The sequence below is a fragment of the Podarcis erhardii genome, assembly GCF_964252035.2.
Source record: "Podarcis erhardii genome assembly, chromosome: 9".
Taxonomy (NCBI): Eukaryota; Metazoa; Chordata; class Lepidosauria; order Squamata; family Lacertidae; genus Podarcis; species Podarcis erhardii.
This window is the reverse complement of record NC_138512.1, coordinates 40155383-40294408: the sequence shown is the minus strand read 5'-3', so window position 1 is coordinate 40294408 and position 139026 is coordinate 40155383. Positions and strand designations below refer to the sequence as shown.

At 42.5% G+C, this 139026-nt stretch overlaps 3 protein-coding genes and 1 long non-coding RNA gene across 8 annotated transcripts in view; 3 read left to right on the top strand and 1 right to left on the bottom strand.

The window, feature by feature from the left end:
- The first annotated feature begins 20479 nt into the window (after positions 1–20479).
- TMEM131L (transmembrane 131 like) lies at positions 20480–89436 on the top strand. 5 transcript variants are annotated; one of them, XM_081875212.1, is made up of 35 exons: positions 20480–20741; positions 21617–21687; positions 30810–30853; positions 50784–50852; positions 51978–52101; positions 53401–53517; positions 57081–57191; positions 60414–60491; positions 62348–62501; positions 62610–62668; positions 63212–63320; positions 64425–64530; positions 66431–66584; positions 67205–67375; positions 67976–68045; positions 68569–68686; positions 70430–70568; positions 72009–72118; positions 72831–72903; positions 74398–74540; positions 74866–75008; positions 75392–75578; positions 77579–77764; positions 78557–78700; positions 79216–79832; positions 80464–80618; positions 82548–82672; positions 83499–83653; positions 84350–84535; positions 85389–85467; positions 85928–86013; positions 86574–86694; positions 86822–86913; positions 87740–87882; positions 89017–89436. In XM_081875212.1, the coding sequence occupies exons 1-35, from the start codon at positions 20618–20620 to the stop codon at positions 89293–89295; spliced, it is 4842 nt and encodes a 1613-aa protein (XP_081731338.1). In that variant the 5' UTR covers positions 20480–20617; the 3' UTR covers positions 89296–89436. The 5 variants fall into 5 exon arrangements, with proteins under 5 accessions (XP_081731338.1, XP_081731337.1, XP_081731336.1 ...); XM_081875211.1 differs by having other exon boundaries at positions 78557–78706; positions 84353–84535; XM_081875210.1 differs by having other exon boundaries at positions 78557–78706; positions 85931–86013.
- Positions 89437–102728: 13292 nt separating this feature from the next.
- On the top strand, positions 102729–110420 carry TLR2 (toll like receptor 2). Its single transcript, XM_081875312.1, has 2 exons — positions 102729–102895; positions 107877–110420. Exon 2 carries the CDS (start codon positions 107883–107885, stop codon positions 110214–110216), a length of 2334 nt encoding a protein of 777 aa, XP_081731438.1. The 5' UTR covers positions 102729–102895; positions 107877–107882; the 3' UTR covers positions 110217–110420.
- Positions 110421–122568: 12148 nt separating this feature from the next.
- LOC309349499 overlaps positions 122569–139026 on the top strand; it is an 85564-nt gene continuing 69106 nt past the window's right edge. The window contains exons 1-2 of the long non-coding RNA XR_014159976.1: positions 122569–123010; positions 125138–125585. This is a non-coding gene — a long non-coding RNA (uncharacterized lncRNA). The remainder of the gene's footprint in view (positions 123011–125137; positions 125586–139026) is intronic.
- On the bottom strand, positions 129710–136705 carry SFRP2 (secreted frizzled related protein 2). The gene is made up of 3 exons (XM_081875483.1): positions 135945–136705; positions 133515–133595; positions 129710–131172 (listed from the first exon to the last, which is right to left on the bottom strand). The coding sequence occupies exons 1-3, from the start codon at positions 136441–136443 to the stop codon at positions 130868–130870; spliced, it is 885 nt and encodes a 294-aa protein (XP_081731609.1). The 5' UTR covers positions 136444–136705; the 3' UTR covers positions 129710–130867.

The window sequence follows — 139026 nt, the reverse complement described above, 5'->3', positions numbered from 1 at the left end:
CAATATGTTCTGTGCTTTTCAAAAAATCTAACTAGTCACCTGATTTTGATGCAGATGCTAACCCTACCCTGGCAGTTACAAGGAAACTTGTTATCAATTTCATATCTTGCTTGAAAACATAAAATTACAAAACCCAGCAAAATGGTCAAAGGGTCAAAGCTAGATGCGTCTTTAATTACATTAATCATATCTATTCAAAACACCATAACTATACTGCAGCCTCACCACTTATGAAAATAATCTGTAGAACAATACAGTTTTTAAGCTTGATACAAACACAGACCATAATCCTCCAGTTGGAGCCAGGCTAAAGGTACTATAAAATTCTGTGCAACAGAACTGTAGAAAGGCTGGTAAAGAATATATATGTTTCCTCTGTTGTGGCTTGGTTGCAGTATCTTCAGTTTTTATCTTACTCATAGGCTTTTTCCTGTTTGACTCTTGCAACTACAAGAGTATCTCCATAATAAGCCCTCCTGCTAAAATTTCATTGTACAATCCTGCTTAACTATATTTTAAAAATGAGAGAGAAAAAATAGAAAAGTGAAAGCAACCCTAAACATGAAAGTCTACATGTCATACTCTAGTCCTTTGGACAACTTCTAAAGCTATAACTTGATTTCTTGTGTTTTCAAGGTCTTGTTAATTGTTCAGGTGTGGAGTTTTTTTACAAGCAGTTTATTTAACTCTTTTCATAGTTATTTTTCTTTGAGTTATGCACTGTCTTGTTCTTTTGTCAATTTCATATGAATAAGTTGAACAGCTGCAGCAAAATTATTCTCAAGTCCGTTCGTTAAATAACAAAAGTGTAACTTAAGGTGTAACCGCATAAGTGTCAAATTGATATTTACCTGAAGTTTGAATTTGAAAAGTAAACTAAGAGGGAATAGAACATGATGTATCCAAAATGATGTGATCTGTTCTTGTGCAAGGATGTGTGTGTGAAGTTTGCAGTGCTAATTGGGAGATATTTCATTGGTGCTCTGATATTTTTTTAATCCAAATATTAGTGCTTTTGCATCCCTAAATCAAGTCCTTGCATCGTTGTGGAATATTTAGGGAAGTTTTAAATGTTTGATGTTTTATTGTATTTTTAGTATTTTGTTAGAAGCTTCCCAAAGTGGCTGGGGAAACCCAGCCAGATGGGCGGGGTATAGATATTATTATTATTATTATTATTATTATTATTATTATTATTATTATATCACTGGGGAATCATTTCGCTTGTCAAAAAGTTCATACACAAAAATATATATTCACCTGTCCTATGTTGCGATATTGTTGATTCCACATGCAGGTTTTTCAGTAAATTTAAAATATTTTTTAAAACTGGTGACTGTCATTCATGATGATCCACTAACAATATTTAAAACTGAATCCCATGTCCTGTGAACAGTATGTAGAAGCATACAGTAGTTATACTTCCAAATGGCTGCTATAAGTACCTATCTAGGGTAAGCGCATATAGTTCACTACTAGTTGGTCATGCTAGGAAAGGAAGTATGGGTATTAAGATGAACTTGTAAAATCCACTTTTTCAGCTTCTTCGTGACAAAAACCAACAGGAAATATAAATGAGTGCCAGATGTGAGAAAAATGCAGCTTTTAGCTGCCCTCTGTTTGGAGCTCTCAGATGTTTTGCCTTTTTGCTGCTTGTTTAACATCTGGTGGTGATGGTTGGCTACAGATGGCCATGTACCAAATTATAACTTGACATGCGGTAAGCTGTTTGTCAGCCATATCTTGCCAAAGGGATGGTGAGAAATCTACTGCATTTCCAGATATCTGCAGAAAATGAGAAATAGTGAATTTCTGCTGGATTACCCAATGATTATAAAATTGCCAATTGGTAAATTATTGCCTGAATTCACACCATTTCTTATGTACCTTCTTGGATAGATACTCTGTTTAATTATAATTTGAAGGATTAACTCCATGACCAGATTTAGGAACAGTTACCTGTTCACTTAACTGCTGAAACAAAGAACTCAGCCAGTTTATCTTCTCATGCAAAGCTGGCAGACTAACTCATGAGACCAGTGTTCCCTTAATGTTCTGTTTGTTACTCTTGGGGCAGGGGGAGATTCTTATATTGGTGTCCATTCAACAAACTCTGTACATGCGTTAGTGGTTGTGATCAAATCCAGGCTTGTCAATTTGTCATCTTACAGGACAGAGATAAATCATGCATGCAGATTGTGCTTCAGTGTGATGAAATGAGCTAGAGATTTGAGGGGGGGGGGGTTAAGATAGTCAAAAGATAGTCAAATAAAGTACAGATACCAAATTTGCTCCTTGTCTGGGATGCCATCATTGGTCAAGGGCCATATCTGGGTACCTGTCCCTGGCACTGCAAAGCGTTAAGGATCATAAAGGTAAAAGGTAAAAAGGTAAAGGACACCTTCCATTTTCACAGCAGCAGGCTTTTCAGCTGATATGGTCACAGAAACGGTTTGTGGGAAGCTGCAGGTGCATATGGATTCCAGGTAGCACATCATATTATCCTTAAAAAAAATACATTCCTGATGCAAGAATGCTTCACACGGAGATGAGCGTGGATGTGGAAAATCCTCAGATACTTTCATACCTGGTTCGAAGTTGGTCAAATCAATAGAATCAGATTTTTATCGACTTATAATAGGTTCTTCAGTTGATGGAGTTACAGTGCAGTTGAGGCAATAAGTTCAGAAACAGCTAATATGTTGCAAATACTGGTCTTTTAAAAATACATTTGTCAAGTACTGTAAGCAGTAATTAATTATAAATTACTTCATTTATAAATATCAGTAGTAAATAAAAGTTATGTAAACTTCAAAACACGAGTGTTCTCACAAATTCTCTACATGCTGTTCTTAATGTCCCAACGTTAAGTTTGTATAAGTACAAACCAGATATAAATTTACTAGGATGACATTTACAATGTTTTAACAATTTTTTTTTTACACGGTGTAATATGTCATGTGTTGTTGTTCATCTGAGCTTGTATTTACCTAATTTTAAGACCTTTTAAGGAACGGATGATTGTTATGGTCCTGATAGGTAAAACCACAGAATTCAGAGAGGGTGTACTTTCTTTTTCCCCTGACTGCATATCTACACACATGAAGAAATAACAGTCAAAAAACAAAAACAAAACCCTCATATACCCGTATATATACACAAACATACAAGAATTTAATCTCACAGATTTCAGTGTCTTTAGGATGCATTAGAATTCCTGTCTGCTTCATCTGTCTCATGTTTCACCCAAATCCCTTTCTTTTCTCTTAACTAGTGATATGAAACACTAATTAACACTCTTTCATTTGACCAGTTCTTGGTTGGAAAAAAAAATCTGACTAATGATGGATAGAGGACTGTTTATGGGGATCAAATGGATGTTGCCCCTCCAGTCAGCATCTTGCAAATAGAGAGATCCCGCCAGTAAGTCATGAGTGAGAGTTTATTGGAGCCTTAAAAGTTCCTTACTACTTAGCTCCATATGTGTTCCCCACATCAAGGTTACAGTCCTTAACTGTATCCAAATGTCCCAAGTATCAAATGTTTGATTAGAGATTGCCCTCTTGCTCCCTAAATTACATATGTTTAACTTAAATATTTCCATAAAACATTAAGCTCTTTTTGATTATTCTCTGTATGTTAAGAAAGCACAGACCTCACTTAACAGCATTAAGCCTAAACATAGTAAATTGCTAAAAAGATTATTCCCAGTTGTGGTTTACAGGTTTAGCACTCTTTCTTTGTGTGAGCCATGAATCTTGCATCGGTGTGGGCAAGAACCCTAATCCTTATTTTTAAGCATGAAAGATGGTCCATTCTCTTGTTATAAATAATGCTTACTAGGAAATTGTCCCCTCATCTTAAAATACATGGCTGTGTACTTGACTGTTGTATTTGTCAGTTGAATAACTATTACTCACTATTACTCGCTAAAGCATTTCATTATTTCCTGATTTTCAATAATTGCAAGGATGGTGAATATATGTGTATACAGGTGATTACATTTTTTTCAGCAGTATTTTTTTAAAACAAAAAATAGATTATTTGGCTCCACGGTAGAAGGCTGATGCTAATAGGCAAAAATGCCATTTTAATGGCACATTTTGAATAGGTAAAGCATAGATTTTGTTATGTAATATGGCAAAGAATTGGTAGATACAGGCTCATACAGGTTTTGGCTGTAAACTCCAACACCCCCCCCCCCAATCACTAGGCAGAAAGAAAAATGGGAAAAATAAGACATTATTACAGTTTCTGTTTGGGCCTCTCCCCTTTTTGCTATTTTACTTTAAAAGGCTGTCTTTTCCATTAGAAGATATTCCCATACATCTCAAGGAATCCTTCAGAGTAAGTTGTTGCCTGGAGCTCCATTGCTGTCTGGTGCACATTTATTCCATCTTGACCTTATTTGCACTACAGTGGTACCTTGGGTTACAGACTCTTCAGGTTACAGACTCTGCTAACCCAGAAATAGTGCTTCAGGTTAAGAACTTTGCTTCAGGATGAGGACAGAAATCGCACAGCAGCGGCGCAGCAGCAGCAGGAGGCCCCATTAGCTCAAGTGGTGCTTCAGGTTAAGAACAGTTTCAGGTTAAGAATGGACCTCCGGAACGAATTAAGTTATTAACCCAAGGTACCACTGTATAGATTTAAAGTGGTATCATGCCACTTTAAACAGCCAACAGATCCAGGTCGCAGTTGTTTCTTGCAGTTGCTGAGAGTTGTTTGGAGACCCCTTTTTGACCTCACAGAGCGACGTCACAAAATTGGGGAAAGTGTGAATTTCTAAAGTTGGCTGCACTGCATGTCCTGTTTTGGTACATGCAGATTAGGTAGGCACACATGAAATTGCAAACTGAACCAAGTTTCTTCCCCATCACTAGGGCCTCTGCTGCTGCAGACAACATTCACCCTCATAATTTCCACCACTGTTGTGGGTTTCCATTACAGACAACCCAAATTCTTTTTTCTGTATGAAGCCTTAATAATCTCTGAGTGATGGACTAGCCTGTCCATGATATGCCTGCTTCCTGTCCTGTCTAAAGCAGTCTGGGTCAGGCACAGTGAGGTGACCATCTGAAGTAGTGGATGCTGGGTGGCAAGCAGCAGTGAGTTGTTGGAGCTGTGTTTGCCGTGCAGTTTGCCCTGTGCCTGCTAAGGTAGTTTGCTGCTCTCAAAGGTGATGGAAAATGCTGTCTCCTCACCGGTGTTTCAAAGTCTAACAGTGTGGGGTGCTGTCTTGTCCTTCACTTTGGGCAGTAAAATTTAATTATTTGGCTGGCCCTAAGTTAGGAAAGTAGTCAAAACAAAATAAAAAAAATCCTTCCAGTAGCACCTTAAAGACCAACTGAGTTAGTTCTAGGTATGAGCTTTCGTGTGCATGCACACTTCTTCAGATACACTGAAACAGAAGTCACTGGACCTTTCTATATAGTGAGAAGGTGGGGAGGGGTATTACTCAGAAGGGTGGTGGGAATGGGTGATTGGCAGATAGCTGCGATGAGCCTGTTGACGACTCTTAACGACTGCAATATGTCTAACAGGAAAAAGCAAGGGGTGAGAAGGTGAAAAATGGCTTTGTCATGTATAATGAGATAAGAATCCAATGTCTTTGTTCAAACCAGGTCTCTCCATAGTTTTAAGTTTGGTGATAAGTTGCAATTCAGCAGCTTCTCTTTCCAGTCTATTTCTGAAATTCCTTTGTAATAGAACAGCTACTTTGAGATCTTGTATAGAATGTCCTGGGAGATTGAAGTGTTCTCCTACTGGTTTCTCTGTCTTGTGGTTCCTGATGTCGGATTTATGTCCGTTTATTCTTTGGCGTAAGGAAAGTAGGAAAGTATTAGGAAAGTAGGACATCCAAGGAGTGCAGTACACTATCAGTGTCCCTCTAACTCTGAGAGGCCTTTCAAAAGCAGTTTTATCAGATAATGTTTGGGATCTACTGTTCAAAGGAGAAGAAAAGCCTCTTGCTGGGCATGCTTTCAAGTAGCTCTTTGGATCCCGGCCTCTGTATGTTTTTGTTTCAGTTTCACTAATTATTTCCCTCTGTGCTGTTAGGCTGAGGTCTTCTCGTTTACTGTTCCCCATGGTCCACAGGGATGATAAGTTTTTTAAGTACCTTTCGAAGGCTTGTTTTCTTGCTAGCAGAGAGTCTTTGAAATATATTACAGGCTGAAGAATTCTGAGGCCATGTAATTTCAGCTCTATATTTCTACACAAGTACACTGGCCTTATAGCACCATGTCTCTGAAACTGCTCCTTACAGTTTCTCTCAATGTTATAGATGGGCTTCGGATTCCTCCCGGGACAGGGTGGGGCAGGGGGAGGATTAAAAACAAAGGCCTCACCAACCCTGTCAATCTTTCCTCTCAGACTGCAATGTCAGTGCTCTTAACTCCCAACAAGTCCAGGCACGTTACAGCTGGTATTTTGGTCATGATCTTGACTTGACTTATTTAGTGTGTCGAACATAGCACTAGGCCTGTGGGGCTTTGATGACGACTGGATGTAATGTGCTTAGTCTTGTGTCAAGCCTCGAAGTCAGACTGCTGTCTGACCTTACCCAAGAGGTTACCAATATCATGGCAACCCCAGCAACTCAGTCATAACATTTCTACAGCTGTCTAGAGAATATAGTAGTTCCCTTGCCATACCTTTGGTGTTTGTGCATATGTTTGCATATATGTATATGTGTGTGTTTATATAGATGTGTGTGTGTGTGTGTACTTCTATTTATTATAAAGACGTGACGTCTCCACCAGCTCTGGAAGTGTGCATGCTGGATTCTTTCTCCAGTCTTAAGCATAAAGTTGATGAGCATCTTTCTCTTTCAAAATAGCGCTTTCTAGTTTGTTGTCAGGGACCAAGCATCCCTTCCATACTGAAGTTGCAAAGCCAGGAACTATGGTCTGAAGAAGAAACAGTTCAAGGATGGCGAGAGAGAGAGAGAAGTTTGGGAACATAAAGCAGGGCTGGGAAACCTTTTTATTCCGTGTGAGGAACCTTCCAGTGGGGGGGGGGGGCAGAGGCAAACACGGGTGGAGCTATGGATCTGAATTTTGCATAGTAGGCTACATTTGGTCAGAGATTTCTGCCCACATCCAGGCAAGCAAAAGATTTTTGGGAATTCCCCCCCCCCCGTTCATATAATACTGTTTACTGTATCTTTGCTTTTATTGTACTGTTTATTGTTCAATATTTTCATCTGTTAAGTAGACTGGTGATGAATTTAAAGCAAACAAATAGACAGATCACAATTCAGTCAGGCATGGCATGGAGGGAGTCTTGGAGGGCCTCATTAGGCTCTTAGACCTCAGGTTCCCCACTCCTAATATAGAGCATGTCAACTAGGCCGCTGCAGTGCCTTCTTTGTGGGGCTACCTTTGAGGTTGGTCTGGAGGTTGCTGTTGGTGCAGAACATGGTTGCTAGGTTGCCTGAGAGGATAAACTACTCCTAGCACATAACACTTTGTTTGTGGGACTTCCACTGCTTATCACTCTTCTACAAAATCAAATTCAAGGTTTTGGTACTGATTTTATTCTGTAAACCGCCCTGAGACCTGCAGGTATAGGGCGGTATTCAATTTAATAATAATAATAATAATAGGCCCTATACACCTCAGGACTAGGTTACTTGAGAGACTGTCTTATCCTTTATATACAGTGGTACCTCTGGTTACGTACTTAATTCGTTCCGGAGGTCTGTTCTTAACCTGAAACTGTTCTTAACCTGAAGCACCACTTTAGCTAAAGGGGCCTCTCGCTGCCGCCACGCAATTTCTGTTCTCATCTTGAAGCAAAGTTCTTAACCCGAGGTACTATTTCTGGGTTAGCGGAGTCTGTAACCTGAAGTGTATGTAACCTGAAGCGTATGTAACCTGAGGTACCACTGTACTCAGTACGTCACTATGTTCTGCAGGAGAGTTTCTCCTTAAAGTCCCCAAAATATCAGGTCTACTCCACAATATTTTGGAGCAGAGCTTTCTCTGGCTGCCCCTGTTCTGTCCATTTGACCCTTCCCTGTCCTTTTCTTCCGAATTAAAATGTACTTTTTGTCAGTACTTATGCTTCTCTCTGCATGTGTGAGCCCTGGGCATGTGACCCTACTGTTTCCCTACTCCCCCCCCCAAAAAAAAGCCTGAATTTAGTTATTCATAAAATTTAAAGACCATTGATCGGCTTGAGAAATATTTATTTCAGAGGAAAACATGCACATTTCAAACAAAATAGTGAGGAACTCTACAATGTCTGTGTTGGTATAGTTACAGGTAGGTAGCCGTGTTGGTCTGCCGTCGTCAAAACAAAATAAAAAAATTCCTTCCAGTAGCACCTTAGAGACCAGCTAAGTTTGTTATTGGTATGAGCTTTTGTGTGCATGGACACTTCTTTACATGGAAGCTCATATGAATAACAAACTTAGCTGGTCTCTAAGGTGCTACTGGAAGGATTTTTTTTACTGTGTTGGTATACTTACAAGTTCTGAATTTAGGTCTGGGGCTAAATTGTGATAAAAGGCTCACAAAGGTTTAATCTGTAGTTCACTCACAACTTGATTATTTTCATACAATGCCTGGAGAAGTAGCTGTGCCCCATTAGCAGGAATTGGAGTCTGCTGTATGAGAAGAGAACATATGTCTTGAATCAGCAGCAAGGGAATGCTTGCAGCTGTATTATGTTTTCCACTGAAGCTTACCTACCTCCTCTAACAATCAGTTTATAAGAAATTCTGGCATCAGGGTAAAGATATAAATATATCTAATTAAAAATGAATTGCTGTGTATGTAACCAGTAAGAGAGAGGTGGCTACAATTAGTCAGAAAAGCTTAAGCATATTAAACATGCAGTGCATTTTTATATTTGGGGATAGACAAACATCTTATCTGTCAATTGTACCTAACAAAGCAGAGGAAGGAAAGTAGCGTTCGCAATTATTTGCTGAGGTGAATATCAATTTGAAAATATGCATTTTGATGAGACACTGGGCAAATATTGACGCATACTACAACATAACTCACAGACAAAATGAGGCAAGAGCAAAATTACTTGCTCTAGCAAGCAAAAAAGAAGCAGCAAATGTTTAGGTCCAAGGATGTACTGTAGTCAGAATCACCTATAATGCTGATTTTAATTCCAAAAGTTAATATAAAAAGGTGGGTTTGTGTATGGAAAGAGTAAGTGTTAGATTTTTATAAATATGCTTAAATGTGTATCTGAAGGTTAACAGATAGAGAACAGATGTTACATTTCCCTTTGATCAATTATTTATGGATATATAAGGAGGATATGCAAAATGCATACATGCATAATAAAGCTTACAAGTTTATTGGCAGTATTCATTTAAAACTAAAAAACAATTCTTTTTTAAAAATGGTGTGTGGTTAATTAGTTTGCATGTAGTAAGGACTATAGCTCAGTGGTAAAGCACATTGTTTGCATGCACAAGATTAAATCCCGCAGCATCTCCAGAAACGAATTAAATGTTTAAATACCTAGAGTGGTGGTGCCAGTTCAGTTGACTACACTGAGCAAGAAGGATTGATTGTAAGGCATTTTCCTAAGTTCCTGGTCAGCACCAGGTTTTATATACTGTATGCTGCTAATGGCCCGGTGTGTCTAAGATACTATGAAACTGGTCCTGTATAGAAATAATATGAGCCTTCCATATACTGAATCAGACCCTTGGTCCTTTTAGCCAAGTACAGTGCTGATTGCCAGAGGTATTTCCCAGTTTTGTTATCCTAGATCCATTTTTAATTGAAAATTCTGCGGATTGAAACAGGGATCCTTTCAAAATACGTGCAATTCCCTTGAGATATAGTACCCCCTACCACAACTCATATTCTGTATGAAGAGTTTGTTGGCAACTGTCTGCACCTTGAACCAACAAGGAATATATAGCTGCACATTCCATTGATAATAATAATAATAGGGTATGAATTTGCTGAACAATTTGTAAATGGAATACAAAAAAGGGAGGTGTGAGGAAGTCATGAAAATAAGTTAATGAGTGGTACGATATTTGAAAGAGTGATTTTTTAATTTTTTCTTTTTAAATTTTGGTTTTTGTCTATTTGTGTGTTTTTGTTTTTTAAACTTCTTCTTGTAAAAACTTAATAAATATTATTTTTTTAAAAAGATAATAATAATAATAATAATAATTTTTATTTATATCCCGCCCTCCCCAGCCGAAGCCGGGCTCAGGGCGGCTAACCACAATAAAACAGTACAACAGTACAACACAACACTCTAAAATCATTCATTATAAAATTAATTCAAATCAAACCAATGGCAACCATTGGGCCGGAGCTCCGCGAAGATTGCCAAAGGAGGGAGTCAGGCTGTGCCCTAGCCAAAGGCCTGGTGGAACAGCTCTGTCTTGCAGGCCCTGCGGAAAGATGTCAAGTCCCGCAGGACTTGTTTTTATAGTATCTACTATTGCATATGGGTTCTGATTCTGGGAGTAAATTAATATCTGGGTTTGGAACATGCTCCTGAATGGGAGTAATGAACGAATTCACTCATTTTCCTGTAACACTGAGTTCCTCAGGCACCTGATTGGTCACTGCGAGAACAGGATATTGGATTAGATGGGCCACTGGCCTGATCCAGCAGACTCTTTATCTTCTTACGTTAGTCCAACATTCGAACCGCTTCATCATTCTGTTTCTTCCAATATAATTTTGCAATGAGGTTAGACAACCCTTTTTATTTGTTTTTGTTTTTGTTTTGTTTTTTGCCTCTGCAGAGAATAGCTCCAAAGTTGTAATATCATGCTGCTTAATTGAACTGTTATGCAACTTACTCAAAGGAGTTGCTTACATACATAAAATGCAAAATGTAATAAAACGATAAGCTGGTACATCAGGCAGCAAGGATAAACAAATTGAACCAAATTCAGTATGCAGGTGGGCAAAATTAAGCAGACTCACCAAAGGCTCATTAAGACCAAAGGGGGGGGGGAGACTCTTACAACCTTTTCAAAATATGCAAATAGCCTCCCATCACAGTGAGGAATACTAGTTATATAACCTTTGGGAAAATTATTTTAAAATCTATGGTCCTGGTGGTAGATATTCTAATCAAATGTACTGGGAGTATACACACAGTAGAGCCTGATTCGAATTTAAATACTGCAGGGATAACTGTGATAACTGTTTCTCATGATCCCACAAGGCAATGTGGGCCCTCAGATTGAAAATGACTCCCTACCCCTGATCTAGGAGAGAAACCCTTGGCTTCAAACTTGCTTCAATAGAGATATTTTAACCCATTCTATGACAGACATATTTATGTCTTAAGTTTTTATACCAGCATCAACTCTGTGTTGTCTGGATCCAGTTCCACCTTTATGTGTTTAGCCGTGGCACCCAATATTTGTCCAGGGCAAAAGGAGCAGTAGCCTTCCTGCATACTGTTAGAGAAATATACAGTTTGGTTGCAAAAAAAAAGGAAAGAAGAATAGGTATTTTCAATATTACCTGCTTAATGTTTGCTGAGACATTATGCCAGAGTACCTGCACAGAGGTGTTAGTGGGGTTTTTGTTTGTCTGTTTAATTAAAAAAAAAAACACAGTCAAGAATTAAACTAATGATTTGTAACAACAACAAATAGATTTTCAGGGCAGACATGGCAATCAGTAAGGTTTCCAAACCTTACTGTCTTTTTAATGGAACTCTTTAAACACTGCAGCATTTATAGCAATATCACAACTGTTGCTCTTGCTCTTCTGGTTTTATAGAAGAACATTAAAAAAAACCCAATTGTTTTGACTTCCAGACTCCCTGTTGAATAAAATGTCCGTGTGGCATGCTAAGCATTATGAACATGGCTCTTTTTAGGAACAGAAGCTGCATGTCTAATCCTCCAGTGCTGTGTTAAAGATTGACTGTTTCTTTCCCAGCTGCTGGTTTTCAACTGTCAACAAGAAATGCAAGTGAATAGGCTCAGGAGTTCTGGGCCTGTGCTAAAAACTGCAAGATGGTTGAAAGGAAAGGAAATGGAAAAAAAGAATGCAATGTATTAGAAAAGTCATACATATTTGAAGACCTCCCGCTTAGATTATTTTAAATTACAAGCTTGTTTGTTTTGAGATCCTTGTGAAAGAATATGTTTTCCCCTACGCGTAAATCCATGGGAGTGAGGAAAAGTTAGAATTCTTAACTAAATGACAAGCAAAATCTTCTTATTTATTTTTTACTGTCCTTGTTCGTCAGTGAAATAGGCAAGCTGGCCTGTTCAGCCTCAGTAAAAACTTTGAAACAGTCCTTCTCCCTTATCTTTGTTATGGCTGCAGTTATGCCAAAGCCAATGTGGTTAGTGAGCTCCACTGTGAGAATTCCTTGTACCTGGAAGGTCTGATGCAAGATCATAACACCACTCAGCAGGTGACCTTGACTGGTCCTTATCCCTCGGCCAACCAGAATTATTTCCAGAATTACTGTAAAGGTAAAAGGAGGAATTTGGAGGAATGGTGGAATAGAAATAAGACAGGAACAAAGTTAGGCTACAATCCTATGCATACTTACCTGGGAGTAAGCCTCACTTAGCATTGTGGTACATACTTCTGACTAAACCTGTATAGGATTACTGAGTTACGGTACCATGAACCTTCATACGTTACTTCAGCTTCATCCAATATGAATCTTGGTAAGTTTTTAGATACAGTGAAAGAAATGTTTTGATATGCAGTGCTGGAAAGGTTTCTCCACTAATGTACACGTGGGCCAAACTTGACATGATGTTGAAGACGCATGAATGCATCTTCCGACATCTCTGTGTGTGGCTAAAAGCAGCTCTGTTATTTGAATAGGGACTATGGCATTGGGAGTGGGTCTAATCGTTTTCTTCTACACTAATTCCCCAATGCATATTGTCCCCCTATGTTGTCCACCCCTTCTTAAGTTATTGAGGATGCATTCATATATCCTCCATGTCAGATCTAGTTTAACCCTAAGACTACCAGGTTTTTGTGTGTGGTGTTGTTGTTGTTGTTGTTATGATGAAGTAGTAGACTGAGATTCCTGCATTGCAGGGGGTTGGACTAGATGACCCTTGGGGTCCCTTCCAACGCTACGATTCTGTGGCTACATTTCATAAAAGCTCATTTCACAATACATTATTCAATATTTAAACTGCCACGGGGCACTTTGCAACAATCTAGCACCTCATCTAGAATTCTGGAATGAAAAAGGAGAATTCTTTTTTTAAAAAGACAATTCAAGCTTGGATTTGTTTAATTTCTTAGCAGAAACAGAACTCTTAATTAAATCCAGCAAGAAACTTTATCCATTCTTACCTGTCAGTTCTTGAGAGTCTTTTTGGACCTATGTCTTACAGGGTTCAGTTCAGTTCCATGCTTATTGTTGCTGTATTTAAAAGTGCTGTGAGATCATTTATGACTTCAGGGAATCCATCCAGCTTCATTGTCTTGGAAGATTTCAAAGCTTTGCATTCAGTTTTAAATGCCTTCTTAAGCACGGACAATGCTCAAACAGGCTTCCCAAAACTCAACGAAGCTTACAAAGCTTGGAACGCTATTATAACGCAGTAGGCCTGACAGGAGTGGACTCCAAAATTATGCTTTGGATAAGTATCTGTGGTACTTAAGTAGAGGACTACTTATGCTGAACAATGTAGATTGAGCAGAAAGAAAAACGCATGGTGTGTTCGTATCAGCATTTTCTTGTAATAATCAAATTATGCCACATTAGTAATTGGTCAGACTGCTGCTATTTTCTCAAATGTGTCAGCAGCAACTATAGAGAAAGGGAACACCTAGCCTGAGAATGTCAAATGGACTGGTACGCACAAGGACATCTCCACTGCAAACAGGACAGTTTGTCTTCCTTGGCCCTGAACAGTGGCCTTGCATGAGTTGGTAGGATGGTAGGAGCATCAGCGATACCACCATACTGGATATTGACACATATTAAAGGGGTTTCAGTATGTGTGTTGTTTGATGAAGAGTGGTATTCACAGGAGTATTATAGGCTTTAAGTTTCACCTGTTATGCTCAACAATATATACTCCCTTGCTTTTTCATACCTGACACATCGTGCGATTATTAGCGAAACGGCTACAAACGTTCACCTCAGGATAAAAAGAGCAAGCTTTAATTGTCAATTTCAGGAATGACCAGGCTCTTTAAGAGTATGGCTGACTCAAATATTTCCAGTTGGACTGGTCAGCTTTCCAGGCATTGACAGATGCCATGTAAGTATTGTGTGTAAAACATGACTCAGTGGTTAGTGAACTGGGGGTTACTTAAGGGGTGGAAAGTTCATCTTGTAATTCAATAGGAAGTCACACCTGAGTTCTTAAAGGCTCGCCCAATGCTGTATGCTTTGCAGGAGGCAAAAGGCAAGCAGATAACTTTTTGCAAGCAGAAGGCGTCGTTTTCCCCAGTGCCTACAGTGAGTAGGCAGCCCTCGATGCGTGTGCAAGTAGGTGTGTGTACCAAAGCAAGATAATATGGTCTCAATCTAGGAAGATTATAAAATTGCAGTGAATTCATTCTTAGCTGTCAAACAGTACAGTGGTACCTCAGGCTAAGTATTTAATTCGTTCCGGAGGTCTGTTCTTAACCTGAAACTGTTCTTAACCTGAAGCACCACTTTAGCTAATGGGGCCTCCTGCTGCTGCCGTACCGCCGGAGCATGACTTCTGTTCTTATCCTGAAGCAAAGTTCTTAACCTGAAGCACTATTTCTGGGTTAGCGGAGTCTGTAACCTGAAGCATATGTAACCTGAGGTACCACTATATTCTACTTTCAAAAAGTTGTATGGTTTTTATGTACAGTTGCCTTGAACAGCTTCAATATTTTATTTATTAATTAGTGCTTTTATAAAGAAAATAACAATACAGTGGTACCTCAGGTTACATACGCTTCAGGTTACATACACTTCAGGTTACAGACTCCGCTAACCCAGAAATAGTGCTTCAGGTTAAGAACTTTGCTTCAGGATGAGAACGGAAATCGTGCTCTGGCTGCGCGGCAGCAGTAGGAGGCCCCATTAGCTAAAGTGGTCTTCAGGTTAAGAACAGTTTCAGGTTAAGAACAGACCTCCGGAACGAATTAAGTACTTAACCTGAGGTACCACTGTAATATAAATAAAATAGAGCAAAAAGGTCACAGCTGTACATACCTAATTACTGCCACACATTATATATGGACTGTCCTATGAAAAGCTACTGTTTTTCAGGATACAGCACCCTGGTGCTAACTAGGTTGTGCTGCACCAATCATGTCTCCACAGTGTTGACCACAGGCTTTTTGTTTCTTCCTTGGCACCAATGATGGCTGGGTGTCTTCTGGGACCAGTAGGGTGGAAAGCACTGATGGGAGCAACCCTTGGTGCCAGAGTCAAGGACATCCTCTTCCCTTTGAGTTTAACAAGGGCAAAACTGAGAAGCGGACAGCAAGCAGAGTCGCCTCCTAAATTGTAAGTAAGTAAGAAGGCAGGCAGGTGGTGACAGGCTGATGACAGGCAGAGATTAGTGGGACTGTGCCCCATTTACTCTAATGGACCACCTCCACTGGCACAATTCCAGTTCTGGATTTAGCCTTTAAAATCCAAAATGGGTTGAGGACTGTGGCACCAGGAACAGAGCCTTCTCAGTTAAGGCAACCCTCTTGTATAGATCCCTCTCCACACGTTTGCTTAGTGCTGCTGTTGCATTAATGTGAACAGTGGTTCCTATCCCCACTGAAAGCATCTCCACTCCATGGGCTCCCCATCCAAATTCTTAATGTCTTCTGAAAATCAGAACTTTCTTACTCCTAAATCTTCAAGTGAAAACTATTATTTCTCCCAAATACTTCGGGCGGTTGCCAATTGTTTTACAGTACAGCGGTACCTCAGGTTACATACGCTTCAGGTTACAGACTCCGCTAACCCAGAAATAGTACTTCGGGTTAAGAACTTTGCTTCAGGATGAGAACAGAAATCATGCTCCGGCGGTACGGCAGCAGCAGGAGGCCCCATTAGCTAAAGTGGTGCTTCAGGTTAAGTACAGTTGCAGGTTAAGAATGGACCTCCGGAATGAATTAAGTACTTAAGCCGAGGTACCACTGTAGTTGCTTTCCTGTGATGTTACTGACTGCATGTCTCTTTGGCCCTGGGTTTGTGTTGCACGTCAGCCAATTTTATTGTTGTTGTTTTGGAATGTGATGTAACTTGAATGCAAACATGGAGTTTATGCTTTTCAGTAAACATAAATGCACTAATGGCCAGCAGACAGTCATGTGAGTATACCACATAATTAGAGGTCTGGCCCCACCCCAACCTATGTGAGTGCTTCAATCACACACTGAAATCATGTCCCGGGTGTTTTGAAATTTAATACTAGGTGTAAGTGGCTGCCATTGGTACTGCAGTGCTTAGAGAGGTGTAGTTTAAGCCTCCGCTCTTCTGCTGTGATCTCAGTAAAAAATCCCCCATAGCAATTGGCATCAGTAAAAATTATGTCATTGGGAACCCCCTCCCATTCTAATTGCCACTCTGGGGGTGTTGGTGGTAACAGTATAGCAGATGATGATCCCTTGGGGGTCCCCATGCTTAAATATTTCATTTCAAAACACCCAGGCCATGATTGCTAATCAGATTGTTAAAGTAGCATGTAGTTAGGCTCTGAGAGAGATGTGGAGTTATGTAATGGGGAAGTGACTCTTGCATTGCTGCAGGTGCATACAAATTGAGACACTGTTTTAGGCTAGGGGAAAGTGATTAGCCTGCAGGCTGTGCCTTGCTTGATTAAGTTAAGTCTCCACAATCAGTCAGGGGAATCCCCAATACTGGATGGAAACAGCCATATGTTTGATGCATATATGCAGAAAGCAAGGTGCTCCATGACTAAACTCTGAAGCAAAACTATATTTTTAAATATACAGAATGTTCACAATACACAGCACAAACCATTTCTTTTGTCAAATAATGGGTGCATTTAAAGAAGGGAAATAGAGATTTTATATATGTTTTTCTAAGGAAAAGCAATATTATTACAGTCGTACCTCGGGTTACATACGCTTCAGGTTACATACGCTTCAGGTTACAGACTCTGCTAACCCAGAAATAGTACCTTGGGTTAAGAACTTTGCTTCAGGATGAGAACAGAAATCGTGCTCCGGTGGCAGCAGGAGGCCCCATTAGCTAAAGTGGTGCTTCAGGTTAAGAACGGACCTCCGGAACGAATTAAGTACTTATCCCGAGGTACCACTGTATTTTTTTTAAAAAAATAAAAATTCTAAACACCTAATTGTATGACTGCCCCTCTATTTCTTTCTATCCTTTGCATTTTAAAAATGGCAAATGCACACAAAAATAGAATCATATGAATACTTTCTGCAAAGCTTTGATACACATATATGTAACAAAAAGAGTCTAAGAAATACGTAAAAATACTACGTAATTGTGCAGTGTATAGAAAGGAAACCACAATTCTAATATATCTTGGCAGAAGAAACAATAATTGCTTTAAAAAAAAGAAGAAAAAAATAATTGCTCTTGCTCTCCCCCTTCTCTCTGCATCTTTTGGGGCTGCTTTCTGACGAAGTATTCTTCTGCTTTAAAAAAACAGAAAGGAAAGCTAAGCACCCCTTTATCTCTTTGCACGTACTCAGGGCGTGCCTTTTTAAGTGAACAGAAATTAGTTTAAAGTTTTTGAATGCTGGATTTAAAGCAACTGTGAACCAGCAATTATCCGTGATCTAAGAAAGGGTGGGGCTCACTGTTTGCTGAAGAGGGCAAGTGGAACTTCGTGTTGGGAGCTTGCTCACCTACCTCTCCATTTCAGAGCCTGTTTCTGGCTTTAACATTGTGGAGTTCACGGATCAGGGGTTGAGAACATCAAGGGCGGGGTTCCCTAGGCCTCCCTGTCTGACCTTGGAGACTCTTCCCTAGGCCATATCCATCACTGGTCCTGCCCCCACGCCCTCCTCAAGTGCTTCTGCCTGGCTAGAATGTGGCCTTGAACTGGGACAATGTCTCTTGCTTGTCTGGATAGAGGCTGTGTGTGTGTGTGTGTGTGTGTGTGTGTGTGTGTGTAAACACTGCCTTTGGTGAAGCTGGAATGTAGCCGTTTTTGCCTCTGGCCTCACCTACCCCTGACATGCAGGTAGGGTGGGGTCAGCCCAGAAATTCCCCCTTGAGGGAATGCAGCCCTGAGGCTGGAAAAAAATAAATCCCTACCCTAGTCTTGGAGGAATAAGAGATTATGTGAGGCGATGGAAAGAGATAAAGCAGGGATCAGCAAACTTTTTCAGCCATGGGCCAGTCCACCGTCCCTCAGACCTTGTGAGGGGTGGGACTATTTTTTTTGGGGGGGGGAATGAACAAATTCCTTTGCCCCACAAATAACCCAGAGATTCATTTTAAATAAAAGAACACATTCTACTCATGTAAAAACACCCTGATTACCAGACCATCTGTGGGCCAGATTTAGAAGGCAACTGGGCTAGATCCAGCCCCCGGGCCTTAGTTTGCCTACCCATGGAATAAAGGGACAGTTCCATCCATCTGCAAGACTGCTAAGGAGGAAAGCAAGCCTCAAACTGGGAGTAAATCGGCTTATTCTTTTTGGGGGGGGGCTGGGTGAATCACAACATTCAATTAAAATATCCCATTAATATTTCCCCCCTCTAGTTTTAATTCTGCTTTGACCACAAAGTTGGTGTGAAGATGGAACAACCACAAGAGCCCCCCCCTTTTAAATAATATTTCATTTGTACTTGACACCAGAGTGCTTTCAAAGCCTAAGCTACTGAAATGCCACCTCTTTGCTGCTGTTGTTTTCGAATGAGTGCAGTATCTTTGCTGACATAGACTAGGTGTTTTTGTTTTTCAGGTTTTGAAAGTTCTAAAATTTGTGAGCTGAATTTGTAGGAGGCGTTATAATATTACTATTATTTTATTGGTGTGAGTTTTGATCACCTGTGAAACAGAATAATGCACAGCCAGGCAAATGTTTGCTACAGAACTGCTGTCACTGAGCAATGCCTCTAATGTGTTGTTTTGCACTTGGTATTTGCATCCTAGGCTGTTATGTTAAACAGCCAATAACTCACTCTGAACTCAGCATTACTTTGTTTTAAATTTGTATAATATTGGCCTGCGTGTGGGTAGATGATTTATCAACTAGGGAAAATGTTTCTTAACGCTCATAATGTTCTCAAAAAACTCCTCCTGTGCCCTTTGTAGGTAGAGATAAAGAGGTAGCAACATATTATCTGGAGCCAGTTAAGATTCAGATACATTGTTTTGTGTTTGGGTGTTGCAGCAAAAATATAAGCGTGTGTTGTGTGGTACCTCAAGAAGGCAGACACTTTGGTGGACGGGATGCACAGCGTAGTCTTTTAAGCTGCAACAAGACCCTCTATAGTGGTACCTCAGGTTAAGTACTTAATTCATTCCGGAGGTCTGTTCTTAACCTGAAACTGTTCTTAACCTGAAGCACCACTTTAGCTAATGGGGCCTCCTGCTGCTGCCGCGCCGCCGGAGCACGATTTCTGTTCTCATCCTGAAGCAAAGTTCTTAACCCGAGGTACTATTTCTGGGTTAGGGGAGTCTGTAACCTGAAGCGTCTGTAACCTGAAGCTTATGTAACCCGAGGTACCACTGTACTGTGTTGTGTTCCAACATCAGAATGTGAAGGGGGACCCTCATGAAATCAAACTGGAAAGTCCTTCTCATCTAGAATCAGAGTTTCCAGCTATGTGTCTCATGAGATTCACACTGCATCTGTAATTGGAGAGCCAGTGTAGCCCAGGGGTTAACGTGCTGGACTAAGTAAGACTTGGCAGATGACTGCATGCACACCATACACTTAAAGCACATTTACCGCCCCGTCCCCCGCATGGGAACTCTAGTTTCAGGGCACTGGGAATTGTAGCTCTTTGGGGATAAACTACAATCCCCCCCCCAAAAAAAATTGAGTGTGTGATATGTATGGCGTGCATGCAGCCTAACCCTCAGCCATGGGAACTCGCTCTGGTCTCAGACCAGTTTCTCAGACGCATATTTCATCGAATGACTGTGCTTATAAAATGGTTGGCAGGGTTGGAGGACAAGGCTTACCACGTCAAGCCACGCAGAGGTCCTGAGAGGACAACAAATAAACATGCTTCGGGGGTCAAATAACTTGGGTATGGTTCTGCAGTCATCATGACTGGCGGGAATCCCCCCCCCCCCAGCCCTGTTGTGCGGGTGTGTGGTGACTGCTCTGGAGGGGCTTCCGTTCTTCTGGCGCAGAGCCGGGGCTTCAAGCTGTGGCCCGCTCCGTCTGCCGAGGGCCTTCCCCGCTCTCTCCTGTCTTCCCCTCGTGCGCATCGGCCTGGCTCGCTTTCCCATGTGCTCTGGGGAAAGAGCAGCGCCTCCGCCTCCGCCTCCTCCCGCGGGGCGGAGCCCAGCGCGAGGAGGGGAAAGCTGCCTTCTCATTGACCAGGTCCCACCCCGCGCCTCGCCTGGCCGCGCACTCTTCCTCCCTATCTGTGTCGCACACGCGCGCGCAGCAGAGGGAGGCGGCGGCCGCCACCGCAGCAGCAACAGCTGTAGCTCGGCCAGCCAGCTCCGAGCCTGAGCGCAGAGCCGAGGCGAGGCGAGCGAGCCGAGACCAGGCAGCATGGCGGGGCTGCGCTACCCGCCGCAAAGCAGCTACTGCCGCGCGGCCACGGCCATGAACCTTCTGCTCGGCGTCTTTCAGGTCCTCTTGCCCTGCTTTCGCCCGGGAGAAGCGCAGGGCCAAGGTAAGAATGAATGGCTGGAAGAGGCGGCCAGCTTGGAAAGGAGTGGGGGGCTTTTTGCAAAGCGGCGCTGAGGTAAAACGGGGCTGGGAGGTCGCTTCGGGAAAGGAGACCCCCGCACGGGCCCCCCCGAGCCGCCCTCCCCATCCTGCCTTTGTGCAGCGGCTCTGCGCTGCCGCCTTCATGGTTCCCAGCCCCGCTGAGGCGACGGAGTTCCTCTTCCTGCCTCGTCCGCCCTGCCATTTCGCTTCTTATTTGTTTATTCGCTTTGTTTGGACTGCGAAGGGCGGCCGCGACCTTGTGACAGGCGGGCAGGCGGCGGGGAAAAAAGCGGGCGGCGGCGGCGGCGGCGGCCCACAATGCGGGACTCCTTCCTTCCTTCCCTGGCGCGCTGCCGCTGCACGGGCTCGCGCTGCTGCTGCTGCTGCTGCTGCTGCTGCTTAGGCGGCGTCGGCGGCGATGCCGCCCTGTCTGCAGCCTTCGCGGGTCACCGCTTGGAGGAAGAGGAGGCCCTTCTTTGGACTCGGCCCCAGGCTGATCTTTCCGTCAAACCCCCCCCCCCAAACCCCTGGCTTCCGACGCCCCTTTTGTGCGCCCGGTCTGCCTGCGTTTTGCACGTTGCTGCTGCAGCAGCAGCAGCAGCAGGAGCGTTTTAATATGGAAGCGTCTCAGGGACGAAACAAAACAAAGCCCAGCCTCCTGCTGCTGCTTCTGCCTGCAGCGCTCTGGCTGTGAGAGGCCCGCGAGCCCAGAGGAGACTCTCTCGCAGCTCGCGCCGTGTGCGTGTGGGTCGAGGCCACAGGCCCCTCTCTGCACGTCCCCCTCTCTTGTTGCTGGTGGAAATTGCAAAGAGCTTTCTGTTTTGTTCTCGCCCCTAGCCATGGACCCCATCCCCAACGTGGTGGAGTTGTGGCAAGCGGAGGAAGGGGAGCTCCTGCTGCCTGCTCAGGTAAGGAAATGAGGGGCGGGGCGCGCGGGGGAGGGGCGCGCGGGGGGTATTGCGCAGGCGCAGGAAGGTGGCGGTGGTGGTGGGACGTTCTCCTGCCTTTAACTCTGCGCAACGGGAGTTTGCCCTCCTCGACGATGCTGCCTGCAGCTCAGTCTGTTTGCCCTTTTTTTCAACCTTACCTCCCTGCGCATGATTTTGCAAGTTACGGTAGCTTCGGAGATGGTGAGCCCCGGTCAGTACCGGAAGTGGCGCTTCCGCCTCACCTTGCCAGGATTTTGGCAGCAGACGCAGTTATGATTTCATTATGCTTCTGAAAGGGGAATTGGGTAGGCATCAAATAACATGTGATGCTGTTGGGAGGCGCGCTGAAGTCTGGCTGCAACTGATATTTGTAAGACAAACCCAATTGATGCAGCATTGCAGCATTACTTCTACAGGGAGCAAGTCTTATTCAATTCAGTGCATAGGATCAGTTCTGCTTTTCTCTTCTGCTGGTTTAGTGCTTTTCCAGACTGCATCAGTTTATAAACTGTAACACTTATTTTCCCCTCCACTTTTCAATACAGCATCTTTCGTTTCCCCCTTAAATGCCAACCATAGTAAAGTGAGAAAATACAGCAACTTAAAAGAGTGTTTTAGAATTTTTATGCATAGTGAACAGGCTATTCTCAATTTAAGTTAATATTTTATTGGAAGGAATTTATTTTTATTTATACAAGTATGTATATACTGCTGTATCTTAAATATCAGGGCATTGTACATTAACACAATTCAAACCATGCAAAATAATTATTGAAGTGTCTGGCTAATAAAAATGTCTTAAGCAGCTGATAATAGCTTGTTGGCATACAAATGCCTGCAGCCTGAAATTTAAAAACCAAATGACTTATTTACTTAGTTAACATGTTGAATGTTCCCAAATGAAATAATTATTTGTTTATTTATACTACATTTAAAGCAAATGAATTGGTAGGCTGGGTGTGGGTGGGGAGAAATTGCCATTTCTTGTTACAGATACGATGAAAAAACCAAAAACAAGTAGCTGCAACTTTTTAAAAAATGGTTTGTCTGTAGTTGTGCACAGGGAAGCATTAATAAATGCAGTTTTTGGAGAAATGCATGATTGTACATTGCAGAAATCTCAATTCACCAGTGCAGTGTCTGGATAATAGTAGATTGATCTAATAAAGCCTGGTCTAGTGAAGCAGGTGTGGGGAACCTTTAAACCTGCAGATGTTTCTGAACAATAAGTTATAATACCTGGCCATTGGTCATGGTGCTGGAACTACTAGGAGTTGCAGTTCAGCGCAGGGACTACAACCCCCATCACCCCTAGCTAGCATGACCAGTGGTCAGGGAAGATGGGAATTGTAGTCCAAAAACAACTGGAGACCCAAGCTTGGGAAACCCTGCTCTAAGCCGCCGCCACTGCCTGCAAGCCTGGGAACCACCTCTGCTAACACTGCAGAAAACTCTCTTATTTGAACTAGCATTACATCTGCTGAAGAGCATTCATCCTGCTGTAGCTTCTGCGGAAGAGGCTATATATTACATGAGCGGGTGGTGGGTTGACTGATGGGTTTCCCCTTTTGCACATTGCCTCTTCATGTAGCATGTAGAGGTGAGAGTGCTCTTCTCCTTTCTGATGCAAGTCCCCTGGATCTTTCTTGTGAGAGAAGGCTTTCTTAGGGCCATGGTAGTCAACATGGTGCCCTGTAGGTGTTGTTGGCTACTAGCTCCCATCAGCTCCAGCTAGCGTAGTCAATATTTAGGGATGATGAGGTTGTAGTCCCTTGCAGGAGACAGAAGGTGATGGCCCAGGATGAGGGCGAGGGCTGCTGCATATCCAGAGTCCCAATGTTTTTAGTTTATTGTTGAACTTTGACTTGTGATATGTGGGTAGGGAGGGATGGGTTAATTGTATGAAGCATGAGCTTTTTATTACTCCAGTACTTATTTACTTATGGGATGCGTGTGGTGCTGTCGGTTAAACCACAGAGCCTAGGACTTGCCCATCAGAAGGTCGGCAGTTCGAATCCCTGCAACGGGGTGAGCGCCCATTGCTCGGTCCCTGCTCCTGCCAACCTAGCAGTTCGAAAGCACGCCAAAACTTGCAAGTAGATAAATAGGTACCGCTCTGGCGGGAAGGTAAATGGCATTTCCGTGTGCTGCTCTGGTTTGCCAGAAGCGGCTTAGTCATGCTGGCCACATGACCTGGAAGCTGTACTCTGGCTCCCTCGGCCAATAAAGCAAGATGAGCACCGCAACCCCAGAGTCAGCCATGACTGGGCCTAATGGTCAGGGGTCCCTTTCCTTTACCAATTTTGTCTTACTGCAGTTCTATTTAACTGTGCACTTTTTTATAACTTAATTTACAGCTGTTAGGAATCTTTTCTATGTTTCTGGGATAATATTGGATTTGGGATGCATGTGTAGGGATGTTTATTAGTATTCCGATGTTAATACTCTTATATTTTATATGAAATAGATACCAATTACTTTTTTTTTATAAGATTAATTATGGATGTCCCTGGAGTGTTATTTCTTGCTTTATTTTTCTTAGTGATATTGTGGTAGCAGTTTACATAGCTGATTTGAATATTCATTGGAAAGGAAAAGCAGAGTGTAAATAAGGAGTGAAATGAAGGTGGCTTGATTTTCTGATTCGTTAACTGATTTCAGTTAGAACAAACCACAGTTCCACAAGACATGACTGTTGCTTGTTCTAGTGTGAAGCAGAAGGATTCACACCTGCTCACATGAGGTGGAGGAAAGGGGAACATTCATACTTAAGGCCCACTGTGGTTTGTTCACAGTAATTTATAAGAGTCCTCACCAACTTAGTATCTGCCAGATGTTTGTAGTACAATTCTCATCAGCTGCGTTCTGGAGGGGAAAAGGTTAGGCAAGGTAGATCTGAACTATGGTTGTCATGGAAGTTAGGGATGCACCTGTTTATTGTGCATAATTTGTATTACTTATAACTCAGTACCTTGCGGGCAGGGATGACCTCTAGCTCACCCCTTCTCAGTATCCGGTAGCTAGTCAGACCACTGCATCAGTTCTGCAAGCAAATACTTACAAATGCATGATCAAGTGTATTCAGTTGACATTGATAGGATAGCTGTTTTCTATCTTTTGATTTCCTGGTAACTGTTGCCTTTTAATTTGTATCATCTGCTGCATGAAAGTTATGACCTGCTGTCACATATGTTAGGGGAAGTTTAGAACCAACATTTTCTTTGCTTATTTAGTTAGCTGTAATTCCCTGTTACGTGTGTTTTGTAAATAAAATCTGGTCATTTGGTTAACTACATTGGTGTGTTCTGATCCAAAGGGATTCTGACCAGCCTAGTTTATTGTACCCTATCTTATTGTTTTGGGTACCAGACACCTGGGATGTCTCAGTTGGTAGAGCACAAGACTCTTAATCTCAGGGTTGTGGGTTCAAGCCCCATGTTGGGCAAAATATTCCTGCATTGCAGAAGGTTGGACTTGCTGGCCGTCATAACCCCTTCCAACTCAATAATTCTATGTTTATAGCTGCTGTTAAAGTTGGTATCTAATATTGAGGGGAGTTAGGTGAACAGAGATTGAGAACTGGCAGAGTGGTGGCTTGGTGTGCCACTGAGATTGTTCTTTCCTAAATAATTCAGAGTCATAATGATCTAATAGATGAGGTCAGCTAGTGATTCCTTGACCTATTCTAGGATTGTTTTAGTCCTGGTGGGAACACTTGGGCAATTAGATATACGCAAGTAGGACCCTGTGATAAAATGTTGCAGTGTTGAGTGCTTCTACTCATGGCCCTCATCGCTCCATTCAGTCCCCCCCCCCCAAGAGTCTCTGTATCAGCAGAGCATGCTCAGGTCATCATTTGCCTTTTGGGGGTTTATTTGAGATTTTTGTGGTGGATGCAATGTGGCATTTCATTATTACGCAGTTGATATATATATATAGAGAGAGAGCGCGCGCGCGCATATCTGTAAATATTGTTTCTTGTATGCCAGTATAGGGAAAATAATTCTTTCAACTTCAACATAAAATAGTCTTTCTTCTTTTCTACCAAGAACATTTTCCAAGCTATTAGAAAAGGAAAGTTCTTATTTCCTTAGTGTATTGTATTACAGTGGTACCTCGGGTTACATACGCTTCAGGTTACATACGCTTCAGGTTACAGACTCCGCTAACCCAGAAATAGTGCCTCAGGTTAAGAACTTTGCTTCAGGATGAGAACAGAAATCGTGCTCTGGCAGCGCGGCGGCAGCATTATGGGAGGCCCCATTAGCTAAAGTGGTGCTTCAGGTTAAGAACAGTTTCAGGTTAAGTACGGACCTCCAGAACGAATTAAGTTCTTAACCCGAGGTACCACTGTACATCACTTTGAAAACTTTTTAGGTGATGAATTCCTGCTCATTTTTTATTTTTTTATTGGCAGACATGCTAGTATCAAAATAGAGTCAAACTCATTTAGACATCTCACTGCTGACAGTTCTAAGAAGCAGCAGTGAATTGCTGACAGATCTTCATCATTCTTTGCTGTAGCTGCTAGGAGAAGTGCATGCCAAACAGAAGGGCCATGTTGATCTTTGTTTGACTACTTCTTAAAATGCCTTACAAGGAAGGGATTTAGTTTTTAGATTCATTTTGTTTTATTTCTCCCTATGGCTTGCCAATTTTTGTTCAGCCTGTATGAAATTCCAATGCCAAGATCATAGAATTGTAGAATTGGTACCCCAAGGATCTCTTAGTCCAGCCTCCTGCAATGCAGGAAATATATTAACAAAATGTTTTAAAGGCCCGAGAGTGAATTGAGGGTTAAGTTTTTGTTTGTGAAAATACCCAGCCACCAGAGTTAGCATTTTAAGTTCTGTCAAAACTTTAGTCATTGTTGTCTGGCTTTGGAATGCCACCGGAGGGTAGAAAAGACCTTTTCTATATGTAAAAGGTAGTATGCAACTAAGTTTTACTCAAGAGTAGACCCATTGAAATGAATGGACCAGACATAAATGGTCGGAGTAAAACTTACCTGAACACTGGTTGAAGGAAATATCAGTGCATTTGGGTGCATGTGATACAGTGCAAATGTGGTCAAGTGATAAGGGATGAGACAGTGCTCTAACTGGTCTACTGTGAGAAAGTATACCTATTTTTAGTCATTTGCAAGTTGAAAAAAATAAAATAGCCAACTTAAGCTTACCAGCTTGCATGGAGATGACCCTCACTTTCTGCCAAGCAGTTGTGCAGTGACCATTCTCCCAATGATGTCTCTCTGAACAAGCCCTCCTATCCACTATGAATTTGTACAGAAATGTTGCATATACATATATGTGTCTGTGGTTACCTAAATTTCCTTGTGTCCCCTCAGCTGTATGACGAGGGCATATTCAAGAAATGATTCCCAGTTAACTTTCAGGGAAGTAGGAATGACCTTGTGGCAGTGGCTATATCTGATGCCCTCCCTGCCCTCAGCCTCTAACTGCACTTTATGGTGCCCAAGGAGAGCTGAACCTGAGTTGTATTTGGTATGCTTTAAACAAGCATGTTTTTGTATTTATACATCACTGCAACAGTGATTGCTGTATGTGAATATATGCCATCAAAATGCATATAAAAGCAACCACAAATAACAGGTTTCCTTTGAACTTTCCTTTGTGGGAGCATTGGTTAATTTGGTTTTTTTTTAAGGACTGGTATTTCCTTTTTTATTTTGGTGGTACTTGTGGGCAAAGATTAAATAAAATGGAGCAGCTGTGAAGGTGTTAAAAATACAGTTTTGTCTCAATTATCAGCAAGCTTCCACGTTTATTTTACTTAAGCTATTGTGGGCATTTCCTAAAGTTCTTGGACTCAGACGAAATATATGATACAGTTATAATTTGAAACTAATGAGAAACAAAAGAAACATTGAAAGCAACAAAATTAAGCTGGACAAAGCCAAGTCTGGAAACATAAAGCAGCAGCTGCTGCTTCTCCAAATATGAACACTGCCCCAGATACATGAAGAAATTGGTGCAGAGGGTGCCAGCTGATTAGAGCCCTATCTTTGTTTTTGCTTGTTGCATGAAGAGTTATAGCCAGATAAAGTTAATCACTAGCTTGTGTAGGACTGCTGGTAATACTTTCCTTCATCTGTATTTTGACAAATACACTGTTGCAAACTTTCAAAGAGAGAGAGTGATTGGTTAAAAAAACTGAAGAACTACTATTGATGGTTTAAAATAACTCTAAATATGGAATCTGCATAGCAGAATCTGGTTACAGAATTACAGGCCTACAAGGAGTCTGAAGGTCGTTTTAGTCTTTGTGTTAAATCACATTTATACCACAATTAAACTCCATTACAGATTAACTTTATCCTGATAACATGCCACAAGCCATGACCCAGAGCTAAAAAGTGCTTTGTTCTAAATTTCCCCATAGCCAACGGATTCACAAAATGTTTTATTAGGGCTGTCTATATAGTTCAATTGAGCAAACCTAGAAACATTTTGAAGGGGGAAGCAAAATCCTTAAGGGCATTGGCCGTCAAACCTGCATGCAGGAATATAGCCAACTGTAAGGAGAATGCACCAGTTTGTCTATTTTAAGGGTATTATTTGCACACATCGGCACATACACACCTGTGTTACAAAGCTATGGTTGAAGCTGTTGCAACTTTCAGATGTTGCATGTGGTTTCATGGGGGAAATGGATTCTTCTTTTGCCTCTTGACAGAGATTCTTCAAGAGAGAATTGGGAGGTATACATATAATTTGAGCATATCCACCTAGATTCCGAAATGTATGACACTGGATTCACTACTTGCCATGAGTCACTGGGTTGCCAGCAATGGGCTTTGGGGAAATTGGTTTCCCAGAGTTTGAGTTTATGAATGGAATGTTACTTCCCATCTTTTATGAATCTGTGATTTCCGGGACTCTCCCAAGAGTTTTCAAGCAGCTGTAATTTTCTGCTGATATGTAGGCTGTTACCCAACTTAAAAGAAAGAAAAAAAATCTGGATGGTGCTTTTATTATTGACATTTGGTGGACACGGGTGGTGCTGTCGGTTAAACCACAGAGCCTAGGATTTGCAGATCAGAAGGTTGGCGGTTCGAAACCCTGCGACGGGGTGAGCTCCCGTTGCTCGGTCCCAGCTCCTGCCAACCTAGCAGTTCGAAAGCACGTCAAAGTGCAAGTAGATAAATAGGTACCGCTCTGGCGGGAAGGTAAACGGTGTTTCTGCGCGCTGCTCTGGTTCGCCAGAAGCTGCTTAGTCATGCTGGCCATGTGACCCGGAAGCTGTACGCTGACTCCCTCGGTCAATAAAGTGAGACGAGCGCCGCAACCCCAGAGTTGGTCACAACTGGACCTAATGGTCAGGGGCCTTTACCTAACTGCAGAACAGGTGGACAGCATCAATTTGTAAGTGATTCTTCTAGCCTTATCTTGACAGTGACTGTGCACTGGTATCCTATCCACATATTATATTATATCAACTAAATTTTATACAGTGAATAATAGATAGCTAGATTTTTGACATAGTGAAATCAAATGCTATCTGAAATGATATCATGGTATAGTTAGCTTGTGGAGTTAATAAGATGCTGAACATTAAATAAAAGATGCCTGAATAATCTTGCTGGACACATATTTACAAACGCATGTATTCATATGTGTTCAGAGGAGTTGGTCAAACTTCCCTGAGAATAGAGTTGGCAGTGCAGATTGGCCTGCTGCCATGTAAACCTTTGGATGCCCCCCCATTACTTGTTAAACATGAGTTATTCTTGCTGCTCATTCCTATATCTGAGGACACATAGGGGTGTGGTAGTGGTAGAAAAACAATAGGCTTGCCAAATGTCAGGAAAATTCCTGACATGTCCTGGTTTTCGGGTGTAAAAATGGCATCAGGGGAATTTAGTCAGGGAAAACCTGGATCTATGGTAGTGCTATGGAAAAAGCAGTGGAAACAGCTCCAAAAAGCTTTAAAACACCGTTGGGGGCGGGGGAGGTTTCCCCAAAAAAGCTCAACAAAGTTTGCGGGTATTAGGAATTGTACCTTTTGAAATATGGCAACCCTAAAATACAACAATTAAAATGCATATGTTTGACCTATGAAGTGTTGCATCATTTTATCCATGGGCCTTTCTTCTAAGATAGGCTTGGATGTTGGTCACTTGAGGTGGTTTGTTTTTATATGAACTCAGAAGGAGCAAAGCTTATATGGGTACATTTTATGGCTTGTACATCTGTTTTCTCTGGATAGCTGATACAGATTCATTTTGTCTAAATGCACACACTTTAGGTTTTTGGGTGGGCAACAAGCAACAGATGTGTTTCATGCTGGCACTTAAGGTACCTCAAGTATAACAAAATATTTTTCATTAGAAGAAAGTACCTGGATGTTCACAGGTACTTAAGTGGTTCCACAAAGCGATGCTGTTGGACTCAAGTTCCCATCAGTCCCAAACAGCACAGCAGTGGTGAGGACTGATAGACACTGTTGTTTGAAAAGATGAAAATGACTCAGTATTTCAAAATTCCAGTTATGAGGGAAGGTTGTACTGAAAAAACATCAACCAACAATTTGGCACCCTCCAGCCTGCAAATAGTCCCAACAATTTATGGTGGTTGCAAGGTTAGGAAATGCTGCTTCAGTGCTTGTGGGGTTTTCTGAAGACCGTTTGGAGTGATATACTTGGCTGTTTATGCTACCTTCTGAAATTATACTGACTGCTTTTACTAATCTCAGTAGTGATGCTTGCTATTTTTTCACATCTTAACTTTTTTTAAAATTAAAAAAATGTAGTCTGGACAGATGAATGAATTTAATTTAGAATAAGGTATTATTTGTTTGCTTAAAATTATTGACCACTGTTAAACTGATAAATGTGATAAACCAGACTCTGCAATTTCCTCAGCTATATTGAACTCACTTGTACTGGTTCTTAAATTTGTGGTTTTCGCTGATAAATCAGTGCTTAGCAAAATGAAGTGGGCTGATTCAAACATCATTCAGTATAGGGGGTTCCACTGAACAGAATATCCTTAAACAGCTCTGGGATTGCTAAAATACAAATGTATGTTGGAAACTTATATTTGCTGCTTATATTTCATGGTATTTTCTCTGTCCACTAGGCTGAATCAGAGGAGGATGTGGAAGAACATCCACAAGAGCAGAGGTAAGCAGTGTTAAGATAAAAATAAACATCTTCCATCATACAACAATAAACTATGTTTGCATTATCCCCTATAGAAATAGTGAAGTCGGTTACTTTGAATAATTTAATTTATGCTTGCTCTCTTAGTTGAGTGATAAAGATTAACAGCTTAACCTGTTGTTTTTGTCAGTGTTGTGGTTTTATGTTGTATATTGCCCTGCAATATTTCTATGGAAATATTTCTATGGAAATCTGGTTTATTTATCAATAGATCAATGAATGAGGCTTTAATTAAAAAAAATTAAAAAATGCTTCTCAAGCAGTATTCATTACCCATGCATTATAAGTTTAATTTTTAAAAATGTTGACGTGCCAGGGTCTCTTCAGATAAAAGAGTCTTTTTCCAGAGAATCCATACTAACAGAAATAAAATACAGAATAGAGACGGGGGTGCCTTGTTGATGCTTCATTTAATTAAAACTGAATTCAGGTTTTTTTTATTAATGCATATTCAGTCTTACTGTCTAAGAGTATGATCAAGTTTCTTTTACCTTCTTATTGCCAGCAAATGATTAAAGCCTAGAGCAGATGGTAATTGCACTGCTCCTTGTTTTCCTGCCAAGGAAAAAACAGGATTTTTTTTTTTCCAGTCAAGGCTGTTTTGAGAAGCGTATTGCTTCATTTAGTTTTCTGAATGTAAAAAGCGAAATCTACTTGGCATTGAACAACTTGGCATTTTCAGGCCTTTTGGTAAGGTAAATGTGTCACCTGTTGCAACTGCATTCTCTCTCAACAGCTGTCCTGTTCAAGGGCATTCATTAGCTAGTACATACGGTATATTTTTAATCCATTTGGATTACTACAATGCATCGTATGTGGTGCTGCCCATGATGGTTCAGGAACCTTAGATAATACAAAGCACAGCAGCTAGATGGTCAACTTAGGCTCCAGAAACCTAGCCCATCTAACCAGTTTTAAACCCACACCAAGTTCCTTTATGGTCCATTTTGGGGCTTTACCCTGCTCCAAGTCATCTAGAGAGTTTTAAAAGTGATATCAAAGACTGTCTTTCCTCATATAACCTGCATGAGTATTCAGATCTTCATTCGAGGTCCTCTCTGGGTGTGTCTCCTTTCAGATGTAAGGTGATAAGGAATAGTGCAGACCTTTTAGTGCAGACCCCCCGGGTCTAAAATGCTCTCTTCAGGGAGGCTCACCTGGTCCTGGGCTTTTCCTGGTATTGTAGTATAGAATTAGATCTTGGTATGGCTTCACCTTGCAAGCAAACCTATGGTTATTACCCACCTTGTGGAGTTAAAAAAACAACAACACAAAAAACTGGTTATATGAACTATCTCTCACACTTTATTTTTCCTTAACAAAGTTGACAGTGTTGGTTTTTCTGCCTGGAATTTTTTAGTACCGCTATTAATGATTATTAATGATTGGAGCAAAGACTGGCTTACCTTTGCAGTGAAAACAGAATGGCTTGGTGCACCCAGTTAAGAGCAAAGTCCAACATTCAACTACTACTCTATAGAGTACATCTTCCATAATTTTGATGACACTTTTTCTTTCAGCCTATTTTTTTTTTAAGTCAGGCCCATTCTCAAACTATTAGACTTCAAGGATACTTCATAGAGCAGGTGTGGGGACCCTTAGACTCTCCAAATGTTGTTGAACTACAGCTCCCATAATCCCTGGCCACTGGCCATGTTTTCTGGGGCTGATAGGAGTTAGGAGATGCTTTGACCTCCCTCAGTAGCTTTCTCTCAACAGGTGTTGTGTGCATGCGAGACATTTAAAAATGAGTGGTTTTAAAACTGGTTTGAAGTGAGCTGCTGCCTAATGCCTACACCAGACTTCACAGGTTAAAATTGGTCTCCGTTATTCTTTATTATCCCAGAAGATACGCTTTCACAATTTTAATAAGCTGGTATGTATGTACGCGTACACTCCCCATTCCTCCTATTCAGTGATCTGTCTTCTGTTCATATATTCAATGAACTTGGATCATGGGATTGCTTTAGCAGGTGAAAAAAAGACCTGTTTTGTTTTGAGAAATCTAGCTCCTTTCACTTATTCGTGGGAACATTCCTTTACTATTCCAATAGCATGGAGAGACAATCTAAAAGTTGGAATATATCTTCAAGGTTTTAAGTAAGCACAGGCCAGCCAACTCCCAAAACTCCCCCCCCCCCCGATTTCTATAAAGAACAGGTACAAATTAATGGCCAAAAGCTAAATGCATAACAATTTCTGAAAGTTGATAAAGTATCTGTTGTTGTTTTTTAAAAAAAGCTCTACCAAGCCCTACTAAGCTCTCAAAACATGATAGCGATCTGCAGTGTTGTATTCTTTAATTAACTCATTTAACTTGTTAGTCTAATTTTAGAAATAACCGGTGATGCACAGACAACTGACTTCCTGTGTGTATGTGTGTAGGCAAACCTCAGAATATCTCTATAAGGTCATTTAATATGATGTGCAGATAAGATGATACTATTACCTGTTTTCTTTATATCCAAAATCCAAATGTCTGCTTTGGGTTAGAACTGAATATATAAATGTCGTTGTCCAAGATGCCATCATGCTAGACATTTCTGAAGAAGTCTTTCTCTTTGCAGCTTTGTAGGCTGGTCACCATAAATGTATCCTAATGGACTATTAGCTTCCCATAACCAAAGGGAAGATTTAGCTCATGTGTCTCTCATTGGTCTTAGTCTTTATGGGATAGTTGGTATTTTGTTTAGTGTAGGAAATGTAGCCATTTACTAGGTGAATGCTTTAATTGAATCTACTTTCTTTATCTAGCTGATAAAGAAACCAACTCAAACTAGATGACATTGAATGTTCTATCTGCTCCTTCCTAAATTATGGGCAGGTCCTTTGGGGATAATGGAAGCTATGAGTTGAAGAGCATCATTAGAAATGGGGTGGTAATAAGTTCCAGCAGTACTGTAGATTGAAATACATATTCTGACTTCTTAGGTGGACCCTTGAGGCCAAGCTCCCACTGCTATGTTTTGGTGCCAGTATCCAGTGGGAAGGTTGAAACTGAATACATTGTTTACATTATTCACATGTTAGTGGAGAAAGCAATTCCCTGCACCAGGTGAACCAGTTGAAATAATGCAATAATGGCCATAGTTGAAATAGGTGAGGCAGACTGCCTATATCTGATTATGCTAAACTTTTTCAGAGATGCTACTCTTCTACTTATTAAAACCCAGACAATCAGCCTTTCTGCTTGTCCTCCAAGTGCGTTTTACCATGTTAAAATGGTGTGCAACATGAAATTCATTAATAAATCAATTGCCTTACATAAAATTTCTGTCATTGGACTATGTTAAGGAAACAAACTTATTTTATTGTTAGAGATAAAATTGGAGGGGTTGTCCTTTCTGGGATGGTCCTTCACTTTACCAGTCTGCTCATTGAGAAGCTGACATGAGATTTGGTTTTTGTGCCAAAACAGGTTGTCCTTGTGCTCCACATGGGAATCTCAGCAAATTATGTTTTTGCAACCACAAAAGGGTAGCAGCTGGGAGTTCAAGGCAACTATCAGGGGATGTGCCTTAATGAATCTAGTATTTATGTGTCACTATTGGTAGTTCCATGTGGGCAAATTCCATTCTAGTTCTTAGTACTCCTGGGAAAACGTACAGTAAGTCACAAAGTTGATTGCTTTGGATATAAGCAATTATATGAATCTATAGAGATATGTGATGTCTCTGTTGTTAATGGATAATTACTATTTTTTTGGTGGGGGGGAGAGCTAGTATGGAAGCCAAGCAGAATAAGCATGATGTGGTTACTACTTTTTATTATTCTTATAAAACCATCTATTAACATTGTATATCATATATCAAGGTTCTCCAGCTGCATGAGAGCCAGGATTGTGGTGCTGTTTGTGCTGCTGGTATTTTTCACAGCACATTGCACAGTCTACAGTTTTATCTTTTGAGGGTGGAGGGCATGTCAAAAGATCTTTTACTTAAAAGGAAAACAAAAATATTGCATAGAAGAACATGAATGTGGAAAATAGCTTTGTGTTTGTTATTCCTGTATTGATTAAAAACAGCTTTCTTGGATGTCAGAGTTGTGAAATTTGAAACATTTTGGTGAAATGCCTTCAGCTTGTTTACAATCCTAACATTTGAAGAGGGTTTTGTTTTCCAGGAGCCTTTAAACCAACATAATCATTCTTAATCCGACTATTCTTCAAATCATTTTAAAGTATGAAATATTTTATGGTCCTTGAGTTTATAAAAAATTTCCATTATGGGTTCAAGTTAACCATCCTTGAGTTTCTAAAAGTTATTCGGAAAGTATAAGGTATTATGTACTTAGTATAAGGATCAGGAAACTGCTAGTGTATTTATGTTCTTCTGAGAGTTAATGTTTGTTAATACAAATGAAAGGCAGTAACACGTATTTCTTGTACGGTACTGTACATGTCTATACTTTTATGTACTGCATGTCAAAGCTGCAATTCCAGTATTAAGCCTACTAAGCAGTAAACCTTATTGGACTCAGTGGGATTTACTACTGAGTAAACATGTACCCTGTTGCAGAGTTAATATATATTTCAGTTAAGACTGCTCTGTGTCAGGATTGGGAGAGGGGGAGTGTTACAAAATAAATACAGAAGCGGCAGTAAAATCACAAGACATGCTATCTACATTATAAATCTAATCTAAAGTTCAGTTGTTTGTCTAGCATCAGTCTCCCTGACACTGAACCATCAGACATTTTGGGACTTGGAAAATGAGGTTATATATGTTATGTGCTACTAAAAAAAATGTTTCTTATATAGGTTAGAGATCAGAATATGCAGAAAGAGAGATCTGGTTCTTTTAGGAGCTGGGATTGAGTCTGTTCAGGAGCAACTACGTTGCTGGACATCCATGCTGTTGGTAACTTTGATCACTATTCTTCATCCTCCCCCTGCTGTATCCGTAGGCCAACTTTGATGGGTGGGCAAGATTGCCTGCCTGCCAGTCACCTGATGGTCTAATGTCATGCGGACTGTGCATGTCAGAGTTAAAAGATCATTGTAACTGCAGATCAGCTGGCCAGTGGTTACAGCAATCTCCTTTACAGGTGCACTCCTTTGTAGATGCACTTCCAGCGACAATCAGCTGATTGGCAGTGAGAGTGCACTTTCAAGGGGGTTTCCTGTAACTGCTGATCAGCTCATTTGCAGTTACTGGGCACTTCTTCAGAGTCTTTTTGGAGCAATCACTTGAAACCTAAACTCCTTCCTCTGTAGAAGGAGGAATGACCTTTTTAAAGATGTACCATTTTTTCCTACATATGTTGGGGAAGTAGTTTGTATTCAAAGTGCTGCCTGCAAACGGAACAGTCTTTTTCTCTGCAGAGAGAAAAATGCTCCATTTGGAGGAAGTACTTCAAATCCAAACTGCTTTCTCCAGCCCACTAAGCTGCTACAGGTAATTAGATCCCAGTGGGATCTCATTATGATATTGTACACAATACAGCAGAGCACAATACAGTGGTACCTTGGGTTAAGAACTTAATTCGTTCTGGTGGTCCATTCTTAACCTGAAACTGTTCTTAACCTGAAGCACCACTTTAGCTAACGGGGCCTCCTCCTGCCGCTGCACCGCCGGTGCACGACTTCTGTTCTCACCCTGAAGCAAAGTTCTTAACCTGAGGTACTATTTCTGTGTTAGCGGAGTCTGTAACCTGAAGCGTCTGTAACCCGAGGTACCACTGTATAATAAAAACAAAACATTAAAATAGTGTGTGAGCGCACAGACAAAAAGCAAAATGGATCTGTTTCAGGGGCTCATACTGTATGGTCATCAGTTGGAATGACCAGAGTGATGTATACTGGGTCAGGCAGATGGTCAACCTCCAAAAGGTGGCTATCCTAGTTATGCTACAGGCATTTCTAGAGCAGCAACTCTGTATGATGAGAGCAATATTACCATGTTGTAGATAGTGATAATGGACAATTGTAGCTACTTAACTTTTGCCTTTTAGCATAAAAAACTTCCCAAACCAAGCCACTCCTCATTGTAGGCTTGGGGAAACTGTGGTCCTCTAGATGTTGTAACACTCCAGCTCACATCAGTCAGCAAGCCCAATGGCCAGGAGTCTAGGAACATCTGCAAGATCACAGGTTCTCATCTCTGCCCTGTTGACTACCTAGATCTCCTGTTCTGGCTAGACTGATGAGGTGTAGTAGCCTCTTCTTGCCATTAGCTCCTTGTGCGTGTTCTCTGGTTCTGTAAGCTCTGCTCTGTTTAAACTATGACCCCAAAAGGGTAATCAAGCGCCTAAAATACAGATCCCCATAAACAGTAATTTCACCATCTCATAATTTCCAATAAGGGAATTCTCTTTCTCTGTACTGATGTGTTTAACCTATTCTAATGTACCGTTTCTTTATATATTTATCAATATGCTATCCTGATTGTGGTAATTTTTTTGTTCTTGTTTTGCTAAAGTAAATATGGCAATTCTATTACCTTTATATTTTAGTTCTTGAACCTTGTAAATAACAGTAAGCATCAGTTTTGTAGGTTGCATTAAAAATTTATCAAGGAGAGAAGGAAGCTGAAATTACTTCAAATTAATTATCTGGTGTGCGTTTTCCTCAAGATTATCCCAAAAGCAGCTGGTGAAAATAGCATTTGAGGACAAAAGAAAGAACATGGTCTCTTAAGTTTTATAGCTAGTGACAGTTGCTTTGTCTGGGTATTCGTCAAAGGGCAGCCAAGTGTCAGAATAATCCTCGATTCCTATCTTGAACTGAAGTAATTTAATACATACCATTTTCCCATTGCTAATGCTTCTCTCAATTATTTTTCTGACTGTTGTTTCTCTTTTGTGTGTATTTAATGGAGTTCCAATTTCAAATTAATCTTAAAAGACAAATATCTTGTTAATATTTTATGAAAGAAATGCAGGCAGACATAATTGCCACTTTTGCTGCAAGAGGCTGGAACAAGAAAGTAGAGCTTAATATAATTGTGAGAAGTGTAAGAGGTTTAAAATCAGAATGTTTTGCTGGCTATGTTTGAAAGTAATGGCTAAACGATCATTTAGTGTAAAGTGATCAAGCCACAGGCCGTACCTGCAAGGAAGAGATTAGATGTTTTATCTTTCTCTTTTCAACTAAGCACAGTTTGTTCCTATGCCTGAATCTGGACAAGCTGTGTTAATGATAGGAATAGCCATTGAGATGCCATGTGGGTATTGGACTACAACTTCCATGTTGCTTGACCATTGGATATGCTTGATGGGAGTTGATGTCAAACATCTGGAGAACACACATCAGCTACCCCGGGTTGGGAAACAGGCCAATATTAGAAACCACTTGGCTTGTTTCCCTTGAGTTGAGACTAAACACAATTTGTATGGGTTTGGACATAACAAACACAGCTGATATTGCAGCTCTTGTAAGGAGAGGGAGACTAAAGCATAGCTTGTTATTATGCCTAAATCCAAGAATTGTGGTGGACAAGTTCTCAGTTTTGAAAAAAAAGGAGTATGGAAAACCAGAAATTAAATGTTTTAACTAGAAGCAGGGATATATCTGAGAAAAATGCTGGATATAATCTTAACTGGGAAATGATGCTTCAGAGATGAAATAACTAAAGCGAAATGAAAGAAAACAGACTCGGAGATCTGTCAGATAAATACAGTTGGCAACGCAAATGTTCTGAACCATCTGTTGTGCTTGAGAGGACAAATCGTAAATTTACTGAATGAGGTTTCATTTTCCCTGTGGTTTCTCAGTTGAGTAGACCTAGCCAAAACTTATATTTTAGAGGTGAAGTGTTATCTAAACTTGGGTGTAGCAATGCTTTTTTTTTTTTTTTAAAAAAAAAGCTTTTGCAACGACATGGAAAATGTGCTGCCTTCTGAGGGGTTAGTTTGTGTTGAAAGACTCTTCCACAATATCTTGCTGCTTGTCGTTTTCAAAGCCTTGTTCACGGCAAGTAGCAACAGAGTGCCAGGAGCTGAAGGGGCTCTTCTACTTGACCAGCTCCTTGACCCATGACTTACATGCTTTGTTGTGGCTGTTAACTGCTTTTCTTCAGTGCCAATTTGATTTCTGTTGCAATGTTTCCACTTTGAGTCTCTTGTCCCATCCCCCATCCTGTCACTCCCCTCCTCCTCCCATTGTAAATAAGTCCTGCTAGCCAGTACGATTACTGGTAGTAATCTTCCACTTTTTACAGCACTGGTGAATTTCTAAGATTGCGGTCTTTCTAAGTGCAGCTCAGATTGTCTGGTTTTTATACCCTGTTTTAAAGATAACATGTTTGGGAGTGTGTGTGTGTATTTGTCTTTTAAAGAGGTATACTCTTGTGCAGCTGATTTATACTGCTCTTCTCCCTCCTTTTTAAAAATATACCTTAGCAGTGTCAATTAGAATTCTAGTTAAAAAGGTTGAGATTACTACTTGGCTTCATCCCAAAGTCCTAAAAGAAGGTACAGTACATTTTAAAGATAACTTAGGGTGTTATGTTCTATACTGCCTTTAAACACAGGCTGTTTACAAGGAGAGTCATAGTGTCAACATCTGGATGTCATGGCAGAACGTTCAGTGTGACATGAATAAGCCAAGGTGAACTTCAAGCCCTCTCCTTTTCAGCATGACCACAAAGATGAGTTTGGAACCTTTTTATTACTGCTCAGTTAATGACCGATAATGTCTTTGGCTGCAGACGTTGGGTTGCTAAAGGGTTCACTGGATAGCATTGAACAAATTACTTATTACATAACCTTTCCTATTTTATGTGGGATAATATCCACATACCCTGAATTCCTTGACAAGTGAGCAAAATACAAGTGTGACAAAAACAAATTAAGAAGTGGACACAACTGCAAAGCAAAAACATGAAAATTTGAAGGAATATCTGATTTCCAATGCATCCTTAAGAAAGTTGCAAGTTTTAAGAATGCTATTATCATGTGTTCCCATCTGGTAGTGCAGATTACAAATATGAGAGCTGCTACTGGTTTTGAGTTCCCTCTGACAATATAGCTTCCAAAGAATATACTAGAGCTCTGACATGCAAAATCACCTGTGGTCATATCCACCTCTTAAACTGTAGCTCTGACCATGAGTAAGATGTGTGTCACAGTAGTTCTTCAGACAGTTACACACGAACAGCAAATGAAGAGGTAAAACTGTTCCACCTTCAGACTGCAGATGGAGCAACTGCATTTGTTTGGTGTTGTGTGGATAGAGCAATGGACTTGGCCCAGTGAGATCTATGTTAAGATCTTTATTTAAGTCATGAAGCTCACTTGAGTGACTTTGGCCCAATCGCTCTCAGTCTACCCAAATTCATAATGGCCTGCTTGGAACATAATGTGAAGACATGGTTGGTTTAGCCAAGTTGTGGTTTGTTTAAATGTCTGAACCCACCATGGTTTGTTTTCTGGAAGCAAACTATGCATTTTTTTTGCTGGCTTGCTAATCATCGCCTATTTTAACTGTGAACCCAACATCTATTTTCATGGGCGTAGCCAGGATTTTTGTTAGTGGGGGGAAAACCTCAGTTTGCTATGTATTTTTATTGATTGGGGGGGGCAGCTGCCCCTTCCTGTCTCCCCTGGCTATGCCCATGGCTATTTTACTCTAATTGATTTGGGGAGAGGGGGCTAGCCTGCCTCAGATTCTCACCAGGCTACAGAGGCAAGAACAGCTGGAAAAAGTTAAAAATAAAGGAGAAGATTGGAAGCGAGGTAACAGAATTCCAGCCTTTCTTTCCACCCTAATGTGGTAGTTAGCATTCCCTGTGTAGGGTTTTTTTCATGGTAGATTGGTCAAGAATATGCCCCCACCACACTAAAATCCGCATCTGTACTCCTATACCTGAGAAGCAGTTTACAGTTGCTGTTTCTGTATAGATTAGGCCATAATGAAGTTGTCTGTGATGATATTAGGTTCTCTATTCCTGTGGATAATAGATGATATTCAGTGTTAGTCATTGACTATTACCATTGAAATCAATTAGTCTACTAATTTCAATGCGTCTACTCTTGAGCATAAATTACTTGGATATCACCCAGTAACATTAGAAGCAACTGCATAGCATTCAGCTCTCCCTGTAGCTAGTTTTCTTAGGGCATGCCCTTTGTGTTTAGATCTATCAGATGCTACCTATAAGTTGTTGTGCATTGTTATAGGTGACCCCAATCTCTGCCGAGTGGCAGCAAATTCCAGGGGTCTTGGCACTTAACCAGGGTTTGTGTTCTTTTGGAATGAGGCACAGCAGACACTGTTGTGTCTTTAAGAAATATGGTTTATTTACACATATTTACAGCTGAGATTTCAGTGGAGGGGGTGCAGAACATTACACCCCATCTCTTGTTGCTCCCCTCATAGCTTCAGCAAGCTTGTGCCCAGAGCAAAGCCAGTCATGCTCCCAGCCTGTATGCATGGAGTTCTGGCCCCTTCCTCATTCTTCCCCCAAATCCTCCATATGCAACTCAGGCTGTCTGTAAAAAGGGCATTCTTTTTTCCTGTGGTGACATCATACCTCCCGTAACCCTAGAAATTTCCCCCTCCTAACTCTGCTATTGTCTCTTGCTTACACACAGCTGGGGGAGGAACTCCCCCCCCCCTTGATTGACATTGAATGCCAATATCTTTTGTCAAGGCAATGGCCCTTCCCTCACCTTTGTTCTTTGATGGCACCTCTGTCAGCTGATCTCCTTAAACAGAAGAACTGGCTCAGCCTGTATTTTTGTGCCAGCATCTTCCCTTAGTACTCCAAATATTAGCTAAAGTCTACAATTTACTAAATTAAAAATTTAGGGGGAGCCCCATAAAAAACCTCCCATAATGGTATCTATCAGAAATTGAATATCTGGTCCAGCAGTGGGGGGAAAGATGCTCTGTCGTGACATTTTGATAATCAGTCCCTCTATATCCAACATTCATGTTGTAAGTGCCATTGATTATGTAGCCAAAACAGTACCACCAGTGCAAGTGGAAAGCCCCAAGGCTTGCACAGGTAGAGAAAAAAACCTATGGGGGATTTGTTGTTGTTGAGATGTTTCACACAAGATGAAAAAGACACTTTCATATTTAGCATAAGGGTTCATAGTTGTTTTTAGGTTTTTCAAGCTTGGTTTAATACTACTGAATTTTATATTGTTTACTGTCTTGGATGAATTTGCTGTGTGGGGTGATTGCCTAAAATGTTGAAATGTGGGCACATAAAGTAATAGTGCACAGGTCCCAGAAGTTGAGTAAGAGTGTGCTGATTTCTACATAGACACTGGCATCTGTCCTAACTGCAATTCTGTCACTTGTTTAGCCAATAGGTGTTCTTTTTAGTTTAGTGCATTTTTATAACTTTAGCAGTAGGAATTTGAATACCAGACAATTTCACCTGTTCTTTGAGTAGATTATAAGAATGCTAGAGGAATGTTTTTGGCTTGCTTTTAGCAGTAAGTTGTGCTACTCATGTTGTCTTTATCTTACCACTAAGCTGAATACTGATAAAGAAACATGCATTGCAAACAACTTCAGTAGGAGCACAAAAAAATTGCTGTCTTTCATCTCCATTTCGTAGCATAAAAATGGTTGGCCTTTTCTACCCTATGCTTAAGGGGGTAAAACAACTATACCATGGAAACCATTAGAATTTCATTTGGTAGGATATGCAAAGTGGCAATATAGATTTATAAAGTTGCAGGTAAAATATGGGTTTGTAGTGGCAAAAACAAAGGCTGCAGCTCAAAACAATGTTAAAAAAGCAAGAGCAGTGTGGCACCTTCCAAAATAACAAATTTAACAAATTTATAACAAATTTATTGTGGCATGTGGACCAGAGCCTACTTTAAAATATGGCTGAAATGCCATTTTCTTTTGGTAGGTATAATACACATGGAAATTATATGTAAAAAAAAGAAATGTGATAGTTATGTTAAAGCTGAAATAGATGCAAAATTAGCACAGTGACTACTGCATAGCTGCATGAAATGCTACCTCAAACAACTCAGCATTGCTTGGGTTAATTAACACCTGTAACAGTGTTTGTATTAGGATGTTTGTGTTACTATGGGAGCTCCTGTAGAAGAGTTTTGCTTCAGGGTAACCAAAACCAGAATATGCCCAGAACCGTCTCTCCATTGAAATTAATTGTGAAGCTCTGTGTGTACACTCAAGCCCCCCACCCCCACCCCAGATAGTGATTAATATATGACATGCATACACGGAGTTGCAAAATGCCACTGGATCAGGTGAATAATGATTTGACAAGCAACTCTCTTGGAGGTAGTGTTGCATGCCATTTGCTCTGCTAAATCGCTGTGTAAATACACTTAATCTGTTCCACGGTCACCTGACTTAATGAACAGCTAAGATATGCCCAATAAGATAAATAGTCACTTTTGTAGTGTGGCAGTTTGGTTACTAATAAGAAAAACAGGTCCTTTGTATTTGTATAGCTCTTCACACCTGCTGTCTTGATAGTCCTTAAAACAACCAGACAGGGTTGGCCCAAGCAGTTTTGCTTCTTTTGAGGCAGGCCATGTCACCACCACTTGCTACAGCCACTGACAAGTTTTGCGAGACTTCATCCAGCCCAGTGACACAGTATCATGAGGCTTGGTCAGTTGAGTCTTCTGGGAGACCTGTATAAGGCTTCTTTCCTCTGTTGTCTGACCTTAGTCATGACTGTACTCTTTAAGTGTGGCAGGAGGTCCACTTCAATCTGAAGAGTAATTAAGCCACCTGAGGTGTTTCATGGCCCAGTCAGTAGAGTTCTGGCCTGGTCATGGAGCACCCACCAGGTACCGGGTGGCAAAGGCTTGAGTGGTGTGAGAGCCACCCAGCCAGTCCATAGTCATGTACTCTTTCTGCTGAGACTAAGTTGATGATGATGATTCATTTCGTTTCTATACCGCTTTATATTTTTAAGGGGAAAAAACACCTCAAAGTGATTTACAAACCTGCATTAAAACATCAAATAAAACAACCCAGAATAAAACATTAGTGAAGAAAGTCAAATATAATGTATACATTCAAAGCAACAGAATGAACAGGAAACTAAAATATTATCTTAAAAGATTCCAAAATAAAACATTGCAAAGGAGATCAACTACAGATTGTGCATGTAATGTTAACACATTTTTTAAATCTTAAACATTTCAAGAGAAAACAATGCTAAAGGAAGTCAAATGTAAAATGCACATTTAAAACAGCATAATTAGCAAGACAGTACAATATTATCTTAAGCATAGGACATTGCTGCTGCTGCTGCTACCAATCCTGCCTAGGGTGGTTCACGGCAGGTGGCAGCTGCGGAAGCTCAGACTCAGTGACCTGGATCTGTACTAAGAGGCAGCCAAGATGATCTCTGGCTTCTTCAGCAGCTTCAGCTTTTGTAGTTGGGAGTCAGGGCCCCACCCTGTCAGGCCTGATGGAAAAATGCAAGGCAAGGGAGCAGGTCTTCCAGGTCTCAAAGCCAATATGAATGGCTCCGTCTGGTTTCTAATAGGGCCAGGCTGCATTCCGGATGGGATCCTGAGAATGAGAGTCTAAGGCCACCCAGTGTTCTGTTCATGGCTGACTTGATATCTATAACATTTATTATCAGAATGTGGATACTGTATTAAGAATTAAACTGATCTAGCTGACTTTGCATTTCCAGATATCTTAGGCTATGTAATGTTTCATGGCCTAGTTTAAACTGGTTCTGAAAAGACTGAAATAGGGATAGCATCAGTAGATACATGCACACAAAAACAGGTAGCTGGATGTAATGACATTTTAAACAAGTGTGTTAACTTCCTATTACTTTGAAACTACCTTGCATTTCCTTTCAGTCTCCCAATTTCTGTTGAGAAATGAGGTAACTACTTCTGGTTGGATGTAATAGCCTTTTTATCAAGTGTGTTAACTTCCTATTACCTTGCCACTACATTGCACTTCTTTCTGTATCCCGGTTTCTGTTGGGAGATGAGATTCTAAGTTCACACCACACTGCTGTAATAAACACATATACAAGAAGGTGAAATATTAGAGTTCTGGATTGAAAATATTTAAGCACAATGAGCCTTAAGGTCAATACAAACCCTAATTAATCTAAACCCAACAACATGCAGTTATGCTAATGCAATGTATTTTTAACTCTTCTGTTACTTTCCTATGGCTTTGTATTCATTTCACTACTAGTATGATAGTAACTAGGGAAATATTTTCATGGGCACCTATTGACATTACTTTTTGGCTCTTTTTCACTATGCCTATAGTGCTTAAAACAAGGAGTGCTTCCACATTAGCCCTTTATTCATTATTAGGTCACGGGTTTTTTTTTGCGAACAATCCAGGTGACATTCTCCTGAAACAGTTCATTTCCTATCCTGACCCATTCATGTTCTGCTTATTCCATCCTTCGTTTTTTTGGGTTTGTCTGTTACATTTAAAATGCAATTCCGTGCTAGCGTCTTCATCACCATCTCTCTCTACTCTTCGATGAGTAAAACTGATAAAGTGTCTGTAGGTTTGGGGACTCTTGTCAGTTATCTCACATGCCCTGTCCATCTTGTTTTTTAAAACACATTTCTATATGCACCACTGCTGACGGGCGTAAGTGCATAATATGGTTTTATTCATAAGCATCTTCTGCAGAGCAGCAGCAGTGTTGCAGATAGTGAGAAAGTGGTGGCCAGATCTTGTGAGAGAAGGCAAAAGAGCTGCTTGATCCCTTCCCCCTCAGCCCTGCAGCACTCTCAGCTGCCTGCTGCCAGAGCAGTGCGTCTGCAAGTTCCTATTGTCTGCCTGCTTGTCACCTTATGCTGCCAAGGGGAGAGAGTCTGAGAAGGAGGGATGGGCATGGCAATAAAGCATACCTAGAGCCAGGAGGGTGGAGGAAACTTGGGCAGCTGCTGTTCTGTTGTGGGTGTGGCAACTCAGCAGGCAAGTGTGTCCAGAACAGGAATGGTACTTCCTTCTATAGACGCTGGCCATTTTGCTCAGTTGCATTACAGTGGAGCTCTTTCCCTCCTGCTGCATCTCAGAAAATCAACCCACCCCCCTCTGACATCCTTCTAGTGCCCCCACCCATTTAGATGGTCCCCCTCACTTGACTCCGGCCCTCATGCGGCTTATTTCCAACTTCCAGATGATGAGAAAGTTCTAGCACTGGGCTAGCACTTAATACTGGTGCTGGAGGAGACTCTTGAGAGTCCCATGGACTGCAAGAAGATCAAACCTATTCATTCTTAAGGAAATCAGCCCTGAGCGCTCACTGGAAGGACAGATCCTGAAGCTGAGGCTCCAATACTTTGGCCACCTCACGAGAAGAGAATTCTCCCTGGAAAGACCCTGATGTTGGGAAAGATTGAGGGCACAAGGAGAAGGGGACAACAGAGGACGAGATGGTTGGATAGTATTCTCGAAGCTATCAGCATGAGTTTGACCAAACTGCGGGAGGCAGTGGAAGACAGAAGTGCCTGGCGTGCTCTGGTCCATGGGGTCACGAAGAGTCGGACACGACTAAACAACACCACCAACAAGCACTTAATACACAGCATTAGCAAAAGCTTTGGCATCCCCGCCCCCCAGAAGCACCCTGTTTGATATTAGACTACATTGTGCCTATGCACAATGGCTAATCAGAGTTATGCAAGACTAGTCTTCCAACTGACATGTACATATTGGAACAGAGGTCTGCATGCACAAATTGGAGGCTAACACATATTTGGTTATAAAATCTAACATCAGGGCAAGGCAGTATAAATTGCATGGATTGAGACCACAGGAACTTGGGTCTACACATGTAAGTCTCTGTTAAAACATGACATCTACCACACAAATTGTTCTGGAGGTTGCAGAATGCGGGTAAGCTCGTTAGATCCTGATCTCTTACTATATGTTGGCACTACGAGAGGCTATGCTAAACACTATGTTGTTTAGATTTCATTATCACCTAATGTTCATAAAGGTATGTCAAGTATATTAGGTGCTATATGCAGATAAAAGTAAATGAGCATGTGCCCTCAGACTCACAAAACCTGCCCATTATTCAATACTCAAGATGCTTCCCTCCCTCAGTACAGTTGAAATTGCCAGATCTTATGCATGCAAATCTCCTGTATTTGCTCTCCTGTTCACTCATGAAGAGGAACAAGTAAGCCTTATCCCTAATGAACTATATGACACCTGGAAAAACAGTGGAGGTTACTTTGAAGATTGGAGCTAAAGTGCCTTTCTGTCTGCTTATGGGTGTTTTTTTCTTCAGAGGCAATATGTTCTCTTTCATGTTTTGCAGTAAACTAAATGGTTCTTGTTTGTGGCCATATCTGAATATAATGGTCTACTACCAGAGGAGGTACATGGGAAACAGCTGTGCCTGTCACTTTAAATGTCATGAAATATAAGCACAGGAAGAACTAGTTCTCTAGTCCATTTTTCTTGATCTGGACAAATGGTTCCTAAAACCATATTTTCAGTGTTTTGTTTTTTAACAAACAAACAATGACTTGACAAGATGACAGAAGTTTTGTTGAGCTCAATTTTGATGTTAACACAGTTCCGCCTTTCTCTGATGAGCACCTATATTGGGGTGGGATGAGGGAGTAGTAGCTAGAGCATGAGATGCTGGCCAGCCAGTTGTCACTGGTGTTTGTGACTTTTTCCAGTGCTGATTTGGTACCTATCAAGAGTTGAGGTTGTGCAGTGCAATGTATGTTATGGTCATGTAGTTGAGAGTGAGTGAGTGGATGGGTGGGTGGGTGGAAGTGGTTTCATATTTTCCAGGGTGAAAGCCTGCTCTGGTATAGAATTCGGCCCCTCTCAAGTGAGAGAAGGGAAAGGGAGTATTTGATGGTACCGGGGATGTGGGACACGAGCCCAGTGTTACTTTAGAGTTTGAGAGAGTAACGTATATGCTTGGCAGCAATCCTTTGACTGTGGGTTGTCATATGGTTTAGAGCAGGCATGTCCAAATACCATTTCAGGAGCCTAATCCAGCCTGCCGTTTGCTTTAATCTGGCCCCTGTGACAGTTTATTTCCTGGGCTAAAATCCCCCCAAAAAAACCCAACAACAAAAAGGTCAGCAACTTCAATCCTAAAAAAAGGTCAATAACTTAGGTTGGACCTTTGGTCGGCCCTCACAGCCCTTTACTTCATCAAATCTGGCCCTCTTTTGAAAAAAGTTTGGACACCACTGGTTTAGAGTGGTGTAGATCCATGTGGTTGGTTGATGGAATGTTTGAGGTCTTGAATGATTATACTAGTTGTGTGGAATGGAGCATGAATGAGATGGGTTGAGTTGGTTGTATGAATGAATGATGCGTGTTGTTTTGATGGTAGTTTCACATTATACTGCCTTGTAGTGCTCTTAGACTTTTATCAATATTGTTTTTAGGTATATTGATATTGTTTACGTATTCATGTTTTGATGGTACTTATGTGGTTTTGATGGTACTTACTGTGTTTAGATGTATATTTATGTATTTTAATCTAGTGTAAACCATTTCAAGATATTCAGATAGTAAGTGGTCTGTAAATGGAACCAGTACATAAATAAATAAAACAAAGTCAGGGTCGTGTAGTGGTTAAAGTGATGGCCTAAGACTTGAGAGACTCTCCACTCTGCCATGAAGCTCACTAGGTGACCTTGGGCCAGCCACTGTTAATCAGTCTAACCCACCTCACAGGGCTGTTGTGAGGAAAAGCTAGGGAGAGGGAGAACCATGTGCATCACCTTGAGCTCCTTGGATAAAAAGTGAAGAAGAAATGCATTAACAAACACACTAACGAACGAACGAACGAACGAACGATGAAGTCATGTTTCCATGCAGTGTTGCTGTTTGGCATCTATTGAAATAAATGTAGCTGCAGGCTTGTGTGTATGGAATAGGCCTTGTGTTCATGGGAGTGAACTGGGGAAATCACAAACCTAGGCATGCAATAACATGTGCTTTTCTTTGGCATTGCGCCTATGATGATTAAAACTAGGTTCAAGCTCCTGTGTAAGTTTTGGGGTAAACTCTGTGCTTTTTTTAAAGTGCATTTTTTTCAAAAACCTGAAATGTAAAACCTCTGAGAACTTGGCAAGAAAGATTTCCCCACTGCAGATAAAAATAAGCCAACAAATATGTGTATTGCTGCTTGGTTTTTTTAAAAAAAGATTTTATTTATCAACATTTTAGAAAGCAAAGAACCTGTTAGACCATAAAATTGTTTGGGGGAGGGGGAGCATATATAATTGCTTCATGTATATATTTGTGAGAATCTTATTTTAGAAACTAGTGCAACCCTATGCATATTTACTCTGAAGTAAGTGCTATATATAGTAGGACTTATCCCAGGGAAGTGTCCATAGGATCACAGATTTCGGCTCTTTTACAATCATTCATATTAGGAATAAAAGCTTTGAGCAACAAAAGAGGGAGGAACACAAACTTGCAGGCGGTCTGGAAAGGTGTGCCAAGTTGGCCAGGCAGAAAGTCAAGAGAGCATATTGAATTATGTGACCCTCTGAAGCTCCACTGCTGATTTTAATTATAAGGCTTTTAAATTAGGTCTTAACATGCCAATTGATAAACTTAATGCTCTGGTTTCTCCTCAGATAGTAAAAATATATTTATAACTATTTTTCCAGGAGTAAAATCCTGGTTCGTTGCTGACGTGTTTTGCTTTGTGAGCTTTAATTCTCTGGGTTTCTCCCTACCATTGCACCGAGGGAGGAGCAAAGTGGAAGCAAACACGTTGTGTTCTAGCATTATGCTTTTTCACACTGTGGTTTAAGTGAGCCAAGCTTACTGTTATGTGTGAACTTGACCTTTATCAGAGTTCATTTCTTGTTAACCCGAGAGTGTCTGTAAGTGTCCTCTTGATTTTGAACAATGCCCACAATGGTTATCCACAGTTGTCATAAGGCTATTTATGAACCAGGGGAGTTGCATTCGAGGACTGTTGATGTGGGATCTCTTCCACATCATTTATTTATTTTTGTCTGTTCTCTGCGGAAGGTGGGGGTTGTGCTGCTTTCTGTTCAGAATACATTTTTGGAGCTGTCCCTTATAAAAATCTGAATACTAAATGGCAATGGGCGGAGAATACAACTTTCAGAATCTGATGTAATTTTGTACAAATCAATATGTTAAGCTGTTAAGAGGACTATATCAAGTTTATGGTATTTTATTGCTTATAATTGGATTTCTCCCTTTCCCCTGTCCCAGTTGCTTATGTTGTCCCTTATTAATTTGATTTGGTTGTTACAGCCTTTTGCCTAAGCATATTAGCCCTCTTCAGACATTCAGCCAAAGACATGCCATAAATGGAATAGAGGCAAGTGATGTACGCACCATCTCAGCCCACTTCATCTGTAGGAAGGTCAGGATGAAGACATTGGGACTGAGGGCAGTGCACCTGTACACACTAATGCTCTCACACCTTCAGCTGAATGCCTGAATGGGACTGTTGTCAGGCCTGTATTCCAGGTTTGTGCTTACAGGTTTCTAGGAATAATTAATTGTGCATGTGTATTCTTAATACAGTGGTACCTCTGGATGCGAACGGGATCCATTCCAGAGCCCTATTTGCATCCTGAGTAGAATGCTACCCATGTGTGTGCAGGTCGTGATTTGCTGCTTCTGCGTATGCGCGTGACGTCATTTTGCGCATCTGCGCATGTGCTAGTGGCGAAACCCGGAAGTAATGCGTTCCGTTACTTCCAGGTCGCCGCGGAACGTAACCTGAAAACGCTCAACCTGAAGCATATTTAACCTGAGGTATGACTGTATTTTAGAGTGAAGCTGAGTGAATCAGTAACAGTTTTTGAGAGAGTTAATTTTGAATTGTGGCGTGGCAGTTATGGTCTTGATTTTCCTTGTATTGTTAAAGGAAAATTGAGCGATGCTAGTACAGTCTACATATAATCTGAGATCTTGTGTAAAGGAATATGTTTTTATAATTACTGTTCTCTTCTTTTTCAGCTTCTCTGCTAAAATGTCAAATGGGAGGGTCCTTCATTTTCACCCTTCAATTCTCCATTTTGGAATGCAGTGAGTATTTTGCATACTTTTATTCTGTATCCCAGGAAATTCTTTCCCCAGAAGAGTCTTTAATTCCCTTCCATTTTGCATTGCATACAATGCAATGCACCCTCCTTTTCTGTGTCCGGTTCCTTGGCAGCTTAGAGTACATAGTTCTTACTCAAGCAGGATTGCAACACACAACTAATAATAATAACACCACCTCCCCTTCACCAGCGGGCCCCAGGGCTGGTTGTTACAATATAAGATTCTGAATTAAAAACAGTTAAAACAAGTTACAGCCACAGGAGTAGGATGGGTCTTGAAAATAACCATCTCAGGTGTCAAAGGGCTAGGTGTCTTCAGATTTGCTGAAAGATGAAGGTGGCAGACACATCTCTGTGGGAGGGAATTTCACAACACCCTTTTCTGGGGGGGCCCTTCCTTGTACTTCTGAGGAGGGCAGAACTACCAAAAGAGGCCCACCTTCTGATCTTAATACCAGAGAAGGTCTGTAGAGAAGGAGGCAGTCTCTCAGATTTTGGGGGCTAAAGTCCTATAGGGCCTTACACACTAAACACCTTGAATTGAGTCTGGAAATGAACTGACAGCAAACATAGCAGTTTTAGAACAACCGTAAGAGTTCTAAAGGCAGCCCTAGTCAGCAATCTGGCCACTGCATTTTGAACCACTGCATTCAGAGTTCTCTTCAAGAGCAGCCCTATGTAAAGCACGTTGCAGTAATCCAATCTGGAAGTTACCAGAGCATGGAGTACCATAGCCAAGTTATCTCTGTCCAAAAGGGGCTGTAGCTGGTGAACCAGTTGGAATTAGAAATAGGCACTCCTAGCCATCAAGGCCTCCTGGGCCTCAAGTGAAAATGTTGGACCCAGGATTACCTGCAAGCTATAACCATGTTCTGCTGGTTCTCATGAAAAGGGAACTCTGGATGAGGATGAGGTGGTTTTTGGCTTGGATTTGTTCATGTCTTGCCAAACCACATTGTGTCTGTATCCCAAAGTTATCTTTGGTTTAAATTCCAATGGGCCCAAGCTGTAGGGGTTTTTCTGAACACACTATGTTTGCATGTGGAGTGGAAAACGTGACTGCATTTTTTCCATTGCCAATAATACTTCCCTTTCTTCTTTCCCTTAGGTTGCTGGGACTGCCTAAAGCTAAAATGCTATGTGCTTACAATCCTAGTAAGGATAAAGATGTTATAGTGAATTCAATGTTTACAGCTACTAGGCATTTTCATGTGTCTCCTGTTCATAGCAGGGTGAGTGCTGATGTACTTTTGGAAACTATGCTAGGGCAGAGTGCCAGAGTTTCATGCTTTCCTTGGCCCTAAAGCGTTAGCTAACTGGTCTTTTTTTCCTACTTTCCCAGCCATCAGCTTGTTCTTGGTATTCCCATTTATTTCTATTAGGGCTGAGCTGAACATTTCCCCATACATTTTCGGTGCCCCCCCCAAAAAAAATGCTTTGTGTCCCTCAGAAGTATCTAATTTTTACTATTGCTCGTTGCTTTTTCAGCCCCTGTTGCTTGTGGCTTCACCTGCATTTGGATTCCAATACACTTAAAACTCAATACATCCATGTCAGTTGTCTTCTCTCCTCCAGCTCAATCATTCTCCACCCTCCAAATGACTCTTACTCCCTCAGAAGACTCTGCCCTTTCGCCCTTGTTACTCTCCTCTGCTATGAGAAGCTTCTTGTTTTTAACGAACTAGCTTTTATTTTATTTTCTAACAGTGGGTTATTTTTTTACACATGTACCTTGTTTAAACTATGATTTGTTGAAATGAGCCAAGGTCAAACTGTGGTTGTTTCAACAAACAATCGTTTAAACTTATGAGAGTTCCCAGTTTGGATGTAATGATATGCTCCTTTAAAGTTTATGTTTCCAATTTCCTCCTTGTGCTCTGGAGCCAGAGGAGAGGGCTGAGGGGAAGCATGCAAACCCAAGCTCATTCATATCATAGCTGTCAACCTTCCCTTTTTGGGGGGCAGGAAATTTCCTTATTCCAGCGCCGTTTCCCACTTCTTTCTGCTGCTATCCCGGATTGTTAAATATCCCGCAGACTGTCCCCAGGACAGGTGAGGCTGCTGATCCCTTATTTTCAAATCTGAAAGTTGACAGCTATGATTCATATCATGCTAAACCATGATTGGGAAGTTAAATAGTGGTGGTTATATAAGTTTGGGTACATTGGCAAGCTACTGTGGTTTGCTGCTAACGATGATTGAAAGCTTCTCATTGTGACGTGTAGGAAAAGGGAGGAGGGGGCATATGAGCCTGAGGTTCCTGGTTGTTACGATTATAATGTCATGTTTTAGTGCTGCATTTGAAGCCAGCCTCTGTCTTAGCATGCAGTCTCTTTATAGCTGCCCCTCCTTGTTTCTTATTGCTCTTCAGACTACATATAGGAAGGTGCAGGGGAGCATGGCGGCTATGGACCACTGTCACTAGTGGGGCAAGGGGTGGGTGGTGACCCACTTCTTAAAATTTACAAGTCTGTAATAAAATTAATGCAATTAATTCTATTGAACACCAGATACTTTTATTTTATCTGTAGGTGATTCCAGCAATGGGAAAAAATTGTTTCAGAGTACTGTTTCTTCCATTAGAAGAAGGCAGTTTTGAAAGTACATTATTTATAAATACCTCATCTCATGGAATATTTTCATATCAGGTAATCTTTTGTTCATCAGCTTGAGATTTAGAAGGTAATTTGTTTTTCAAATGACGTAATAGTTGGCAAAACCAGGAAACATTGCCAGCAGTTCTTGGTCATGAATAAATAATACTTGCAGAGAGCATTATGATTTTCAAGGGACTGAAGCTTTAAGGGGTCTGTTTTTCTGGTCCCAAATGGCTTAAAAATTTTCTACATTTGTGTTGGAGAAGAAGCAAGTGGGCGACTTTCCCCTCTGGTAGTTGAAGAAAAAAAATCCTGTAGGTACATTTTCAAGTAAGCCTTTCTAACCTGGAAAAAAAAAGATTTGTATTCCATGTTAAATACAGTAGTTCTAAAAGTATATGTAGCCCTGTTTGGCCATGATTTATTTGCTGCTACAGAAAAAAGTGTAGAGACATCCAGAAAATCCGTGTTATACAGATTATACAAGGAATTATGCCTCAGTTTTATAACTGACGGTCTTCCTAGGCTGTACCTCAGTAGGTTGGAGAACTAAGGCAATGCTGCCATTGTCTATGCAGTGACATCTGGATCTTATAGCACATATCGCTTGCTGGAGCCAGGATGACTGCAGTGTACTACACAAAGCCTTCCTGCTCCTTCCAAACCTTGGACGTGGCATGATGAGTTAAAGACTCCTCAGTTGAAGCAGAGGCAGGGTGTGGCTGTGCCTTTGCTCATGATCCTTGTGCAGTAAGGGCTGCATTGTATTTGAATGGCAGTTGCTGAGCAGCACAAGCAGGGGACTGCTATTGCACATGTGTCATTCTTGCACGCTTCCCATACACATTTTATTGACCATGTAAGAGGGCATAATGTGACTAGATGGACCTTTGGTTTGAACCAGCAGGGCTCTTGGCATTCACTATGATCTCAAACTTTGCATGCAAAATTTGCTGTTGTACACCAGTTTGCATTGTGCATGTATAAGACAATTTGGGATCTTCATTCATTATTTACTTATTAAATTTGTATACCACCCTATGCCCGCAGGTCTCGGGGCGGTTGCAACATAAAATCACAATATAAAAACATGAAATGAATAATAAAAATAAAACCAACCCAATAAACACACACACCCTTCAGTTGCATTCACTTCAAAGGGACTAGCAGAAGAGAATTTTCTCAGTGATCTGGATTGTGTCACAGGTTTGCACACACTCTACCTCTTGGATCAATAACATTTCATTGATAAACTGAAGGGATCTGTAAGGAGTTCTAAAAAAAACAGTTTACTGTGGAATTTGTGAATAAAATTTTTAAAATAACAGAGAAACAAAAGGTTAGTGTCAGGCCTGGTCGTTGTCCTCTTCAGATCACAACACAAACGCTTCTTGTTCTTTTATATAACTTTTTATTGCGTATTAACAAAACAGTCTTATAAACGGTTCTTAAATATTATTCCTTAGAGTCACTTATTTCAGATACCTTCTGAGCTCTGCTTCTCCATGACCAGCCACTCTCAAAATGGCGAAGGTGCCCTTCCCTTCGCTTTCCCGCTCTTTTTTCTAACCTCCTGGCTAGAGCTGGCCTGTATCTCCCCTCTTCCGAATCTGAGCTAGAACTGAACCCTTGCCTTTCCTGGGAACAGCTGGTCCCTCCCTGTTGTTCCTCTTGCTCCCTTCTATTAGATTCACTGCTCTCCTTTCCCCCTTGGGGAATGCTTTCTCCCTCTGATAAACTGGAAACTTCTAACTCTTCCCTGATAGTTAGTAACATTTAACTGGGCTTTAAAAAGAAGAAAAAATAATATTTACTTGTGTAAATTATATAATATAATATAATATAATATAATATAATATAATATAATATAATATAATAACAGAATATGCTTTTAAAACTTGGGCCTTCATCATAAAAGTTTCTAAATAATTACATATCTAGTACAAAAGTTTCCTTCACCTTTTTCTTACGTAAAACACTGTGCTAAATGAAGTGCTTCAGATGTTTGAAGTATTAGAAAACTGCAGCTGATACTCAGTTGCTCTTGTGACACCTGGTGTAGTTGTTAATTTGAATTGTTCAGGCAGCAATACCCAAGACCCCCAAATATAGTATAAATTCTTCTGTTTTTAGCCCCCTCGTTTGTTTATAGCACGCATCTCATGAATAAGTGCTAGAAATACTTTCCCACAGCCTCACCAACACTTCTGAATAAACATGCACTGAAAGTCATGCAAATAATGCTGGAGGAGGTTCCTTCACATCTGTCTGCTGTTCCCCTGTGATCACCTCTCTTGCAGCCACCAACCCACCCACCCACACTGCATCTGCTATGCCCATTTCCCTTTTTTGCATGTACTAAGGCAAATGAATGAATTCTAGGCTTCAGAGATCGTAAAGTTGTAAATAATAATAATAATTTAAAAAAAAATGCCATGTTAATTTTTGTGAAATGGTAATCTCACTTGCATTGTGTCTGAGGTGGAAAAGCCTCTGGTTCTTCTTGACCAAGCAACTGTAGCTACCCTGGAATGTTAATTTACTCTAGTAAATTTCCTGCCACTGGTGCCTTCACTCCTCTTGATTCTCTTCAGTTGCCTTAGGAACCAAACAGTCCAGCTTCTGTGAGGGAAGGGGAAATTGTCCGTTTGGTTTGGATTATTGCCGCAGAGATATATATATATATATATATATATATATATACATTATTATTTTTTTGCTTTCTCCAAGTCCTAGTTCATAAGAGCTCAAGAGAGGGGATTTTTGTGTAACACTTGTCAGAAAAGTGGAGTTATGGAACCACAATCATTAGTTTAAAAGACTGTTCTGTCTTTGATCTCCTTGCTTCAGTTTCATAACTTGCACTGCGGAACCACTTCAGCAAGAATTACTAGGAGATTATCTTCCCTCTTCCTTAGAAATCTCATATAGAAAGCCACTGTCCAAGTAAAATACTATATAACCATCTAAAAAGCAGAAACAAATGTTAGTATATTTATCTTTCGGTTTCCCCTCAGCAGCCTATTTGGAGACTTCTGTCACATTATTCATTGTGAAAGTCCTATTCACATTTTAATGCATCTTTTGCTATTTGATTCATAAAATGCCTAGATTTGTTCTTACTCTTTTTATGTTTATCAGATCTGGCCCAGGTAGATGAAAAGTGGTACTTTTAGGAATGGCATATAAAATTGTCTAAAATGGTTCAATATGGTAGCTGTGGTCTGGACATTTTTTTTTAGTTCATGCTCAAACAGAAATCGCCTTCACTCTGAATTGACATTGTGATGTCACCACATGCCATATCTTACTGACCACATGGCATTAATATAATCACATTGACTGTCATCCCCAATTGCCTGGAATCACCTAGTGAAGCAGAACCTTTCCCCCAATTTTTAAAATATTGCTGAAGAAGCAATAAACAGGGGGAAAAATGTTGTGAACCATTGTGCGGAGAGGCCTTGCACTCTGGAAATGTTTTTATATATGAACATTTGGTGCAGGTGTGTTACTGAATAATTTCAATATATTCTGCTATTTTAGCATGTAACATGCTAAAGCATGTTATTTTTGTTTGAAAATAGTGAATGTAATGTACTGTTTTACACCAGGTCTTTGGAACAGGAACTTCAAGGACCATTTCAGAAGACTCTAGAAAGCAGCTAGCAAATACTTATTTACTGCTTCCACATATCAACAGTATCCAGATCTCACAGACACTGGTATAGTAACTTTTTTTTTAAAAAAAAGTTATATTTTAGGGACCATGTAAGGTTGCTTTGTTTTTCAAATAGAACTGTACCTCAGCTTTCTGTTTAATGTTAATGGAAATGGTACCATGGGGTTTTAAGGGCTATTGTTGTTGATTCTTGGCAGAATATTGTAGTGGGGAGGGAGATAGTAGTATTGTTGATAGCATCTCGCTCTGCAACAGTACAAATGGAGGAACAATAATCATTCCTGTGAGTTGCACAATTGACCACTGACCACTGAAACCCCAAGTACTATGCACACATGTCCTTGTTTCATTTCCTGCGTTGCCCTTTGCTGCTCTCCAGTACAGTGGTACCTCTAGTTGCAGACATGATCCGTTCCGGGGTGCCATTTGCACCCCGAAAAGTCTGCAACTAGTGCTGCGCTTCTGCGCAAGCGTGGAGCAGGATAGAGCGCTTCTACGCATGTGCGAAGCATGCAGAACGCTTCTGTACATGCATGTGGGGCGAAACCTGGAAGTATACATTTCTGGGTTTGCCGCGTTTGCAACCTGAAAATCCGCAACGTGAAGCAAACACAACAAGAGGTATGACGGTACAATAGAAGTAGCTGCTCTTTGGAATAACAATATTTCTTACTTCTCATTGCTGATTATATATAGATTTGTAGGCAAATGGAAGTATAATAACAAAACAAAACAAAAATTGCATACCAGGCAAAATGTATGGAAGTAACCTTCATTCTTCGTGCCCTATAACACACACTCAACCCCCCCCCCCCAAATCTGGCCCACCAGCCCCAAAATGTTGGTAAACCCTGATGTGGACTAAACAGACAGGCAGTGCAGATCAGAAGAGGCCAGGATTTGAATAAGCTGCTTTGTGTATTCCAAATCTATGGCCACACACACAATTTCTTGTGATAAACCCTTGAGAATAGAGTATTTAATTTCAGCATCTTGCTTTTCTCTCCGGATCAATCTCTACCTGCTCCCCAACCCACTAGCCCAAGAAAAAAGAAACAGACAGAGAGAAAGCAACACATTCTCTCCACTTCCTCTTCAAGGCTCAGATCAGCAGCTCGCGTAGCAGTCTGAGCTTTAAAAAGCACCTAGAGGTGAAAGAGGAAGTGGGGAAAGGGCATCAGATAAACCAGTTTCCTCCCCCTAGTTCTGTGTACTTCTCAAGGTGAATAGGTAACCGCCCTCAACTACCTCATCATTAGTGTGTGTGTGAGGGGCACGGGGGGGGGGGGACTCGAGGTCTTGCAGTCAGCAGGACAAATCCTGCGCAGTGCCATTGTGTCCAGAGTTGTCGCACTGGAGACTGTAGGTTCCAGTACTATTTCCAGCATTTCTGGGCAGGACCTGGCATTCAAAATTAGTGTGTGTTTTTTTAAGAGTGTTGCTCAGGGTCTCTTTCCTAACTTTGCCACAGCAAATAAATTTTAAAATTTAAAGAATTGTCCTGTAGCACCTTAGAGACCAGCTAAGTTTGTTCTGGGCATAAGCTTTCATGTGCATGCATACTTCTTCAGATACCATGCACACAAAAGCTTATACCCAGGACAAACTTAGTTGGTCTCTAAGGTGCTACTGGATATTTTAAAATTTTATTTATTTATTTCGACTGTGTCAGACCAACACAGCTACCTACCTGAATCCTTTGCCACAGCAAGTTTCTTTCATATTGCGACCCAGCTCCTCATTTGTACATTAAAAAAAATTAAAAAATCTGGTGTTAAAATATTGTTGTTAGAATCTTCGAAGTCAAATAATCTTGAAATCTACAGCTAAAGATTAGGCTAGTTTTTCTCTAATGGTTGCTAGGCCAGTGCCAGCTGGAATGTCATCTTGCTGAGTTTATACTTGAAAGCTTGACTGGAAGCATTACATGCATTTTATAAAGGGAGAAGCTACGTGAGCGCAAAAACAAACATGCCTACTGTTAGTGAAATGTGTAACAATGCTTGTGGGTCTTCCTTGTTGGGAAACATCTATGTAATTGTTCTGCTCCTTGTCCAGCAGCAGCAGCAGCAGCAGCAGCAGCAGCAGCAATGATTATCATAATCTGGTTTGAGCCACTTTTTATGCGTCTGCTTTGCACAGAGCAAAGTTTTGTTTGCAAGTATTTAAAACACACACAGAGGAAAGGATGGATTTGTATTTATTTATCCCTTAAAGTTACTTTAAATGCTTTATGAAATTATTGCAAACTCGATCACTGGCTCTGCCTGCTGTGGCAGAAGCAAGGGGAACAGGTTTGCTATATTAAATGTGGCAACAGAATTGTACTGGCTTTAGCGTTAATAATACTAAGGCAATTTATTCTGTAACATAACAGCAACATAGAAGATACTCTGTTCTTTAAGAGTTGGCACGAAGATGTTCTGCAATTCTCATTGCATGGATAAGTGGCTGTTGATTGTGAATGTTTATGTGAAGGTTTCTGATGGTTCTCGTGTATCTATAACTGACAAAACCATTTATTGTTCCCACCTTTTGACCTTGAATTCCTGCAAAATGTGGTGGGTTTAGGAGAAGAAATTGAGATTCACATTTGAAAAAAAGAATCAGCAAATAATTAAACAGTTAAATAGTGGTATGATTAGATGTGCTATAGCTCCCCCTCATGGGTATTTGAAAGCATTCTTAACCAGAAAATAAATTGGTATAACGTAAAGCTGACTTTGGCAATGGTACTGTTCATTAGTGAATTTAATTTCAAAATACCTGATTTATATAGGGTATACAAGCTCTAAGTATCCTTGAGGACCAAATTCAGGACCATAATTGGCATATTTGTTTGAAAATAGATCCGTTTTTTGGCGTATGGTTGAATTTGCTAAAATATTTTAGGTATGTAGCAATGCAGTCAACCACGTAAAACACAGAAGGCAACTATAAAAAGTTGTCAGAATTATATAAATGTCAGGGCTGGGGTTTTTTAATGCTGATAATAAAAATGTAGAGTTCGTTATCACATTTATTATAACACTTTTATCTAAGGAGCTCAAGATGGCGTACATTGCTTTCCCCCTCCCATCTTCACAATAACTCTAGCGGACGGACAGACACTGGTTCAAATTTACCCAGTGAGCATCACAGCCAAGTGGGGATCTGAAACCTGGTCCTAGTCTAATGTTCTAAGCACTTCATCACACTTCTACACACCATACTGGTTTGACCTTCTTTCAGACTGTGGTTTTTTTTTTGTTTTTTGTTTTTCCAGGCAGAAACTAAGAATGTCAGTCACTTAAAAGTTCGTCTTGAATGCCGATTACTTAACAAATTGTATCAGCATTTTAAGGTACGGTGTATACTTTTCTTCCTATATCAGAGACTACACCAGCCACATACAGCTAACCTAGTTGAGCTGGACTCAGCTGTGGTCTTGGGGGCATCAACGTATATGAACAAGGGTGAATCCTTAAGGCTAATTCAGGATATTTTAGCTTCTGTGACAACTTTAGGTCTATTCCATGGAACAGCTAACCCAGGGTATGGATGCTTTGGTTGAGATTCCTGCAGAGCAAGGGGTTTTACTAGATGACTCTTGGGGGTCTGTTTCAACTCTACCGTTCTGTGATTCTATGTGACACTGCACTGGGAAGTAGGTGCTTAAGTGATATTGTATGCTGAGATTACTCTGTCATTGGAGCATTACCTCCTCAAAGCACTGATCCCTTTCATCCTGTGTATGCTGGCATAATGAGCAAGTTACGTTGGTACACTATGTAGTGCATTGAATTCTTTGGGAATTTCCCCCATTAATCTTGCCAACTGTGATCTGACTGGCATCATTCACTTTTTGAATTGCAGCCTGTCTTTGGCCGTTAAGAATGTCTTAGGCCAAATCTGATGCTGACCGTGCAAAAAGCCATAACATCATTCTGAGGACTATGTCTTAGCTGTGCTATTTTTATGGCTGCATGCCATCAAGTAGATCCAATCTAGATGGTGAATGGCTCAATGAATCAATGCAGTTCCAACCTGAATATTGTTGTCTTTATAAGGAAGACTACAATATTCAGGTTGGAACTGCATGGATTCATTGAACCATTCACCATCTAGATTGGATATTGCTTATTCCCAAATCTTTGCTTATTCCCAAATCTTTTCTCTATGGGAAATTATCAACTACCGTATTGACCTAGGCTCTATCTGCTCACAGTAACTTTAATTCAGTGTATCTGTTTTCTTCCAGCATGACTGCTTCCTCTTTACATTCTGCCTCTTTATCTCTATCATACACAACTTAGACCACCCTGCCTATTTTAGAACATAAATTCTGTGATTTCCTGATTGCTTATATCGAATATATACATACAATCTATCATATATTTAAAGAAGTCCAGTATAAGACAGACTCTCATCAGTGTGGCCTGAAGATTAGCTCAAAGTTTCTTGTCACCAGTTCCCACATTTTACCATTCATAGGAGCCAACTCCTAGGGGACAAGTGGTTTTCACCCCCCCACCCCCCGTAAAATAATTGAGGGGGCTGCCCACCTCAAGTTTATGGGCACTGCCATTCAGTGGTGTGCATGCACTTCATCATGTGATCGATTATGTAGGGTGGGGTTTACCTGCCCCCCTCCCAATATTTTATTCAAGTTGGCACCCCTGTTACCATTCCATGTCAAGTAGTGCCTAACAGTTAAAGGGCACACTCTTACTGGAATATACTTTTGTGGATTAAGAAGTGGAGATCTGCCTTGTCCACTGTCCATATATGACTGTAGATTTTAATTCTCTTTTGAAGGTGCTAAACTAACTTTTAGAAGAAATATATAATGGTCATGTTAGAGAACTGTGTGTACATGTCTATTTACACTTATGTACCCACCCATCATTTTTGTTTCCTTAACTCTGTATAGCTAGAGGATTTCCAGTGCAGAATGTGCAGAGGAACAGTATTTATCCTAAAGAGGCAGAATGTATATCATGATGTCCCATTGCTGTGCATTTGTAGCAAAACATTATTTCCTAAATTAGTATAACCTTCCCTTCAGATTCCCAGTAAAACACCTCCTCTTTTGGCATGCTAGACACCAGGATTTTTTTAAAGGGACCATAGCAGGTTAAGTCTTGCAGTTCTGAATGAATCATTCTGATTGTTCCCATGTGAATAATTTTTTGGATTTCCCTTTCTGTTTTGCATTAGAGTTGCTGCTTTGCATCTGATGGCCTAATGCTGCTAGAGATAAGCTTAATGGTCAAAATGGAAAATATGCAACATGAATTTGTGGACCTTAGGCAGTACTTACTGGAAAACCTTTTTGTAGTTTATGTAGCAATGGACAAAACACAGACCTCTGGTAAGTCCAAGATGTGTCTGCATGTATGTTTCATTGATATAGTATGTTCTTGCAGCAGTTAACAAAAATATGGTTTGACCTTTTGACTGTTATTCTTTTTTTGAACAGACGATTCCCCAGTAGTCTTGTATGTGTTGCATTCAGGGAGCAACCTTCTTTATGTGCAGGTAACTTTTTAAAAAATATATAATTTAATACAGGGGTTCTCAACTTGTGGTCCAGGGAACCCCAGGGAGTCCATGGATGGCTTCAGGGGTTCTATGAACCGGGTGCAATTTATTCCACCCAATGTTGTAAATGAAACTGCATGTAAAATTGTGTATGTATATGTTTGTGTGCATTTTTCTGGGAAATGAGTCTATAGCTTTTATCAGATTCACAAAAGGGATCCACGTCTGATTGTTTAGAGTATCATAATTAGCTTAAGAACTATCCTTGGGTGAATGTAGATGATTTGAGATTTGATCTATAATATAATAATAATAATTTATTATTTATACCCCGCCCATCTGGCTGAGTCTCCCCAGCCACTCTGGGCGGCTCCCAATCAGTATTAAAAACAATACAGCATTACATATTAAAAACATCCCTGAACAGGGCTGCCTTAAGATGTAATCTGACAAATTGCAGTTTAAATTGTCGTGAAGATGAACTTCACAGCAGTTAAGGCAATTATAGCATTATACTAATGTAATGTGATTTCTTTGTAGGATGTAAAACACTTGTCACAGGAAGGAAAATTTTCTGTGCAGTTTGAGCCAATATTGCTGCCATCACTGACCACAAATTTCACAAGAGTTGCTTCTGTTGTTTGTAAAGGTACAGTGTATTCAATACAACATAGTCTGATGTCTACCTTCCCCATTATATCATATGACAGAGTGTATTAAAGAGGATATGGCATGTAACAGATACACTTCCGGAAGATTATATATTAAGTATCCATTTTCACGACCACTTCTAGCACATCTGTCGCCCACCCCCCGCCACCCAAAAAAGAGAGATGTAAAGTTCAGGACATCTTGAAGCCATGGAATAAACATTTTTCTGTGCAGTGGTGTGTGGGGAGATGAAATAATTGCATTCTTGTCAGAAATAATTGCATTCTTGTCAACTTAAGCTTACACGCTTACCTGCTGGTAACTTGCACAAAGTTGATGGCACTTAGTGCTGTGCTGTAAATCTATTATGTGCAACGTACTTACAACACAAAGTTATGTACTACGTTTATGAAATTTACAAATGCCTTGGTTTTATTCATAAACAAGGACAAATGCTTTAGGAGTGTCCACAGATCTCAAGATTAGGCTTGTATTTGAGCATTAAAAAATAATTCCGTTGTATTTCTGAGTCACTCTGTGCAACTTTGCATTTCAATCTGTAATTCTGCTCCTCCAGCACTTGGTATAGAACTGCAGTCTGCTGACACTTCACATTACCTAACAATGCACTGGTGTTCATCAGTTGGGGAAAGAAGCTCTTAAAATTGTAGTAAACAAATGGAAGTCTGCTATGGACTCACATTATTCTGATGCAGAAACAGAAGAAGGAATTCAGTAGTATAGCCTGATTGCACATAATAGGGCTGATGTGAGTAAGCCCCATTGAAGTCAGTGGAACATGCTTCTGGAGTTAACCTGCAAAAGCTCAGGCAAGAAATCTCTCATAACCAGAGAGATTTAGTCATCCTGAACCCACATTTGTTCGATTTGTATCACATTCCATCCCAATCAGTAATATATCCTGAGATATTGGCATAACTGTGCAGTAAAAATGGAACCCTTTGAACACCCAATAAAACGTCAAAATGTAGATAAGGCTGAATCAAGAGCACTGCATTTAGCCTCCTTAGAATAACAACATTCTCAGACTATATATTTAAAAGTGTGTGCTACAATAAGATGTCTGTTTTCCTTGGCACAGGTACGTTGTGTGGCCCTGGAAGCAATCACATTGCTAATGAGAGGACGAATCTGTTAGACAGTACAGCTTTGCCAAAAGCATGCCATTCCCATCCTGTAATGGAAGGGTGAGTTTTTTTGTTTAATGCTGCCATTTTAAATTATTAAACATATACCAAAGCAAAGAAGTTGAGAACACTTTTTGAAGTTCATGCTCTACATAGTAATTCGTGTGAAAACAGATGGGTGTTCTAGCTCTGGACTAGTTCATGTGGCAGAGCGCAAATGACTTGCAGGGCTTCTTTAAATGTCATGGAGCTCTACAAATCCCACTTCCACATTATATATCCGGGGCATATAGATAATTTCATGTACTGCTGTCTGTCTCAAGAGGCAATGGAAGCGTACGCCTTTGGGGGTAAAGTCAAACTGTTGGAGAGGTGGTTGTAGAGACTAATAAGGGGAAGCCCTGTTTTATAGCAGCTGGGGCAAGTCAAGGTGTCTGGTTTCACTGTTAGTAATACACCATGGCATTTCTTCTCTCTGCACTTCTCCCAGCGGTCACTGCTGTGGATACATGACCTCTCTTTCTGTCTCCAGACACTGCGGTTGTCTGCGAGTGATTTCCACATGGCAGAGTTAATGCTGCCAGCCTTCGTGTCACATTTGCAGACATCTTTGTAACACAGAGTGTCGCACAGCAGTAAATTAATCTCGCAGAGTCTTTATGAACAGAATACAACTTTTGCTTGAGAAAATAAAGTTGTTCATAAACAGTATAGTCAAAGAGCGTACACAGAGTGCTCATAGCAGCTATCTAACTCTTCTCAGAGGCATTGTCTTAGTTACTGATTAACTGGAGTCTTGGACCCACTCTGTCTGCCTTAAATAGTACAGATACACACACTGGCTAAGACAAACAGGCACTGACTGACTGACTGAGGCCCATAGAGAGGCTGGCTACTTTTATAGGGCACTCAAGATGAGTCACGAGTCACAGTGACTTGGCAGTTTGCTGTTAACAGTTACAGCTAGCAGGCCTGAATGATTGTGTAGACCTTGTAGGTCTTGCCTTACTTCTCCTGCCCTCAAGAACCTTTGTCTCATGACACAGAGAGTTGGTTGGCCAGCAGGCCTGGTGCCTGAAGCCAGCCCATCTTTGGGGATCCTGCCATCTTCCATTCTGTGTACATGACCAAGCCAGCATATGTATGAGGTACACTTCCAATGTAGTGGATCTAGGGAAAGAAACACAAGAACCTCAGGTGTTTACCACATGCTATGTTCTCAGATGTTCTACTTATGAAGTGTGCATAGTCACACTCATCACGTGATGTCCTGGCTCATGTGGAAGACATAGTTCAAATCAAATAGCATGGATAGAAGTTTCTTCCTCGCCTTCAAATAGGCTTTCAGTGAAGTCAGTTCACATATTCACCTGTGATGCAAATAATGTATGCAGATGTGAAGCAGCCCTATCTAATTTGTGATCTTACCCTTATATTTACTTTGATTTCGTCCATTTGAATAATTCCTAATGCAACTTCCAGGGCATGCTACTCTTACCAGGTGGTTTATAATTCTGAAAAATGTATGTATATGCACACGCAACAATACAGAAATATAATCAAATAAGACAATATTATTTGATAAGCGGCAATAATGAAAAGGTACGCTTTAAAGATCCTGTTACAGATAGGTAGCCGTGTTGGTCTGCCATGGTCAAAACAAAATAAAAAAATTCCTTCCAGTAGCACCTTAAAGACCAACTGAGTTAGTTCTAGGTATGAGCTTTCGTGTGCATGCACACTTCTTCAGATACCAATCTGAAGAAGTATCTGAAGAATGTATCTGAAGAAGTGTGCATGCACACGAAAGCTCATACCTAGAACTAACTCAGTTGGTCTTTAAGGTGCTACTGGAAGGAATTTTTTTATTTTGTTTTAAAGATCCTGGTTAGACTATAAGTCTGGGTGTGATTTTTTGCAAGTGAATAACATTTAGCAGTGAACTGTTTTCTGTCTACAGGTATGTTGGAATCGATCCATTTGCAACGGTATTTTATATAGAACCACATCGCAGTATTTCTGCATCTTGGTTAATATGGTTTACCAACAATTTTGATTTTAGCATTGTGCTAAATGACGTATATGTTTCAAGAGAAACAAAGGATATTTTAAAGGTGAGTTTTTCTTGTAAGCCTCACTTGGTACTTTTCCTTAAACAATTAGCAATGTATATCAGCATCCCATTCATTAAAATCTCCATTTATATACTGGGCGTGTGTACTCAGCCCTAAATAAGAAAAAGAATCACGTCAGAAGAACCAATAAAAGTTTAAATTGTGTTGCTTGTTGATAAATTGTGAACAGTTATATTAAACTGCTTATTTTGTATTTATTTTAGTCTGCTAGTTGTGGAATTTGGGAAGAGCTTATTCAGGACATAAAAGTCTCAAGCTGACCAGATGAAGATAGTAGCTTATCTTCCCATTTCTGTATTCTGAAATGTTGCCAGGCATTGCCTGCACATTTTTTGAATCTTTCCTCATGGCAGGCTTCAAGGCTGTCAGCGTGCCGATTTTTTCACCCATTACCAAATTCCATACATGCACAACATGACTGTTAAGGAATGCAAGCAGCCCTGCTTATACATGAATAATTAGATAAATTTGTTTAGCTAGGACCCAATCTGCCACTCCCCTGTGTATTATTAGAAGCAGAAGATAACAAACGGAGCAAGATTTTTCATGTAGATGCACTTTATATGCACTTGGTTTGATCTGATGTTTTTTGCCATTAGGTTCTGAACTTCACAGATCCTTTGACTCTACCTCCAGGATGTTGGAATGTGTTTTCCTTGAAACTCCACATCAAAGAATCAGTAACAAGTTTATTTTCCAATATTTTTGTGGCCACAAATATTGGAGTGATATTCGAGATACCGCTGCAAATTTATTCTGCTTTGTCCCAGGTAGTATATTGAATTGCATATGTTTACAATAGTATATTCTGACTTGCATATTTTACAGTTCATAGAGTAGTAATTAATTTTTGAAGTGATACTATCTTTTCAGAGTATTAGATTTTTGGGAGGTTTATCCAAATTTCAAGTTAGGAAAATGTTGTTAGGAAAATGGTTGAATGAAGTCTTAATTTACTCAGAGTCATTGGAACATCAAATATTCTTTCTGAATTCATTTTGTATTGCATTGAATAGGGTGCAGAACTCAAACTGGGATACTATGGAACACTTTGCATATTATTTTAAGTGGTGGAAATTGAAAGTGCACATGATTCTGAAAGCTAGTGGAGATTGTTTAAGGTGCAAGCACTTTTCATCACTTCCATCTAATGTGCAAAGTGGCTTGATTCCCCCCCCCCCCTTTTACTTGTTTGTATTTTTAAAAAACATAGGGTGTGGGGAAATATTGAAAACCATAGAGTTGTTCTTTACATGCTGATTTAAATACAATCATAGAATTGAAGAGTTAGAAAGGACCCCAAGGGTCATCTAGTCCGACCCCCTGCAATATTTGTTAATTTATTTAGTGCTTTAATCAATGTTTTCCAGAAGGGAGATCTTCATTTTGAAGCCATAGCACATCGTGATGTGTACTGTTCCTTGCGAATGTCAGACACAGGTAAAAGCAGAAAAGAAGGATGTTTCCATCTACGGTACTAATGGATAAAGGATAAGGACTGGCAACAGTGTGAATAAGATGTGTTTTTTTAAAAGTAAACATTATTTCTTTCTGAATGCCTAACTTCTTCTTGGTAGATTTTAGTAGCCTTCTGGTTATTCTATGTTGAACACCTTATAGTGAAGTCAGTCTGCTTTAGATAGTTTGCTTTTGTTCTGGGGAAAGGAGCAATGCAGATTTGTGAGCATGGCAGGGGTGCTGGTTTTGCAAGAGCCTAAAAGGGAAGGTGGGGCAGAAAATTGTGCAAGAGGGAGAGAATAATATTGGGGCATATTTTTAAAAAAAATATAGACGTTTGTGGTCTTGTGCATAAATATGGGGGGCGGTTGTTTAAGAGCTGTTATGCATTCGTCATACTATTTCTAAATGTGCTCTCTTTATGACTTCTTGAAATCAAATTTTGGAACAAAAGAAGCAATAAACAAATATTATGTATCAATGAAACGGAATGTTATTATTTTAGCAAATATGCTTTGGGAAAGGAGCCTATCTCTGGACAGTTCTACATGGAGTGTGGATTCTGACCTTGCATATCAGCTCCATGAAAAATGGCAAAAAATTAAGCACAATGAAATTTGCAGGTGTGTATACAGAATGTTCTTGATTTCAACATTAGAGTGGTAAAATCTTGGTATGCTTACAGTCAACGTGTTAAAATCCATGATATAAGGGCTAATACTAAATAGTCACATCCTGCATTACAGAGGGTGCAGACATAAGCACTCCTGATTCCTTAAGCATAGTTAAGGAGGGAACAGGCTCTGTACCATAATGTTACATGCATCTTCTGCTTCCTTCCAGTACCCCCTGTCCTAAATCCCTAAACTACTTCCTGCTAGCTTTAACCACAGTTCAGGCTTTTACATGCACTAGAAATAGCTGCAAGATTGAGAGATTCCTTATAGTGCCTAGCAATGTGTCCCCTCCTATGTGGGCCTTTTCTCTTTCCAGACTACCCCCCCCCTTTTCAGCTCTTAAAAATGCCTTACCTCCACCACTGAAGTCAGGGGTCACAACCTTTAAATTACTTCCTTTTGTTGCTTCTCGTTTTCTGAAATTTTCATCTTCACTACTGTCACTGGTGACAGCAGCAGAAAATGGCTCTCATTCAGTTGCTTCCAGCCACAGTACTCCATTCCCTACAGTGTCCCAAGTGGGGAAAGGAAATGACTTGGCTGGAAGGTGCCACATCAAAGAGGCCTGCTGCTGCTGCCTCCTATAATAACCAGTACTGGAAGCCAGTGTAGTGTAGTGGTTAAGAGCAGTGGACTCATAATCTGGTTAACCGGGTTCAATTCCCTGCTCCTCCACATGCAGCTGCTGGGTGACCTTGGGCCAGTCACACTTCTCTGAAGTCTCTAAGCCTCACTCACCTCACTGAGTGTTCGTTGTGGGGGAGGAAGGGAAAGGAGATTGTTAGCCGCTTTGAGACTTCTTAAGGGGAGTGAAAGGCGGGATATCAAGTCCAAACTCCTCCTCCTCCTCCACCTCCACCTCCTCCTCCTTCTCCTTCTTCAAAGTCTAAAAGAGGGACACAAGACTGGTGTCAGTGGCCAGCCCACCTGAGCTGCTGAAGCTTTGGCATTTACCATCAGCGTTGGTTTTGACCAGATGTTTATAAACCAGGTAGTTCCTGAGCAATAATGGACCCTGGTTAGCATTCACCATGGTCAAAACTGGGGCAAGCATATGCTTAACCATAGTTAAAACCAACAAGGGTTTTGCATTAAAGAAGGGAACAAATGTGTGTGATTCTCATGCTTTCACTGCAGTGAAGGAATCTGAAGCATTGTGCTTGCTTAGAAGTGTGCAGAATTCATTGTCAAATTTTCAGTAAGTGGCCGTAAAACATTTACAGTTCTCTCACTCTTTTTTAAAAAAAGGTTTGGCACTGTGTTGTAGAATCTCTAGTAGGAGATTTAAAAGTAAAAGGATGAAACTGAAGATGTTAAAATATTGTAAACACAAGGCCATTATTAGAGGGCTCTTGGAGATTTCTGTCTCTGAAAGAGATGATCTGTCATAACATGGCAAGCCAAAAGTTTCTTGTTCTTTTTGATACTTTTTATTACATTTTCCAAATGTAAAACAATACAAACTACACAGCCTCACAACAAGAAATAAGCATAACAACCATTTCACAGCACTTCAAAACAGTTATAAGCAACTGAATGAAGAGATTAAACTAAACAAAGAATATCTGTCCAAAACTAAAATTGGGAGGGAAGAGGATGGATTGATTTATCACTAATGTTGACATAGCTAGTAAATTGAAATGGGGTGTCTTGAAACCTCTCTTATTTATGTTCTTATTAACTCAACAGGAGAAATATTGGGGAACTTGTTCAAGCGTCTCATCAGAAGGATCATAAAGAAGAATCCTTTGCGTTACCTTTACCCCACTTGGTTACAGAGCTTGGTCTCACATTGAACTTCAGTGCAGCTGCACCAATGAATAGCATGGTGAGGCCATTTTTAGATTTATTAAACTTTTTGTCATAATTCCTCACTTGTCTTAGGTTCCATTTTTGGTTTTGAAAACAGAAAATTGTAAGTATTTATACTCATTTATACAGTCGTACCTTGGTTGATGAATGCCTTGCAACTCAAACGTTTTGGCTCCCGAACGCCGCAAACCCAGAAGTGAGTGTTCTGGTTTGCAAATGTTCTTTGGAACCTGAACGTCTGACGCAGCCAATCGGAAGCCATGCCTTGGCAGGGGCGAAAGAAGGCGGTGTGACACCCGGAGTAGGCGTTGCTACGTAGGGTGCATGTGTGGCATCGCTACGTACAATGCATGCACCGTACATAGCGACTCCGCACATTCGCTGTATAGCGGTTTGCCGCTGGCGCCACTTCAGCGCCGTACAGACGGTGTCGGGATCCTCTGCTTGCGGCTGTAGCGGCGATGGAGGGATCCTGGCACCGTCCGTACAGCGCATGCATGTGATGCCACACATGCGCTGTACTTGGCGGTTTGCCATCAGTGCTGGGATCCTCTGCTCGCAGCTGCAGCCATGAACGGAGGATCTTCCACATGCGGCTGCATTGGCGCGATGGCTGCTCACGCCCCTGTGAGCCCATGCGGAGTGACTTATTGTCACCCCCACAGATATGGAATCCGGGGTGCACCGCCCCCCTGTTGCGACACCACTGTGCCTTGGTTTCCGAACGTTTTGGAAGCTGAACAGACTTCTGGAATGGATTCTGTTCAACTTCCGAGGTACAACTGTACTTAATGTCATTATCAGGCCTGTTGGTGTCTTATGTATTAACTGAAAAAGCAGGCTAAAACCAGCAGTCACCAGGTTCTTGATGGGTCTATTAAAACCTGATAGCTGTGGATATATGAAATTTTACACAGACTGTGTTCAGATGTTCAGATAAAGTGTGATGTCTTGTGATGGGAAGAAACCTGTCCAAGCCTCATGCTTTCATGCTTTCCCCTCTCAGGCACGGTGGTAGCAACAGCAGAAGAGGGGGGAAGTAACTGTGATCTTCTCTGTGTGTTTGCTCATTCTTGTTAAGCCATGCTTTGGCTTAGCATCACATTCAAACTACGCCATAGTCTATATTGTCATTTTACTCATCGTATAATGTTTTCAATACTTTTAAAAGAATTTTTTTAAACCTTAAATCTACCTCATTCTTTTTCAAGACCCTCTCTTATTTTGAAAACAAAAATAAAAGGACAGACATAATTGTTTCTAGGACTGGTTTCACAGTTTTTATCAACATGAGTAAGATGTGTCAGTATTTCTGTACATTTGTAAATATTTCAGAAAACACTCCAGATTTTTAAAAAATGTTTTGTACCAAAAATAGCAGAATTTGGGAGTAAGGAAGAGGCTTGAATTCTAAAACATGAAGTATTAATATTGTTGTTTTTCCCCAATTATTTAGGTAAAATATTTTACGCTAAGAAACCCTTCATCTTTCCCAGTTATGTTGCAACTCCTGCCTCTTTCTTTGTATCCTGATCCTCGCGCTCCATTGACTCTACTCAGCAAATGGTAATGAGAAATAGTTTCTTGTGGTAATTTAAGAAATAGTATAATCTGAAAATAATTCCTTTCCCTCCATGTATTTGGGTGGGTGGGAAATGAGCTTGCATCTACCAGTCATGTTCTGTGCATGCAAAGGGTCTTCATGGTATTGGCACAAAGCTTCTAATGCCATGGAAGGTCCCACTTGTATTTAGGCTTATTTCACAATAAAGTGGTACCTTGGTTCTCAAAACCCGCTCCAGAAGCCTGTTTGGCTTCCAAAACATTCGAAAATGGAGGCGCTTCTTCCCTTTGGTTGCAAGAGCTTCTTGCACTCAGCAGAAGCTGTGTCGCATGTTCAGGTTCTGGGTTTTCGGCATTCGAGAACCGAAGTGTATGGCAACGGAGGAGTTCGGGAACCGAGGTTCCACTGTACCAGCCACTAACATGTGGCGATCAAGGGTTAGAACCATAGACTTGCAGCGTTGGAAGGCACCTTCTCATCCAGCCCCCTGAAATGCAAGAATCTTTTGCCCAACATGGGGCTGACCCTGAGATTAAGACTCTCATGCTCTACCAATTGAGATATCCCAAATTAATAGAAGGGCCATGAGGAGTTCTTTTACTTTTTCCTCCATTCATAATGGAGAACTATATGAAAATGGCTTTTTATGGTTCTTTACTTTCTATAATTTTTTTTAAGGTTTATACATGTATATTCTTTTCTTGGTTTATATAGGTTTGGTGCAAATGTACAGTCTCTTAACTTCACAACCACTGAATTTAGATTGACAGAAGATTATGCTCACAGGGTAAGCAGTGTCTCATGTTACTCTCATATATGTTTTTCACTCTCAGAAATGGAACTTAAAGTGCTCTTCGCATTAAATTAGAAAGAAACAGCCACCACACAGCTGAGAGTCTGTGGTTTACGCAGAAACATGTTTGAGCATGAAAGGAGTTGGCCATTTTTTTAAATAACCTGTAACCTGCATTTATTGGATTGCTTAGGTCAGAAATTCCCAAACTGTAGTCCGTGGACCAACAGTAGTCTGCAAGCTCCATACAGGTAGTCTGCAGCATCTATGCATTGAATAGCCATATTGACTGTCATTGTATTTGTATTGCTTCTATTGTTTCTTATATTGTATATTACAGTTTGAATACTAGAGAATGCAAGTTGCAATACAAAACCTACAAGACATAAGAGATGCAATAAAATACAATTAAAAAGCATGAAGCATATAACTCAGTGGATTCCATTTGCTGTAACAGGCAGAAAAAAAAATATTAAGTAGTCCACCAAGGCTACCAGAATTTTCAAGTGATTGGAGGGGGAAGGTTGGAAAACATTGGTTTAGCTATTAAATGGAAAACAGTTTTTGAAACATTTGAAGTTATAACATTTATTTAATATATTGCTGATTTTAAAACTCTTCAAAACACATCTAACATTTAAAACTTATACTTTGCACTCCTCAATGGAAACACCAGATAACAAGAGTGCTTGTAATTCCAGAAAGGGTTCAGGAACTCTGTTAAAAGGGGCTTTATTATTCCTACCCGCAGCACTGAAAACCTCAGTAGACACGGGTGGGTGGCACCTGTATTTTCTGTATCCCCACCCCTCACACACATTGCTGTAAACATTTTCTCCCCTTTGTTAATGGCAGTGTCCTGGTATGCTCATTCTTCCCGTTCCCCAGTATTAAAATGAGGTATGTCTGGGGCAGATGGGGCAAACAAAATACCGTATTTTTTGCTCTATAGGATGCACCGGACCATAAGAAGCACCTAGTTTTAGAGGGGGAGAACAAGAAAAAAAATCTCTCCCTCTCTGCACAGCACCCCTTCAGCTAAGTGGCAGGAGAAGTGGAGCCCCTTCCATTTCTCCTCCCACTTCGCTGAAGGGGCGCTGTGCAGAAAGGGAAAGCTGCGCAGCGCCTCTCCAGCGAAGCGAAGCCAGGAGAGCAAGCGGGATTGGTACGCACCGATCCCTCTTGCTCTCCTGGCTTCAGCAAAAGCAACACGAAGCCTCCGGGCACAGCGGAGGCTTATAGAGCTTGCATTCGCTCCATAAGACGCACACACATTTCCCCTTAATTTTTGGAGGGGGAAAAGTGTGTCTTATAGAGCGAAAAATACGGTACTCTGTCGCCTCATTAGTGGAATGGGACAGTCAGGCAGGACAGACATAAATATGCAGGGCAAGTGGAACTGTAGTCTTTCCCTCTCTGCTTCCATCTTCCTGATTTCCCTCAGGAGCATGGATGTTGTAGTAATGGTTCGCTCATGTTGTTTTGCAGGACGAACTACAGGAAGACCACGATTACACTGGATCTAGTTCAGAGCTGCTTTATTTAAAATTGCAGCCTTTAGAAACTAAGAGAGTTGGTGTTGTCTTCACCCCTATTGATTACAAAAGGGTAAACTCCCTTATACTGGTCAGGTAGGTCTCTTCTCGAGATTCTGTGGGACGAATGAGGCACTGTTTTAGAAAGCTTTGTTTTGTATTTCCATCAGTGAGTGGAGGCCCCAGGGCTGCATCCAGATTTGATCTTTGGTACTTTCCCGCTTAAAGCTTGGATTTACTGTATATGCAAATTATAGAAATATTTCGTATCCACAGGAATTGTATTTGGTCTTGGCAAAGCATAGCAGTGAATTTTTCCAAAAGATGCCCACATCTTGCAAGATGGTGGGAAGACTGTTTTTCTTTTTTCCCTTTAAATTTTTATTTATTTACTTATAAAGGCATCCTTGCTTTATTGCAGGAATAATTTGACTGTTCTGGATGTGGTTTATGTCGAAGGCATTGGAGCCAGAGAGCTGTTGAAAGTAGGGGGAAGGTTGCCAGGGGCAGGAGGATCCCTTCGATTTAAGGTGCCAGAATCAACCCTTATGGACTGCAGGAGACGTGAGTGACAATCTGAGAAGGGAAGCACTAAGTGAGATTAGTTTAACCAAACAGATGTGCATGTTTTGGAGGATAAAGTGGCCAGTCCCATGGGCACAGATAAACATCTGTTTTCACATGCATAACCATGGTTGCTGCTGTGCATACTTAAGGTAGTATACATGTGCAGTCCTCACATAGATGGTGTGCCCTGATTTAGGAAGAATTGCATGTGAAGTATTACATGTCACCATTCCAATTCCCATCTCCCTTTCATAATATGGATGAAGACTTGAATATATTGTAACATAGTTGTAGGAAAGTACGGTTTCTGCCACTTAGAAGTACCCTCAAGATGGCTTTTAATTATTACCTTGAAGTAACTTGCATTTTGTTTCGTTTAGAACTGAAAGATGGCAAGCAAATTTTATCCATCACAAAGAACTTTAAGGTTGAAAACATTGGTCATCTTCCTATCACTATAACGTCTATGAAGATTAATGGGTACAGCTGCCAGGGTTATGGATTTGAAGTACTCAACTGCCAAGATTTTTTTCTGGCACAGAACTCTTCGCGGGAGATTAGCATTGTGTAAGTATTTGCCACTTTTCATTGACAAACTGGCTTACTTTAGAATTGAGTTTAAAAGGAACCACACTAGTTCCCTGAAACATTTCTCTTCTTTCATTTTGTTGTTGTTATTGTTATTGTTGTTGTTGTTGTTGTTACTACATATTTCTTTATTACACTTATATCCTACCTTTCATCAAAGGAGCTCAATGTGTCATACAAAGTTAATATAAATAAATAAAAATTCCAAGAAGAGGCTATCCTTGTTTCTATGACTGTTTGGAAGCACTCTATTGTGTCATTCTTTAAAGTGCTATCTTTGCCTTAAGGGTTGCAGAGCTTACAGTCTGTTGTGTGTGTTGAGCATTTTGTTTTCCAGTTAGGGTCATGCTGCACAACATTGTAACTTTGAGAGGGCAATTTCAGAGCTGAAGGAAAAATAAGTTATCCTACTGTGGAACATGTTATGGGGCAGGACAGAGCAGCACAATTAAAGGCTGCAGTGGGAACATCTTTCATCGATTTAATATCAAGAAGTCTATCTCCATTATAATGAACATTATTCAACATGAATCATAATTAATTTATCTTAATTAACCCAAAGGGGAGAAGATCCATTTGTACCTTAACTTTTGTGGATCCAGCCTTTACTTGAAGTCTTGCTAATGGGATGCTCTCACTGGTTCTGGTGGGGCAGTTTTGCCAATCTGCCTTTCCCCCATGTAGTCTTCTGAGCCTCCCAAAACAGAGGTTGGGAGTTATTCGGGGACAGCATGTGAATTGGGCCTTCCTCCATTAAATGACTGCCCCAGTGTATTTACAAACAAAGCCAAACTAGCTGACTGACTTTTAGGTAAGGTATGTGGTTGGGTACTAGACAGCTGATGCGTTGCTTCACTTTTCATCTTACTCAGTTGGAATCAATGATCTAGCAATATTCAGGATTTCTAACTTCGTCTCCATACAGTGCCATAAAGGTGGTGATTGTAAGCCCTTATACGAGATGGAAATACTTTCATCAGATACTGTTATAATATCTTTTACTCAAGATTTAATTATGAGTTGCTTCACTGAACAGGATTTCTCTACAGAAAAGTTACACTTCCGGGATGTTTGTGATACAAGTCACAGGGAGCCTAGCATGGACAGAAGGGTATGGAAAGAATACAGAGCTGGGGTGGGCAATCTCTGACCTGTGAACCATACTTGACCCACTAAGCCTTTGCATTTGGCCTATGAGGCCATTTTCCCCAAACCACACCACCTGCCCCACATCTGATGTCCCATGTGACAACAGTTGTGGGGCAGGTAAAGATGTGATTGCAGAAAGCAGGATTGAACTTGCTGTACATCCACTGATACATGGGGTGTTCCATCCTGCTTTATTTGGGTGTACCAGCAAGTTCCTGCTAGAAACTTGCTGATGTGCCTGAACCACTTTGAAAGCAGAACTGAATGGTGTGTGGCGAATTCAATATTGCTCAAGCAGGATCTTCCCCCGCACCCACATGGGTCAACTTTTGACAGGCGTAATGTCATTTTCCCATCAGGTGGGTGTCCAAAAAAGTTCCCCACCCCGACTGAAGCCAAGTGCTTTGGGCCATAAATCTTGCTGAGAGGCATAGTGATGATGCTGACCACATGGTTTGTTGAAAGCATACAGAGGAACATGTAGTGCAGTTATGTGTCCTGCTGAAGGCACCTCTTGCTCAAGAAGTTTCAATAACATCTAGGACTTCTGCTTGAATTCTTTTCAGACAGATGGGAATAAAGGTTATTGTATGTCATGGGTATGTGCAGGCTTCAGCCATGTGTATTAGGTGCTGTGTTAAAGGATTCTCCTCAGTGTGATCAAAGGTGGTACAAGTGAATCACAGAGAGTGGTAGGAGGAAGAGGGGTTTGATGTTGACCAAAAATACAGGACTTTCATGGGGCCTGATTCTCAAAAGAGAGGACTGCAACAATAAATGCTAAAGAACCCATCAAAATGTCACTGGCTTTTTAATTTTTGGGTATGCAGGTTTACTCCAGATTTTACTTCTTCGTGGGTTATCCGTGAGCTGACTCTGGTGACTGCTGGTGGTGTCGAGTTCCACTTCACTCTCAATGTGACTCTTCCTCACCATCTTTTACCACTGTGTGCAGATGTGGTACCAGGACCCAGCTGGGAAGAGTCCTTCTGGAGGCTTACAGTGCTCTTTGTCAGGTAAAGCATTTATTTATACATCTTAACAAATTTATAGACTGCTTTGTGGCATAAAGCCTGGAAATTTTCAGTCTCAGACACCTAAACCTTAGATTTTAAAGCAGCAGCAAGATGATATCAAGAAAAGGAAACTTGGCCACCTCCTCACTGTCTTACTAGATCTGGTTTTTCCTTGAGCAGGAAACGCATTTCCCCGCTAAATGCAAGCCCTTCTAATACAGAGATGGAGCACCTAGGTCTGTCCAAGAGGTTACTGGACTACAACTCCCAGCATTCCTTGCTGTTTGTTGTGGGTGGACCTGATGGGAGTTGGAGTGCTACAGCATCTAGGGAACAAGTTGGATACCTTTTTATATGCCTTGAAAACATACCCAGGAAGTATGATGTAGCAGGCAGAAAGTCATAGACAGGAGAGGCTATTAAACAGAAGATGGGAGTTGCAGTGGCTAATTCCAGACAGGTTGAGATTAAGAAGTATTATACCTGAAGAAGGGATGCTCCAGGCAATACAGTGTTGTTGGGAAGAAGGAATCCCTCCCTTTAGCTGGAGATATAACATGCTCGGTAAACTATCTGAAGACTACCAGGTTCCATGCAGAGGGAAATATTTCCAGTCAGTCTCAGTGATCCCACCTTTATGAATGTTGGCTGTAACAACTTCAACACTGAACACAATTAACCCATTCAATTTGATGTTAGTTCCAACCTCCTGAATGTAAATCTTGATTTATTTCTACACACACGTCTTGCTGAAAACATTTGTCTTTCCCTGTCTGTCTGTCTGTTTTGCAGTTTGTCTCTTCTGGGTGTGATTCTGATAGCTTTCCAGCAAGCGCAGTACATCCTATCAGAATTCTTGAAGTCAAGACAAAGGCAGAATCCCAGTCCTTCTGCACTGCCAAACAACAGTTCTGTGGACATCATCAGCTCTGAAACGTACAAGTAATAAATATTAACTTTCTGTTAGGTGCCTTGATGTGAAAATCTCTTTAAAGTGATGATGGTGTTGCTGTTTGATTCTGAGAATAGAAAGGTGGTGGTTGGAAATGCTAATTCCTCAAAAAAGGAACAATTTCTTGACAATTGATGTTGCTGTTCAGATGCTGATAAAAAAACGGCTCATTACACATCACAGAAGTTGTGTCCTCAGTGTGGGAAGGGAGAAATATGTAACCTGCCTTCAGTATATGATGGAGATGGTGAGGGGCAGGAAATATGGGACAGTCGTGCTTCTTGATACTAATCTGAAGCTAATTTTCTGTACAATTGCTAAAATAATGAAATATACTTTTTGCAAAACAGGATAAAAAGTCTCAACATGGCTTCCAGGAAAAAATAGTCTTCAGTGTTATGCCTTATTTTCCAGTCTCTCCCTGGTCTTGATAAAATAATTTTTGAACAATATGATCTTTGTGCCATAAATAAATGTAATCACTTTATTTCTGATCTAGGAGCAGTTGCAAAACCTTTACAGATACTTACGGTTCTTCTGATAAAGGGAAAGGAAAAGGCTCCCTTTCTGTGGGTACAGCAACTAGCCGGAGTCAGAATGCTGCCAAAAGGAGTCCAGCAACATACAGTCATTCTCAGAAGAAGCACAAGTGCTCTGTATACTATGGTAAACCAAAATCAAGCACAGCAACCAGCACCACTAGCCTAACAACTGATGACAAACAGAACCCAGTGGTCGAAAATCAGACTCCAGCAGCAAAGGAGGACATTTGCACTGTTAGTGAGACTTGGCTGAGCCTGAAATATGCCAGTAGCATAAATGTAAACATGCAAAAGAACTTGACGCACCCAGGGAACTTTCTAGATAAAGAAGAGAGTGCATTGAAAAATGCAACGCCTATAAAAAATACTTCTTCAGAGTGCAATTTGAAGGAGGGTCTTCGAACAAGTATGTTTCCTAAGGAAACGAACCTTAAGACTTCAGAAAATGTAGCTGAGCTCAAAGAACCTGAGCTGTGTCCTTTGAAGTCATCAAAGAAGCTGTCTGAAAGTCGCTTCCCAAGACATTCACCTCAGCAACAACCGGAATTTCAAGAAGTTTCCAGGAAAAACAATGGTAACATTTTTTAAAAAATACAGAAATAGATAGTTTTGAGTTGTCTGAACTGAACTAATACTGAACTAGAGGGGGGCATTTTTGATATGACATCGAAAGGAAAAAATACAGTAATTTCTTATCAAACTTACAGACTTCATTACTTTTAAGCACATGTATTGCAGTCAATTTAAATGCTTGTAGAAGTTTAAATTCTTTGGTTTTATTTAAATTCTAATTAAGACCCAGTATTGCAAACTGAAGTACATTGCAGATTTTGCCAGTTGGGGAGAAATGGTGAAGAAAATAAAAACCACCAACATCCATAGCAAAGAAAAAGGGAAAATTCTTTTTGAGCAGTATGTGGATTACCAATATTACACAAAAGCAAACATACACAGCCCACCTGTAGCCCTCTTCAGTCATTCTTCTTACTCACACAATTGCCACTTTGTGAAGGAATAGGGTACTGCCAAGGTCCATTCCCTCCAGCACATCTGCAGAGGGCTGAAAACAAGGAGGGAAATAACATGCTGTTCTTTGTGCAGTTGTTATTTTGTGAGTAAGCACTTACCTGACAGAGGTGAATTTCACTTGAAATATTCTTACAAGGTGAGGTAAATACTGTATCGTTTTTGTTTTTATTTTGAAGGGAATAGCCAGCAGGTGTCTCTCAGGAATGAAATAGAAAGCTGTGACTCTTTGAAAAAGCAGGTGAACACAAAGCCCTCACCAGAGAAGGCGATAAATAAAGGGCCTAAAGATGAACTGCAGTGCTGTGGAAAACGGGAAGTTTCTTCTGCTGAGGTTTGAATTGTTACATGCTGCTTTAAACATTTTGGAACTGGGATTTTAAATGCAATTGCAGATAAACACCTAAAGATAAAAATTTCTGGGACATAAGCAGTGCTTTTTTTCTTAAAAAATGTTTAGGGGTACTCTCATTTTCTTACTCATATTGAAATACTGCCCCTCAATGAGGCCAAACTTAGATTCACAAAATGTTCAGGGGTATGTGTACCCCTGCATACCCCCAGAAAAAAAGCCCTAGACATAAGATCCCGTGAGTGTCATTGATAGTGGCCAGATTTCTATTGCTGGCAGTGAGAATAAGGAGCCAATTAATTATGTGAAGCTTGAAGGATTATTTCCAGGCATTTATTTACCTGAGGTTACTCTTTGGCTTTGTATATATCTGACTTACTGTTGCTACGCTGTTACAGTGGTGCCTCGCAAGACGAAATTAATCCGTTCTGTGAGTCTCTTCGTATAGCGGTTTTTTCGTCTTGCGAAGCAAGCCCATTGACAGCTTAGCGGATTAGCGCTATTAGCAGTTTAGTGGCTTTTAGCGGCTTTTAGCGGCTTATCAGCTTAGCGGATCAGCTGATAAGCGGCTTAGCTGCTTAGAAAAGGGGGGGAGGGGAAAAAACCCACAGGAACTCGCAAGACATTTTCGTCTTGCGAAGCAAGCCCATAGGGAAATTTGTTTTGCGAAGCGCCTCCAAAACGGAAAATCCTTTCGTCTAGCGGGTTTTCCGTCTTGCGAGGCGTTCGTCTTGCGGGGCACCACTGTACACTTTTTCTTGTATTTTGGCATACTGTATGTTTCTATTTCTGGTTGTTGACTGTAATGAACTGATGATGAAATCAGAATATGTTTATAGTGGGGAAGTATACCCAAGTATTTCCGTAAGTAGAAATTGAAGGAAGTTTCTATGCAAGCTTGTTGTCTCATGGGTTTCTAGCTAATTCAGTGACCTTTGTGACCACTTTGCAAGTAAAAATGTGATGAAAGAATGGCATAGCCATTTTTACATAGCATAGGTTACATATTGGGTTGCGTCCAACAAAGACATCATATTAGCTTAAGGACTTCCTCCTGGGCAATGGGACTGTCACTTCCTAAACACCTCGTGCCATGTTCAACCCAGAAGAGATTGTGGGGGGCATGGAGAAAGGAAAGGCAGACAAAGTGCCATTGTATAGGCAGCTAATGGGACAACATAATTGGATATAATCTGGCATTTCTTCAGCCTCAAAAATAGTGGTGTAAACTTAGTCTGCCTTCATTCATATCGTACTATAAATAGAGAATTCCAAGACATGTTTTAGAAATCTAGAGGCTGAGTACATGCTAACTTTTGCTACAGTATATCCTGTGAGAGGCCCTTTATACCCATTGATTTGAACAGTATAGATTTGTAGTGCATATGTGTTCTTGAAGAAACAATCTTACGGTTGAAATTTGCATTCCCTGTTCCCATTGCTTTGGAATAGTTGTAGCTGTGTAATCTAAGCTTGAAATAACTTTTCAGGCAAGTTTGTCCCTTAATAAAATAGCAATTCACATAATCAGAACAGATGAGGTAAAAAAAAAAAGTGAAGAAAGGAAGAATTTATGGAGGGTAAGTTTAAAACTGAGCTAGTCATAAATCTGACAGGTGGTTCTGGTTTTAATCGAGGCAAAATTGTGTAGGCCATTGTTTCAGCCCTTTATGACTGTGGTATTTAGCTGTGGAAAGAATCAAGGAACGTGGAGGAGAATAAAATTGCATGCTAACACATTTCACAAGACTATAGTTTTTTTAACGTTAATATTAATGACAATTTTGCATGATAATTATTTTCTGATTAAAATGCTGTGCGGCTGTAGTCTGTCAGATTTTGAAGCCATTGATACAAACTCATAATCTTAAGTAATATGTCTTAATAAGTCCTGTTTTTTTTACCTTTCAGCAAGAAGATACTCACCGAAAAAATGGGTCTCCAGAGAAAAGAGAAGGGCATGTACCAAATACAAACTGGAACAGAAATAGGACAAACAGAAAGAATAAGAAGAAGCATGCTAATTTATCTGTACGGTATGTATGGCTGCTTCTTTATGTTCAGATTTTTAAATTTAGGAATGCAAGCAGTATTTCCACCACTTTTTCTTGTTGTTTTTCTTGTTGTCAAAACAATTTTTTGGTTAATTTTTACTTTTGTTATTTTTTCACTTTTTCCTTTTTATTATTAATTTTCATCCTACTCTTCTGCCAAAGAATCAAGAATGGCATTAGAGCCATTGAACAAGCCTCTAGGCCAGCCTTCCCTAACCTGGCATTCCCCAGGTGTTTCAGACTACAATGTTCATCATCCCTAACCATTGGCTACAACTGACTGAGGCTGATTGGAGTTGTCACCAAAAACATCTGGGTGGCACCAAGTTGCAAAAGGCTGCTCTAAACTGTATGTGAGAACCCGTGTCAGGACTGTTCTGTTTTAGTAGCATGCAAACAGATTGATATGATAGCCATGTTCAAATATATAAAAGGATGTCACATAGAGGAGGGAGAAAGGTTGTTTTCTGCTGCTCCAGAGAAGCGGACACGGAGCAATGGTTCCAAACTACAAGAAAAAAGATTCCGCCTAAACATTAGGAAGAACTTCCTGACAGTAAGAGCTGTTCGACAGTGGAATTTGCTGCCAAGGAGTGTGGTGGAGTCTCCTTCTTTGGAGGTCTTTAAGCAGAGGCTTGACAGCCATATGTCAGGAGTGCTCTGATGGTGTTTCCTGCTTGGCAGGGGGTTGGACTCGATGGCCCTTGTGGTCTCTTCCAACTCTATGATTCTATGTTCACATAATTAACTAATTAACAGATGTAACACATGTAAGATAACCACCCCCTTTTGTTGTTGTTGCTTGTAGGGTTCCTGAACAGACTGAGTTGAAGCATGTGTGTAGTGGTTTTGAAAGACCTGAACTTAGAACTAACGTTAATATAAGAAACTGGTGTGGTCAGAGCAATGGAGAAACTTGTAAAGGAGAAGAGAGAGGTGGCTTACCCACACAAAGAGAAGCAGGTATGTAATCAAAAGTGACTCAAAAGCAAATGCTAGTTTTAGTAGTTTGCTTTTGATTCCGCTCCAATTTTTCTATTGCACTTTGTCTTTAAGATAGAGCAGTGCTACATTGTGATGAATCTTCTGGTTCTTTATCTCCTTTTGTGTATGAACATTCTCAGCCAAGGAGAAAGAATTGGGGAGTTCAAGCCAGCGATAAATAGACTTGACAACCTTCAGTTCCTAATGTGGGCGGGGGGAGCTTAAAGATGCCTGAATGCAAGTTCCAGCCTCATTGTTGAGTAGGAAGGTTTGGGTTCCTAAGGATATTTGGGTGAATGTGCTTGGAAGCCTCTTCACGATTGGGAATGTGGATAAGGCAGGAACACAGGAAGATCTTGGCATAGGAAGGTCTGAAGTTGAGCTACGACAAATGGGGAAAAGTGTTCCTCTTGACATTATGTCGTATTAGTATGTATCTGTGAAGGCTTCTGAAGTTCAGGCATAGAAAACATTTATAAATGGGTCCCATCATATTCTATCCACTTACCCACTTGGAATATATGCTAAATCTGTTCAGTAGTTTACCTAGTTAACAAAATATAGAATGGATAAGAATGTTCAGTGTCTGGTCAATTGCATATATTTGCCAGCGAGCTGGAATAAGTTCGCGAGTCATAAACTTCTGTTTTGTTACGAATTTTCCAAATTGCCTAGAAGGTTTCTATCAGTGGCCAAAGAAGAAGTGCCTGGAAAGGTTTTGCTCAGATTCAAGCTCAGACTGCGGAAGTTCCTCAGGGAGTGTTCGTGCCAGTCGAGGCAGCTGGGGGAGCTGGAGCAGCACTAGCAGTTCCGATGGCGACAAGAAGCCAGTTATTCCTAGCAGGCACTTCCTTCCTTCTAGTAAGTGCTGTAAGAGTGTGTGCATTCTGCATTTCTTGAGGCATTAGAGTCTGAAAATTGCAAAAGAAGAAGAAGCTGCTGCTGCTGCAATAACTCAATTATTACAGAATATTTTCAGTAGAGTGTCTTTTAAAGCCTTAACTGGGCAACATTAAATTCATTTAGAAAAAAATATTTATATACTGCCATATCACAGAAATGTATCAAAGTGGTATATTTAATTCTCCATCTCCCTTAAAACCATTGTAGAATTATTGAATATGGGATTAAGTGACTATAAATATATAGATTATATATTCAAATACACACAGCCAAAGAGAGAAAAGCCACATCACCTTACAAATTGCTTCTACCATGGTTCATGCTGCAGAAACCTAAAACTGCATTCAGCATTGGCAGTTAGTATGGGGTTCGTAAGGCAAATAAAGCAGACCAGCATAAATCTATAGCTTTTTTGCAGCCCTGTTTATTATCAACACAAATCTCTTCCTCCAATAATCTGCTTGGCATCAACGTTGTCCTCATTTCAGCACCAGGCAAATACTTTTTCTGGGCATTTGGGCCATGATGGGATATTTTTTACCATGCTTACATTTTACTTAAATTTATGTATTTTTCCTTTTTTGTTGTGGTTATATATCAGTTCAGGACTTTTTGTTGTGAAACTAAACTAAAACTCTATACACCCCCACCCCCAAAAGAAAGAACAAAATGCTTGATAAATATTTTGTTCATAGCTTCTGACCTGTTGCATGTTTGTACTTGATTATCTATGCAGTCCTAGTATGTAGAAAACTGTATTGTATTATTTTACCAAAATGTCGTGTTCAGCTATATTCTGTCATTTGCATAGGGGAAAGTATTTCATGCAGCGATTTTCCAGCTGAAACACCCATCTCTTTAAACCCATCTCACAACATCTGCAGCACCAGGTAAATACTTTTAATAATCACATTCAAATGTGATTAGCAAATGAAATGGGGGGGGGGATACTACTAAATTAAATTTGTAATGCTCAGTAGTGTTTTTGCATTGTATCTTATTTTATGCAAAACAGATGTGCTCTAATATATTTTATTTCTAATAGCTAGTAACGCTTCAATTGCTGCCTTTATGTTGCTAATGGTAATAAATGACTAGCCCACCACTACCATACAAATGATGTGTGCAGCACACACAGACCTCTATACATAAATTTATTTTTGTATGAACCTGTTTAGTGTGTGTCTTTCTGTGTGTAGATAAATTGGGTTTGTTAACTGAAATGCATACAGATTTCCCACCCGCTCCATGCCTGCAGGAAATCTGTTTGACATACATAGCTTCCTTGTATTAGGACAAGGATAGTTGATTTTTCTAAATATAAAATAATTTGTTCACACTTGTCTTCAGCAGAGATGTGAATGGTGTCTCTCAGTATCCAGAAAACCTATGCCCCAACTTCCCTGACATAAGTGTAGATCCAGACAAAAATAAAGGTTAGTTAATCCAAATGAAACTAGATAATGGGACAACTTCATTGGGTACAAACCCTTGTTTACTGGATGGTATGTAAATATTGCATTGTACACAATATAAATAAAACCAAAACTAAGGCACAAAATGTTTTAAATACACAGAGGTGCACAAAAATGCTAAGTATTATTAGAATATTCCAATTTGTTGTGTTCCTTGGACCTCGAAACGTGATTATTAAAAAGCATAGTTAGTTTGAACTAAGCCAGTTTAAGTAATTATGCTTTGAAGTTGGCTTGTTCTGAAACTTAACCATAGTTAATGTGAAAACCACACTTGTATCAGACTGTACAACATGACAAGCCATACTTAACCAAAGGATTTTGATTCCTTCCTCCTGGCTATATGGGAGGAGGTAAAGGGAGAGGGGAAGAGAAAGTGCAAGGCTCACTGCATTTCACTCTTGCTTGTGCAGATTGTGCAAATGCAGCTGGAAAAGGCAGAATTCAATTGCTTGGTGGTGCTAATACTTGACAGTTTGTTAATTTAGAGGTCATGATTTCAATTTTACTTGTCCTCCTAGGTCTTTATCCAGCGGGGGACCTGTGGCCGCCTCAACCTGTGTGCCTGCCGAATAGCGTGAACTACAACCTTGAGAACAACATCCCATGCATGATCCAGGAAAACCCTTCATTACACAATGGGCAAGTTTCTTTCCCTCACCCCTCCTGTTACACATTTTACTAAAACAATGGTATCATTTTGTAAACTGCTAATACATGGGTATTTTGTTTCTGTTCCTGAAGTGCTAAGTTTTGCTTTGTATTTTAGTAGCTTCATTGATTGGAATGCCTCCTGTGATGGTCAGTTTACCAGCGTGTACTGCCCAGTGGAAGTGAATGAATACAATGCTTTTCCAGAAGGTAAGTCTCCTACCAAACCATGAGTGGTTTAGAAACAGGCACTTGTCCTTTCCCATCAGGTGCTCAGGGTTCTGGTGAACACCTCCCAGATGTCAAAGGACAGCTTCCCTGTCTCATCTTAGCTCTTGTGAACACCTTGCCATCTCCCCACTGCCCCATATGACTCCCAGCTCATTGCACTGACTTGTGTAACTATAGTGCTCAAGTTCACCTTGGACATCTGTTGGGAGATGATGTTTGTGGTCCAGTAAGGAAAAGGTAAAGGGACCCCTGACCATTAGGTCCAGTCGTGACCAACTCTGGGGTTGCGGCACTCATCTCATTTTATTGGCCAAGGGAGCTGGCGTACAGCTTCCGGGCCATGTGGCCAGCATGACTAAGCCGCTTCTGGCGAACCAGAGCAGCGCACGGAAACGCTGTTTACCTTCCCGCCAGAGTAGTACCTATTTATCTACTTGCACTTTGACGTGCTTTCAAACTGCTAGGTTGGCAGGAGCAGGGACTGAGCAACGGGAGCTCACCCATTGTGGGGATTCGAACCTCCGGCCTTCTGATCGGCAAGTCCTAGGCTCTGTGGTTTAACCCACAGCGCCACCCGCGTCCCTTTTGTGGTCCAATAGGCCTATCTATATTCTTCCTTAGCACAGCCTGTATCTTCCTCTTCCCACACCCTACCTCCCAGTGATCTACACACACACACACACACACACACACACAGCAGGCTAATAGGATCCAACTGCTGCAATAATTAAGAAAAATGTAGAACCACCCTACAGTATTAAGTTAATTGTTGGTTGACAAATCTGCCCTTTCTCCCAAACTATAGAAAATATGAACTATCATAATGGCTTCCCATGCACTGCGGAAGTTCAGAGTACAGCCTTCATTGATCACAGCTGCCAATCTACTTGGAGCACCCCACCTAATATCCCTCCAACTTGGGAGCCAAGCAATTATGTCAATTCAACAGTGAGTATAACGGGTGTTATATTACTATGATATAGTAACATAGTAGCCATCTAGTTATAGGTGACTGTCCCTTACATCCTCTTGTTGATCATTTCAACTTGCTAGGCACATAAGTATGGGATTCTTTTAAATAAAAAAGCGAGGTGGGGTGGGGGAAAGGGGACCTGATGAAATGGCAGAGGAAACAGAAGTATAGTCAGGAAATTGCCAGCATGAATTTTTTTGTTTTGTTTTGGAATATACTTTTGTTCCTGTTGTAGGCCGATCAGTTTAATGCTATTTTTTCCAGAGTTTATGCTGGATCTGAATACTGAAGGAGGGCCAAAAAAGCAACACTGAATTGTTGCTCATTTATTTCCGGAGTGGCACAGAGCATTCTGTGCTTCAGATTTTTTTGTTTAGGTAGTGCTCTCATTTAGAAGTTTTTTAAAACTCTGATAAAGCGAATGGTGCTGGTGAGACGATTCAGAGCAGATCTTGAAAGTTCTCCAGTTTTGACAGGAGCAGGACACCTGTGCTCAGACTTGTTCCTGGCCCTGCTGCTTCCCTTGCACTGCTTATGATAACTTGGCTCCATCAGTAATCACCTTAAGAGGGTGTGTCTTTCCACTGACTGAAGGAGTGAAGGGATGGGTGAGAAAACAGGCAATATCACACTGTTGTCTTGCTTTCTAAGACCCACCATTCCTGTGTCTGGCCTTACTGTTGTTTGTCCACACAAACGACACATTTTAAGCCATTTAAGTAAGTGCCATGCAGGAAACAATTTTAAGAGTGCATGTTGTTAAATATTTGCTCTTAAGCAAATTAAATAAGTTTTGCAGGGGTGTTGAATCTCTTTATCTCCCGAGCTGCTTTTCCAAACATTATCTGTTGAGTTCTTTGTTTCTAAATGTGTATGTTTTATGGCACACCCAGTTCATGAAAACTTTTCTCTTCAATGAAGCTTTTGGATGATTAACATTCTATGGCCTTTTAAATGTGTCTTTAGGAAAGGGGTTAATGGTTTGCTTTGCTTTTGCTTTAATGCATTTTGTGAGCCACCCTGTGATTTTGGGTGAAGGGCAGTATACAAATTTAATATAGTGGTAATAATGACGATGTTTTGTGTTGCCTGTTTTTTCTCTCTTCCAGTCCTACCTCTCAAGCACCAGGAGTTTGTCACCCATGTCTGGACTCTTTGGTTCCATTTGGGCCCCTCAGAGTGACATCTATGAAAGCTGTTGCCCAGTCAGTGCCACCGCTCAGCATTCAGCCCAGGTGGAAAACCAGGCAGTTCTTTGCAAGCAGGAATGCTACCCGAGATTTAACCCATTCCGTGCCTATATGAACTTGGACATATGGACATCAGCAGCCAACCGGAATGCAAATTTCCCTCTTTCTAGGGAGTCGGGTTACTGTGGAAACATGTGAAAAGGAATTTTATTTTTAAAATGTGAAATAAAAGATGCTTTCAGTTTTGATTACTAGAATAAGCTGGTTGTTGAACTAGACTTCAATGTTGGTGGATATTTTGGCACTTTTGTATGGAAAATAAAACTTTTTTTTACTGAGGTTTCTGGATTTTCCGCTTTCTTTTTATTGTTGTTTATTATACTTACTAATTGCACTTTTTGTGAAAGTAACTCAGAGCAACTTACAACAATAACAGCATATTAATTAAAGCAATCATAAAACAAAACAGATAAATCTATGAAAATAATATTTTAAGAAATGGAACAACAACAGCTCCCCCCCCCCAAAAAAAACCAACCACTGATAACTCTCAAATAATAAAGCCAAGCTAAATAAAAGAGCAACCTGGCAGCCTAGAATCATAGAAATTGGAGTTGGAAGAGACACCAAGGGTCATCGAGTTCTCTTTCCCCAAGGAGCAGGACTAAGATCTAATAGAATTAAGTTACAAGAAGGCAAATTTGAGTTAAATCTTAAGATATGCTTGACAGAACAGTTTGACAATGGAAAAATGTGGGTTCTCCCTGCTGGAAGACATTAGACCGAGTACGAACAGTTGCCTTTTGGCAGATGCTCCACATTTTCCTGCATTAAGGTGGACTACATGGCCCTACAAAGTCCCCGAAGAGCTCCATAATTCCATGATGAGAAGATTGCCCCAGTATATGTTGTTTTCTTTTTCCTTAAATTCACTCTCCATTTGCCTGTTGTTGGTTTAAAAGTTGTGCTAAGTGAATGTTTAATCAGCGCAAGGATTTCTGCTTTGGCAACAGTCATCCTCTCATTCCCCTGTGTACCCCCATAATCTAGGGATTTCCTCAACCCTCTGGAGCAGATTTGGGGAGGGTGCAGAGTACCTGTGGGAAGAGAAAAGGGGGGAAAGCCCCATTGTACAAGCAGACGTCCTTGCACAGATGTGCAACATTAATTGAATAGCCATCCAGGTCCTTTGAGGAAAGGTAAAAGGAGCTGGAGATACTTAGTATTTTGATAAGAAATTACGTGATAGCAGAGTAGAATACAGATCAACCAAATGACAAGAAAGGGAATTTCAGCTAAACATTGCAGAAGAACTTCCCGACTGTATAAGTGACCCTATTCAAAGGAATCACTGTCCAGGTTTGTTTGTTTTCAACCACTAGATCAGGAACTGTCATACATTTTGTAATTAATTGTGCAGTGTTTACTAGCAGGAAGTAGCAAATTTGCTAAGGGTTTTGAGAGCTCTGCATTCTTTCTGTTTATAGGAACTCTTTCTGAAAGCAGTATGTCGAGAAACTAGTTTTGCAACCACCGTTAGTCATATTACTCTGTTGTTATTATAGAACTGTCTTGGCATTATCATCTAAATCGAAGTCTTCAAATATCTGAATGGCAGTCACACAGAAGATGGTGCATACTTGTTCCATCGCTCCAGAAGTGCAAGTCCAGAACTGATGGGAGAAGACACTTCCCTAATGGTAAGAGTTGTTGAACAACAGAACAGTCTCCCTTGGAGGTGGACTCTTCTAAACTGGAGATATTTTAAGCAAAGGCTGGGCACTCAGGTGTCAAGAGATGCTATAGCTGCATCTTATGTAGATCCTACATGGAACAGAGAGTTGGACTAGATGACTTCTTAGACCTCTTCCTTTCCAATTTGAAATACTATGATAGAATGCCAGAAACCCAGGCTGGTAACAACAGAAAAAGAGAGCAAGTGCTCAGCAGCAAAAAGCAGGCTTTGCATGCAGAGGGCCCAAAATTTAGTCCATTTCCTGGCACCTTCAGTTGGAATGATGATCCTACAAAAGGCTGCCTGAGGCAGAGGCATAGCAAGCCCAGGTGGTACCCAGTGCGGAATTCTTTTTGTCACTCTCCCCCCCCCCGCCCACATTGACAGCTCAGGGTTGGGATTTGCAGGCGGGCACCGAATGTTCACCCCCCCTTCCTATGCCTCTGCGCCCCCACCCCCGCGACTCCCAAGTACCCCAAGCCATCGGGGGAAGGGGGGGAGCTTTGCCGGGGCGCTGGCAAAGCTGCGTCCTCTCGGGAGCCACGGCTCCTGTCCATCCCCCTCCCACCTGGCTCGCAAGTGGGAGCCACTTACAGGGAGGCTGGGAGCGAGGCGCCCGTCTTGCTGTAAGCGGCTCCGGGCAGCGGCGGAAGGATCCCACTGCTGTCCATACAGAGCTCCAGCAGCGCTGGTGGCAAACCGCTATGTACAGTGCATGTGCAGCATCGCTACGTACAGCACAAGCATGTGACACTGCGCATACGTTGTACGTAGCGGTTTGCCGCCGGCGCCGCTCAAACGCCGTACGGATGGTGGTGGGATCCTTTGCTTGCAGCTGCAGTCGCGAACGGAGGATCCTCCACATGCGGCTGCGGCAGCACGATGGTTGTTTGGGCCAGGGCAGCAGGGCAAGCACCCTGCGGGGTGCCTTCTTGTCACCCTCCCAAACATGGAACCTGGGGTGTCCTGCCCTGCACCTTGCGACACCACTGGCCTGAGGGTCTGGGGAGTCAACTACCAGTGCATAACTAATTATTGGGTTCTGTATAAGGCAGTTTTATATGTTTTTTTTTTTTTTTTTTTTTTTTTTTTTTAATAATATTTATTAAAGTTTTCCAATTAATTACAAATTAATAAAACATCCAATTTCAAATCTTTTTCCAATTACATCCCTTCAGGACTTCCCCTTCCCTCCCCCCTTGTATTCCCAATCTCTCAAATAATCTCAACAAGTTCTTCTCCTCAATTCAAACTTGTTATCCTTAACCCAAATTTTTTTTTTAAAAAAACATTATTTTCCATTCCCCTAAAATCGGCTTATTCCCACCACGAGTTCCCCCCTTTAGAATACCATGTAGATGTATATAGCCTAAATAAAACGTAGTTTACGCCTTTAAGGATTCCACATTTCCCACCCCCCCTTTTCCCGGTTGCGTTCCCAATGTTCCTCAATGTCCGATATTTCCACGTCTCTCTAAATCATAGTCCTTTGCCAGTCCTCTTTAGTTTCGAATGTCCAATCATGGAAGGATTCTGTCTCAAAGAGAGGCCCATTTTTTCCATCCAGATTTTTATATCCAGGAGTAAAAAACTCCAAATTATAATCCTTAAGCTTGTCAAATCTGGATGTCCCAAATGTCCCCACTTTTAACTTGGTCCAATTCTTGTTATTTTGTTGTTCTTATTGATCACACTCCTCTTTCTATTTCTTTCTGTCCCTGTTTTCCTGCACAAATGTCCTAATTCCAAAAGTTAGTTCCTTTGCAGAGGCTTGTTATTCAGAAACAAAACATTACGTCAAGTTCCTTTCATTCCACAACAGATGATTCCATTGTCTTCTTCGGTGTAGTAGCCTCTGTAGTCATAATAATGTTCCATTTCTGCAGTTTCCCAGGAGATAAACAGTTCAGTTCCAATTTCCAGCTAAAACTTGTAATGTCCCTCGGCTCCTCTAGGTGGATTGCAAAAGCTGAGTTCTCTTCCAGATCACATCCATTAGCCCTAGTAACTTTGTAATCCTTATTTAAAACAATTTGTATTCAATTTATAACAAATATAACCAGCAAAGTCCTTGTAACATAGTCTCTATCATATTTTCCGCTTTGACAGCTCTTTGACAGCTGTCAAAACTTGCCTTTCTCCTCTCCAAACTCCGTCATCGATCGCTCCCGGGGTTCCAGGGGGGGTTGTTTTTAAGTCCGAATTCTACTTTCCTCCTCCAGCTCAATCTCATATTCTTCACTCGTGAGGTTAAAAACTTGCCAAAATGATGTTACTCCGATCTTAGTTATCAGATCCTTTGCTTTGACCCTTCTACAATGGAGGGGGTGGCTGACTTCCTTTTTTGCGCCTCCCCCGCTCGCTCCGAAATTTTTAAAATTTTTGTCCCTCTTTTTAATCCAAGTTCCAATTACTTACAGGTTGTTCTTTTAGGTCCGAATTTTCAAAGGAAGAAGCCAGCGCTCTCCGCCGAATGGCATGCGGCTTCGCACGGCAGGGATAGCAGAGGACTCAAAACACCACGCTTCTCCCCGGCACCCGATCCGTAGCCTTTAAAAAGGCTCCTTCACGAGTCGGGAGGGCGCTAATGGTGTCAGCCGAGTCTCCATGTCCACGGCCCCCGTGGCCGTGGTTTTTAAGGGTCCCCGCATCGCCGATGCGGTAGGACCCAGCCCCTGCCGTGCAGGCTCCCTCCGGAGCTCGGAGGGAGTCCGCCATTCGGCGATGGCGCCGACCCGGAAGTTCAGGCAGTTTTATATGTTTTAACTTTTGCTCATTAGCTTTCACAGGTGTGTGGGTGTGTGAACTTTATGGATGTGGCCATTGTGGACACAGCTGTTAAGATCAGAGACAAGAATTGGTAGCCCAGAAAATGGTACCAAAATAGATGCGAGTTCAGCTGCTAGATTGCAAGGGATTTTAAATTAGTCCTTCCAAAGTTTTCTTCTAAAATACATTTAAAATATATGTTAGCCTCAAAACTTCTTTTTATGCAATAAATCCCATTTTGCAACCCAAACTGATTCACACTAGAGAATACACACACAAACACAGCTTTACTTTCTTAAAGACTGCAGTCCTATACACAATTACTCTGGGAGTAAGTGCTACTAGGATTGCATTGTTACCAAGGCTGCGGTCCTATGCACATTTACTCAGGCATAAGTCTTGATGAAGAACGCAGGGTTTACTTCCAGGTAATGTGGAGGATTGGGCTATTTAGATAAACAACCTTTCCTTCAATAAAGTTCATAGGGCTTTCCAAGTGAGTGAGTACAGAATGAATATTGCAGCTTAAGTTGAATTAAAACCATACCCAGCCTTTCCCATTTTCTACTTCAAACATCCAAGCAGCAGACACGATGGTTGTGTCTGTAGTTCTAAAAGAGAACACAACCTCTTGAGTGACTGTGCTTATTTTAAGAATCTGGAAGTTGAATGTTTCCTGTTACCCATTTCAATAATTTTAAGTCCCTTATGGCATATAGTTTTGCTTCCTTGAATAATTCTCTTACCTGAAAAGAATAGATGAAATACATAGAAAAGCCAAACAATAAAGTTTCAAATTCATAACAGAGAATGTGTGTGCATTACAGTAGTACCTCGGGTTACATACGCTTCAGGTTAAATACGCTTCAGGTTACAGACTCCGCTAACCCAGAAATATTACCTCAGGTTAAGAATTTTGCTTCAGGATGAGAACAGAAATCGTGCTCCAGTGGCACAGCGGCAGCAGGAGGCCCCATTAGCTAAAGTGGTGCTTCAGGTTAAGAACAGTTTCAGGTTAAGAACAGACCTCCAGAACAAATTAAGTACTTAACCCAAGGTACCACTGTATATGGAATTAGGTCCTTTAATGTAATGCTTCATTGTTGTTTAAAACGTGTAGCTCAAGAAGGGCTACTTTTTATGTCTGAATCTGTTATTAGCAAAACAGTGTTTCCAAAACTAAGTACTTTATTATTAACTTTCATTAACAAGATCTATATACTTCTTAGTTATAACAAAATATGGTTGAGTAGGCACATATGGGGTAAAGCAATCATGCAACTCAAGTAGTCCCAAGTAATGGAAATTAGAGGAAGCTGCTCACTAGTGTCCTAGTTTTAGGTAAATAGTACTGATGGTCCAGTTGTATATTTGAAATGGGAGTTTTCCCTTTTTGCTTTAAAATCTGTTATAACTACACTTATATCCCAGATTTTCCTGAATATTGTATTTCTGCTCCTTTTTATTATTTAAGTGATAACTTTTTTATATAACAAAGGTAATTCTAGGTATTTGAGATTATGTGGAACCACAAACTGGTTCTGCTTTGTCATTGAAATTTGTAGCTGAAGCAGAAGTGGCTTCTTAACACATCCACACTTGCCTCTGTGGAAACAGAAGCCTGCTGTCATTTCCCAAAACACAGACTGCAACCCCTTTCCAAACCCCACACTTTAGCTTTCTTTTTCTAGAAACAATGTTGTTATACAGCAACTCAAGTTTGCAAGTGACGCTAATGGGAGCTTGAATACATTCATTTACGGAATGTTCCATATTTACAGGCCTGGTTCTGCATCTGTCCTCTTTGCCTGAACTGCATTTGGGAACTGCATTGAGGAAAAACAGTGTTGCATACCTATACCTCACCTCTTATATATCCAAATGATCGCTGGGCTCTGCAGGGAAGGTCAATTCCACACAATGTAAGAATTGGGTCTTTAGTGTCATGGCATCTGACCTTCGCAGAGGTTCCTCACTTCTCTTCTAGACCTTCTATAAAGCAAAACAAAAACCCACAAACACAGACTCTCTATAGTTAAAGTATTATTTCTATATAGTTGACCACTCTTAGTAACTCTCAATCAGATGGTTTTAAAGCTCCTTAAGACGTGTCTAACAAGGAAGTAAAAGAGCAGTTTTAAAAAGTGGTCATCAAGGCAGATGGGATAGGTATGCTTCAGTAGATTTCAAAGTTTCTGTTCCTCTAATGTTGGTTGTCATGCATAGTGACTCAGAGCTGCGGAAGAGAATGCACATTGGTTTGCACCAAGTGATGCAGCTAGTCTGTTCAACAAGGTGGAGATAAGCTTAGGGATGTGGAACAATGGACTTTGCAGCAAAACTTGCTTTTACTCTCCTGTACTCTCCAGCCTTCCAGACATCCTGGAGCAGATTAAGGGTGCGGGGAGTGATAGGAAACTGAAGTTCTGTTCCACCATATTGAACATATGACACATTGGCTATAACCTATAGACACACAAAAATGGTAAGCAAAGCTCTTTAGCCCTGAATATTATCTCCCCCACCTTTTTACTTGTGAACTATGGCCTATTGTAAGTGATAGTGTCAGAGCTGCCTCTAGGTCCCAGCTCACAGAGGACCAACGCCCGGTTGATGTAATGTACAAAAGTCTTTATTGAAGTTTAGTTTCCATTTCAAACCCCAGAGCGTGCAGCCCTACGTCTTGACTTTAGATCGGCGAAGTCCCCTCTGAATCACTACCCCTTCCGCACCAGTTTAAGATCCTAGCCCGGCTCCACCTCCTGCGCTGTTCTTTCCTCCTCTGGGTCCTTCTGCCCCCTGGGGTTTCCTCCTTCCTGGACTCTTCTGACGCTGACCCCCCTGAGTCTTGCCCTTCCTTCCGGCGGGCTTTAGGACCTGGCTCCCTATCCGGGCTACCTGCTGTGCCGCTCGCCTGTACATTTGAACTTGGCGCGCGCGCCCAGCCGGTAACCTTCCTCCTGACCGTTTCCCCGCTCTCCGATGTGGGCGTGGTCAATCCTGACTCATCTCCTCTCGCTGGTGGTGAGAACACTGGTCCCGATTCCTGGGACTCCTACCCCCTACTGCGTTCTGGTGGGGAAGCTGGTCCTGATTTCCAACTGCTGCTCAGGGAGTCTCCGCTGGCCTCTTCCTTCTGGGGTTTCCCCCTTGGCACCCCCCTCGCCCTGGCCATCGGCGCTCCCTTCTGGGAATCTTCCTGGAGAGACTTGTGGAATCCCTCTGACCACTGTCACTGCCTACACCCCCCTCGGATTCCTCCCCCTCGCTCTCCATTTGCTCCCTCTCCTGTGTCTCTGCTCCTGAACCCCTGACAGATAGGTTAAGGAAAACCATTTGTTCTGAGTTAACAGGCTTTATGGCCTTCTTCTAAGTTGCTCATATGCAGAAAAGAGTTGGAGTGGTACAATGCTTAGTGTCCAACTTGCACCAAGGAGACCTGCTCCAGACCCCAATCAGCCATGAAGCTCACTGGGCAACGCTGGGCACAGACACAGTCTCACAGCCTAACCTTTACCCCTCATGTGAGTATGGAATGGGGATGCTCCATTGAGCTCCTTGAGGAGGAATGGGTTAAAATGGTGAAATAGTGTTTCTCACAAATGTATTTACAAAGGAGGGGAAAGGGTATTAGATTCAGTCATCATTCATGCCCAGAACAAACGTACAGGATATTAATTGATTACGGAAGTACTTCTGTTTACAGTCCTAGAAAGAAGAATCTCAATTGTGTACAAAAGTATATGGGGGGGGGAATTGCTACTTCCAATTGCAGGAAGTTAAAGCATAGCTTTTTAGAACTGGGTAATAGATTAAAACATAAAACATTTGTAGAAAATACCTTACCTGGAAACTGGTCTCTCTGACAAAAGTTTTGCAATGTCCACAGAATCAAAATGTGCAAAATAATCTGTTCTCACATGGTTAATTTTACTGTATTTTACACAAGTGGAAACTTGTTAAGATTATAAAACAGCAAGTTGGCATAAAAATGAAAACCCAAAACTGCACTCTGGCTCCCACCAGATCATGAGAATGAACGAAACTGGTAGCATCTCTTCATTGTCATTCTACATTCCACAGAAATAATTCATTTCATAGTTTGTTGTTACAATCTCTGTGTTTTATAGAGGTAACATAAGCCAGCCTATTTTAAGAAATTCCCACAGCTGAATTAGTACATGTCTGTTTTGTGCACTTCAGAGGATGTAACAGCAAAGCATGTGCCAATTAAAAATACTTTCAGCTGTTTGCTCTATCCTAAAGATCCCCTAAAAGGGACGCGGGTGCGCTGTGGTCTAAACCACAGAGCCTAGGGCTTGCCAATCAGAAAGTGCAAGTAGGTAAATAGGTACCGCTCTGGCGGGAAGGTAAATGGTGTTTCCGTGCGCTGCTCTGGTTCGCCAGAAGCGGCTTAGTCATGCTGGCCACATGACCCGGAAGCTGTCTGCGGACAAACACTGGCTCCCTTGGCCTATAGAGCGAGATGAGCACCACAGCCCCAGAGTCGTCCGCGACTGGACTAAACTGTCAGGGGTATCTTTACCTTTACCTAAAGACCCCCTTGCTTAATTTGTGGCATATCAATTATTTTCCCTGCCAGCTACTGTGTACTCCTAAATTTGAGGGAACTAATCCAGGAGACAATATCTCTTGCTTAGGAGAGTGAAACCTGTAGCCTTTCAAATATTTGTGGACTCCCCATCAGCCCCAGCCAGTATGATCAATGGTCAGGAATGGTGAGAACTGGGAGTCCAATGCCATCAATCTTCTATCCATGGCTCTGTCCATTGCTGTTTACTTACCTGATTTAGACAAAAGTATATTTTGAAATGATGACGGTTTTTATTTTACATACACAATATCTCACAGAAGTGGTTTTCTAAAAGAGGTTTACATAGCATTTAACAAGTGTTTTCTTTAGCAAACATTAAAGAGGATACACACAGTGCCGGATTTACATATAAGCTAAACAAGCTATAGCTTAGGGCCCCAGTCTCTTGGGACCCCCCCCCCCAAATTAAAGGAAATAACCTGGGTGTACATTTCCAGAATATATGATAAAAAACAAATAAGATAAAACCTACATACAGCAACAGTGTTTTGTGTTGTGTTGGCTCCTATTTGTTACGTTCAAATGGCTTTAGATACCTATTAGGTCCATAAATTACCATGTAGCATATATTCAACACGAAAAACAGCGACAATTTGTTGTTGACAAAGGACAGCTGGATAGATAAAGGGCCCCATTACCTTCAGTAGCATGCGCCTCAACAAACCTAAATCTGGCCCTGGATACACATAAATACAATTAAAACTATTTCACTAGCACTTATAAAATCCTGGGACTTTCCCTGAGAGCTGAAACGGGGTGTGTGGATGAAGGAGATCTTAAGACTTTTAGGCCAATCTAAACACCCGACCCTTCACAAGCACAGTTGATTCACACTTGCATTCCACTTGGAAGTTCTGCTTGGAAATTCCAAGGAAGAATTTGGCAGAGAAAAACATAAACTTAGCAAAGGCATTTAGCAGCTGAGCAGCTTACTGCCAGATGAATAACCATATACTAGCTAGAAGAGAAACACAATTCCTTCCATGGAATGGAGGGGGAAATGGGTGTGCTGATTGGCTCTAGGTGTGACTGAGAATAAGAGTAAATTGGGATCTGCATTTGCATATTCAGAAATGGCACAAATTGCTTCAGAACTGAAGAATGGCCTTTAACAAGACTAGTTTTGAACATGTTGGGTTTGGGTTTGAGATGTGCTAACAAAACACAAAAAAAGCTTTAGATGTAATCCTGTTTGTGAACTAGCCATAGCCTGCAGGCTTCCCCTGAATGCTTTGGCGGATTGAGCAGACAAGATGGATGGTGGGCCCAACAGTCAAGAAGGCAATTTCTGCAAATGCTGTGGGGGAAGTGGGGGGTGCAGATGGGACTCATCAACCTGGGAAGGTAGCCCATCTAGGAGAAAGAAAATTCTGATCCATGCAGGCTCCACTGCATGCCTATCAATATCAATAAAGATATACAGTAGATCTATATAGTTTTATTTCTATCAGTGTCTGATTAAAAAACTTTTTAGCTGTTCTTATTTTATATGTAAGCTGCCTTGTGTCCCTTTCAGGGGGAAAAGTGGGATATAAATAAATACTATAATAACAATAACCTGAAGGGAACGTCTCCACCCCCATCATTCAGGCTGGACACTAAGGTCCAGCTCCGAGGGCCTTCTGGCGGTTTCCTCACTGTGAGAGTGAAGTTACAGGGAACTAGGCAGAGGGACTTCTCAGTGGTGGCACCCTCCCATCAGCTGTCATAGATAACTATACAACATTTAGAAGACATCTGAAGGCAGCCCTGTATCAGGAGGTTTTTTAATGTTTGATGTTTTATTATGATGGGCAGTGTGGTGCTGGCGCTGGTGTTATTTCTGCTGTTTATTGTCTTCCAATGAGAGCAGTTGCTTCTGCTACCACTTTTGCTTGCCCTTCCCTTTTGGGGACTTGTGGTTGAAAGCTTAGTGTGGTGTCTGCTTGACAGGTGCATTGTCCAGCCAATACCACTTGCATCATACAGTGCAGGGAAAAGAAGAAGCCCTTGGCAGAAGATCAGGGCTTGCATGGGACCGATCATCTGCTGATGAGACGGATATATTTAACTTAGCCACTGATGACACTAACAGGAAACCACAGACATGAACATGATGGAAGAGCCTGAGAACACCGTCCATGAGGAAGTAAAACAAAGGGTTTTTTTTAAAAGCTGTTGCATAATTTCTGAATCAGAGGTTGCCAGTTTTTTTGTAGGCACCTTTCAGTTTTGAGAATATGCCACAGGCAGCAGTCACAAAATGGCTCCCATATCTGAAAGAACAGAAAGGGAGACAGAACCAGAAAATGATGTTGTCATGCACCCCATCAGTGTGGGAAACACACACCTGCATCACTTGCGTGGCACCTTCACTCTTGTTCAGAACAGATGGTGTACACGTGTCCTGGCATTCAGAAAAGGTGAATGCCTCTTCTCCTTAAAGATGTGAACATGTTTGAGAGGTGTTCAGTCTAGAAGAGGCTGAGCCAGTACAAACAGGTACTGAACATGAAGTGAAATCTCTCATACATGGTGGATTTCTAGGGAAGAAGTAGTGGGGGCCTACTGTTGCTTGTGGGTTCCACACTGCTGACCCCTCTGATCTAAAGGGCATGCTGCTGATCTCTTGTGGCCTCATTTACTAGGATTCCTGTGTTGTTCTACTGAACCTGTTGTATAGGTTTGCTGACACTACAAAATTCTTTAGATGACTTCAGTATTGCAGGAGAACATACGAAGTGGCTTGCTTCTCTGTGCACTGGCTTTGCTGAAAATAACATAAAAACAACAGCTAGCAGAGGGACACCTGTAGGTGAGCACTATTAAACACAATTTGCTCCTGTTGTACGGATTTAAGAGAAGGGGACTTTTAGGCTCTTAAAAAGAACTCCCTGGTCAACCAGCTCCAGGCAACGGACGATGTGCCTGTTCCAATGGTAAAAGCTTTCCTTGAATTGGCTGGAAAATGTCCAATATTTGCTTCCAACTAAAGACTGGAGGACTGGATGTTCTCCTTTGCTGAACATGTCAAGTGCAGTTGAAGTGAACAGCCAGTGACTGTGGTCTCCTAGGGGCTGCCATATGCCCCAATGGGAAGCCCACACACAGGACCCGAGTGCAAGAGCACTCTCCCCACCTGTGATTCCCAGTAACTGGTATTCAAAAGCAGTGGAGGAGGAACCTAGTAATCATGGTTAAAAGTCACTGATGAGATCAACTTAAAATGTTCACCATTTTTTTAAAAAAGGTGTAAAAATTCACTGGAGAAGTAGGCAAAGATTCATCATGTCTTGAGCAGCTCTCCACCTTCCAGGCTTGCTGTCCAGGACTGGTCCAAGACATTTTGCTGCCCGAGGCAAAGGACAAGATGACACCTCTCCCTGTTCTACATGCCACACCAGGAAAGGGAACAGAACTCCGTCCTCAAAGCAGGATGCTTTGTTTCCTATCATCGCTTGCCCTGTAACTTCCTGCTGAATTCCTGTTAAATTTTCATACTGCAAATGTTGTGTCGCTGTTTATGTTCTGCTTTGGTTGTGCTATAGCTCAAGTTTTCCCTTATAGATGGGCGATAATGCAGCAACATTGGGGAAATTTGCAGAACTGATCAAGCTGATTGATATGTCAATGGCCACTAATGCATTATTGTTGTGTCAATAACATATAAAAAAAAAATATCCCCACCCCCACCCCACCAAGAACTCTGCTCCAGTCTGGAGGGACCCTAACTCTTTTTAATGTGCTGGGTGGCGGAGGGATGCACGAGAAGGGCTCCACTTTAGTCAACAAAGTGTTTGGGGCAGCACTTCCTCCCTCAAGACCTAGAAACCCATAACCACACCGTGCCTGTAAAGCACCCAGCTCTCCCCCAAAGGATCCTGGGAATTGTAGTTCAGTCTCCCCAGAGCACTCTTAACAAAGTACGCTTGAGATTCCTGCATTGCAGGGGGTTGGACTGGAATAGTCCTTGAGCTCCTTCCAGCGCTACGATTCTACATTTCCCAGGATTCTTTGGGTAAGCCAGAGGCTTTAAATGTATGGTGCTGCTGCTGTGACCTAGGGCTGCCTTCAATAAAAGTTAATTTAATATAGTGCGTTCACGTGAGCAGCCTTTATCCCCCTTCGTCGCCTCTCACGCTCAGAAACCTCCTCAAGCTTCCCTTCTGCACTATTTGCTCCCGGTGCTGCCACTCACTGTGCTGCGGGAGTAACGGGCTTACTGCCCCGGGGTAAGAAGCCCGCCACAAGCGACTCCGGAGGCGAGCGGCCCGCGCGGTGGCCTCCGGCTAACTCGGCAGCGGAGCAAGGCCGGAGGGTCCCTCCGCCAGCCGGGAGGCCTCGCGCTTCAGGGCCCGGGGGCGTCTGTTCGCCCCCCGCCCCCGGCGACTCCGGCGCCTGAAGCCGGGCGGCAACGTCTGCACTGAATCGTCGTCCCCCCCGGCCGGCGAATCGCCCGCTGCCCGCCCGCCGCGCTCCTCCCCTTCTGGCTCCGTCCTCGCCCGCGTCGGCAAGCCAAACCCTCGGAAGCCCGCCAGGCACTTCCCCTCCGGGAAATCCAGTCGCGGAGAGGCGGCAGAGGGAGTCGGGAGCGAGTCGGGAGCGAGTCGGGGAGGCGCCTTTAACTCTTGCAGGACGAAGCGGACTTTGCGCACCTGGGGAGCCCCAACCCCTTGGAAGAGACTGTGCACGCGCTGCCGGTGGGTATTGTATTTTTCTAGTTACAGATAGGTAGCCGTGTTGGTCTGCCATAGTCAAAACAAAATAAAAAAATTCCTTCCAGTAGCACCTTAAAGACCAACTAAGTTAGTTCTTGGTATGAGCTTTCGTGTGCATGCACACTTCTTCAGATACACTGAATTTTTTCTAGTGTTTTGATGTGTTTTCTTCTTGCTGCGGCTCGACTCTTTCGAAGCAAGCCCACACCCTCCTGCTCACAAGTCCGTCCCGCTGACTTCCATGGCATTTACTCCTAGGTAAAAAGTATAGGATTGCAGCTTAAGCCGATGGTTGCGCTGCTGCGGACAGGGCAGTTCTTTCCATGTTTACGCTGGAAAAAAAGTTCATGGAGTTTGTTTCTGAGGAAACGTGCTGCGCTGCTTAATTTTTGTTTTTCCACTTTCCTTCCCTCTGTAATGGGGATGCAAAAGCAGCTGCATTATCTTTGACATGCATTGCATGGCGATGCTCATTTGAAAGCCCTTTCCCGCTCTCTCCCACTTTAATCACACGTTTACAAATAGGTCTGAAAGTGAAACGATCCACAGGTATTTGTGTGTGAAAAAATGGTCATAAGGACTTCCTAAGTTTTAGACATAGCTTGACATGCATGAAGTAAGCACCAGTGGGATCTTGCCACTGGCTTTCCTCCAATGCACCTTCTCGTGTGCAATCCACTGCCATTGCTTATTCGGCCTGCAGTTGCCCACACCAGGCATGGAGGTGCCGTGTAGCTTCAAAGGATGCCCCTGACCCCCACCCCCTGCCCCCCAACAGCCCCACTGTGGAAGCACCATTTGGTTTGAACTATTCAGGTAGCAGATTTCCTTCTGGTTTACCACTTAACAAGCCTGTGTGTAGCAATCTGTTACAAAAAGGAATAGTAACTAGTGTAGTTTAGTTTTGCTCCACAGCTTTAGTTCTGGGCAGAGTCATTCTGCCTTGAACCCTTAGCGGGACACTTGCAATAGTATGGATCAAAAGCATGGTTCTTGCATGGCTTTTGGAGTTCAAGAGAAGACTTGACATGGCCACTCAAGTGTGTTTCTTGCTCAGTACACTATTCTGCCTTGCTATTTAGAAGATGCCTGCACAGCCCATCCTCCTGGTGTTTATGTATTGGAGATTAGAAAACAGGTGTTTAAGATTTCTTTCACACACCTAACCCTTGTCAGCACAGAAAATCCATAGGACTTATTTCCCTCCCCTTTGTTGGTCATGGATGCATGTTCATTGATATGTTTTCTGCCGCAAGGATTATGAAGGAGCATAATTTTAATTTTCGAGCGCTGGTACTGCGTCTGTGATTTTATTTTCTGTTTTGTTCTACACCTGATAGAATTCTAAATAGGGGCACCAGTCCTAGTGAATCTCACTGATGAAATAAACCCAGTGGCTGTGAAATGTCACTGGCAACTGATGGACAGCTATGGCACAGCCCCTTACAGTTAGTGGCATATCAGTCACACTACATCCTTTCACGATGTACACTGGTTGCGAGTAAACTATATGCAGTGGTGACAAATGATCATGTGGAAAGCAGGGCTAGGGCACAACATGCAAAAGGAGGGGTTGCTGGCACACACACACCCCATCTGCCCACTGTCTTCTCCTTCCACAGAGTCCCAGCTTCAGCTGGCATCCACAGTTCAAAGGATTGGGTAGCAGGTGGTGAGGAAAGCTGCCTGGCAGCCACTGCTGGTAAGAGGAGACCAGCCTTTTCCAACTGGTTGCCATCCAGCTGTGTTTTGGACTAGAAGCCCCATCAGCCCCAGCCAGCATACTTTCTCTCCTACTTTATTACATGTGTGTATGTGGACTACAGGGACGTGGGTGGCGCTGTGGGTTAAACCAGAGAGCCTAGGACTTGCTGATCAGAAGGTTGGCGGTTCAAATCCCCGCAACAGGGTGAGCTCCCTTTGTTCGGTCCCTGCTCCTGCCAACCTAGCAGTTCGAAAGCATGTCAAAGTGCAAGTAGATAAATAGGTACCGCTCCAGCGGGAAGGTAATCGGCGTTTCCGTGCGCTGCTCTGGTTCGCCAGAAGTGGCTTAGTCATGCTGGTCACATGGCCCGGAAGCTGTACACTGGCTCCCTCGGCCAATAAAGCGAGATGAGCGCCGCAACCCCAGAGTCGGTCACGACTGGACCTAATGGTCAGGGGTCCCTTTACCTTTACCTATGTGGACTACAACTCCGATCACCTCCAGCCAGCCTGCTGTCTGGGACTGATGGGAATTGAAATCCAAAACAACTGGAAGGTTGGCACAGATGGACAAATAGTGTGGCCTGGTGTGAGGAGGTCATTCTTTTGTCAGGTGCACTCCTTTCTGCTTTGTTCACCAAGGTTGGCACCACCTTGCATATAAACTGCTATAGGTGATCTCCTCATTTCTCAGTCATCCCCAGGATGCATTGTGTCTTCTTGAGTGTGTCAGACAGAGCCCATCCTGTGTTGCATGGCAAGCCCCACCCATTTCTTAGATAATGAAACACAGGGACACCAATATTTTGGGTTAATGGGATAAATAAGGCCACAGCTTTATTGGTTACAGATGTGAGCAGTATTAGCTTAGGCCAGGGATCAGAAACCTTTTTCAGCCATGGGCCAGTCCACCGTCCCTCAGACCATGTGGTGGGCCGGACTATATATTTTTTTTGGGGGGGGTGAATGAATTCCTATGCCCCACAAATAACCCAGAGATGAATTTTAAATAAAAGCACACATTCTACTCATGTAAAAACACGCTGATTCCTGGACCGTCCGTGGGCTGGATTGAGAAGGCGATTGGGCTGCATGCGGTCTGTGGACCTTAGGTTGCCTACCCCTGACTTAGGCAATGGAACTAAACCGACTGTATCTGACTCCTGCCCATCATGCAGGTAGTCTCATAAGGGTCAACCACCAGTAGGGGAAGCCCTGTTGATGTACATAAACTGCAAGCTCCCCCAGGGTCACCGATAGGGTTGTGGCATGGCCCTAACCCTTACCCAGGCTTCGGACAGGACCCACACCCCCGGATCCCTGTAACAGAATACCCATAAAGAGGAGGTGCAGGTGAAGGCCACAACCTCCCCTCCCATAAACCAGGTTTACCAATGCCTAACTGCCAGACCTTACAAAGTTGTGACGATTGCTACAAGGCAGGTGAAAACCACATTGCTGGTGCCAGTTTGCCTAGTGGGCCTACCTGGCCCCTTCAACAGGCAACTAACCGTAGTCCATAGCAAGCCCAAGATTGCGAACACATGGAAATAGGGCAGGAGGGCGGGAGATCTGACACAGGAGAAAAGGAGACTGAGCACCCAGCCACACAGATGTTTAAATCATTTAAGCCACACCGCCCAGTTGACCATATTGGTCGGCCGTGGGGAGCGGCAAGGACTCCCAATGACATGGTCAGCATCGCTACGCCCCCTGCTGTACACAGGGAGTGTTTGTGGCCAGCCTGTAACTCCACCTCCCTGAGAAGGTGAGCGGTTTTTCAGAACCCAGTGTTTGGGCAAGCTACTTCCTCTGCATTTGTTGTTTGCCCATAATCTGCTAAAACACTAAGGCTGCAGTCCTAACCCCATTTACCCAAGAGCAAACCCTACTGAATTCAGCAGGACCTACTAATGAGTAGATACATTTAGGATTGTGCTGTGGATCAATTAACTTGGGTGCAAGTGTGTAACAGCCTGTAAGTTTCCCAGTGCCAACTAATGCTTGTTGTTTCTAAATTGCTACTTGACAATAGCAGATGGAGGGGAGAGAGAGAGATACAAGGCTTTTTTCAGGTTTGTGCAGTTGTTTATGTTATAAATGTGCCTGGGACATTCCCAGCAAAAGCATTTGGAATGAATCGAGGTCACCAGCCTTTCTTGCATGAATATGAAAGTGCAGGCACTGGTGGGAGGGGGGAAGTTTTGGGACTTTCCCTTCTGTTGGCACAAGATCCAGCCAAGCAAAAGCTGCTGGGAGGGCAGCCAACTGAACCAAAAGTGAAGGAAGAAAGTTTGGCTGCTTCAAAACGGCTCAGAAATTACTGCTGTTTGGTTTGGTCTTCAAGAGACCAGAGCTCAAATTTATCTCTAGCCCTCAACTTGTTGAGCAGCCTTCAGTTGATTCCTTTGGTTCCCCCGTCTGTAAAAATGATGGCTTGTCTCGCTTTACAACAATTATGAGAATGAGAGTTGGCCCGGGTAGACTAAAGCACTGTTTACATGGAAAATAGCTGTCCTGTGCTACAGTTTAGTTTATGAGCACCAAAATGACAATCAGATAGTAGCATAGGACAGCTATTGCCCATGTAGTGCAACTGATGCTGCCAAACATCTGGAATGGCCATTTTGGATTTACTGCCTGTCTGCAGGATACCTTCCAAGGTGGCAGTGCCCATGGGAAGAGCTTTGGCAAATAGCAGCGATTCCCCCCAAACAGCCTGTGGTTCAACTAAATTTGACTCAGTTTGAAATGGATGGGCATTAAGTTAGGGTCACTAATTTCTTTGGGTCTACTCATGAGTAAAGCTTTGTTGAAGGCCACACTTGATATTATTATTATTATTATTATTGAATTTATATACCACCCTATATCCAGGGGTCTCAGGGTGATTCACAGAATAAAATCAAGATATAAAACCACAAAATAACTAATAAAAATAAAAGCAACAACCCAATAGCCCACCCCAACCCCCCCAAAAAGGGCATGGGATGTAAATCAGATTAACCAAATGCCTGGTTAAAAAGGAATGTTTTTGCTTGGCGCCTAAAGGTGTCTGTATATTAGGGGCTGAAGCCAGGGGCAACCACCTGATTGGTCCTCTTGTCAAGCCTCTATCAGTGAACTTTCTTATAGTAGTTTGTATAAAAAGTTGTTAAAATACTGACTGTGTGATTAAATGATTTTAATAGTGAATTAAAAACAAATTCACACAATTCTGTTTCTTTCTTCCTTTTTCACTCCTCCACCAACCATTTAGACAGTCATGTTTGAGCAAGTCTGCCGCCTGTGGTTCATCTCTGCTGTTGGAGCTGTGAGTCTCTCTGCCCAGCATATCAGCCCATTTTGCGATGCCACTCACTTCTGCAACTATTCTTCAAGGGCTTTACATGCAGTTCCTTCTGGGCTAGAAGATGATATTGTGAAGCTGGATTTGACCTCCAACAGTATAGAGCACATCAGGGAAGAGGACCTGAAGTTTGCCATCAATCTGAAAACTCTTTTGCTCCAATCTAACCAAATTCGGACAATTGATGAGAAGGCCTTCCGCTCCCTTGTAAAGCTGGAATACTTGGATTTATCAAAGAACAAACTGTCTCACTTGTCTCCTTCTTGGTTCAGGCCCCTTTCTTCCTTACAGAAGTTGAACCTAATAGGTAACTGCTACCAGGTTCTTGGGGAAGCTCCACTCTTTTCTGAATTGCCAAAACTGAGATACCTGTACTTTGGAAATGACAACTTCTCTGCTTTACAGACACATGACTTGGAAGGAATTTCAACTCTTGAAGAACTGGAAATTGAAGGACACAACCTCAAACAATATGTAGCAGGAACTCTGAAATCAATTAAGTTGATAAATCACATTATGTTGAATATTCCCCCCGATGCCACTTTAGCTGCAATTATATATGATGTTACAGATTCTGTGGTGTGTCTTGAACTGAGAAATATACAAATCCTTGATATGCCGCCCATTCCCTATTCTGATCCAGTGCTTCTTACAGCTGTGCAGAAAGTTATCCTTAGAAATGTTGAACTTTCGGATATGTCTGTCATTCAGATTGCACCCATATTTGCCCATATGAAACAAATGCAAGAGATAGAGATAGTAGATTGCAAGTTTGAAGGTACTGGGCAGTTTTATGGTCTTCAAGATGCTCCAACTTCCCTGAAAGTGATAACAGCCAGAAATTTGACAATTACCAAGTTTTATTCCTTTTCAGATCTTTCTTCTGTGACGCCTCTTGTAACAAACTTTACCAGACTTACACTTGAAAATGCATTTGTTTATCTAGTGCCCTGTGATCTTGCAAGGCACTTCTATTCCCTCCTGTATCTTGATTTCAGTGGGAATTTGTTGCTAGATCCGTATTTGAAAAAATCATTGTGTGCGGATGCCTGGCCTAGATTACAAACTTTAAATGTCAGTCGGAATTCTTTGAAGCAGATTTCAGTAGTAGCAGAAAGCGTAGCTCTTAGACGGCATCTTATTAACTTGGATATAAGTCAAAATAACTTTGAAGCAATGCCAGCCTCGTGTGTTTGGCCCAGAAGTCTGAAATTTTTAAATATATCTGGCTGTAAATTAAACATGCTCACAAACTGCATTCCTCGAAGTCTCGAAGTACTGGATGTTAGCCATAATAACCTCAAAGACTTCAGACTGAGCCTGCCTGACCTGCAGGAGCTTTACATCAAAGACAACAGACTGACAACCCTACCGGATGCTGCCTCAATTCCTAGTGCTAGAATCATAAATATTAGACAAAACCAAATATTCGACTTCAATGAGCAGCAACTTGTCAAATTTGCAAAAATCGAGAAACTGGATGCGCGTTACAACAGTTTCCGCTGCTCGTGTGAATTTGTCTCCTTCACGCAGTCGCAACAAGGACCATCTAATGTCTTTGTTGCGTGGCCAGAAAACTACATCTGTGACTCTCCGGAGCATGTAAGAGGGAAGAGAGTGGGAGCTGTTCAGTTTCGGCCCTCTGACTGCCACCTGACTTTGATGGTGTCCTTAATCTGCATCCTGATGCTGTTGGTCGTTGTGGTGGTGGCTGTTCTTTGCCACAAGCTTCATGCCATCTGGTATATGCAAATGACCTGGGCGTGGCTTCAAGCGAAACGCAAGCCCCAGAGAAACCACAAGAAAGAAACCTGCTATGATGCCTTTGTTTCCTACAGCGAGCAGGACTCTGAATGGGTGGAAGACGTCATGGTGCAGGAGCTGGAGCAAGCTAATCCCCCATTTAAACTCTGCCTCCATAAAAGGGATTTTACGCCTGGCAAATGGATTGTGGACAACATTATCGACTCCATTGAGAAGAGTTCTAAAACTCTGTTCGTGCTGTCGGAGCACTTTGTACAAAGCGAGTGGTGCAAGTACGAACTCGATTTCTCTCACTTCCGGCTTTTTGATGAGAACAACGATGCAGCAATTCTGATCCTTCTGGAGCCCATTCCAGAGAAGACCATCCCCAAAAGGTTTTGTAAGCTCAGGAGGCTAATGAATACAAAAACCTACCTTGAATGGCCAAGGGATGAAGTTCAACAGCAAATATTTTGGTTTAATTTGAAAATGGCAATAAAATCCTAGCAGAGACTGTAGGGTACGAAGGGATGGGAGAATCTGTGGTTTCCTGTTTCTCTCAGCTTCTCATTTTTCCAGCCTTAAGTTTTCCACATTTTTACATCAGTTTGCACTTTACCAAAAAAAAAAAAAAAAGAAGATGAAAAAGTCCTTATGAGAATTCAGCTAATTTTTCCTTCATATGCACATTTCTACAAAACCGTTTTGTGCGTTGTACAGTGGTACCTCAGGTTAAGTACTTAATTTGTTCCGGAGGTCCTTAACTTAACCTGAAGCTGTTCTTAACCTGAAGCACCACTTTAGCTAATGGGGCCTCCTGCTGCCGCCGCGCCGCCAGAGCACAATTTCTCTTCTCATCCTGAAGCAAAGTTCTTAACCTGGAGCACTATTTCTGAGTTAGCAGAGTCTGTAACCTGAAGCGTATGTAACCCAAGGTACCACTGTATATGCATTTTTATGTGCCCATGACCTCGGCACATGCATTATTTGCAATACTTGGTTGAAAACCTGCACTGCAAAATTCAGAGAGTTTTGAAGGGTGGCTGCATTTCTGTACAGTTTCAGAAAGTGCAAATTATATGAGCTTGCCTTTAAATGTGAACTGGATCAAATTTCTTCCTCATCCCTGATGTATGTGATCCTTTCAGTCTGAGCTGTGTGCTCCACTCTTATGTGAAGCATGTAATAGGGTAGGCAGTTGGTAGTTGGGATGAGCAGATAAAAAAAAGAGGATAACACACTTGCACCTTTAATAGTCTGCCTGTAAGATGGAATTGTCTCTTCTTCATAACTACTAAAGGTGCAGGAGTCCTAGTCCCTTAATTCTTTTAACCTGGCTGCCTTACTGGCAGTCCAGACCCAGCCTAATCCTCAGGATTCCGGCACCTGACCCCCAAGACGACAGCTGAATCCTAAGGCATACACCCCTTATGCAACTTTGCCTCCACACTGCTTCCAAAAAAACTAGCAAAGTGTAATGCCTCTTCATGGGATGCGGGTGGCGCTGTGGGTTAAACCACAGCACCACTTGCCAATCAGAAGGTTGGCGGTTCAAATCCCCGTGACGGGGTGAGCTCCCGTTGCTCGGGCCCTGCTCCTGCCAACCTAGCAGTTTGAAAGCATGTCAAAGTGCAAGTCGATAAATAGGTACTGCTCCAGTGGGAAGGTAAACGGCGTTTCCATGCGCTGCTCTGGTTCTCCAGAAGCAGCTTGGTCATGCTGGCCACATGACCCGGAAGCTGTACGCCAGCTCCCTTGGCCAATAAAGCGAGATAAGCGCCGCAACCCCAGAGTCGTCCACGACTGGACCTAATGGCCAGGGGTCCCTTTACCTTTAATGCCTCTCCAGGTTGGACAGCATCAGTTGCTCCTTCGGAGCATTCCCTTTCATGCCTCAGCTGCTGATATTTGCATGTAAGGCAGGACACCAGCCAATGGGAGCAAGCTGCACAAGCTCCTAAAGCAGGCATAGGCAAACTCTGCCCACCAGATGTTTTGGGACTACAACTCCCATCATCCCTGACCACTGGTCCTGTTAGCTTGGGATGATGGAAGTTGTAGTCCCAAAACATCTGAAGGGACAAGTTTGCCTATGCCTGTCCTAAGGCAAGGACAGTGAACCTGCGACCCACCAGGTGGTGGTGGTTTATAGCTCTCACCACCCTTGCCTGAAGATGCATAGCGAAGAGGGACTGTCCCGCTTAGTGATCTCAGTGCTTTGAGCTGTGCAAGAGCACATTTGTACAGGTTGTTATTTATACACTGGAAGGGCAGGAAGCACTTGCTGCGTGGTCAGAATGCTCTTTCAAGCTTGCTGTATGCTGCTTCACACATTGACTGATGCCATTATAGTTTCCTGTATGCCTGGTGTCTTTGCTGGCCAAGTCCTGCATTTTGTAACGTCGTTGTGATGGGATAATGAGCTGCTTGTGCGTAAAAGCTGGATCCCTCTGGGGTTTGGCTGGTCATCCAAACCGATGCACTAACGGAGCCCCCAAAGCATGACTCCGTCAGTCGCTGGTAGAATCTGACAGTGGGCGTCTACGGAATTTACGCCAACATAAAAGCTGTTTGACAGACATGCGCTTTCGTGACTCTCTGCGTGACAGTTTCCGGCGAAGGGTGGGAGTTCCCAAAGGGGGTCCCGTTACCTCTCCACTACTCTCACTGGAAGCATCCCAGAGCCTCCCCTCCGCTGTGACTCCTGCACTCCCCCTGCTGGTTCCCTCTTCTGCTGCAGATTCTCTCCTATTCTCCTGGAGCCTGTCCACCACCTGTCTCTCCGATGGCAGTTCCCTGACATCCACCTCCCCCCCAGGGCCCCCTTCACCCCCTCCCGCCTCCTCTCCCACTGGCGGTGAGGGCGGAAAGCCCCTGAAGGAACTCTCCTCGTCGTCCGAGGATTCTAACACTTCTAGCCACGGCGTACCGTCTCTCTCCCCGTCTTCCTCTTCTTCATCGGAGTCGGCTTCTTCACCCACCCCTGACTCTGGGAACCCTTCAAACTCTCCTTCCTCATCGGTGGTCCCAAAGTGTTCCCTTCTAAATCGAGCCACGGGTTGCTGTTTTCTTGGGAAACGCTGATGAAATGTTTCTATTAAAACCTCGTCATTGACTACCTCTGCTGGTACCCAAGTGTTTTCCGACTCTGCTTCCCCCTCCCATTCTACCAGATATTCCACCTGATTCCCCTTCCACCTGGAATCAATGATTCCTGCCACGTTCATGTCGCGCTCTCTCTCTTCTATCACGGGCGTTTGGGTGGCCTCTCTCTCACTCTCCCCCCACTCACGTCCCTCTCGGTACGGCGACAGTAATGACCTGTGAAATACTGGGTGTAATTTCATGTGACTGGGCAGCCTGAGTTTGAATGCCACTGGGTTGACCTGCTGTATGACCTCAAAGGGTCCCAATCTTTTGGGCCTCAATTTCTTGCTCCCGCCCTTGAACGGTAGCCCTTGGGTGGACAACCACACCCGGTCCCCCACCCTTATAGTTTCACCTTCCCTCCTATTTCTGTCTGCTTGCTTCTTATATTCTTCCTTGGCTTTCTCTAAGTTAAGTTGAAGCTGACGGTGGATCGCCTCCATCTCTTCAAAAAAATATTCCGCCGCCGGCACGCTCCACCTCTCCCCTCCCTCTCCTGGGAATGCCCGGGGGTGACACCCATAATTTGCCAGGAAGGGACTCATCCCTGTGGACACGTTCTCCGCGTTGTTGTAGGCAAATTCTGCTAGAGGTAACTTATCCACCCAATCATTTTCTCTGTCTTTTACATAACACCTCAGGTATTGTTGTAAAACCCCATTTGCCCTTTCCGCTTGCCCATTGGTTTCTGGGTGCCGGGCAGTTGAGAAATTGAGTTCTACGTGCAGTAAGCTCATAAGTTTCCTCCAGAACCTGGAAGTAAATTGTTTCCCTCTGTCGCTCAAAACCCTCAAGGGGGCGCCATGCAACTTGAAAATATGTTCTACAAACAACTTGGCGGTTTCCTCCGCTGTGACTGCATGTGAACAAGCTATAAAATGACACATCTTGGTTAATTGATCTACCACCACCATGACAGCTGTTTTGCCTTTGGATTTTGGCAGGTCCGTCATAAAATCTATGGATACTGCCTCCCATGGCCTTTCGGGCGTGGGTAAGGGTTGTAATAGCCCCGCTGGCGCCACCCTCTCTCCTTTCGCTCGCTGGCACCTGTCGCAACCCCTGACATATTCCCGTACGTCCTCCCTCACCTTGGGCCACCAAAACTCCCTGGTAACCAACCACATGGTTTTGTGCTGTCCAAAATGTCCCGCTGTGGGGCTGTCATGCAACTGCTTGAGTACTCTGCCCCTCAGTTCCCCGTCGGGTATGTACAGTGCCCCTTTGTAATACAACGCCCCGTTCTTTTCTTCGAACCCCCCTGTGTTCTCCTCTGTCCTCCGGAGCTCTCTGAGTTTCTCTTGGGCGTATTCATCGTTCTCCGTACCCTCTATCAGTTCCCTCTGCCCCACCAATGCCGCCCCACACACCCAGCGGTCTTCAGGGATTACATGCCTTGCCTCAGGCGCTCCCTCCCCCTCTAAGTACTCAGGTTTCCTGGAAAGAGCGTCCGCCCTCACGTTCTCGGAGCCGGGCACGTAACGAATCTCAAAGTGGAATTTGGAGAACTCCTGGGCCCATCTCACTTGTCTCTGGTTCAGCACTCGGGCTGTTCTCCAGTATTCCAGATTTTTGTGGTCAGTTCGGACTTGAACCTTGTGCTGCGCCCCAATCAGCAAGTGCCGCCATTTCCGGAATGCTTCATGAATGGCGAGCAGTTCTCGGTCGTACACTGTGTAGTTCCTCTCTGATTTGTTCAACTTCCGCGAGAAGAATGCACACGGTCTCCATTCAGACGTATCTTTTCCCGGCTGGAGAAGAACGGCCCCCACCGCTCGGTCTGACGCGTCAGTCTCCACTCTCATTGGTTGTTGTAGATCCACGTGCAAAAGTTGCTCTTCCGACGCAAACGCCTGCTTTAAGCGTTCGAACGCTTGCTGCGCTTCTCCCGTCCAAACAAATTTCTTTTTGCTACTAAGACAATCCGTGATGGGCGCTGTTAAATGGGCAAAGTTTTTGATGAACTTCCTATAGAAGTTTCCGAAGCCCAGGAACCTTTGCACGTCCTTCTTGGTCTTTGGTGTTTTCCATTCCAGTACCGCTTGAACCTTGCTGGGATCCATGGCCAATCCCTTGTCAGACAACCGGTACCCCAGGAATTCCACCTCCTTGGTATGAAACTGACACTTCTCCAGTTTCACCCACAGCCGGTTTTCTCGCAGCTTGCTCAGTACCTCTCTTACATCTCGCACATGCTGCTCCTCATTGTCTGAGTACACCAGGACGTCATCTAAGAACGCTACGCAGTTCTTGTAGAGCAGTGGCCCCAGGACGTGATTCATGAATGATTGAAAACAGGCGGAGCCCGCTTGTAATCCGAAAGGCATAACGGTGTACTCAAAGGCCCCCAAGGGGGTGAACATAGTGGTCTTCCACTCCTCCCCCTTTCTCACACGTATCAAGTTATATGCCCCCCTAAGGTCCAGCTTGGTAAAAAATTTTCCCTTTTCTCACCCGTGTTAGAATGTCATCAATTCTGGGCATAGGGAAAGTCACTGGTTCTGACACTGCATTTAGGGCCCTGAAATCACATACAAGCCTGGGCTTGCCCGTGTTTTTTTTGTCCACAAAGAACACTGGGCTGCCCCCCACCGCTCGTGACTCTCTGATGAAACCTCGCTTGAGATTCTTGTCAATGAACTCCCTTAACTCCTGCATCTCACTGTCTGACATTGCATACAGCTTGCCCACTGGCAATTGTGCTCCTGGGAGTAAGGTAATTTGACAATCAAAGGGTCTGTGCGGGGGCAGTTTATCTGCTTCTTTTTCGCTGAACACGTCAATCAAGTCAGCGTATTGTGGTGGCACCCTCCCCTTGTCCATCACTTCCATCCCTGCTAGGGTGGCCCTGGCGCCTGCCTGAGCCTCTCCCTCCTTGCAGTGTTCTAGGCAATGTGCTGATCCAAAGGAAACCACTCTCTGATGCCAGCCTACTAGCGGATCGTGTAGCGCCAGCCAGCTCACACCCAAGATAATAGGAGCTCCTCCCAAGGTGGCTACGTTAAACGCTATCAGTTCGGTGTGTCGTGCCACCCTCATTATCATTGGTACAGTCTGTTGGCTCACTTCTCCTCCCAACAGCTCCCTCCCATCAATCGTGGTAACCTGCAAAGGCTTACTCAATGGGATAGTCTGTATCTGGTGTGCAGCTGCAAACTCTTTGCTCATGAAATTACATGAGCTACCTGAATCCAATAGCGCTTTTATCTTCAGTGGGTGTCCGTTTGCCAGTTCCAGCAACACCTCTATCACAAGCGCTGGTCTTGGAGGTTCCGGCGTGGGCACATTCATTACTCCCTGGCCTGGCTGCTGTGCCCTGATGTTGGCAACCAGGCGTTGGCTTTTACTTGCTCCGTGATTTCTTCTTCCTCCTTCCCCCCAACAGTTCCCGCCATCCCTTGCCATTCCTTCCTTTGCGGACAGACTCTGGCAAAGTGACCTGGCTGTTGGCAGAGATAGCATCTCTTGCCGCTCTTTCCCTCCTTCTTCCGCCCTTCACTGGTGTTTGAAACTGCGCGCGCGCGCGCTGTTCCAAGTTCCATCGGCTCTGCTGGCGGGAAAGGCTGCTCCAGAATCTCTGGAATGCGGAAGTCCTTCCAACGTTCCCCCTTTCCTTCCCGCTTTTCCATAGCTCTAGCTTCCTGGCGTGCCCCAATGGACAGCGCTGATTTAGTCAGCTGATCCATAGACTCCGCCCTAGGCGCCCGGGAAAGTTCATCTTTCACTGCCGGAGAGAGACCTTCTTCAAACAGCATTTGAATAGGTTCACTAGCAAGGTCCCACCCAAGTCTATGAATCAGCATGGTGAACTCAGTCCAGTACTCACGTACAGATCGGCTCCCCTGTTTACACGCCATTAACTGCCTGCGCACCACTCCCTGCTCGATCTCGCTGGAAAACATCAAGTCCATGGCGCGGAAAAACTTCATTGTGTCCTTTAAGATTTCATTATTGGCTGCCATCAGGGGCCGAACCCAGTCCCTCGCCCCTCCCTCTAGATGGCCAATCACGTACGCCACTCTAGAGTTCTCGTCGGGGAAGTCATCAAACCGTAGATTGAGAGCATATTGCATCTCTGTCCTAAAGGCTTGATAGTTCCGGGGATCCCCCCCAAATTTCTGCACCAGTCCAGGCACCCGTCTGGCAAGTGGGGTGGTCTTCCCCTTATCTGCATCTTGAGCCCTCCTCTCCTCGAGCCTCGCCGTTTGCAGCGCCAGCTGGACCTCCAACGCCCTGTACCTTTGTTCCAGGCTTGGATCTGCTCCAGCTCCAGCTCCTCCGGTTCCGGCTGGTTCGCTCATGATGCCTTCTGCTTGCACAAGCTGCTTTCAAAGACTGTCAGATTGCTGTGATGGGATAATGAGCTGCTTGTGCGTAAAAGCTGGATCCCTCTGGGGTTTGGCTGGTCATCCAAACCGATGCACTAACGGAGCCCCCAAAGCATGACTCCGTCAGTCGCTGGTAGAATCTGACAGTGGGCGTCTACGGAATTTACGCCAACATAAAAGCTGTTTGACAGACATGCGCTTTCGTGACTCTCTGCGTGACAGTTTCCGGCGAAGGGTGGGAGTTCCCAAAGGGGGTCCCGTTACCTCTCCACTACTCTCACTGGAAGCATCCCAGAGCCTCCCCTCCGCTGTGACTCCTGCACTCCCCCTGCTGGTTCCCTCTTCTGCTGCAGATTCTCTCCTATTCTCCTGGAGCCTGTCCACCACCTGTCTCTCCGATGGCAGTTCCCTGACAGTCGTAATAAAACATTCTTATCAAACGCATTGTGGCTATATGGTCATGAATCATTCAACTGCACAGATACCCACAGAAGCTGATTCACAACCCAGTTAAATAAAAGTCCTTGGATTGATGCTAATTTAGCTCCACTGAAGAGTGACGGGTGAGGCTTATGACTTGCTTATTGATGAAGGCTGCAATCCTTTGCACACTTTTTTTTTCTTTTTATGTCTCCATGTAGTCTTGGGGGAGCTTGAGACCTATTTATGTTGGTGGAAGTTGTGCATATAGCATATGTGGCCATTGTGATTTTTACTAGAATCATAGAATCATAGAATCATAGAGTTGGAAGAGACCCAAGGGCCATCGAGTCCAACCCCCTGCCAAGCAGGAAACACCATCAGAGCACTCCTGACATATGGTTGTCAAGCCTCTGCTTAAAGACCTCCAAAGAAGGAGACTCCACCACACTCCTTGGCAGCAAATTCCACTGTTGAACAGCTCTTACTGTCAGGAAGTTCTTCCTAATGTTTAGGTGGAATCTTTTTTCTTGTAGTTTGGAACCATTGCTCCGTGTCCGCTTCTCTGGAGCAGCAGAAAACAACCTTTCTCCCTCCTCCCTCCTCCTTCCTCCCTCCCTCCTTTAATATATTTGAACATGGCTATCATATCACCCCTTAACCTCCTCTTCTCCAGGCTAAACTTGCCCAGCTCCCTCAGCCGTTCCTCATAAGGCATCGTTTCCAGGCCTTTGACCATTTTGGTTGCCCTCCTCTGGACACGTTCCAGTTTGTCAGTGTCCTTCTTGAACTGTGGTGCCCAGAACTGGACACAGTACTCCAGGTGAGGTCTGACCAGAGCAGAATACAGTGGCACTATTACTTCCCTTGATCTAGATGCTATACTCCTATTGATGCAGCCCAGAATTGCATTGGCTTTTTTAGCTGCCGCGTCACACTGTTGGCTCACTGTTCGATCATGCTCCTTGTAGGAAAGAAAGTGGGAGAGATCCAGCCAAAGTTTATAATTATAATTATTCCCATTCATAAGAACATAACAGCTTGCTGGATCAGGCCAAAGATATATCTAGTCCCTCTTGTACTTTCAACAGCCAACCAGATGCCTGTAGGAAGTTGGTCAGGAGTGCCAAGGAGTGTGGTGGAGTCTCCTTCTTTGGAGGTCTGATGGTGTACTCTGATGGTGTTTCCTGCTTGGCAGGGGGTTGGACTCGATGGCCCTTGGGTCTCTTCCAACTCTATGATTCTATGATTCTAGGAGGACTCAAACCCAAGAGCCCTCTCTCCTCCTATGGTTTCTAGCAACTGTTGTTCAGAAGCACACAGCATCAAACCATGGAGGAAGAGTGTTGCAGCCATAATGAATGCTCACTCCTCCAATTGTGGGCGCCCTTTGTGGGACTGTGTGCAACACCCCTGAGCCACGTGGGACTTATCAGCTGGTTGTGCTGCCCTGCCTCCCTGATGAATCAGTCGTTGGGGGTTCCCGCCAAATCCCGGTTCAAATAATCCAATCAGCGGCATTGGTGGAGGTGGGGCCAGCCGAGCGGACCAGTGAGTGAGCAGGCTTCACTCAGGTCCGCTGGAGAGGGCGGAGTCAACGGCAAAGCATGGCTTGCAGTCATTATCTCCATGAATGAATGAATCTTTTTAAAGTCATCCAAGTTGGTGGCCATCACTGCCTCCTTCATTTCAAGGGGAGACATTTAAGAGATGCTAAGTTTATGAAGGCCCTCCCTTCTCAGGTCCAATTGGTGTCGCCTCTTCTGGTTTTCTGGTGCCAGCTAAAAATGCATTCATTTGCCCAGGTCATTGGTTGATTTGTTCATTAGCAGAGATAGGGAAGGCTGTTCTTCTGGATCGATGTAACTTGAGGGTGTGTGTGTGTGTGATGTAACCTTTTATTGGTTTGTTTAATATGCTTGATTACGGTTCTTAAATTGTACGATGCACTGGGGTTATTTTGTGATAATAATCATTTTAAAATATATTAAATTAATTTAAGGAAGAGCAGGGGCTAGATATCCTTTAAAATAAATAAAAACACAACATCTCTCTCCCATTGAACTCTATGAGGCTTATAAATGGTGAACCTTGGATTGTACATAATGCTGGCAACATAAGCCCCAGGGTTCCACCTGGCTTTTGGTATCATTCATAGGTACAGTGGTACCTCGGGTTACAGATGCTTCAAGTTACAGACGCTTCAGGTTACAGACTCTGCTAACCCAAAAATAGTACCTCAGGTTAAGAACTTTGCTTCAAGATGAGAACAGAAATAGCGTGGCGGCACGAGAGGCCCAATTAGCTAAAGTGGTACCTCAGGTTAAGAACAGTTTCAGGTTAAGAACGGACCTCCAGAACGAATTAAGTTCTTAACCCAAGGTAGCACTGTACAGTGGACCTGCAACTTACTCTCACTTCACATATGTGATTGCAACCTTATGCAGGTGGGAGGGAATAAATAAATAAATGAGGAGAAGCAGGGGGAACCTGTTGTTTCCCTCTCTCCATTTATCTCCCTGCCCCCCTGCCCATGCACCCAGCAGGTTCTCCTTGCTTACCAAGCTCTGGGAAGGAGATGTGAGGGCTTTGACATGCTCCGAGAACTCCTTTCGCCTTTTCTGGAAGCATCCCAGAGGCTGGCAAGGAAAGCGCTGTCTTGCTTACTGGGCTCTGGGAAGGTGGCAGGAGGACTCTGCTAGTTCACCTTTGCACAAGGACCCCAGAACCAGACCCTTGCGTAAGTAGCGGACCAACTGTATATGTCAATAGTTTTATGTTTTGTATGTAAAGTCTAAACTGCTTCAGAAGGCATCACTAGCAAGGGTAAGGTAAAGGACCCTTGGACGGTTAAGTCCAGTCAAAGGCGACTATGGGGTTGTGGCGCTCATCTTGCTTTCAGGCTAAAGGAGCCGGCATTAGTCCACATACAGCTTTCCGGGTCATGTGGCCAGCATGACTAAACTGCTTCTGGAGCAATGGAACACCATGACGGAAGCCAGAGTGCATGGAAACACCGTTTACCTTCCCGCTGCAGCAGCACCTATTTATCTACTTGCACTGGTGTGCTTTCAAACTGCTAGGTTGGCAGGAGCAGGGACCGAGCAACAGGAGCTAACCCCATCGCACACAGGGATTTGAACCGTCAGCCTTCTGATCGGCAAGCCCAAATGACTTAGTGGTTTAGACCACAGCGCCACCCGCATCCCTAGTGAGGGTACATAAAGGCAGAGAGTGGAGGCTGTGCAGCAAGATCTTTTAAGGCATTGGCTCTGGTGGGAGGGTGGAAGGGAAACTATACGGGCCAGCTAATCATAAGATAAATAATTTCAAAGCAGAATTGCATTTCCAACATGCCATTGCCTATTACAAGCCATTAAATGTCACTCATTTTGAAAAAGAGTGATGTGTCAGTTTTGGTCATGGTTGCCCACATTGTGCTTTATGCTTGACCTTTTTCTTGTAAAAGAAGAAGGGAAGGAGCAGTATTTTTGTGAACAAGTGACCAAAACCAGCCTGCACAGCTTTATGATAAAAGTGATGCTCACATCTACAGGATGTAACCATTGTAAGAGGAAAGCAGAAATCAATTTGTAAACAAACGAGCTGCTTAAGCGGCCTCTCTGTTTTTGCAGCCATAGCTTAATTTAACATTTCTGTTGCAATTGCGAATCTGTGCAAAAAGTAGAAATGCATCGCAAACTGTTTATTGCAGCAGCTATCACAGTCCTCCTGCATACCAGTACTTCAAGGGGAGGGGAGCGCTAACCTTTGGCTCTCCAGATGGTGTCAGACTCCCAACTCCCAACTCCCATCAGCCTCAGCCAGGATAGCCAGTGGTCGGGAATGATGGGAGTTCTAGTTCAGCAACATCTGGAGGGCCACAGATTAGCTGCTTATTAAAGAAAAGCTTTAATAAAAAGTATTTTTTAAAAAACCTCCCCTAGACGGCAAACAGTAATAATGATGGCAATTATGCAGAGAGGTCAACACCATAGGAAATGAGGCAACAACTGTGACTGGTGTAAACATTTGGTGAAATTGTATCCTAATATATTGGACTCCTGGGGCCAAAATGATTGGTTGGCACGGCTCCACAGAAAACAATGGCGCTGACTGTAAATTTGGCTTTAAAGAGTCTTGTAAAGTCGGAGTCCCAACACCAACATAAGTCCCTAGCGAATCAGCCATTAACACACACACACACTGAGTAACTTTCTAAGGATTGTAAAAGTGTAAGCAGAATTTTCTTATGTGGTTTCAGTGTTAATTTGCTGTGAGTAATGTGGACAAGAATAGAATCATAGAGTTGGAAAGAGCTTTCAAGATCATCCAGTCCAGTCTCCACACAAGAAACCCACAACATTCCTGAGAGGCGGCCATCTTGGCTCTGTTTAGGTCTCCGCTTTTGTTCACTTGTGTGTTTATTATGAATTGGTTTCTCACCTGCTCTTCACCATAAGGGACCCAAAGCAGGCTTGTGTGAAGTGCTTCTCTAACTCTAACTCAGGTGTCAAAAACCAGGATGCATTAACCTATGACAGACTGACTTCATGAAGGTGTCAGATGCGCCTTTATTGGGAGGGAATTCCACAACTTGGCTTCTCGGCCTTATTCATAGAAGCCAACTCCTGGGGGCTGAGGTCCCTTTGTGTCGCCCCCAAAATGTATTTGAGGTCCCCCCCAAAATTGACAAGCATTGCCATCCAAATGGTGTTGCATGTGCCACGTCTTGTGATCGATTATGCGGGACAGGGCTTACCTTCCGCCCAATTCATATTCAAGTTGACACCCCTGCCCTTATTTATGTTCCATCTTAAGCACCAAGAGATCAAGGGTCTAGCTAGTCCAGTATCCTATTTCCAAGGTTGCCAGTCAGATGCTACCAGGCTCACAAAGCAGGACATGAGGACAGCAGCCCTTTCTCATCATTTGGTCCCCAGAAACTGATATGCAAGAACACAGTGCAAGGCATGGTCTCCATTTATTTCTCTTCTCTTTAAGCCAGGGGTGAAGAACATCTGGCCTGCGGGTCTCATCAAGTCTGCCAGTCTTGCCCATTTGGCATGCAAAGGTATTTTGGACAAGCAACACCCACCTCCACACCACGTCTAAATTGGTTTGTGATGTAAGTGGGATGTTAAACAATTTGGATGAGGAGATCTGGGATGTTTAGTAATTGCTGCAAATTGCAGGTCATGTGCATATTGAAAAAGAGTCATAAGTTAAAAGCAACGATGGATTTATCGACTAAATAATACAGAGGGCCTGATTGCTTACTGCAGCTTAAGAGCTGTGGTTTTGTTTACAACCGGTGCAAAAAACAACTCACCAAGCACGGATTTGGAACCAAGCAGTTCTCAGTGCAGCCTAGCAGAAAGCAGGATGTCTGTAAATAGGCATAAGGTAAGCTAAGTTTGTATTTTGGTTTTTTGCTGAAGGGAATTGTGCTGCGCTTTCTTTGATGAGGTAGGATGTGAAAAGACATTGCATAAAGACCAGTGATGTTAGGCGGTGTCTTCAAAAAGCAGAACCAAAAAACAGCCTTTGGTGGTTTACGTTTGGAGAAGCTCAGATTCTGAAAGATAGCTGTGTATTGGTTCACACATTGCTTTTGAATCGGGTAAAGGTAAAGGGACCCCAGACCATTAGGTCCAGTCGTGACCGACTCTGGGGTTGCGGCGCTCATCTCGCTTTATTGGCCGAGGGAGCCAGTGTACAGCTTCTGGGTCATGTGGCCAGCATGACTAAGCCGCTTCTGGCGAACCAGAGCAGCGCACAGAAACGCTGTTTACCTTCCCACCGGAGCAGTACCTATTTATCTACTTGCACTTGATGTGCTTTCGAACTGCTAGGTTGGCGGGAGCAGGGACCGAGCAACAGGAGCTCACCCAGTCGCGGGGATTTGAACCGCTGACCTTCTGATTGGCAAGTCCTAGGCTCTGTGGTTTAACCCACAGCGCCACCCACATCCCATTTTTGAATTGGGTACATTCACATTAAAATATAAGCCAAACAGATGTTGCCCTCATCCATACTTTAAGCTAAACTAGCAAGGCATGCTCCTGTTGAGTGTGATCAGTGGTTCGAAATATACCTGAGCAGCTGCAATATGTAAAATGGTAGCTTGCATACTGCTTAGGACCAGTCTAGGGGTGAGGTGGAGGAGCCTGTAAATGTGTGCTCATAGAATCATAGAGTTGCAAAGGACCTTAACCTACTGGAGGGATCTGCAGGCACCTAAAGATTTGGAGCCGATTCCATCCTGACAAGGGCCAGTTGGAAAACTAAGATCCAAACTATGTATGTGACTGCAACATACAAGTAAAGTGCATGCCTCCCCCCCCCCAAGAATTTTGGGAACTGTAGTTTGTTGTGGGTGTAGGGAATTGTAGCTCTGTGAGGGGTAAAGTGTAGTTCCCAGGATTCTGTGGGGGGAGTTGTATGCTTTACACGTGTGGTGTGCAAAGATTACCATTTAGCATACCTGGGTTTTTGTTTTTAAATAGCAACCCCAAAGAGGTTGCTATTTATCCCAAATAGGGGGATCAATGCAGTGGATCAAGATTGCAATGGGCACCTGCTGGCAAGGGAATTTTTCCTTTCAACCTGAATAGCAGCTTTTAGGAGGGTGGTTTACAGCACTGGGGTGTGGGTGTGTGTTTAGAATAACCCCCCCTTCCCATGTGTGATGCAGTCCTCATCCCTATGGGGTTTCCCTATGGTTACTGTTTAAGTAACAACAACAAAATATTGTCTAGTTGGCCCCAACATTAGAGGAACAAAATTAAGAATATTATTTGTCAAGGACCAAAAAATGGGTTTGGTAAATAGCTGGGAGTGCACTGGTGTTTTGTATTTAAATCACAGTACTTCTGTGGAGCACCACAGGTTTCATACCAAACATATACAAACCTTGCCCATTAAATCAGGTCTAGATCATCTATAGGCAGGCATTCGCAAAACAGAGAACAAATTTCTATCATGGTTTTGACTTTCACCCATGAGGCAGTGTGTCAGCATGCTGTGCAATAAATTATCATTTTTAGGGAATATAAGTTTTCTTAGGGTTCAGATTTGTTACTATAATCTACCTATATATTGTATATTACAATTGCTATTCTCCTTACTTGCTTTAGCCATGCGGCTTTCCCCACCAGAAAGTAGGAATCCAGCTCTTTTTTTATATATATAATATTTTATTTGGATTTTTCAAACATGAATGCAAAAATAAAAAACAGTATAACATATATCATAACATCTTTGGACTTCCTCGCGCCTCCCGCTCCCATTTGCATCATTGCCAATTCTTGCCAGCAATTTATCATCTTGTTTACACTCTTATGTCAAATTCATTTAAATATAATCTATAAATTCTCCAAAAGGTTTATAATTTTTCCTATTTGAGGTAGGAATCCAGCTCTTAGAGTGCCCCCTGTCGGATAATTTGCAGAACACATGCCCAGGGATTCTGAGCTTGAAACTTAAATGGAAAAACAATATTGCATATAACCCATACATTTTGCTTAACAGTTTACATGGGGTGAAGCCTTTGCAGATGATCCAGGGTGGGTTCAGTCCCGAAGTCACAGTCCAGTGGAGTCCTCAAAACAACCAATCAGTGGTCCATCAAGGAAGAAAGATGAACAGATGTAGAGTCTCTGCCTTGCTGCCCTTTTCCTTGATTGATACATCTGGGTTTGTTCCAGCAAACCCAGCTCAAGCAGCTCTCTGCTTGACGAGGCATGTGGTCCTCACCTGCCCTGAGCTTAATCGGGCTGAGTGACCACAAACCTCCTCCCAGACCTAACAAGCCCCATGATCTCCACCTGGTCCACTAGTGAGCTGGGCTGTGTTTCCTTGCCTGCCTCAAACTCCTAGAATGAACCTCCTGCTGTTCCTGACACCTCAGAGCCTGCAGTGTCTGCAGAGATGGGACTACCTCTGGTTCGGATGAAGTGCCCCCTTCCCCTGATGTCCTGTGAGTACCTCCTAAGCCCCCAACCTCCCCTTCCCCATCTTCAGCCTGTCCTGATGTGTACTAATCAGAGCTATCCACCTCGCCGGGATCCTCTTCCCCTTTCTTGGTTGGTTGCCAGTTTATGGCAGCCAGCAGGCCTAGTACCTGAAGCCAGGTCCCTGTAGAACATGTCCAGTTTGTGTACATGACCAAGCCATGAATTGTGAAAAATGTGTGTATATATTTGAATATGCCCTTATGTGTTGCTTGGCTTTAATTGGACAGGGCAAGTAGTCACAGCTGGATTCAAGACACCATCATGGTGTGTGGCAGTGGCTGTATGAGTTTTCAATCTTTCTTTGTGGTGCAAGGAGCTCTTCTGAGAGGGGCAGAGGGAGGCAAGCAAGGTGGACATAGACACTGGCCAGGACCCTTCCTTGTGTCCCTCACTCGTGGCTATAGTTCTCCAAGTCTGTCCTTAGACCAAATGATGCCCTAGGAAAGGAGTCTCTTTGATTCTTCCTCCATTTTTTTTAAACTGAATTTTTTAAGGCTAACTGGGAATACAAGTAACTCACAACTTAGGTGCATTCAGCTTTATGTGCTGGGCCATTTTTTATTTTGATTTAAAGGGGCAGGTGTCCAGAAAAATGAGACTTTGGCAATCCCACCCAACATTGAACCTGATGTGTTTGGGCTTTACGTGATTTTGGCTTTACTTGCTATCCATGCATTGTAGCCCCTGCGCCAGCTAAGAGTCACCTGTACTTTATTTTGAATTTGTAATTCATTTCACAATTATGATTGACGGCTTATATGCATGATTCATCTCTGTCATAGTGTAAATTTGCATGTACTGATCTGATTGCTTAAATTTGCACCATATGTTTGAATGGACATTGGAGTTACACATTTCCCCCCATGAACAGTTTAAAAGCTGGCCACTGAAACAATTTGTTGTAGCTGTATAAAACTGCCCCTATATGCCCCAACTGGAATTGAACTATCAAAAATGGAAGAATGGCTACATACGTACCATAGGTTTACAGCTCTCAACTTCCCACCAAAGAAGCCTAAGAACCGTAGTTCGGTAAGCGTACTGGGAATTATAGTTCTGCGGTGGGTAAACTACAATTCCCAAGATTCTTGTCATGTGCTTTAAATGTGGTGTGTGTGTGTGCAGCCAGTTACCTGTAGCTGGAGAGGGGGGGGGGTGATACCCAGCATCAGTTATTGTCCCAAAGGACCCATGGAAATTAGTGGTTAATCTGAATGTGATTCAGTTGGCTCAGTTTTTAAAGTGTCAGATTAGTTAATAACATCATTTGCAACTGTTGCTTGTCTTGCTCAAGAGGAGTGAGATGGCCGCTCTCCCAAACTGTGATATCTATATGCGGTGTACAGCTACAGGAAACAGTTTCCCCCATTTTTATGTGTGCGTCATCTTTGTGACTTCAAAGAGCCAGGAGAAGCTGATGACTTCTGCATTAGTGTGTTTAGCAGTCCATTTACCTTCCATCCCTCATTGTTCCCTTTCACAACCTAATAAGGGGAAAATGGGGGTGTAAATAAATAACAAAAAGAGAGGTTCCACAATCGGGCCTGTTGTGGTTGTAATGCTCCTTTGAAAGGAAGCTGTCTGGGGTGTGAATAGAGCAGCTCCTGGCAGGCAGGAGCAAGGGAATTAAATGACTTGGCATTGGGCAGTGGCAGCCAGCAGGGTGCATGTGGTCTGGTGAAGGGACAAATGATAGTTAATCTGGCCCCTTGAAGATCTAATTGAGAGGACATTGTTTAACTCTTTACCCGTAACTAAACTGAAACCTGAAAAGCCTTCGGACACATCTGGCTGCTACCCCACTTCAAAAGCTTAATAGCTAAATAGTGGATCTAAGCCTGGACAGAAAGCCAAGATTTGACGAAGTGAACACAATGCACTTTACCCTCATATGCAGATTAACCGTCTTGCAAGGTTATTATGTGCTGGAACTTCGGTGCTGCGTTTTGATATCGGCCAGTATTTTGCAAGATCGGCATCGCTGCAGGGTAATTGAGTTGTGTGGCCTAATGCTAATTGCCCACTTCTGGATTCTTCACTAGATTTGCGGATGGGAGAGAAAGCGTCCTCATGCAGGGCTTCACAGACTTTATTAAGGGTTCTGCCCGTTGTACTTTGGCCTTGCTCAGAACCTGTTTTGTCTGTGACACCCTGTGACCTGGAAATCACCCGTCGATTTAACGCTTTGTGTAGCTTTGTTTCTGGGTGCTCACTTCTGACAGGGTGGCGACCTAATCACCAGCTTCCCATGACCTAGTCACCGTATGAGATTTACTGGCTTGGAATCTAATTTCTTGGAAGCTGTACCCAAATAATGGGATATGCATGTGGCGGGGTATGCTCTGTGAAAAGAGTACCTACCTATTGGGCAAGGATTATATCTACTCGGAAGTTCCACCGGAAAGCCTATGGTTCTTAAATCTTTAGTGCAATATTTTTAACCATTTTACATATTTATATATTTAAACATCTCTGGAGACATTTTAAATAAACTTTTAAATAATGGCTTAAACAAAGCTCATACCTTATGAAATGAGGTTAAGTAGTGTGTGTTGCAATTAACCTTACTCCAAAACAAAAAAGGGTCCACATGCAGTGTTTCATAGGTTCACAGCAAAGCAGGGCATATTAATTTAGGCTTAAAGGGAAGGTGGCTGTCCACTGTCTAACCTGTATTTAAAGTCAAAAGAAAAACTTTTGTTGCCATCTAAACCACAACTATAACTGTGCTGGAAACCAATATTCTTTTTAAAGCGTCAATGAATGAAAAGAACAGTGTACAATCAATAGAATAAAGTGTATCATTGTGGAACAAGGGACAGTCTCCTCAGAAGCTTGTTATATCCCTTTTTTGGGGGAAGAAATTAAAACAGGGTCGAGAAGACCTTTGGCCCTGGACTCTAGCTCCTATCAGCCCCAGCCAGCCAGCACTGCCTGGGATAGCTCAGTTGGTAGAGCATGAGACTCTTAATCTCAGGGTCTTGGGTTTGAGCCCCGCATTGGGCAAAAGACTCCTGCATTGCAGGGGGTTGGACTAGATGACTGCCAAGGTCCCTTCCAACTTTACAATTCGGTGATCTCTAGGAATGGCCAGGGATAACAAGAGTTGTGATCCAACATTTGGAGGGCTGTGTAAGATTATTGAACTGCGGGTGTTTTGTTCTATTAACATTCTGTAATGGCAAGGCATGATTGTTGCGCACACTGATAGCTGCTATATGCAATGTTTCTCTGTGCTGAGCTGTGGTACCCAATCGAAAAGCTGAGCTGTGTGTGTACTCAGACCCCTGACATCATTTATTCTCTGTTGAGGGGACAACCCAATCTACCCTTTTGTTTCAGCCCTGGATCTTCATCACAGAATAACTTTGGGACACTTATTTCTTCCCAATGGATTGAGCCAACATTTTGTAGTATGTGTGTGATGTTGAAAGCGATTGATGAGAGCTTGGTATATGTGTATGACCTTGATGAGAACCTCATCCATGTGTAAATTACCAAACAAGAGCTGTTCCAAGTTTCTGAAGATGTTTACACGGAGAGTGCAAAAAAACTTGTGCCTACATGACTCATGCATAATCTTTGTCAGCTCTTTCTTGCGGTCCTGAATATCGTTCAGAGTTTTGGCTGTCCTAGGTTGAATAGTGCTAGAAGTCAAAAAGAATTTCAGCAGTAAAGAAATGGCCAGGGAATCATTCAATGTATGTTTGAGGAAAGTGCATGGAGTAGCTCAAACCAAACAATTTCATCTGCATCTTTTAAAAGCATTCTATCCTGGACAACTACAAATGCTACTTCAGTAAGAGAAGCTGGTGAAGTTTAATTTACACGGTTACCACATTACCCACCTTAATGTATTTGGGGGCCATGCTGTGGTCACATCTAAACAGGATGCATATATTACATCTAAGGATACAAACGTGTATAATATGGCAGGCTTTCATGGGCCAATGTTGGTGGGACAGAGGATAAATAAAAAGTTCCAGTTGTATGACAAGTAAAATAAAACTAGCTAGATAGTATGGAGGTAAGACTTATTGTTCACAGCCTCATTTGATCCCCCAAAGAACAAAGACAAAGGGTAAACTATGATGTAAAGTTTATATACAAGAATATAAGGTTTATCTGGAATATTTACAAGGTTTGTTAAAGTAATATTTTACAACTCTTTCAGAATAACCACTACTTATATTACAGTTAGACTAAGGAAAGGTTTAATTTGTGAAGGCAGTAGTACCAAAATAGCACAAAAAGAAACCTTCCTAAAATGTGCATTGAGTCAGTTTAAAACTGTTAACAGGTTTGTATAAAATACTGTGTGCAAATGGTTAATATGCCTTTATTAACGCAGTTCCTGCATAAGTAGCACATGTGACAATCATACTTTCCCTATAGTGAATAAAAATAGGGGACATGTTTATCTTGGGTAAAATGTGGTCCAATATTCAAGGTCAAAATGAAACAGAATGCCCACAATTCAACACGGATTTATAGTGCAATCCTAGGCATGTTTACAGAAGTAAGCCCCACTAAGTTCAAACTCCAGGATTGAAACTTTAAGCTATGCGCAAGCCCACCGAACTCAGAGGACTTAAAGCAATCATTTTAACTCTGTGTTGAATTGTAGCCCCAAATGGAAAAGTGTCTAAGTGGCATTCCTAGCTCTCCTCTGCCTCAGAAAGTGACTTGACATCGTTGTCAGATTCCCTTTCAAATAGACCAGAAAGTAGCCATATCTGGGCTTTACTATCTTCTGAAGATCTATCACAAGAAAGAAAGGGCAACATCATTTCATGGAGCCCTTTTTGCACCGCATCAAAACTGAACCTGACCAACTGGACTTGATGATTAACAAAACTAACGTGTAATATAACCTATACAGAAATGTTAGCCGCATTGAAGGACTGTTCAAAATGGAAAAAACCAAAACAAAAGATTAAAAAAATTAAAGTCACATTTTGCACCGATGCAAATAGCTAGCTCTAAGCAAGATACTTTAATACAATCATAAAAAGTATTCATGTTTCTGGTTTTTTTTTTTTGTAATGAGAGTTTTACTATATGTACAAAATTGGGGAGGGGAGGTTCCCCTTTCCTCTCCCTTCTCCCCCACCCCAAAGAAAGAAAGAAACGACGTTTCGTCTCCCACCCACGCCTGCTGTGCTTTGCAGTGGAAGCCAGGAGGTGCAAGGCGCTTGGAAGAATTTGAGGCTGGTGACTAGGCAGGGCCAAACGTGGCAAGCAATTAGCACTGCAGTTTGCGAATGCTGCGCGAGAACCTCTTGAATGCTCGCTGACCTTTTTGCCATCGCTTGACAGAGGTGATCACCAGCTCGCCAGCCATCCGCTGTCCCATCACTAAGTAGGGTGCGTTTATATCGTTCATCTCGTCACAGGTACACTGCAGGCCACCTTTGAGCCAAAGCACCGTTTTCTTCAGATCCCTTTCTGTCACCCCATTCAGCTTGTAGATGGTTTTGCTCTTTGTTTCCGGAGTGATCTTGGTGTCCCCATTGATGTAGGTGATCTCCTTCACTTTTATCTTCAGGGCTAATAGGGATAACGGGGAGCGGGGAGGGGGGAACGTTGAAAGGAAGAAAGAGAGCGAGAGAGCGAGGTTTTTCCCATTAGTGCAGATAAAGAGAACCTGGGGAGGGAGGTCTTCTATTGCTAATTAAACTGTCAGGGGCTGACAGAACGGACAGCAGGTGGCTCCATTTCTAAAGCCACCAAGGGCATGCAAGTCATTTCAGTTTGAATCAACCTTGGGGTGTGTTTCTTTCTTTCTCTTTTAAACAAAACTTTTCTAAGTGGGCCTTTTTTCTCCAGCTTTTCTCTCTCTCTCTTTCTCTCTCGTTTGCAAACACAGGAGGAGGGGGTGGGGAAACCAAGCCCCCCATTTTTGTACATTAATTATGCATTAAGGTTTCAACTTGGCACAATGTCTTCTCACCAAAGCTGCTTGGGTGTGTGGGGGGAGAGGCCTACGATTCGTAGGGAATCTGATCGCGACTGTTGCCGAGATCTCGAGGCTTAATTTACGAGGTTAGAAAGATTCTTAGGTAAACCTGTAAGGAACTGACATTGCTTGCGTACTGTATGCAAAAGAACAGGCCAAGAAGAGGAAGAGAATTGGTTTAACAGCTGCATTTGATTTGGAAAAATAACTGGAAGGAGGCGGGAGGAACACAAGGCTCATTAAGAAACCTACACAGCATGCTTCACACACAGACAAAAAAAGCCACCAAGAAAATGTTTATCTGAATATCTCATACTGGATGTGCCACATGAAAACTTAAAAGACTAGTTACACAAGCAGTAAGTCACTGTCTTTGCAATTCCCTTCTGATAAGAATATTATCCCTGTAAATTCCACCACAAATACTTTCCCAGCTCTAATCTGATAAAATTATAGCATGTGTTTATAATAATAAACTTTATTTCTATGCCAACTATTTTCTCATACGTTATCTGCCTCACTCAAGAGGCCTTTCCAATTACCAGCCCAGAAATGTTTATGTCTTGTAAGGATATGCCACCCATCTCACCTCAGTACTGCCATTCTCAATCTGCTTCCGCCAAAGCAGTTCATGGCATGCTGGGTTTTCTGAAGAAACTTTAAAAAAAGAACAACTCTGGAATGCAAAGGCTTTGCCGTGACTCTTGGGGGTGGACGTTAAGATCTGTAAAGCACTTTGCATGTCAGAAATGCCATAAAGATCAGGTGGTTTGGAAACAAATGAGGACGAACCTCAGCCCCCTCTCACATCTTTTCAGCTTTCTCACCGCCCAATAATCCAAGTCAGGAGGAATCCCTTTCTGACTTCGTTCCCATCAGACTGGGTGCTCAGCATTCCCTCCCTCCCTCTCCATGAGAAGATGGGAACTGGAGAGGATAAAGCCTGATGCTCTCAGATTCACAGCAGGACAGGAGTTCAGCCTCCCCTCCCATTCACCCCCCTCCCCCTGCAGAAGGATCAGAAGGGAAACAGAATGGAGCCAAGGTCCTCAGCACAGCTCTGCTGCCTGGGTCTACTTTGAAAGGCTCCCAGTTGCATCCATCCATGAGTATCGGTGTAGCACACAAGCAACGGTCAGCAAAGTGTATGCGGAATATACTTTAAAATTTTATGATGCTGTGATTCTCCAGCATTACTGCAGATGATTTTTAAAATACACAAATATTTTATGTGTTTAGAAAAGTTGCTGCGATCTGTCATATTCAACGATGACCAGGCTATGGGGCCTAGGGTGTGACTATACAGATGAAGATGCAGCAATAGTACAACAAAGGTAGAAGCCACGGAAAATCAATCTGATCTCTATTGACTGCCATGGGACAAAGAATATTATGCAAAATGTAAAAGGAGTGGAGGAGGAGGAGTTTCTACCTTAATAGGGGCCCCACTACTTTCTCCCACATAAGAGAATGTCTGCCAGTTGCTCCTATGTAAGGAAGGAGGAAAATGAGGGACATGGTAGGGATAGATCTATCCACTGCTGCTGATGCTGAATGCTTGACTGCTACCAATAGGGACCTTACGCAGTTTGTCTTCCTCCATAGCTTTCAATAACAGATGCTGACACTACAAAGGTACTATAAGCCACACTGACATGTACCTTGTTTATAAGAAGTGAAACTTCTTTGCCATGTTTATTCAGAGGCAGAACTCTAAACAACTTGGAAGCTTGCTCTCCTATTGTACTTATCCTAACTGGCTTTGATTGTCCCATTGCTAATACCAATGCCTGAATCTACTTGATTCTGAAGAAAGCTAAATGCCGGTTCTGTATGTGTCTTGCAAAACTGCTTGGTTATCATGGCAGACAGTACAACAACTCTTCCCCATTTTTAATTAGAGTGACTTTAAACAATAACAACAACAACTTACCAAAGTCATTTTTGCAGAGGTTTTCCACAATCTCATTGTCATCCTCATTCTTGCTTTTGCAGGCATCACAAACTTTTGGTGCTAGAATGAAATATATTTAAAGAAAGAAAAGAAATCTTCAGCAGAGATGTTCAAAAGAGAACAGCAGGTGGCGTTTGGAAACAAAGTATACTCCTTATATATCTATATATACAGCTGTGGCCGCCAGATTCTGCCTTATTCTTGAACCAGTTCCATAAATCAGCTCCCAAACCCATAAAGTTGTGATCCAGCGCTGAATATCTGGTGAGTAAGCCACACTGAACACAGTGGGACTTACTTCCAAGCAAAGCAATACATAGGATTGCTCTGCACATCAGCTGCGTTGAACCAACTTTAAGGCAAGAGGGAAGACCCTGTGAAATACAAAGGAAAAAACAGCAGAAAGCAAGATGTATAGCCCTCAATGCCTTTGTCAGAAGCTACAGGGACAGCTTATAGTGTATTCTGAGCTTAAAAGAGTAAAAGCATTTTGTTTTAGTTTAGAAATAATAATAGCTGAAAGAAAACTAAACAGTCATGCTAAAGAAATATCTTGCAAATTCAGTGGGAAGGCTCAATGGGATATTGAAAAGGCAATGGATGTGAAGGAGATTAAAGCTTTCTCTCTCCCCCCCCCCCCCAAACCACCCTTAGGCTCTCCCAGGAGGAAAAGAAATCAATGCCTTGATGGGGGGCATTGAGTGGAGGAAAGGAGAGTGACAATACAATACACAAGGTTTCCCTGATGGGTTTGCTTCAGAAATATGCCCTCTTCTTTTCTCTCCTTTATTTAAAAACTTGGGAAAGTGTCACCCCCCTTCCCCCCCCCCCAGCTAATTAAAACCATCTAAACTGTGGCTGAAAGCATTTGATTTATTTAAAATGAGAAGACATGACTTTGACACTCTTTGCATTTGATTCCTTTATCAACAAATTTATTTAGTATGTTCCCTCTCCATATTCTTATCAGTAGGGGTGGGTGAGAGAACAAAATGCAAACCTCCACAACAGTTTAAAACCATGCTAGCCAGTTTAAATAGGACAACCTGAGCAGCAGGACATCCAGCTAAGTCATATTTAGATGAGACTCATTGCAATCAATAAGCTTACTTAAGCCTGTTTCAATGGGTTTGCTCTGAGCATGGGCTTATAGGTTGAATATGATGTTTGATATTACAGTTACAGAGTACTGTGACTAATGCAACTTGTGAGTAAGCCCACTCATTAAATGAAATTTACTTCCATGCGAACATGGCCTGGACTACTAAGAGTCCACTGAAGTTCATCATGTCTAAGACTGTAATCCTATAAGCATGCTTACTATGCGATTTATGGGGCTTTCTCTGAAGGAACAAATCTGCAGTTGTACATTTGAAAAAACCTGTTTGCACCCTGACAATTACACACTAAGCATACTATAAGCTTAACAGTGGAATTCTATACCCACTTACCTGGGAGCAAGCCCCACTGAACTCAAAGTCATTTATTTCTGAGTATACATATTTAAGATCCCACTGTAAGTCTCAATGAATTCAGCTTGGCTTCATTCTTATTAACTGTGCTTAGGACTGCACTGAGCATTTCAGACCTTGGAAAATTGTAAACCTGTGGCGTTTGCTTTGTTAAACTGTAGTTTTCTGGAGTAAGGGGCATCCACTGAATCATTGTTTGGTGCTGTGATTGTCTGAAAACATCTGAGGTTCTGGAGTGATCAAAGCATATCTATAGTAGAACCCTGGATGTTGAAAAGTAACAGAGTTCCATTGTGCTATAGGAGGCTCTGATTCTTCCCTTCCAAAAAAGATGCCATTTATTAAAGCTGAGATATTTGATAAGAAGAGGGCTTTTATTATGTGGCTTTGCTACTTTTGATACCTTCTTCCTTAAAAAAAAGGGGAGGGCAAGCAATTCACCCCTAAACATTCTTATCCATCCAGGGGAGTCTACTGACATCAATGGCACTTACTTTGGGGTAATCCTCAGGTTGGCAGCTTAAGCCTGCAATCTAATTCATGCTCACCTGGGCAAAAACCCAAGTCAACGCCCTGCGATTTGTCCCCAAGTAAGTCAGGCTGCTTGGTTGCAGTCCCTGGGCACATTCACTTCGGAGTAATGCCACTGAACTCAACGGAATTACTTCCAATTATGCACTTCAAGGGGTAGCCAATCCTTCCCTCCCAGAGAGACTTTCGAAGCATTCCTCTGCACGGTTATTAACTCAGTAAGTCCCCCTGCTTTCAGTGGCGCTTATCCCCTAGGAAATGTGACCAGGAGCCCATTGGAAATGCCCACGACCGCCGTTGGGAATCTGCTTCCCGCAGGCGTGCCTAGTGCGCGCTCCCCATCGCGCAAGCTCCGTCCGTGCGCTCGCCCTGCTCGCAATGCTGGTGCCCGCAGGCGCCCTCTTACCTTCTCTGGGAGTCGGCAAGACGTGCTCGCTGCTGGCCGGCGGGATGCACAGGTCGTTGTCCTGCGGGAAGCGGCTACAGTCCAGCATGTCCGGCCACGGGAAGCCGAAGGCGGACATGACGGGCGCGCAGCTGTCCTTGACTTGCTCGCACAGCGAGTGGCAGGGCTGGATGGTCTCGTCCAGGTCGTCGATGCAGACGGGCGCGAAGAGCGAGCAGAGGAACTTGCGCGTGTCCGGGTGGCACTGCTTCTGCACCAGCGGGATCCAGGCGCCCGCTTGCTCCAGCACCTCCTGCATGGTCTCGTGGCCCAGCAGGTTGGGCAGCCGCATGTTGGGGTACTCGATGCCGCGGCACAGCTGCAGCGACGTCGGGATGGGCTTGCAGTTGGAGCGCTTGTAGGAGAACTCGGGCTGCCCGAACAGGAAGAGACCCCGCGCCGAGCCGATGCAAGGCGTGGCGAGCGCCAGCAGGCACAGGAAAAGGGCGCGACGCTGCATCGCGGGTCCGGGGAGAGGAATCTGGAGGCTGCAGGGGGGGGGCTGCTTTCAAAAGGGTCCGCTCTTCTGGGGATCCAGGAGGCTGGGGCGGGGCGGGTATCCGAAGGCTGCAAAACGGCAGAAAGAGAGAAAGAGAGAGGGGTGCAGAGGAGGGAAGAGCGCGCGCGCAAAGCTCAGCTTCCCGCAGGCTGCATGCAGCTTTTGCAAAGCGCTCCTTGCCCGCGCCGACGGCCACACTGACCCCAGACGCGAAGCGCAGCGGAGCTTTCTGGCAGTTTTCTTATGCAAATCGAGAGGGGCCCGTTGGGCGGAGCCGTCTGACAATCTGCCGGCAGGGATTGGCCGCGACTAGCTGGGGGGGTCGTTTCCCCCCCCCCCAATGGTCTCTCCCCTTGTGGTTGGTCTTTCTGGCGATAAAACTCGCAGAAAATGTTTCGGGACGCGCGTGCGTGCGTTTAAACTAAGGCGAGCTGAACTGGTTTCATGAGGCGGAATGGCAAATGCCCTTCCCAAGATAAACTGTTTCAGTGGAAAACCTGAAAAGTTTATTTTTCAAAAACAGCCACCACCACCGTTACCTAAAAGTAATTTGCAGTATCTGAATGACCTGCTTCCATTATTCACCCACTATTTGGAAGGAGCCTAAATTGGAGGCTGTTATTACTACATCCTAGAGCAGCACATTATGCAGTTTAACTATGTGGCCTGTGGAGAAGTATCTCTTTTTGTCTGCCCAGAATCCTCCAATATTTAACTTCATGGGATGACTTGGTTTCTAGTATTACTAGAAAGGCAGAAAAGCACATTCCCCCACTTTTCCCACACCATGACATAAAGGTATTTTCCTTTCCAGCAGATTTTTATATTTCTCCCAAACTCTATGCAGGTTCTTCCTAAGGATATGATTCATAAAACTTTTATAAATTTTCGCCTTCCCATACCAAAGGCATGCATGCGTAGCTTAAGTTTTTTACATTTGATTAGTGCATGCGTAAAGACTTGTGGTCTAAACCACAGAGCCTAGGGCTTGCCGATCAGAAGGTCGGCGGTTCGAATCCCCGTGACAGGGTGAGCTCCCATTGTTTGGACACTGCTCGTGCCAACCTAGCAGTTCGAAAGCACATCAAAGTGTAAGTAGATAAATAGGTACCGCTCTGGCGGGAAGGTAAAAGATGTTTCTGTGCACTGCTCTGGTTCGTCAGAAGCAGCTTAGTCATGCAACTAAAAATGAAATCTGTTGTTAAATAAAACACATCTAAGCAACAAACGGGAAGCGGGTGGTGCTTGGGTTAAACCACAGAGCCTAGGACTTGCTGATCAGAAGGTTGGCAGTTCAAATCCCTGTGATGGGGTGAGCTCCCGTTGTTCGGTCCCTGCTCCTGCCAACCTAGAAGTTTGAAAGCACATCAAAGTGCAAGTAGATTAACAGGTCTCTGGCGGGAAGGTAAACAGCGTTTCTGTGCGCTGCTTTGGTTTGCCAGAAGTGGCTTAGTCATGCTGGCCACATGACCCGGAAGCTGAACGCCGCCTCCCTCGGCTAATAAAGCGAGATGAGCGCCGCAACCCCAGAGTCGGCCACGACTGGACCTAATGGTCAGGGGTCCCTTTACCTTTACCTAAGCAGCAAACAAGTTGCCAGATCAATTTTGCATCTCTCTTTCTCCCTTTCTGTTTCCTGCTATATCTCTCCGGTTCTCTTTTTCTCACAACAATGAAGATAAGAAATTCTTTGTTAAGAAATAGACCAAGCTAAGGGTTAAGTTGGGGGCACCTGCCCTTTAACATATTTGCCCCTTTGCAGAGATACTAAGGAGGGTTTGATATCAAATGACATTTTCTAGTAAAGGGATTTCACAAGTTCTGCTTTATTAGGATGGCTTCAAGATTTCTTTTTTCTTGATTCCACGAAATGATTCTAAGAATAGGATTAGATTTTGCACAAGGCTCCAGTTTCCCTTTTTAAAACTGGTATTGCGTTTCAGCCTTTCTAAGTGAAATTGTGTTTCAGGACCATCAATTTTAAAGAACAGGACAGGAGCAATAGCACACCAGTATATAAAGCTTTTCTAAAAGGTAGCTTAGCTTTAGACCAGAAGGACCATTCATATTGCTCAAAGGTTCCTGTGTACACAGATGAGGACACTGTGTTTGGTACTATGCAGAATGTTTGCAAATAAATGTGCTGTTATATATGTCTGACTTTTAGTGGTGGGCTCATACAAAATAACTAACATATGCAAAAGGCATAATGCCAGCTCCCACAGGTCATGGAGCTGGCATTACAAATACCCTTATTCTGTTCCAGATGTGATTAGTGCTGTAATAGGACAGCATGACCCACGAACTGGCTTTTGGGGAATAGGCTGCACAGACTGCATCCAAGGGCTGCCTTCTCCTAGCCCAACCTGTGCTCCATAATGTCATCTCTTCTAGCACCCCCCTCCCATCTCTACCTCACTCTTGCACATGAGAAAGGGAACTGGTGACAGCAGTTCTGTGAGGTAATAAATGTTTTATACTGCCCATGAAACATATTTCTAAAGCCAAATATGAACACCCCTCACCCCCAAATACATGTCAGCT

Coding starts and splice junctions, on each gene's coding strand:
- TMEM131L (XM_081875209.1), top strand. CDS start 20,618: ATGGCGGGGCTGCGCTACCCGCCGCAAAGCAGCTACTGCCGCGCGGCC. Junction 57,192..60,413: donor TCCAGATCTCACAGACACTG/GTATAGTAACTT, acceptor TTGTTTTTCCAG/GCAGAAACTAAGAATGTCAG. Junction 68,046..68,568: donor CTTGCGAATGTCAGACACAG/GTAAAAGCAGAA, acceptor TTATTATTTTAG/CAAATATGCTTTGGGAAAGG.
- TLR2 (XM_081875312.1), top strand. CDS start 107,883: ATGTTTGAGCAAGTCTGCCGCCTGTGGTTCATCTCTGCTGTTGGAGCT.
- SFRP2 (XM_081875483.1), bottom strand. CDS start 136,443: ATGCAGCGTCGCGCCCTTTTCCTGTGCCTGCTGGCGCTCGCCACGCCT. Junction 133,596..135,944: donor CTTGCCGACTCCCAGAGAAG/GTAAGAGGGCGC, acceptor ATTTCATTCTAG/CACCAAAAGTTTGTGATGCC. Junction 131,173..133,514: donor CCTCTGCAAAAATGACTTTG/GTAAGTTGTTGT, acceptor TATCCCTATTAG/CCCTGAAGATAAAAGTGAAG.